Source organism: Lampris incognitus, chromosome 6 (genome assembly GCF_029633865.1).
Source record: "Lampris incognitus isolate fLamInc1 chromosome 6, fLamInc1.hap2, whole genome shotgun sequence".
NCBI lineage: Eukaryota > Metazoa > Chordata > Actinopteri > Lampriformes > Lampridae > Lampris > Lampris incognitus.
Genome location: NC_079216.1, coordinates 17,949,094 through 18,093,272, shown reverse-complemented (window position 1 = coordinate 18,093,272; position 144,179 = coordinate 17,949,094). Strand labels below are relative to the sequence as shown.

Genomic DNA, 144,179 nt, shown 5'->3' with positions numbered 1-144,179 from the left:
CGAAAACTTCCCAGATCTTCCACCATTTTGAAGTAGCAAAAATCTACTTTTAAACGAGCTCTTAACATTTTTATAAACACAAAAACAGCATCAGCATCATCCCCAGCGTCCTCCATTCTGTTTCTTCTGCTCAGGTACACGGCCATCTTTGCACGCCCCAGAATGAAATTAAAAAGCTGGCATTTGGCCTTGTTTTTCTGAGAGTACCTGTAGCCCAGAATGAACATGGGTTTGGAAAAGACCTCTCCAAACAACCCAAACACATTTTCTAGTAATGTAAACAGTGGCAGCAGTCGACAACATTCCATGAAGCAATGGAAGACAGTTTCACGATTAGAGCAAAATGGGCAATCATGGCTAACATCAGAATTAATGACAGAGACAAAAGCATTAACAGCCACGATGCCATGTTAAACCCTCCACTGCAGGTCTGCAGCTCTTTTGACCAATGGTGGTTTGTACAGCGCTCTCCACTCAGGACCAAAACTGTCACTCAGACCTAAGTGAGCTCTCCATAGGGTGTCAGGTTTACCATGTAATTTGTCCCTGTGCAGAACTTTAACAAACATTTTGTACACTGACCTTCCATTTGGATCCTAAAAGGAAAACACAGAGGGATTCTCACTTTTTAAAAGAGGTCCTGTACAGTCCTTAAAATCTGGGGAAATATCATTGAAGGGAAAACATCATCCTCATCAGGTCTAACAGAGCCATTATAATACTGGATCAACAGTGTCCGCTCACCACTTGTGGGCGCTTCCCTCCATTTGTTAAGCAGCAGCGTGATGACACGAGTTGATCTCAGCTCTAAGCGGGAGGCAAGAGGATCTGCATTGTCCATGTCTGGGCTTGCAAGCTGAACTACATGTCCCAGAGTCACCATGTTCGACACACAGAACCGCCTCAGCAGAGTTGGCCCCACTTGACAGACTGCACTGAAATCGATGCCATGTATGATTGGTTCCTGGAGCAGCCAAAACAAAGAGCCGTGTTGTTTCAGTCTCTCTTTGTTTAACAAATTCCACACCTTGAACAGCCCACAGTAGAAGTCAGGTAGGTCCTTGATGCTAAGCTGCTTTAAGTCCACCAAAACCAAAGATCTGCTGTCCCAGGCCACCTAGCTGACTCAGAATGGTGCAAGCCAGCAACCTCCACACTAACTCAGCAGGACCGTACAGAAACCTTTGTAGGGACTGCAAATGGAAGGTAGCCCCCCTGCTGCTCAGGTGGATCAGGCCCTGCCCTCCTTCAACCCTCGGCAGATACAGCATACTCTGAGGTACCCAGTGCAGTTTGTCCCAGAAGAAGTCGACAAGAAGAGCCTGGATTTTGGACAGCAGGTCTTGTGGGGGAGGGGGGGGGGTCAACAACTGACAGGTGATGCCATAAAATTGATGATATCAAGTTGTTGGTGATCAGGACTCGACCTCTGTAGGACATCCTGGTTAAAATCCACCTCCATTTTGCCAACTGAACTGTGACCTTTTCATGAACATTTTCCCAGTTTTAAGAACAACAGACTGATCACCCAGAAACACTCCTAAATATTTCAGCCCCCCCCTTCCAAATCACCCCCCCAGGCAAACGGAGCTTTTTCTCCAGTACACCCCAACACCGACAGCTTCACTTTTGATCCAGTTAACTTTGGCCGAAGATATTAAGCCAAACTGGACGATGTTCCTCTCCAACATGTCAATATCCTGCTGACTGTTCACCAGAACTGCTAAATCATCTGCGTAGGCTGACAGTTTTAAGGGTGGACTACAGCATGGTATAGTTATACCCTGAAGGTCAGATCTAAGTTTGTGTAACAGGGGCTCAAATGCCAGGGGATACAACATGCCTGAGAGGGTGCAGCCTTGTTTAATTCACCTTTGCATTTGAAAAGGAGCACCATTAATTTTCAGCACACTCTGAATGTCACATTATAGAACCTTAATTTTGTTAATAAAGCCAGGACCAAAATGAAAGGTCCTCAATGTGAGCCATAGATATTCATGCTCAACACGATCAAAGGCTTTTTCTTGATAAATGGATATGATGCCGGCATTGAGGCCAAACAGCCTACAGATCTCTAAAAAGTCTCGAATCAGAATGATATTATCTGAAATCAACCTGCCAGGTACACAGTAGGTCTGGTCACAATGAATCACCTGTCTCATCACTTTACTCAGTCTGATTGCTAACACTTTTGAGAGGAGCTTGTAATCAGTGCAAAACAGGGACACAGGCCTCGAGTTTTTGATGGACCGTGCATCACCTTTCTTGGTCAGCAAGGTGAGAACCTCCCTCCTGCAGCTTAATGGCAGATGCCCTCTGGCGAGACTGTCATTTAGCACTGCTTGCAGATCCCCCCCGACCACCGACGAGAAAGTTTTGTAAAAATCAACAGGTAGACCACCAATTCCAGGAGCTTTCCCACTCTGCATACTCTGCAGAGCAGCATGGAGGTCATCAGAGGAAAGAGCTGCTTCCAACTCTACATTAGTCTGCTGTTCAACCTGAGGGAGATCGGTGTAAAAACTCTGAGACACTGCCTGCTCCTCTCTGTTACTGTAGAAGCTGACAGCACACTTACGAATTGCAGTATGGTCAGTCAGCAACTGCCCAGTGTCAGATTTTAAGCTGTGAATGAACCTCTTTTGTCCATTCTTACACTCCAGGCCAAAGAAAAAGTGTGATGGGACATCCATCCGGGCTACATGTTGAAAGCAGGACCTGACCAAAGCACCCTGAGCTGAAACACCCAGGAAATTGTTCAAACGAGACTTTTTCGCTGCGAGTGCCTCAGTATGGTGTTGGTCTCCTGTGGCCTCAGCTAAACCTTAGAGTTCCTCTACTACAGACTACAGAGCTTTAACTGAAGTCATTAAGGTTCGTGTGACATTCCGAGTGTACTGTTGACACAGTTGCCTTATTTGGACTTTTCCAATATCCCACCACTGCTGTACAGACACAAAATCAGATATTTTACTTTGGCGGTTTTTCCAAAAACAGACAAAAGTGTCCTTGAAGTTTCTATCCTCTAGTAAGGCTGTGTTAAAATGCCAATAGGCACTATTGGATTTTACACATTTTATAAAGACAGAAACCATTACTAGTGAGTGGTCAGAAAAACCAACAGGGCTGATGATACAACTTTTGAACACATTAAACTGATGTTTCAAGCAATAGAAATGATAAAGCCTGACCATAGACATCAAGTATCCTTAACATGTGTCCAGGTGTATTGTCTCTGTTTGTTTTGAAACCCTCTCCACACATCACACAGTTCATGAGCCTCAGTGAGATGAACCAGATGACTGCGAGAGGCAGCATGAGGCTCTGCATGGTTCCTGTCCAACCTGCTGTCCTCAGTACAATCGAAATCTCCACCAATGAATAAGTAGTCCTTACTGGTACAATCTTCTACTCCTGTATTTTCACAATGTGTGTCTGGTATGTGGTGTGTGTCTGTGTGAGAGTCTATAAACGGCCAAACTAAAGCACTTGGGGCCTTGATTCTTTTTGGAGGTTATTGGGGATGATCAGGGGCACCTATAAAAAATAGCAGAACATTAAAATTATGCACGCATAATTATGCATAAATATGCAAAATATGCATTTTCTAAAAATGGCTAAAAACCACTTTTCTCGGCATTTCAGATGATTCTGAGCATCTTTCATTTTTTCACCTATATAAAAAAATCTTCTGGGACTTAGAAATGTTTTGGCATTATGCAAAATATATGCATTTTTGCAAAAATGCACTTATGATCCTAATTTTTTTTTGGAGGTGGTAGGTATTGTTCCAGAGAGGACCAGAAAAATAGCAGAAAATTAAAATGTAATTATAATGTAATTATAATAATTATGCATAATTATGCAAAATATGCATTTTCTAAAAATGGCTAAAAACCACTTTTCTCGGCAATTCAGATGATTCTGAGCATTTGGGGGGAGGGAGTTGGAGTGGGGTGTGGGGTTTAGGGGCAGGGGGAAGGCGGTTAGCTGGCAGGATGAAGAGGAGGGAGATTTAGACGAGTGGATAACCAAACCGCTACATTGTAGCGGGGTTGTTCTAGTTCTCAATAACTTCATTTAAAGTATCCAGGAAGACTAAACTCTCCACTCCCACAGCTGGAGCATAAATATTAATAAACACCATACACTGCTGTTAATTTTAACAGGCGGCCTTTAATAACTTCCTCAGACTCGACAGACAGGAATAAAATTCCTGGAAAAAAGAATACCAACTCCAACACTGTTCCTGGTTTTGTGACTTAAAAAGGTCTCACCAGTCCATTCTTTCCTCCAGTCAGCCTCGTTATCAGTGGTACTGTGTGTCTCTTGTACAAAAAACGCGTCTAACTTTTTAGAGCACACAGCTTGAAAAGACAGGCCCTTTTTCCACCATTTCTTGCACCATTTAAATTTAAGCTGCCCGTTCTTATGTCTGCCATAATACAGAAAAAAAGTTTTAAAACAGAAAAAAGTGGACAGAGAAAGAATAAATTGTAAAACTTAGTCATCATTCCCTAACTGCTTTCTGACCTTTTGAACTATTTTTTTCAAACGAAAAGTTTCCTGTTCAGTGAAAGCTTTCTCCCCCAGACTACCAGGACTTCTCAGAAAAGTCTTCTTTCAAATCAGTTGCAAATTAGGAAACACTTTGTCAACTTTTACATTTCTGGCCCCCTAAGTGTCCTGCAAGAACTTCTTAATACTCACTAGAGAGTATCCAGTCTTATTTTGAGTCCCCGTCTGCGAGGCAGCCAGAGACTCCACATATCTCTCCTCATCACCTTCACTCTCATCCGACTGCAGACACCTACTCTGATGAGAAACCTTTGTCGCTATACTAGAAGGCTGAGACACCTCACCAGGTTTCCTTTTCTTATCCTTGACATTAGCAGAGTCTTTCTTCATCAACATCTTATGTTCCTCCTCCAGAGAACATTCTGCTTCATTAGTTTCAGTCTTTGTGTCCATTACATTACAGTTAGTAGTATCTGTGGGACGCTTTTCAACAACCTCTACAACAGTATTGTCCTGTGTAGGGCCCGGATCAGCAGCACCTGAACCCACAGCCGCTGAACTTGCTGAACCGGGCTCGTCAGCAACTGAGCCAGCAGCCCCTGCTTTAGCAGGACCTGGATCAGCAACACCCGAACCAGCAGTCTCTGGGTTAGCCGAACCAGGAACAGCAGCACCTGAACCAGCAGCCGGAAACTAAGCTTCACGCCGGTTTTCTCCCTGCTGTGAGCTCGGCGCCGCAGTCCCAGTTCGCTCGGGGCCCTGTGCTGCCGTCTCACCCTCATTTTGGCTCAGCAGTTGGTTTCTCTGGACTGGAACGGATGAGATGACCCTCCATTCCGCAGCCAAGACATTTAATTGTCTCTGATGATACATACACATCGTAGTCCAAACCATCAACTCTGAACTTCAGTATTAAATGTAAGTTCGTGTTGTTCCTCAGAACCATAAAGACCTGCTGCCTTCTGAAGGAAACAACACGTTTTAAAAGTGGAGATTCGCAGCTCAGATTGATCAGTTTTAAAGGAGACATTCATTTTCCGTGTCTCGCCAGGTCTCTCCGCAGCATGTCGTTGCTAATGAACGGAGGGACTTTGGACAAAATTACTTTTTTTGGCCGGATTAACCGGCGGCACCACCTGAACGCAGGTGTCCTGGATTACCACGCCTTGCTCCACAACCACGTTGACTTTATCAGTACTGTCAAGAAACACAACGACTCCACTATTCATTCTAGATGTGGACTTAACACTGTCGTAACCACCGATTTCACCGGTGGCCAAACCGCGATTCTCCACCGAGCACGTGACAGCCGGACCGTTTAACTCCGTGTTGGTGCGTGAGCTCTTCCAGACCCACGCCTCCGACTCCGCGAGTCCGCATGACTCACAGCCGCACCGGCCGGACCCGCTCCGGAATCAAAACACACCACCACGACAGTAAATCTGTCAAAATACAACCCCCCCCCCAAAAAACAAAACAAAAACACGAAACAATGAAAAACAGCAAAGATAGAAAACGCGCACTCATTCTCACAGACTTCCGTTCGAGAGAGCGAGAGAGAGCGAGAGAGAGAGAGAGAGAGAGAGAGAGAGAGAGAGAGAGAGAGAGAGAGAGAGAGAGAGAGAGAGAGAGAGAGAGGGGGGGGGGGGGAGAGAAAGAAAGAGAGAAGGTTCACATGTTGTTCAGGTCTTGGAGCTAGTGTAGTTGACTATGCAATAACTGACATAGACCCCACCTCTTTCAACGCATTCACTGTCAGACAACAAGCTCCTCTTTCTGACCATAACCAAATTATGATTTTCTTCAAAACTATTAACCTGACTCAAATGCTTATAGAGGAGCCCAGCAAGCTGTTCAAAATTAATAAGACCTACAGATGGGCTCCAGACAGTGCACAAAAATGTATCAATATCCTGAATTCATCCAAATTACTTAATATGATTACTAATTTCATTAACAACCAGTTTGACACTAATAAGGACAGTACCAACCAAGCTGTCAATGAAATCTTTCAGACGGCAGCAAACATGGTCCTACCAAGGACCAACAACAGAAAAAAGAAACAATCTGAAAATGAAAAATGGTTTGACAACGATTGCAAAAATATAAGAAAAGAACTGTGTAAATTGTCAAACCTGAAACACTACCAACCTCAAGATATGGATATAAGAAAGAAATATAGGGAAAAATTAAAACTATATAAACACACATTAAGAATGAAAAAACAAAGCCATGTAGATAGAACCCTACAGGAAATAGAAAATTCTCTGAATCAAAACCAATTCTGGGAAATGTGGAATAATTTGAGCGCTACAAAACCACAAGACCTGCCTATCCAAAATGGAGAAATTTGAAATTTGCACTGAGAAAAATCATTTTGAACATATCTATTCGGAAATCCAACAAGAACACTCAAATTCCAATTACAATCTGATCAAACAAAAATTACAGTTGCTCGAATGCACTATAAAAGACAACCAAAACCCATTGGATTTTCCAACAACACAAGGAGAATTGGCACAGAAGCTCAAATCCTTAAAACCCAATAAAGCTTGTGGCCTTGACAGCATCAGAAGCGAGATGCTTAAAAACAGCACACCTGAGCTGCAAAGGGCAGTACTCAAATTGTTCAACAGTGTTCTAAGTTCGGGATTTTTTCCTGACATCTGGAGCAAAGGGCTTATAACTCCTTTTCATAAAAATTGAGACAAATTGGATCCTAATAATTTCAGAGGCATTTGTGTGAGCAGTAGTCTGGGGAAGGTGTTTAATAGCATTTTGAACAATCGAATTCTAACCCTCCTTAACGAACACAATGTCCTGAGCAAAGGTCAAATTGGCTTCCTCCCAAATCACCGGACTACGGACCCTATTTACACCCTACACACCCTCATAAATGAAAATGTAAATTAAACCAAAAAAGGAAAAATATTTGCTTGTTTTATTGACTTCAAAAAAGCTTTCGACTCTATTTGGCATAAAGGACTATATTATAAACTTTTACAAAGTGGTGTAGGGGGTAAAGTGTATGACATAATAAAGTCAATGTATTCGGACAACAAATGTGCAGTTAAGATTGGAGACAAACACACTGAGTTCTTCACTCAGAATTGAGGGGTGAGACAAGGCTGTGGACTTAGCCCGACACTGTTTAACATATTGTAACGTGCATGGATAAGTAGACACGCTGGCCGCTGGTTGGCGAGTCTGACCCTTTAGTTTAGCGGTTAGCGGTGCGGGCGATACAGGTTCGCTTCCCGGCCGCGGCAGTTCCTGTGGTTGCGTTGTCCCCCGAATTCGCTACAATATATATTAATGAACTGGCGGTACAGCTGGAACAGTGTGCAACCCCCCAGGTCTCCCCCTGTATGACATGGAAGTGAAATTTTTGCTTTATGCAGATGATCTAGTTTTGTTGTCACCAACCGTAGATGGGCTGCAACAACTACTAGACCTGCTTGAGGACTATTGCCAGCACTGGGCCCTGGCAATAAATCCAAAAAAGACAAAAGTAATGATCTTCCAGAAGCAGCTCAGATGTCAGGAAAATAGATACCAGTTGACTCTAGGTAGCATCACCTTAGAGCATACGATGCAGTATACTTACCTTGGTCTAATTATTACAGCATCAGGGAGTTTCAGTAGGGCAGTGAATAACCTAAAACAAAAAGCTTGGCAGCGCTCTATATGCAATTAAAAATAAATTCTTTAACATTGATATACCAATCTCCATCTGGTGCAAACTGTTTGATAGTGTAATTCTGCCCCCATTGCACTATATGGAAGTGAGGTATGGGGTCCACCCAGTCTTTCCAGCTACGCTAGATGGGACAAGCATCCAGCAGAAACCCTACATGCTGAATTCTGTAGAATGATTCTGAAAATACAAAGGAAAACACCAAACAACACATGTAGGGCAGAATTAGGCCGGTTTCCATTATTGATAAATGTACAAAAGAGATCTCTAAATTTCTGGATGCACTTAAATACAATCCCAACAAATACATTGCACTTTAAAGCTCTGAAAACCCAAGAACTGAACCCCCTCAAGTCCCCTCAAGCAGCTGGCTCTGAGACTCACTAACCCTTTAACAAATACTAAGACCAACCAACCTCAGGCAGCACTGCATTCCACACAAACATGAGGATAAATCAGGCTATAAAACAAAGCAAGAACAATTATGTGAAACATTGGAACGCTGAAATCAAAATTCAAAACAAACTAGAAGTCTATCGGGCCCTAAAAACAAACTATGATTTGGAAGAATACCTCTTAACTGTCAGAGACAGGAAGCAGCGACAGATCCTCACCAAATACAGGCTCCGTGACCACAGTCTAGCCATTGAAAAGGGGAGACACAAAAAGACGTGGTTGCCAAAAGAGCAACGATCATGTGGTCAGTGCATGACAGATGAGGTGGAGGCAGAGGTGCACTTCCTCCTTAAATGTGACAAATTTGAAAAACAGCCCCGGGCTTTTGTCCAGGAGCTGGAACACGTGACTCCAGAGTACCAGGAAATGGACGATGCAGGTAAGCTGCGGGTGGTCCTGGGAGGGGGGCCAGCGGCGAGCATTGCAGCAAGATTTATATTATCTTGCCACAACCTGAGAGACTGTGGGGGACGGCACCTATTGCTACTATTGTTGTTTAATATCATAATCACTGTTGTTGTTGTTGTTATTATTATAATCATTGTTGTGTTGTGTTGTTGTTGTTTTACATGCTTTGGCAATATGTACACAAACGTATGTCATGCCAATAAAGCACATATTGAATTGGATTGAATTGAGAGAGAGAGAGAGAGAGAGAGAGAGAGAGAGAGAGAGAGAGAGAGAGAGAGAGAGAGAGAGAGAGAGAGAGAGAGAGAGAGACCCCACTAGCGGTGACAGAGCTGCTGACAGCACACACACTGATAGACACACACGCGATGGACACATGGCATCTCTTCCGGCGAATTAAACATGTTCTGTCTCTTCTGTCAGCACCTGTGTGTCAACCCTGTTTCAGCTGAACAGCATGTATTTGTGTGTGAGTGTGCGTGTGTGTGTGTGTGTGTGTGTGTGTGTGTGCGTGCGTGCGTGCGTGCATGCGTTTGTGTATATGCATGTTTCTGTGTATCCCGTGTATCATATATGTTACACAGGGTTAACAATATACTGTCACTCTGCAGCTCAGTATGATCTAGTGTGTGTGTGTGTGTGTATGTGTGTGTGTGTGTGTGTGAGTGTGTGTGTGTGTGTGTGTGTGAGAGAGAGAGAGAGAGAGAGAGAGAGAAAAGGGAGCGAGAGCGAGGGAGAAAGAAAAGGTAGAGAGAGAGAAAGAAAGAAAAGGGAGAGAGGGAGAAAAGGGGGAGAGAGAAAGAAAGAAAAAGTAGAGAGGGAGAGAAAGAAAAGAGAGAGAGAGAGCATTTTAATGAGACCCACTCATTCTCTCAGGAGAGCTGCTCTGCACAGCAGCATGAAGCACATGGCGATGCTTTGTGTAGTGTGTCTCCCCGTCTCAGCCAACGTCTTGCTGCCTCCATCAGTTGTTATTGAACCAGTTGACTATGTGGTAATGCGTTTAGTCTGTGCAACCTGTAAGGTTCGAGAACGTGTGTGTGTGCGTGTGTGCGTGCGTGCGTGCGTGTGTGTGTGTGTGTGTCCTCACCACGTCCATGATCTGCATGAGGCTGAAGCTGAAGTGCACTGTGAGGGAGCTGGAGTCGTTCCAGACGGGTCGCTCCAAAGGATTATAGTTTTTCATCAGCTCCTTATAGAGGCGCCTCTGGTACTGACCCTGCAGGGAGACTGGCAACACACACACACACACACACACACACACACACACACACACACACACACACACACACACACACACACACACACACACACACACACACACATTTTAGGCACCCTTGCTATTAAGCAGCTGTCGCAGTAAACTTTAGCAGTGTGTGTGCAGCGAGCATCGTGGAACAGAGCTCAGCCTGTCTCATTGTAATGCTGGTTTGATGTCATGTATATGTATTCTGGCCTGGGAAATGAAGAATTCATCATCAACAAAAAAATATCCTCTTCAGACCGTCTTCCCTCTCAGCCTATCCGGATAACCTCTGCCAAGACTCCTCGCAGTGCAGATTAAAGCAGGACGGTCCTGGCTGTTTAGAGGGACTGTCATTTTGACCGGGGAGATAACGGTCATTGTTAAGCACAGGGTTGATATGTACATCCAGAGGACAGCGAGCCGGAAGGAGGAGGGGGACACGCGCACGCACGCACGCACGCACGCACACACGCGCGCTCCTCATCAGAACCCCTGTGTTGAACACCTCCACCAGATGGTGACTCTCGTTCTGTCACCGCGTCGCCAAACTAATGGCAGCTCTCCTCTCGGGAGAGGTTTCCCACAGCCCCCGTTCCCAGCATGCACACTCGGTGCTGCCAAGTGGTAACGATCTAAAATCTAGTTTAGACTAACCCAGTTTATTCTTTAAAAAAAGAAAAAAAAGTCTTCAGTCTTAGGGACCATTCTGTGTCTCTGTCGTGCTGTTTGAGATGATTATAGATGATATGTGAACTCAATTAATCTGCTGAAATTGCTCAAGATTTAAGGCCACTATCTGTGAAAACAAGATTGTGTCTCTGTGGCAGTTACAGCAAATGGGAATTAAACTGCTTTAAATCTCCGGCAGTCCGATTTTTGACATTTTTGAGAGTTTTACATGTTGAACTTGGTGGAACTTTTTTATATTTGTACCAGCTATGTCTCCTAAATGTCAGCCCCCCCTCCCGTATTATCCCCCACTAGCTGCATTAAAGATGTTGTTTATAATGTCAGCGATCTAGAAATAGAAACGCATTCTGCAGTCGCTCTCAGTTTAAGTCTCTGTCATCTCAGAGCTGACCATGATAAAGTAAAAGTAAAACTGTGTCGTGTATGGCCATTAGCGCTGTAGTGGCAGGGGGCTGTGTAACATCTTAGATCCAACAGCATGCCTAACTTTGCCTAACGTAAAAATGCAAAAAAAAAAAAAGTAAAAAAATGTTAAACATTGTGCGGAATGTACATTTAAAAAAAAATTCTGATTTTTCCCTTTTTCTCCCAATTTAGTGGCCAATCGATCCCTATTCTAATTCAAACACCCACCCTCGTACTGCATGCGTTCGCCAACTGCATCTCTCCGGCCGGCAGTCTCGAAGGAGACGCCTCCCCACTTCCGGGACAAGGCGACTCCAGGCCGAATCACTGTTTTTTCCGACACACCCAGAGACGCATTCACGTGACGAACACAAGCCGACTCCACCCCCCTCCCGAAGACAGCGTTGCCAATATTGCCGCTTCATCGAGTCCGGCCATAGTCGGATCTGACGAGACCGGGGCGCGAACCCCAGTCCCAAGTGGGCAACTGCATCGACACAACGCCGATGCTTAGACCGCTACACCGCCGCGGACTTGGAATGTACATTTTTAATAATGAAGTGAGTAAACGCTCCATTCCAAATCTGCTACACACGCGCCTTACAAACGAAACAATGACGTCATGCTGTAGCTGTCGGCGGTACTGCGCTGGGGGAGCGCAATGGCTGATGGGACTCTTAACGTTAGATTTAAAATTGTGTTTTAACGATATGGTGTTCATGTTGTGGTTATTCTTGTGTTGTTGTTGTTTTGGGGGGTTTGACTCAGATTAGGTAGGAGACCGTTTACTGGACTACGGATGCAGCCACACACGTGTCGTGCCAAAAAGTGATCGTCCGCCAAAAATTGGTTGCCGGCGCGCAAGCCTGTTAAAACTGTGTCAATTTATATATTTAAATATTTGGTATTTATAGTCATTTAAATATTCATTAACACGGTCTTGTCTTTAAAGTTTAGATCGAGTCATTTTGAGGCAGAAACAACCTTTCAGTCACATGGTAGACGCTGCAATCACTTTTTGGCGAGTAGAGACCGCGGACAGCCATCTGTTTTTGACGGACGATCACTTTTTGGCACGAGGCGTGCCATTAAACACGAACGCAAACACGGGGAAACACCTACAACAACAAACTACTAATAACGCCTACAACAACAAACTACTAATAACGACTACAACAGCAAACCCCTAATAACGCCTACAACAACAAACTACTAATAACGCCTACAACAACAACCCACTAATAACACCTACAACAACAAACTACTAATAACACTTACAACAACAAACCACTAATAACGCCTACAACAACAAACTACTAATAACGCCTACAAAAACAAAACGCTAATAACGCCTACAACAACAAACTACTAATAACGCCTACAATAACAAACCGCTAATAACGCCTACAACAACAAACCGCTAATAACGCCTACAACAACAAACCGCTAATAACGTCTACAACAACAAACTATTAATAACGCCTACAACAACAAACTACTAATAACGCCTACAACAACAAACCACTAATAACGCCTACAACAACAAACTACTAATAACGCCTACAACAACAAACTACTAATAACACCTACAACAACAAACTACTAATAACGCCTACAATAACAAACTACTAATAACGCCTACAACAACAAACTACTAATAACGCCTACAACAACAAACTACTAATAACACCTACAACAACAAACTACTAATAACGCCTACAACAACAAACTACTAATAACACCTCCTACAACAACAAACTACTAATAACACCTACAACAACAAACTACTAATAACGCCTACAACAACAAACCACTAATAACGCCTACAACAACAAACTACTAATAACACCTACAACAACAAACCGCTAATAACGTCTACAACAACAAACTACTAATAACACCTACAACAACAAACTACTAATAACGCCTACAACAACAAACTACTAATAACGCCTACAACAACAAACTACTAATAACGCCTACAACAACAAACTACTAATAACGCCTACAATAACAAACCGCTTATAACGCCTACAACAACAAACCGCTAATAACGCCTACAACAACAAACCGCTAATAACGTCTACAACAACAAACCACTAATAACGCCTACAACAACAAACTACTAATAACGCCTACAACAACAAACCACTAATAACGCCTACAACAACAAACTACTAATAACACCTACAACAACAAACTACTAATAACGCCTACAACAACAAAATAATAATAACACTTACAACAACAAACTACTAATAACGCCTACAACAACAAACCACTAATAACACCTACAACAACAAACCACTAATAACGCCTACAACAACAAACTACTAATAACGCCTACAACAACAAACTACTAATAACACCTACAACAACAAACTACTAATAACGCCTACAACAACAAACTACTAATAACGCCTACAACAACAAACTACTAATAACGCCTACAACAACAAACTACTAATAACGCCTACAACAACAAACTACTAATAACGCCTACAACAACAAACTACTAATAACGCCTACAACAACAAACTACTAATAACACCTACAACAACAAACTACTAATAACGCCTACAACAACAAACCACTAATAACGCCTACAACAACAAACTACTAATAACGCCTACAACAACAAACTACTAATAACACCTACAACAACAAACTACTAATAACGCCTACAACAACAAACTACTAATAACGCCTACAACAACAAACTACTAATAACGCCTACAACAACAAACTACTAATAACACCTACAACAACAAACTACTAATAACGCCTACAACAACAAACTACTAATAACACCTCCTACAACAACAAACCACTAATAACGCCTTCAACAACAAACACTAATAACGCCTACAACAACAAACTACTAATAACACCTCCTACAACAACAAACTACTAATAACACCTCCTACAACAACAAACTACTAATAACACCTCCTACAACAACAAACTACTAATAACGCCTACAACCACAAACTACTAATAACACCTACAACAACAACAAACTACTAATAACACCTCCTACAACAACAAACTACTAATAACACCTCCTACAACAACAAACTACTAATAACACCTCCTACAACAACAAACTACTAATAACACCTCCTACAACAACAAACTACTAATAACGCCTACAACAACAAACTACTAATAACACCTCCTACAACAACAAACTACTAATAACGCCTACAACAACAAACTACTAATAACACCTCCTACAACAACAAACCACTAATAACGCCTTCAACAACAAACACTAATAACGCCTACAACAACAAACTACTAATAACGCCTCCTGCTGCGACTGCGCAGCTCTTTTGAGCGCCATTAGTCACGGACGTTTCTCCGGGAACCAGGAATCTCAGTCTAATCTGATTTTGCAAACTGTCGCCATGATTTGTTTCCCGCCCTTCTCGGTTGATCAGTCGCGGAGACTGGACGTCAGTAGCTGTTTATGTGACTGACAGCTACGGACGAGTAGCAAAACAGTCTGCAATTGCCTCGTCGTTTGTTTCTTCTTCTCCTGATCGAAAAGTGAGGGGGGAGGGGGGTAAGTGATACTTGAGAATACAATGTAGCGAGCGTTGCCTGTCAGGTTTCGTTGAAGATGTGAGAGATTTTGTAGGGAGTCTTAACAACACCCCTCGGGTTACCGCTTTCATTTACTTTTGTCTCAGTGTCTCAAACTCAGAGTCGTCCGGAGCCCGGGAGGTGACACGGACAACATTTTTACTTGTAAGAAAGCGCGCTGCGAAGGGGCGAATAAAACATTCACTTCCGGTGGCGAAAGAAGTTCCCGTCTTCGCTTCGCGTGGAGTTCAACTCTGGTGAACGCTGACCGGCGAATTCGCGATTTGCTTTGCCGCGTTGCCATGGTAATTTGGCGCACGTGTGACCGTGCCGTGTATGCAAATGAAGCCGTCGGCTTGCTTCGCTGACACGGAGAAAGCTTCAGTAGTCACAATGGTTTTCTGGTCGGGTCGCCACATAGGTACATTTACACTATTAGGCTGAGAGGAGCATTTCAGATCTGAGAGCCATGTCTTGTCCTGTGGGTCAAAAGTAATGACAGTCCCAAATCTAAACTTATAAACAAATAAATAAATAAAATACAGACACCGACAATGCACCTTCTCTATAGTTCGGAGGTTATAACCTTCATTAATGACAGTTAATGGGTGAAATCTAAGACTTTTAAAAGTAATTAATATCAACATTTCAGCTTCTTTGATTCAACCTAAAGATGATGGTCACAGCTGTCGGCGTCAGATCTGTCAATCATAACAAATCATATATAGGCTCCCGTATCTCCATAGCTACAGGCAACTTTCCATTTACCGCAACAAATTGGCCGCTTGTCAGAATACAGTTTCAAGGTGAGCGTCATGGTAGCGCCGGACCTTCGTCTTTCCGCGAGCCGGACAGAAGCGCGGGTAAGGAGCCGCGCGCACAGGTGGAGGTGCTGCGTGTCAACCGGCGTGTCTACACCTCCATAAAGCTCCACATCTGTGGATCTCTGTACTCGCGCTGTCCAGCTGCAGGACGGCGACAACCGACCTCATGACAATACGCGTGGCAAAGTTAGAAGACGTAGCGCACGCGGTGTGAAGGTGCTCCTGTCCGCGTGTGAGTCACCTGATACCGCTCTCACGGTGAACGCTTGGGACGGCATTCACTTGGATGGCATGTCGAAGCTTTCAGGACATCATTAGTAAGGATACGAGCCATGCAGGACCCTACCTTGGAGCAAGCAGGACACCGCCAGGACACACAAGGTAAAGCCCCGTCCCTCCATCGCTTTGAATGACAGTGTAGGAGAGAGAGACAGGGGTTGTGTGTGTGAGAGGGAGAGAGAGAGGGAGAGAGAGAGAGAGAGAGAGACGGCCAACCTCCGCTGCCACACCGATCCAAATGATCTGTCACAAGTGTTAAAAAGTGATCCTGTCCGCGACCAGCAGACAGACAGACTGGAAACTGTCTTTATGAAGGAGGACGATGTGATTTTTTTTCTCTCCAAGGGGGGGTCTTCTTCTGCGCTCCTCCCCAAAGACCACCGAATGAGAAGATCCGATCGGCTGTAAAAGTCTCAGCAGAGAAAGCCAAATCTCATGAGAGGAAAAAAAAGAAAAAACAAAACACAGAAGGCAGCTGGGTGGGGGCTGGGGATCGTAATTAGCCTTCTCAATGGGAAAATAGGCTAGCCTAAAGCTGTTTCTTCTCATCACATAATCCCTCTTTAAAAGGGATGATATTTTATTCAGTAATATTCAATAATTTATATTGTTCTCTGTCCTTGGATACTTCTGTGCGTGAAAATGAATATCACTCAGCCCCGTCGCCGATGTCATACTGGGGCCCAGTTTGGTGATACCCACTCCATCAGAACAGACTAACCCGGGTCTGTCTGAGGTTAGAGGATAGCGCGTGATGTTACTGCTACTTGTCCGTGATAAACCAAAAATGATCTTTTTAGCGCCCCCCCCTTTGTTAGCACCGGCGGCCTGTGCAGGGTGTCTCCCCGCCTGCCGCCCAATAACTGCAGGGATAGGCTCCAGCATCCCGCGATTGGGATAAGTGGCTTGAATAATGGCTGGATGGATGGGTGGATGTTTGCGTATTTTCTCACCCTCCACACTCTCCTGCTTCCACAACAGGCAGGTCAAAGGTCGAGGTGAAAGAAAGAGGATGGTTGGAAATGGAAGGGATGCAACGTCTTGCTCAACTACATCTCAGCGGGCCAGGTGCTTGCTGGGAGTTTGAACTGCAGACCTGTGGTTGAAAAGATGGCCTCCCGACCTACCCCACCATCCAATTTATTCACCACAGAGCCGTCACTCACTGTCGTGTCAGGGAGTGTTGGGGGGTGCTACCTCAGTGTTCGAATTACCGCGAGGCTTTCGGGGGTGCCACCTTCGTAGTGTTTTGTGTGCGTGTGCTGGAGCGCAATATTTCAATATGACGTCATCAACACGAACGGTTCCACTATGCTTTTTGGGAGGCCCCAGTTCCACATTATTTGTAAAAGGTGTGCATTAATCTATAGGGTGACGCTGGGTGACCACGAGGCATATACAGTATACAGTATATTACACAGTAAGAAATACAAATACCACAATACACCTTTTAAAAATGCATTAACCTTTTTTTATTTTTTAACATTCTACAAATCATCCCATTTAAAGACATACAAATACCATTACGATATGCCTTTTTAAAATTATTATTTCATTTTTAACATTTTACAAATCATCCCATTTCAACCTGTCTGTCCCATTCATATCCAAGGTGTGCCAAAGCCACCACCTATTGGCCCAAAGTGGCCTCTTTTCCTTTCTCTTGACATCTTTCCCCGGTTTCCATGAAGTTGAAAGATGGTGGCCGGCCTTCAGCCATGACCTCACGAAAAGTTTTGGGGTTGAAATATTCCGATGGGGGTCCATTAACGTCCAAAAACAGAAGTGCGCTTAAACTCTGCTCCCGTAGACGGGTCCGCGTCTTGTGATCAATGTCTTAAGCGCAGAGAAACCTCTTTCGCACTCTGCAGAGCTGGGTAGAAACGTTTTAGCAGCAATAGCAAGAGTCTCCTCAGCGTGCTCCCTTCAGTCCCCTGCAATCTCCAGTCCCTGTACTCCTCCACAGCCTCCCTCGATGGCTCCCAAAGCAGCTATAGTTTGTGGACCTCTCGTTCACCAAACAGAACCAGCTCGCCACGATCAGCCGGCCAGCAGCTTTTGCCCAGCGGTTTCAGTAGTTGTACAAGATCGGAGTGGGGTTGACGTTTCACTAGATCGTCTGCTGCAGACTGGTGAAACTGCCGTCTGTTGATGTTCTCTTTGCCATCGACCAGTTGCACTCCATGAAATGTGGCCGTTGCGATGCGCTCCTTGGCTACGCGGAATGATTTGCCGCCCATTTCTTGCATCGCTGTTAACACTCCCGGATAGTTTGTGTGACGTCACGGCTTGACTGATTCAGAGTTGTATCTCTTTTCTGTAGTTTTAGAGAGAGGGGTTGGAGCTCGGGTAGATCGCCCCTCATACATGCAAGATCAGCTGATTACGAAGGCCACTGAAGTGCCGCCTCTCGGCATCCGTGTGCTTTGGGTCCTCACTTGCTTCCTTCAGCTGTTTCGCCAGAGCAGGGAAGTCTTGCCACACAGCCTTGACAGTTTTTTAAATTTATTTCTGATTTCTCCCAATTTAGTGGCCAATCGATCCCTATTTTAATTCAAACACCCACCTTCGTACTGCATGCGTTCGCCAACTGCATCTCCCCGGCCGGCAGTCTCGAAAGAGACCCCCTCCCCACTTTCGTGACAAGGCGACTCCAGGCCGAATCACTGTTTTTTCCGACACACACAGAGACGCATACAAGCCGACTCCGGCCCCCTCCCGAGGACAGCGTTGCCAATGATTGCTGCTTCATCAAGTCCGGCCATAGTCGGATCTGACGAGACCGGGGCGCGAACCCCAGTCCCCAGTGAGCAACTGCATCGACACAACGCCGATGCTTAGACCGCTACACCACCGCGGACCCCCAGCCTTGATAGTTTTAAAACTACTGGCAACCCAGCGTATCGTGAAGAGTTTGCCTATCCGTACGAGTCTCGTTTCCAGCGCCAGCGCAGCTTCTTTCAGAAGTCTGGTATTTTGGGGGGATTGATGGCAGATTGCATATAACTTAGAAATGAAAATGTCAAAATAGTTGATTCCCGCAACTGCTTTAAGTGACTCGTGGAAGGCTAGTTGGAGGCGGTGTGCCAAACAATGCACAGCCTGAACATTGGGGAAATCTGTTTTAAGTCGGGCAATAAGTCCAGACACCTTTCCGGTTAGAACGGAGGCCCCATCTGTTGCGATACCAATTAAATGCTTGCGCAGCCACTCATCGTCCAACCCAGCATCAATAGACTTTCTCTCAGAGGAGCAGATTGATGCAGCATCCGTGCTCTGTTTTAGCTCGACCAAGTCCAAGAAGATATTTTCTAAATCACCATTGCCACTGATGTCAGACCGAAGGTAGATGATGAGGTAAGCGATCCCATACACTGAGCTTTCATCTATTGAGATGCTAATCGGCAAGTTTGCTTTTTTTCAGATTGGATATTATTGTGCGTTTCATTTCGCTGGCTAAGTGGGTTGTAATCTCGGCACGCGAGTGGTCTGATCTATGTTCCTTTCCCATTTTAGACCCGTATTGTTCTTGCAGTTCTATTAAGGGGCCCATCTTCGTGAATGACATTCGTTCTTTTGTAATAAGCGGTTCTGAATGCTGCTTCTGTCTCATCAAAGTGGTGTGCCCTAGCCTCAGTAATAATGGTAGGCATCACGTCCCTTTTTCCTCCGGCCATTTCTTTGGCTTGTTTGTGCACGACACTGTCCTTGTGTTTATATATTTGGTTGCGCATAACTTTTGCACTGCCACTATGCACACTTCCTTTTCCCCACTCGCTGGATAAGTGAACCCCTCTCTTTGGTCCAAGTAGTATTTTTGCCTCTTTACATGTTAAACATCCGATGCAAACCTCATTGAAAAAAATCCATGGTTGCCGCTCCTGCCACTCCATGCTTTGGCTCGCACTCCACACTTTTGGAAAGTCTAAGGTAACGTCAGACTTCACCTGACAGGGGAAAAAGACCACTGAAGAGATTAGGACTGTCTCCTAACGGTTTGCAGTTTCAAGTCACTTCATGCCACCTTTCTTCATTATTCCTGTTGAATACAGTTTGGGCTAACCAGCCTTTGCTCGTTGCTGTCACTCATGAGGACCTTTTCATGGTGGTCACGTGATCTGATGAAGACCAGTCGGTGCTTGTCAGTTGAGAAGTTTTCTCTTGATAATATGTTTCACGACCATCAGCTCTTCTTCTTTCTAGATTGTTCTGACTGAGCACATTGATTGAAATGCCCCATGTTCAATGACTTTGTTTTTTTTTTTAAATTTTCCCCCTTCTTCTCCCCGATTGTTCCTGGCCAATTATCCCACTCTTCTGAGCCGTCCCGGTTGCTGCTCCACCCCCCTCTGCCAATCCGGGGAGGGCGGCAGACTACCACATGCCTCCTCCGATACATGAGGAGTCGCCAGCCGCTTCTTTTCACCTGACCGTGAGGAGTTTCGCCAGGGGGGCGTAGCACGTGGGAGGATCATGCTATTCCCTCCAGTTCCCCCTCCCCCCTGAACAGGCGCCCCGACCTACCAGAGGAGGCGCTAGTGCAGCGACCAGAACACACATCCATATCCGCGGCTTCCCACCCGCAGGCACGGCCGATTGTGTCTGTAGGGACGCCCGACGAAGAAGCCGGAGGTAACACGGGGATTCGAACCGGCGTTCCCCGTGTTGGGGGGCAACGGAATAGACCGCTACGCCACTCGGACCCAACATTTCTGATTAAAACTCTGTAATGACTTGATCAAACGTAAACATACGATCACGGCAATATCACATCTCTACATTTCTGAGGTTTGTGAGCAGCTTTGGGACATTGTTTTCATTATTTCCGCAGTAAACTTCAGCGAGGAAGCTGTCTACGGTCTGTTTGCTTTTTCTTGGCAAAACATCATAGTTGAGTAAGCAGAATCTTTTCGAAGACGGGGGAACAATTTAAAACTGTATATTTACACACCCAGGATGTTTGGTGTGCAAACTGGCAAAACCTCTGAAGCTTTTCCCTCAATACCTTCAAACATTTTAATCTGGAGGCGGCACGCTGCCCTGGTAACAGCCACACATTGATGGGAAGAGCTGCTTACCGGATTACCAAACCCGAACAAAGCAGATTTATCCTCAGTTACCAATGGATAAACCTTTACTACGCACCCCTCCCCCTCCAAAGCAAGGCCTGAGGTCACGGGTCAGTTATGGGAGAGGACCCCTGGAGACGCCTCGGAAGGGTAGATGTTGGGTCTGCTGCCCATGGTCCAATAACATCCTCCCAGACATCCTCTGGAAACAGGAAGTAGTGTAAGGAGGGGACTGAATGGATCATGCTAAACCCAACGCGTTAGAACGGCGACAGTAGAAACAGAGGTGATTCAAAAGAATAAAGGTGGCGTCCGGGTGGCGTGACGGTTTAGTCCATTGCCTACCAACACGAGGATCGGCGGTTCAAATCTCCATGTCACCTCCGGCTTGGTCAGGCACAATTGGCCGTGTCTGCGAGTGGGAAGTTGGATGTGGGTATGTGTCCTGGTCTCTGCACTAGTGCCTCCTCAGGGCGCCTGTTCAGGGGGGAGGGGGAACTGGGGGAATTGCGTGATCCTCTCACACGCTACGTCCCCCTGGCGAAACTCCTCACTGTCAGGTGAAAAGAAGCGGCTGGCGACTCCACATGTATTGGAGGAGGCATGTGGTAGTCTGCAGCCCTCCCCGGATCAGCAGAGGGGGTGGAGCAGCGACCGGGACAGCTCGGAAGAATGGGGTAATTGGCAGGATACAACTGGGTAGAAAAAAAGGGGAAGGGGAAGGGGAAGGGGGGATCTAAGAAAAAAAAAGAGAATAAAGGTGATTGGCCCGTACATCACAAAACTGGCTAATTATAAAATCTTGGTTTGGAAAAATAGTATCTACAGAAACTCAGAAAAGAAATAATATAGAAACAATAAGACAAAAAAAAGCACAAAGGCTGGTTCTCCGTGACCTCGTCCTCACCATGCCCTTGTGTATAGTGCTGTTTAAATCAATCCAAATCAAACTCTTTCCGAAGTGTGTGTGTGTGTGTGTGTGTAGGGGGTGGGGTGGGGTGGGTGGGGTGTAGAGGACTACCAATTTGATGGCTGCTAAAGCCAGTTGTGTTTCCTGTCAGAGGGTCTTGGAGCAGAGCACCCATCACCCTCACTCATATGGAGTGACTGTGAAGGACAATAGGTGACGAGATGGTTTTGTGGTGCGGGGCGTGTTCCACAAAATCTTGGATCTGGGGCGGATTTTCATCGTGACTGAAAAGGTCATGACCTTGTATAGATGAGGAGGGGTGCAGAGGGGTGCCCAGTGTGGAGCAGCTTCTCTGTGTTTCTGAACACGCTCTATAGTCGAGGCATGATCGATATGCTCATCAGAGTTGAATAATGAAATCATTTCCTTAATGGCTCCCCACATTAGAAACATTACCTCTAATCAGCCTTGTATAGTCAAGACCACCCAAGTCCAGACAGAGATTCTAGGGGGACAAGTCTGAGTCAAGTCCGAGACTTCAAGGTGACAATTCAAACTCAAGACTGACACCAGAACAGTGCAAGTCCAATTAAACACCATGACTAGAAAAAGAGCTTGTTGGTGTGCTCAGTTATTGTATCAGAGGTTTTTAAAGTTGGTAGGGTGTTCTTTGGGAACAAGACTTGAAGAATCTTCACAAACAGAACTGGAGATCACTCTAGACCAAAGCACTCTCATAAGCGCTAGTGTTAAAAAGCCTTTATTTTACTGGCCTATCCAATCAACTACTACTACTTTTGGCTGCTCCTGTTAGGGGTCGCCATAGTGGATCATCCTTTTCCATCTCTTCCTGTCCTCTGCATCTTCCCGTCATGCCAGCCACCTGCATGTCCTCTGTCACCACATCTATAAACCTCCTCTTTGGCGTCCTCTTGCCTGGCAGCTCCATCTTCAACAACAACAACAAAAACTTAGAATTGTATAGCGCCTTTCAAGGAACCCAAGGACACTTTACACTAGATAAGAACAACAAAAAGACTACAGACCTGAGTAAAAAGGTAGATTTTCAGGAGTCTTTTAGAATTGTCCAAAGAAGCAACGTTGCAGATCTCTGCTGAAATAGCGTTCCAAAGGGTGGGGGCTGCCACATTAAAGGCTCTATCCCTAAAAGTCCGCAGGCTGGTGTGGGGGATGGAAAGCAGCCTCAGCATCCTTCTCCCAATATACCCAGCATCTCTCCTCTGCACATGACCAAACCATCTCAATCTCGCCTCTCTTCCTTTGTATCCAGACCGTCCAACCTGAGCTGTCCCTCTAATATACTCTTTCCTGATCCTGTCCTTCTTCGTCACTCCCAATGAATATCTTAGCATCTTCAACTCTGCCACTTCCGTCTCCTGTCTTTTCGTCAGTGCCAGTCTCACAACCATCTTGCAATCCTTCACTTCTTCTTTGCCAACCTCTTCCTCTGTATAATTTGCTGTACTTCCTCATTCCACCACCAAGTCTCCTTGTCTTCCTTCCTCTGTCCTGATGACACACTGAGTACCTTCCTAGCTGTCTTCCTCACTATTTCTGCAGTGGTTGCCCAGCCATCCGGCAACTCTTCACTACCACCCAGTGCCTGTCTTAACTCCTGCCTGAACTCCACACAACAGTCTTCCTTCTTCAACTTCCAACATTTGATCCTTGGCTCTGCCTTCACTCTCTTCCTCCTCTTGGTTTACAAAGTCATCCTACAGACCACCATCCGATGCTGCCTAGCTACGTTCTCCCCTGTCACCACCTTGCAGTCTCTAATCTCTTTCAGATCATGCGTCCTAAGTAAGATATAGTCCACCTGTGTGCACTTTCCTCCACTCTTATACGTCACCCTGTGTTCCTCTCTCTTCTTGAAATATGTATTCACCACAGCCATTTCCATCCTTTTCGCAAAATCCACCACCATCTGTCCTTCCACATTTCTCTTCTTGACTCCATACCTTCCCATCACCTCCTCTTCACCTCTGTTCCCTTCACCAACATGCCCATTGAAGTCTGCTCCAATCACCATGCTCTCCTCCTTGGGTAACCTCTCCACCACATCATCCACTCACTCCAGAATTCTTCCCTCTGTTTCATCTCACACCCAACTTGCGGGGCATATGCACTGATAACAATCATCATCACACCTTCGATTTCCAGCTCCATACTCATCACTGTCTGACACTCTCTTCACCTCCAGCACACTTTTGACATACTCTTCCTTCAGAATTACCCTACTCAATTTCTCCTCCTATCCGCACAATGGTAGAAGAGTTTAAACCCTCCTCTGATGCTTCTGGCCTTACTCCCCTTCCACCTGGTCTCTTGCACATACAGTATATCTACCTTCCTTCTCTCCATCCTATCAGCCAGCTCTCTCCCTTTACCAGTCATAGCGCCAACATTCAAAGTTTCAACTCTCACCTCCACACTCCTACCCTTCCTCCTCTCTCGCTGCCTCTGGACATGCCTTCCCCCTCCCCTTCTCCTGCTCCAAACAGTAGCATAATTTCCACCGGCACCCTGCTACAATTTGGCTGATTTGGCAAAGGTTTTACACCAGGTGCCCCTCCTGACTCAACCCTCCCCATTTATCTGAGCTTGGGACCGGCGCTACGAATGCACTGGCTGGTCTATCCTCAGTGGCTGGGTTTTACTGGCCTATCGAGTAAGGAAAGCAAATGTAAAAAAAATCTACCATAATACAGACTAAAGGCTGGTCTGACTGGTGTGCTTGTAAGAGCAGCTGAATCGGACAAGCATCCTGGTTCATATCGGACCTTTGTCTACCCTTTTCTCTACACCCCAATTCCTCGCCACCTCCACTGATTTCTGATCCCATGAAGACAAAACCTGAGAAAAGGATCTTTTAAAAAAGAATGGTGCTCATGAGAAAATTATCACTCCTCATAAACGAAAGTCTTCCTAATGCGTTTCTTTTTCTCTTGTTTGTGGGTTATTTGAAAGCAGCACAAAACTGAAATCTTCCATCATCATCATCTTCTTCTATTTCTTAACAATGCTACTCCTCTTGGAGCTTTTGAGCAAGACACAGAAAAAAACCCTCCCGATTTAAATACTTCCATGAGAGTATGCTGCTTTTATGGAGTGAGTTGATATCCTGCTCCATCCCTCCGTTTCATCCCCTTTTCCCCACAGACTTTCCCCGGCTTTCACACTAGTTACCAAATTTCCTGTTTCATCCATCCCTGAAGTGTGCTCCTAACTTTCAACACAATAACCCATTCTCCTCTCCTTATCCTCCCTTTATTCTGCCGAATTCACTCCCAGTCATTTGTCAATCTCCTCTTGCCCCCGCAAACTTCAAACTGAAGTCACCAAAGTTTCCAAAGCTCTTCTCCCTTACCCACTCATTTACTGGCCCTGCTCCTTCCCCCGTTTCCTTCACCCCTTATTGGCTTCCGTTCATTTGATAACCATAATAGTTTTATGGCTAGCGACCTGAAACTTTATTGGGACTGTGAGGGAAATGCTCAGAAGTTAGCGCTTGCTTTCTTCAGAGATTACGCTGCATCCATCTTTCTTTTTCATCCCTCATTCTCGCCAGCACTCTGAGCAATGTACATTTTCCCCAGGAAATGTACTTCCTAGTATGTTGACATTACATTTCACATCTCGCCCAAAAACAGGAAGGTGTACTTTCATGGATCATGGAGGTGTGTGTGTGTGTGTGTGCTGAAAACCTCACCCCAGCGCACAACAAGGCCTCGTATAAGATTAATGAGCGGGAGCTGACTCAGATATTAAACTTTTATCAAACCGATAAGTCATTGAGTCCAAGTCATGAAAGATATCAGTGCAGCTCCATCAAAACATGTTCCAGTCCTGGAGTTTGTTTTGATTTACTGCCCTGACAGAGAGGCAGGTTTCAGCTGCCTTGATAGGATACTAATGCCACCAGAGCAGGCTCTGCATGGTGTGTCGATGTTCCCATAAACAGTCAATTTTACCAGCATCTAGTGGTGATAATGATAACTACAGCCTCTGGTGTGGATCAGTCAGAAGAGTCATCATCCAGTTGAGTACACTATCCTCAGTGGCATCGAGGGAACTCACTGATTAGAGGATTACTGGTTAATACTCCCAGGTTAACCATCTGGATATAACCAATAACTCCCTCTATGGGCTGTACAACCAATGTGATCGCACAAGGCACCAGCTCCTCTAGTAGCGGTGCCCAGGACTCAAATCATGTAAAACTACAGTGGTACCCAGTGGCCAGCTGAAGAAGATTACACTTTTAGTGGGCAGATCCCAGTGTCTGATGATATATGAGTTATATCTGTTTTCCTGGTCAGATTTTATGTGTCCGTTTCCTCCTAGGTTGTTACCAGACCAGGACACAATACTCGTTTTTAGGGAGGATCGAACACTTTTAATAGATAGGTTCTCAGTTATTTTACGTTTAAAGGTGTAAGAGGGACTATTACCCAATAACAGCGGGACAATTTGGCACTGGCTGGATGGACGTTCAAAGACTCCGAATATATTCAAGTCATTTTCATTTGATCAACAGATCATTTATTCTATTCACTGATTTTGTGAGAGGAAAAAAAACTAGTGAGTTTATTCCATTCATCTCCACAGAAGATGTTTTAGAGAAAAAAACCCTCTTTTCATCAGAAAGATTTCAGATTTTTCTGTTCCGTTTACTGGGCCTCGCATTAACTGGTACAGCGGCATAGCGTCCTGGCTGATTAAGGTGCAGGCTGGCAGCAGTTCAGTCAGTCAAACTGTCAGCCGGTGAAATACAAAAGACAGTCAGCCAGTGGACAGAAGATGGAGTCAGCTCCCCAGCTTGTCGCTGAGGTAGCTGGAGGTCTTGGCGTCTTGCAGCAGCATGTTGGCCAGGTCGTGGAGCTGGTGGTGGTAGGCTAGCCGGTACTGGGTGTAGATGTCGTCACAGTGGCCCAACAGACGCTTCAGATTCTGAGTGGCGCTGCCCGGCGGTCTGGACACACTGAGTCTGAGAGACAACAAGAGGAGGAAAAAAAAATGCAGTGAGAAAATAACCCCGTTTTCTATCCTTTCTTGTTTAGAATTTTCTCCCTTTTTCTCCCCAATTGTACTTGGCCAATTATCCCACTCTTCAGAGCCGTCCCGGTCGTTGCTCCACCCCCTCTGCTGATCCGGGGAGGTCTGCAGACTACCACATGCCTCCTCCGATACATGTGGAGTTGCCAGCTGCTTCTTTTCACCTGACAGTGAGGAGTTTCACCAGGGGGACGTAGCGCGTGGGAGGATCACGCTATTCCCCCCAGTTCCCCATCCCCCCTGAACAGGTGCCCTGACTGACCAGAGGAGGCGCTAGTGCAGCAACCAGGACACATACCCACATCCAACTTCCCACCCGCAGACACGGCCAATTGTGTCTGTAGGGATGCCCGACCAAGCTGGAGGTAACACGGGGATTCGAACCGGTGATCTTCGTGTCGGTATGCAACGGAATAGACCGTCACGCCACCCGGACGCCCCTTTTTATGCATCTAATGAGACAATGGGACATCTGAGAGGGAGACCGAGCAGGGGACACGCAGGAGGTTGTGTTTCTGTTGAGATTTAATGCTACATGTTTGTGACTTCGGATGTGGAGGAGACCTGTTGAGCTCAGCCATCTCCGACTACAACAGGTGGAGCGATTCACTTACTTTTTGGAGATGTCCTCAAACAGGCCAGCGGTGAGTGGCCGGTGTCGTTTTAGCTCCTCCAGGTAAACAAAGTCCCCGTTCAGGATGACCTTTTGGTACAGGACCTCCGCCCAGTCAGGGCTGTAGTTATATGCTTCAGAGACAACAAACACCTGAGGCAGTGAACACATATGGAGTGGTTTTTAATGACCTTTGACCAGAAACGCACACATATTCCCACCTAGACAATCATTAATTCCTTCCCTGAGTTAGGTCATGGATGAACCATGGTTTTTTTGTGGATTTTTTCCCCCTTTTTCCCCCCAATTGCACAAACCCCAATTCCAATGACGGTGGGACGTTGTGTAAAACGTAAATAAAAACAGAATGCAATGATTTGCAAATCCTTTTCGACCTATATTCAATTGAATACACTACAAAGACAAGAAATTTAATGTTCAAACTGATAAACTTTATTGTTTTCTTGCAAATATTCACTCATTTTGAATTTGATGCCTGCAACACGTTCCAAAAAGACTGGGACAGGGTTATGTTTACTACTGTGTTACATCACCTTTCCTTTTAACAACACTCAATAAGCATTTGGGAACTGAGGATACTAATTGTTGAAGCTTTGTAGGTGGAATTCTTTCCCATTCTTGCTTGATGTACAACTTCAGTTGCTCAACAGTCCGGGGTCTCCGTTGTCGTAGTTTGCGCTTCATAATGCGCCACACATTTTCAATGGGAGACAGGTCTGGACTGCAGGCAGGCCAGTCTAGTACCCGCAATCTTTTACTACAATAAGCAGGGATGTCCCTGAAAAAGACGTCGCTTGGATGGCAGCATATGTTGCTCCAAAACCTGTATGTACCTTTCAGCATTAATGGTGCCTTCACAGATGTGCAAGTTACCCATGATGCCATGGGCACTAACACACCTCCATACCATCACAGATGCTGGCTTTTGAACTTTGCACTGATAACAATCTGGATGGTCCCTGTCCTCTTTAGCCCGGAGGACACGACGTCCATGATTTCCAAAACAATTTGAAATGTGGACTCGTCAGACCACAGCACACGTTTCCACTTTGCGTCAGTCCATCTCAGATGAGCTAAGGCCCAGAGAAGCCGGTGGCGTTTCTGGGTGTTGTTGATATATGGCTTTCGCTTTGCATGGGAGAGTTTTAACTTGCACTTGTAGATGTAGTGACGAACTGTGTTAACTGACGATGGTTTTCCCAAGTGTTCCTGAACCCATGTGGTAATATCCTTTACAGAATGATGTCGGTTTTTAATGCAGTGCCGCCTGAGGGGTCGAAGGTCACGGGCATTCAATGTTGGTTTTCGGCCTTGGCTTACGTGCAGAGATTTCTCCGGATTCTCTGAATCTTTTTATGATATTATGGACTGTAGATGATGAAATCCCTAAATTCCTTGCAGTTGTACGTTGAGAAACGTTGTTCTTAAACTGTTGGACTATTTGCTCACGCAGTTGTTCACAAAGTGGTGAACCTCGCCCCATCCTTGCTTGTGAACGACTGAGCCTTTCGGGGATGCTCCTTTTATACCCAATCATGACACTCACCTGTTTCCAATTAACCTGTTCACCTGTGGAATGTTCCAAACAGGTGGTTTTTGAGCATTCCTCAACTTTCCCAGTCTTTCGTTGCCCCTGTCCCAGCTTCTTTAGAACGTGTTGCAGGCATCAAATTCAAAATGAGTGAATATTTGCAAAAAACAATAAAGTTGATCAGTATGAACATTAAATATCTTGTCTTTGTAGTGTATTCAATTGAATATAGGTCAAAAAGGATTTGCAAATCATTGTATTCTGTTTTTATTCACGTTTTACACAACGTCCCAACTTCATTGGAATTGGGGTTTGTACTTGGCCAATTAGCCCACTCTTCCGAGCTGTCCCGGTCTCTGCTCCACCTCCTCTGCCGATCCGGGAAGGGCTGCAGACTACCACATGCCTCCTCCGATACATGTGGAGTCACCAGCCGCTTCTTTTCACCTGACAGTGAGGAGTTTCATCAAGGGGACGTAGCGCGTGGGAGGATCACGCCATTTCCCCCAGTCCCCCCGAACAGGTGCCCCGACCAACCAGAGGAGGCGCTGGTGCAGCGACCAGGACACATACCCACATCCGGCTTCCCACCCGTAGACACGGCCAATTGTGTCTGTAGGGATGTCCGACCAAGCCAGAGGTAACACGGGGGATTTGAACCGCCGATCCCCGAGTGGGCAGGCAACGGAATAGACCGCCATGTCACCCGGACGCCCCGGATGAACCACTTTTTTTATCTGTTCCTGTGTGAAGTGCATTGCATTGCATTTTTATGTACGAAATCTGCCACACAAATAAAGTTCAACTGATATAATGAGTTTTAACTGACTGACTGACTGATATACTGACCAACCAACATATAGACAAAGAGAAAATTCATTCGTTGTCTGCAAGGACGCAAGTCTTTTCCACAGCCAGGGCATGTGAGACGAAACACAGCAGACAGAACTTAAAATACACCACACACTGCACAGTGTTCCAGTACATACAATACAAAACAGGAAACGCCACTTGGACGACTATAGGATTTTCTGGTAAACTCAACAACATCCACATCAGCATCCATCAGGAGCCAGTCAACATGGTCATATGTGTAGAGAGATATTGTATGTATAGTCTGTTGTCTGTATGTCAGGTGACATGTGTAGTCCACAGTCTATGTGTCCATCCATTATTCAAACCGCTTATCCTGCTCTCAGGGTCGTGGAGATGCTGGAGCCTATCCCAGCAGTCACCGGGCAGCAGGTGGGGAGACACCATCGACAGGCCACCAGGCCATCACAGGACCGACACACACACATATTCACACCTAGGGACAACTTAGTACGGCCGATTCACCTGACCTACATACGCAGACACGGGGAGAACATGCAAACTCCCCACAGAGGACGACCCGAGATGACTTCCAAGATTGGACTACCCCGGGGCTCGAACCCAGGACCCTCTTGCTCTGAGGCGACCGTGCTAACCACTGCACCACCGTGCCGCCCCCAGTCTATGTATAACAATGAATATAATCTACTGTGCATACTGAAAGTACAATCATGTATCTAGTCATATAGTCTACTCTCTATATGTACAGTGATATACAGTATATCCAAGGCTCAGCGTTTTTGGTTTTTACCGATTTTCACCAAAAAATACCCAGATTTTTAAACTGATTTTCACCCGGATTTTATGTTTCCACGGATCCAAAAGTTGTTCCTGTTCGTGTGAGGTTATGTAACAGTGTCCTCTTGTGGCGAAATTCGGCATTCTGGATGGCTTTGAAAAATAAAAACCGAAAACGCTGAGCCTTGAGTATATCCTACTGTCTATGCAGAATTATATGTATTGTCTATAAATAGAGTGATATGTGCATACACTGTACAGACAGACAGATCAGGTACGTCAGTATGAACTGTGGGACCAAGTTAGTGTGTAAGTGTATGTGGGCATTTTCTACCTGGTAGCATCGCGGCAGAGTCACAATGGTGCTGAGCAGCTCTGAAGGGAGGAGGTTGATGACACGCTGGTCTGAGTCATGGTTCAGGAAGTGGAGTTGCAGCAGAACCAGCTTGGCCATTCTAACACAACTGGCAGCCTGGCGCACGCACGAGTCCTGGCAACACATCAACACACATCCACACACACATATAGCATGCATACACAATACATCAACAAACACTCAGACACAGGCCAAGGTATTACCGCGGTTTAGCTGAGCTTTACCTCAGAGTAACTGTACTGAAGTACATAACTCAAGAGTCTATACATCAAAGTGAATGTAGTTCAGTGTATTTTTACCTTGGTGTATATGACATACATACCTTAGAGTAGCTCTCCGCAGCATCCTTAAGCAGAGCCAGGACCTTCTGCAGGGCGCTCTTAAGTTCAGAGGTTACGACTGTGTGAAGGGAAGAGAATAATGAATGGCAGCCTCAAGCATCTGTCCTTATCCAGATTCAGCAGACCTTGGGGCTACTTGCAGTCAGCCACTGACACAACAGCCAAGTAAAGCTGAATAATATTGATTTTGGTGAATCAAAGCGCAGTATGAGTACTGGTGGATGTCAGACTTGTTCTGCATGTTATCTATTGGCATCTTCACACCCTTTAAAGACAGGGATGTATGATATGAATATAGGACTGATGCAACGGTACTGTATTATCTTATCACGACTCATAGATGTCCTGTCCTACATGGGACTTTATGACAACAATTTATTGTACAAATAAAACTGAGCATTGATTTGACCCTCCACCACCTAACAAAACCCCAACAGATGCAAAAACTACAGCTTCATAGATAAAGACTGTCACACTTATACAGAGAAGGAGAGGGAGGTGTGTTGCATCCTGAATTTAATCATCTCCACAATGCACACACATTTACAAACTTTTGTGGTGAGAAACGTTTTTTTTAAATTTTCCCCCCTTTTGCCCCAATTGCCAACTGTACCTGTCTAATTACCCCACTCTCCTGAGCTGTCCCGGGCACTGCTCCACCCCCTCTGCTGATCTGGGGAGGGCTGCAGACTACCACATGCCTCCTCCTCCGTTTCTTTTCACTTGACAGTGAGGAGTTTCACCAGGTGGATGTAGCACGTGGGAGGATCACACTATTCCCCCCAGTTCCCCCTCCCCCCTGAACAGTCTCCCCCGACTGACCAGAGGAGGCGCTAGTGCAGTGACCAGGACACATACCCACATCCGGCTTCCCACCCGCAGACATGGCCAATTGTGTCTGCAGGGACGCCCGAAGCAAACCGGAGGCGACACGGGGATTCGAACTGGCAATCCCCGTGTTGGCAGGCAACGGAATAGACAGACAAAACAAATTAAACACCAACTTTAGCTCACCCCAAGGTTGTGACTCGATGATTTTTAGCTGTGTGCGGGCAGCCATCTCATGGTTCTCCCCGATCTCCCGTCGCATGCTGAAGCACAGCGCCACCATGTTGTGTTTCTCACTGTCTCCCGGCAAACAACGCTTTATGTAGTCCAGCAGAGCAGTCTTCAGGCCGGAGCTCTGGAACGGGCAGGGTTTAACATGGAGTTAACGTGGGATTTACACGAGATTCATGTCTAACAGACCAGGAGTCTGAAGATGGTATGAGCTGTCAGTACGAACTCTGTAGAACAACAGGGGTCTGGAAATGTTCTTAGCCTTCTGTCACAGACTGAGACTGAGGTCTATTTGTAACTGTGTAGAAGGCCGAACCGGATGACATCAGCTACCTGTAGGTGTCCTCAGTGAGTCAGTAATGGTATGTTACGAACACGGGCGTGTCCGTATGGTTGTTTTGTGTTGCCTTTTTGTATCTAACCCTCACTCTGACTCTACATTCAGGTATCCGCCAGGTGCTGTTCATCACCTAATCAACCGGTCCAACAAATCAACCAACTTCCATCAGCTGTGCAGTCTCCCATTTAAACCCCCCACATGTGTTCAGTTCCCCGGCCAGCTAGTTTAGTTTGTGTGGTGTAGCCACTTTGGGTTGATGTCTTTGTCCCTGTAGCTTCTTTGTGTTTGTAATGTCTGGCCCGTTTTTGGTTAAGTTTGCATGTTGACTATTTTGAGTTATGTTTAGCCTTTAATTTGTTTAGTTCTTTTGGGCAAGGGGATCAAGGTAAGATGCCCATGGGCAAACACCCCATCACGTAGCTTACCCCTGTTAGACACACTAGGTTAGGAGCGGTTGCCATCCTCCGTCTTTAGGTTTGGTGCTTTTCAGCACCGTCAAGGGTGGGTTGCTTTTGTTAGTAGTTTATGGTTTAGGCAACAGTTCGGTTCCCTTGTCCTGTCATGGTCTCAATAAATATTTATTTTATTATATTTATACATTTGTCTCACTGTGTCGCACCCTCACCTCACTGTTACCCAGTACACCAATTGTTGCACCCTCCCCAGACCAAGGGACATAACGCGGTATAATCAGTCGGTTCATGAAAACGAGCTACTAGTTTGCGTTAGAATTTGCAAACGGCATAACTTTTGTTCCCTCCATCTTTTTCTTTTTGGACTTTTCCCCTTTTTTCTTCCCAATTGTACCTGGCCAATCACCCCACTCTCCTGAGCCATCCCGGTTGGTGTTCTACCCCCTCTGCCGATCCGGGGAGGGCTGCAGACTACCACATGCCTCCTCCGATACATGTGGAGTCACCAGCCGTTTCTTTTCACCTGACCGCGAGGAGTTTCACCAGGGGGACGTAGCGCATGGGAGGATCACACTATTCCCCCCCCCCCCCCCCCCGGACAGGTGCCCTGACCGACCAGAGGAGGTGCTAGTGCAGCGACCAGGACACATACCGTGTCTTTAGGGACGCATGACCAAGCTGTAGGTAACATGGGGATTCGAACCGACGATCCCCATGTTGGTCGGCAACGGAATAGACTATACTACTCGGACGTCCATGTTCCCTCCGTCTTTAACTATGAAAGGGCCATCAAACATGAAGAAATGTGTGGGTGAGTTTTTGCTGCTATCGAGTGTAAAGTGTCCTCGGGTTCCTTGAAAGGCGCTACACAAAATTAAGTCGTTGTTGTTGTTCAGTATATTCTCTTCAGTATATGTTCTTTTTGTGTGTGCGCCTTTTGATGCAGAGTCTGTGCGTGTCTCCGTGTGTGTGTCTGACCTGTCCTCGGTCAGTCTCCAGTTTCTTCCTAAGCAGGATCTCAAAGCGGTGGTTCTGATGGAGCAGGTCGAAGATGTAGGTCATCTCATTATACCTGCCGATACCTGTCAACAAACGCACCTGCAGGGATATGGATACACATAGACACACACAACCACTGAAGGGCACCAACACAATACATAAATGACTGACATTTTTGTGTCATGATATTATGACGACGAAAATAAATTACTTTCTACATACAAGAATACTCCCACAACTAATACATGGTTTTTTCTTTTATTCTGAGATACTTTATTCATTCCTGTGGGCAAATTACGCTCAGCATTTAACCCATCCTAGCTGTGTAGCTAGGGGCAGTGGGCAGCCGCTGTGCAGCACCCGGGGACCAACTCCAGTTCGTCTCGCCATGCCTCAGTCAGGGTCACAGACAGGAGTATTAACCCTAACATGCATGTCTTTTTGATGGTGGGAGAAACCGGAGCACCTGGAGAAAACCCACCGCAGACACGGGGAGAACATGCAAACTCCACACAGAGGACGACCTGGGATGTCCCCCAAGGTTGGACGACCCCAGGGTTCGAACCCAGGACCTTCTCGCTGAGAGGTGACAGCGCTAACCACTAGGCCACCGTGCTGCCCAAGTTCTGCACATGCAAATGTGTATGTATATTCTAGTGTGGCACTGACAGAGTCAGGGGTGTCAGTGGGCAGCCTCACCAGGAGGCCATAGTGTTCACTGGGGGCCAGGTGGGCGTGACTGAGATGGCGCGCAGCCTGCAGGACCCTGACTATGCCCTCCATGTTACAGGTCACACTGAAACAGTCATGGGCCAGAATCAACAGCTCCACAGCTACAAGAGGAGGGGAGGGGGAGAGAAGGTGAGAACAGAAAGGTAAGGGGCAGCTTGAATATTCAATACGATTTTACTCAGTCTGGTAGAACCATCTTTACTTCTAGGATTTCTAAAGAGCTTTACCGAGCTAAAGGAGCCATTCTTGAGTAAAACATCTTGCTACAGGAGTCTACAACCAGTCGACCCTGGTGCGTGTCACTATTTCTGTGTGCATGTGAGTGAGTGTGACTTTGTGTGTTTGTGTACTTGTAAGCATCTTACTACACTCCAGGTCTCTCAGTGGTACTGTGGAGAGGTGCTCCAGCAGCTTAATCCCCACCAGGTTGGGGTCATCACACAATCTGACCAGCTGGAGGAAAACTTCTCTCCCATCGGATGGCCTGTAAACCTGCCTCTCAACTGGTCACACAGACAGAAATGTGCACAAACACACACACACACACACCAAAAAGTTGGAAAAAAAGCACATCAATTCTATCTCTGATCTTCCGGGGTTACAAAACATTTGTCGCCCCCATTTCCAGGTTTCTGTGTCTCACAACTTGACTTCCTTCCTATCGGTGGTAATAACAATGGTGATTTAGGAACTTACGCCCATTCTATTACCACAAGCCTCGCGAGTCTCTCCGGGTAACATGCAGCTAAATGGCCGGAACCACATCTATGAGAATCCTGAGACATGTTGTCAGCATCAGTCTCTGCTCTCTTTTGTGATGCTGACTGGCGACTTGTCAGTTAAAGAAAACTCAGCCAATCACTCTTTAGATATGGTCCTGAGGGCCATCGTTTACCTGGTTCTGACTCCTGGGCAGCAGCCAGCAGGCCCTGGGCCACAGCAGAAGAAACCAGCTGGGCTACGGATTCCGATGTCAGGCCCTGCGCCCGGATGAAGGCCTGGGCTTTTTTGAAGCGCTCCGGCTGGTTGGATAGCAGCAGTTTCCCAAGCACCACCTGAGGATCCTCCTTGGAGATCTCTCTAAATGAACACTGCAGCTCCTGTTGGAGACACAGGAGCCTCAGTAATATAATTTGAGTATGTTGGAGACTTGCCATGCTTTTAATTTTAATCAGTACAGCTTTTAGTTTGCATATTTTACTTTACTGAACATCTTGATGCATGCTCAATAATCCAGGTAAGGAAATCACAGAAAGGTGAATCAGTTCATCTGGACACAATGTTAACTGACCGATACGTTTCATCACTCATCGAAGTGACCTCTTCAGGCTCAACTGCAGGTATCCCCACCCTTATAAACAATACAGTGACATCCATCCATCCATTATTCATGCTGCTTATCCGAATTCGGGTCGCAGGGGAAGCTGGAGCCTATCCCAGCAGTCATTGCGAGGCAGGCGGGGAAACACCCTGGACAGGCCAACATGCAACCTCCGCACAGAGAATGTCCTGGGACGACCCCCAAGGATGGACAACCCCAGAGTTAGAACCCAGGACTCCTCTTGGTGTGAGGCGATTGCACTAACCACTGCGCCGCTGTGCCACCCCAAGACCGTGGCATAATGACCGAAAACAATGGTCAGTTTCATATGCAAACTGCCGTGAGCATTAACTAGAGTTTCAATGGCCATGTGTACTATTCACAGAGGATTGGGGAATAGTTGCAATCACAGCATTGTAAGTTGGCAACAGATGTACGCTTAGTCCCCCCCCCCCCCCCCGGCCCCCACCGGTTCAGGGATGGTCATTCCCTCTTCACACAGATGGCGTTTTTCCCTATCAAGGACGTGCACATCCTCATCCTTGAAAGAGTGGCTACTGGCCTGTAGATGGGTGTAGACTGTGGCGTCCTGGCCTGACGCGTTATCTCTTCTGTGGCACAACACAGAAGAGCTAACGCTTTAAAAAAATACAGACCAGCCACCAACCAAATATTGGTAAACGTCTGTTAGTATCTCATTGCTGAGTCTACTCTATCATTCACTTTGGCAGTTAACTGGCTGTTGGTTGAAGGTCTTGCTCAGTGAAAACAACCCAATAAATATTCCGGTGGTCTGTGGATTTCCAGGTACCTTGGAGAGCTGGTAGAGGCTGAGGACCTGCTTGCAGTAGTTGTTGCCGTGGCAACACTCACTGACCAGTGATTGGAGGTGGCCAACCACCTGGTCCTCAGGGAGGGGCACCATCACAAAGGAGGACAGACTGCTGGGCGATGAAGCTGAGAGAGTGAGAGAGAGAGAGAGAGAGAGAGAGGGAGAGAGAGAGAGTGAGAGAGTGAGAGAGAGATGGTCTAAGCTGGCAATATTTTCAACTTCTAAATAGCACCTGCTCTCTCTGATCTGTTAATTATCTGCTCTGTTTTTCATGGGATTTTAATAGTTAGCTGTGTTTAACTGCCTTTGTAACTCTGATGAAGAGAACAAAGGACACTTACAGCTAGCAACACTCCCCCTGGACGTGGCCTCTGAGGTCACTTCCTGCGGTTGAGGGTCCAGCTCCCCGGAGGCCAAGCCGCGGCAGTGCAGCACCAGGCACATGTTCCGGTGAAACAGAGAGAAGTACCAACAGACCCGGCTGGCCTCGTAGATCCCACCCTCATCCAACAGCTGGTCAACCAGAGAGGCCAGAAAACTCCGCTCCTCTGGTCCCAATTCTGAGTCACTCTTCTGCTCATCAGAGGGACCTGGCAGTCTAAGGTGTTTGTCCTGATTCAGGGCAGAAATGTTGGAGAAGGAGAATTCTTTCATAAGCACCTCATATGAGTTCAGTTCAGGACTGACAGCCGGCGCTGGCAGGTTGAACACGCTCTCCTTCTCCATCGCAAATAGGAGGACCTGCTGATGGAGCCGACTGGTCCACAGCTGCTTCTCCAGAGCCTCCAGACGAGCAACGGGAAGATGGTGGAGCAGGGAAAGCCAGTGGCCGGCCAGACAGAGCAGGAGGCACCTCTCCTGGATGCTGAGCAGCTCTGACGGGGCTCCCGTAACCTCTGCCTGGGACAGGAAAAACTGAGAGGCTGACTCTGGGTCAGTGCTGTGGGTCTTGAACTGGTCGTGGCATTTCTTCCAGAAACTGACACGTGTCTCCATCCTGCTCCACTGCTGCTTGGCCTTCTGGGTTGTCACATCCTGGAGCAACTAGATGAGGAAAAAATAAAATTTAAAAACCTTTGTCCTGTATAAAGTAATATCTGTCTCTGCAGAAACCTTGTTGATTCATTTCTGCACTCTAAGAGTAATTTCTAATCATTTGGGCTGAAGCCACTACTCTATCTAATCCAGAGAAACACAGCAGAAAGGGGAAATAGCCATCTTTATACCAGTATTAGTATTAAAACTAGTTTCAATATTAAAACTAACAACTAATGAGAATAATATTAATATTACAAATACTAATTTACTAATATTAATAATTCTAATACTTATTAATATTATTATTACTAATCATAATTATTAATACTAATATTACCTCGACATTAACATTTACATTTCCCTATTTGGTAGATGTTTTTATCTAAAGCAACTTACAACAGCATTAGCAATTACCAGATAAATTCAAAATATTACGGTAACACTTTATTTTAGGGGGTCGGAAATTACCTAGTAATTTCCTAGTAATAAGGAGGTAATTATCAAGTAATTTCTTAGAAATAAGGTTGAAATTACCTTGTAATTTCCTAGTAATAAGGTGGTAGTTTTTACAGGTAATTTTACAGCCAACCCTAACACTAACCCTAACCCAAATTACAAGGTAATTTCAACCTTATTTCTAAGAAATTACGTGATAATTACCACCATATTACTAGGAAATTACTAGGTAATTTCCGACCCCCTAAAACAGGGGTGTCAAACTCCAGGCCTCGAGGGCCGCAGTGTCTGCAGGTATTGGTTGCAACCGTGCATTATACCACCTGACTTCACTAATTAGCTCACCTCCTGGATCAAGGAGGGAAGGGAACTAGTTTAATCAGGTGGTGTAGTGCATGGTTGCAATAAATACCTGCAGACACTGCGGCCCTCGAGGCCTGGAGTTTGACACCCCTGCCCTAAAATAAAGTGCAACCAATATTACCAACTGGCATCATAGAGCACTACACAGAAATCACATCATAGCCATGAGTGGGTACACCTTACAGCACCGAGAAACAGAATCCAAACATAAAGTAGGTAAATGTTGCCAGAAAACAGTAGAACCGGGCAAATAATAACATAGAAGTGGCAAGTACAAGTAGCAAAGGGCTCAATAGTAGACATCAACAACAGTAGTGTTCAAGTAAGTAAAGGTACAATAGTAAAAGCTTGTGCTCATTCATGGTCACTGCAAAGCGCTACTATAGAGACCATTTAAGGATTAAGGTAGACCTTGAAGAGGGAAGTTTTAGGCCTTTCTTGAAATAAGTAAGGAAGTCAGTAGCTAATAATACCAATACCAATACCAACATTACCTCTAATAATATTAGTACAAATATCAATACTACTACTAATGATACTTATGTAGATAATATGAATGTAATTGACCCCTTCACAGGTGTAGCTGTTCCCTTGTGGTTAGCTAAAGAGGTGAGCCTCAGTTATGTAACAGCAACCCGGAGGGGATAGAGTGTCATTTTTTTTGCTCAAAGGTACTCAGAAGTGCCTTTCAGAGAGAAAAATACACCGTATTCACTAAAGAAAAAAAATGTTCCGTTGAGAAAATGTCTCATTCAGGAATTTGGACACAGAACCCTAAGCTGCCTCTTGTCTGTCTGACATGCCGTGTACTGGAAACAGTAAGAGAAAGTCACACTACTGGGTGAGCAGTTGGCTTACCTGACTGATGAGCAGGCTGTCGATGGGCAGGCCAGCCAGCTCGGCCACCTGCCTGGCCTGGTTGAAGAGCCCCCTGGCCTGCAGCTGGAGCACCATGTCCTGGTACTCTGCCCGCTCCACCTCAGGGGAGCAGCTCTGCAGCAACCTGGGGGACACGGACACCGAGGTGCCCTGGACCAACTCACTGAGCTGACTCAGCTGCTTAAAGTCTGGACCTGGACACACAACAGGGAGACACACACACGCACACGCGCACACACACACACTTACTCTAAGGAGCTGTGACATAATATACACCACAGTTTGGCAGTTTTTCACAACACTGAAGCACAGAAGTTGCGTCCGAATTCATATACTAGCGTATTAAGTACACCAAAACAGTATGTGAGTGTTTTTAGTATGTCCGAAACCATAGTATGCATCATATCGTACGTGAAAAATACCAGGATGTCATACTACATCCAGAAAACTTTCTGAATATGCAAACAGTGGACACTACAGTGGCATGACTATCCCACAATGCACTGATACTTCATGACAATGACCAACAATGGTGGAGGGTGATACAAAACCAAACCTGCAGAAAATCCGAATGGTTTAAATGCAAGTATTACTTTTCACTATGCTGAGCGTAAACTGGTTAGAATCATCATTTATTTTTACATTTAAAAAAGAAAAGATGTTATCACACAGTAGAGGCTTGTGCACAGCATGTTGTCATTAACCTGCAAAGAGCTGAAAGTGCCACAGCTCTATGACGTAGTATATCCCAACAGACGTACTTTTTACTCATATAATAATAACATGCTAAAAGATAATACATGCTATACATGTGTACTAAGTAGTATGTGATTTCATACGCAACCAAAGTTTGTTCCACTTATCCTCTCTGGTGAACCAACCACTGCTGGGTGAAGTAAATCCGTCACTACCTATACGACGATTGGAATTTTGGTGGGAATGTCGCCAAGGGCGCGGTGGCACAGTGGTTAGTGTGGTTGCCTCACAGTAAGAAGGTCCTGGGTTCGAGCCCTGGGGTAGTCCAACCTTGGGGGTCGTCCCGAGTCGTTCTCTGTGTGGAGTTTGCATGTTATCCCCGTGTCTGCGAGGGTTTCCCCCAGGTGCTCCGGTTTTCTCCCACAGTCCAAAGACATGTAGGTCAGGTGAACTGGCTGTACTAAATTGTCCCTAGGTGTTTGTGTGGTGGTGGTGGTGGTGGGGCCTGTGATGGCCTGTCCAGCATGTCTCCCTGCCTGCTGCCCAATGACTGCTGGGATAGGCTCCAGCATCCCCGCGACCCTGAGTAAGGATAAGTGGTCTGGATAATGGATGGATGTCGCCAAGGGGTTGATCCTCGGCCGACAGACTGAATCGTCATTGCATCGCCATGTTTCACCATGTGAAAGACAGCAACTTAACAAGCATTTATTTAAGCGAGAATCTTCGGGATTTTTACTTAACATTATAAAGGGTCTGTTAGATTTAGGTGTGTCAAGGAACCAAACTGACAGTACTACTGACAATTGTTAGTGCCGCCTCTCTGTCTAACAATGCTGAAAGATGTGTTGGTACACCCAAATCCAACAGATCCATTATCAATGTTATAAGCTGCAGGTGTGTTTATCCTGCTATGCTTATATCACAGAGTACCAAGACCAGCCTGCCATGTTTTTAACCTTCACATGGTTTTTAGACTGTCAATGTCTCACTAAAATGGTCCAAGTGTTTAGTTTCTTTTTAACAAGTGTATTGTAAGAGCTTAGATATGCCCTATTTCTGTTATAATTAATCAATATTTACAGACACTCATTATAAAGCATGACCAAAGATGCTTTATTTGCGAGCTGAGATTTTTGAAAGCCACAAGTTCCTAACACCAAAGAGGAGACAGAGCAGAAAGGAGAGAAGAAGAGAGGAGGATATGGGGTGGGAAGGGAAAGAGGACAGAAGAAAAATGAGGAGTGGGTCAGAACAGAAAGAAGAGGCAAGGAGAGGTAGAGGAGAAGAGGAGAAGAAACATAAAAGAGCGAGGAAGACAGACAGGGCAGAGATAAGGAGAAAAAATGAGGAAAGGAGATGAAAGGCGAGAGGGGAAGAGATGAGTAGAGGAGAAGGAAGAGGAGTGGAGAAGAGCAAAGAAGGAGAAAACAAGACCAGAGGACATGAGGGGAAGGCGGTGAAGAGGAAAGGAAATGAGAAAAGAGATGGGAGGACAGAAAGGACGAAGGGAGAGGGGAGGAGAGCAGAGAGTAATTTCCACATGAGGACACTTCCTGTACGGCGGCTGCCGGGCTGAGGAGGGATCACGCCGTGCGCTGCCGGCTCGCTGGTTATTTACAAGCTGCTGAAATCAGCTCAGTGTAAACCAGGAACTTTGAAACAAAACTCATTTCAGCAGTTCCTGAACATTAAGTCACAGTCGCTGAGACGAGGTTTTATATTCAAATATTTAACGGTGAAAGAACACCGGACTAAACTGGAGTCTGCAACGAGCTTAGTAGAAAATGAAACAAACATAACTTGACAGATGTTCTGAAGAGATTTGCTAAAAATCGTACAAAAATCACAACAATGAAGGCAATGACAACAGGTAAGAAAGTCTCGTATTCAGATGCATCTAAGATGATGTAGCATCGTTCTGTTCACAACAAAGGCAAACAACAGCTGTGTTTTGTAGGACATTAAGGCCCAGACATACTAATCCCCCCTTTCCACTACATGGTACTGGGTCAACTCGACTCCACTCGCCCTTCGTTTTCCATTACTTGAAAGTACCGGCATTTTGGTAACTGTTACCACTTTTCTGGTACCACCGCTGTTGAGGTTCCAAGAAAACCGGGGCGGGTACCAAAATCAAAGCAGACTTCCGATTGGTCAGAGAAATGCGTCACTGCGTCATTTTGCATCACTGCATCATCAATGCGTGCATGGGATATCACCCGGCATTTTTAAATACCGAAGCGATCAAAGCGGAGTTATCTTAAAAGTACATTTTGAAACTGAAAAAAATAAAAAAATAAAAATGGAGAGCTGAAAATCCACGCCGAGGTCTGTCGAGGAGGTACAGACATTTCTTACCCTCGTAGCTGCTTGTTCTTACAATGGTCGCGTTGAAGATGACGTCACAGCAGTTTAACCAGGCATCGCTATGACAACCAGCCACACTGAGGGGGTACTGTTACAGTAATGGAAAACGACACAGAAGCGAGTGGAGTCAAATGGAGTTGAGCCAGTACCATGTAGTGGAAAAGGGGCATAAAGCGCAAATTAGTGCAAGTTTGCTGACAATTAACACTGATGAGGGTGGCTGGTTTAGAAGGGCATGTACTTAACACGGGCAGGATAATTAACCCGGGGGAACCTAGTTAATGTAAACGTAACTGGTGCTACATAAACCAGCTTTGTGCAAGTTAACCCTTCAACTGTTCCAAGTACATCTGGGAACTCCGCAATGTAAATGTGTGTAATGCTAGTCTGTAAATGTTAGTAATGCTAGTCTGTAAGTGTTAGTAATGCTAGTCTGTAAGTGTTAGTAATGCTAGTCTGTAAGTGTTAGTAATGCTAGTCTGTAAATGTTAGTAATGCTAGTCTGTAAATGTTAGTAATGCTAGTCTGTAAGTGTTAGTAATGCTAGTCTGTAAGTGTTAGTAATGCTAGTCTGTAAATGTTAGTAATGCTAGTCTGTAAATGTTAGTAATGCTAGTCTGTAAGTGTTAGTAATGCTAGTCTGTAAATGTTAGTAATGCTAGTCTGTAAGTGTTAGTAATGCTAGTCTGTAAGTGTTAGTAATGCTAGTCTGTAAATGTTAGTAATGCTAGTCTGTAAATGTTAGTAATGCTAGTCTGTAAATGTTAGTAATGCTAGTCTGTAAGTGTTATTAATGCTAGTCTGTGTTAGTAATGCTAGTCTGTAAATGTTAGTAATGCTAGTCTGTAAGTGTTATTAATGCTAGTCTGTAAATGTGAGTAATGCTAGTCTGTAAATGTTAGTAATGCTAGTCTGTAAATGTGAGTAATGCTAGTCTGTAAATGTTAGTAATGCTAGTCTGTAAATGTTAGTAATGCTTGTCTGTAAATGTGAGTAATTCTAGTCTGTAAGTGTGAGTAATGTTATAAAACCCCTGTTTGATTACATTGAGAGCAACTTGGTCATTTGGGAACCATGTATGATTTTGCACTCTTTGCATGAGTACATTTAGGGCTTGCAACAGCATGGGTGATGATGCTCACTGTGACACTACTGCTACAGATGCCACTGTCTGCTTACATTAACTGCAGGCAAATAAATGAAGTGTGTGCAGGAGTTTGGTTATTGCTGGAATTGTGTGCCTCCCTCTGGTTTGTGGTCCCAGGTCTTCTTTGAATTCCTCCAACAAATCGAGTATAATGTGCCTTGGCAGGTGATATGTTCACACTATGTTTTCCTCTGACATTGTAAATAAACTCAAACATCTTGACAAAACTCTCTCCCTCTGTATCCTACGCTGCCTTCTCCGAGCAGCAGCTGCCATGTCAGGGGCGTAATGGGTTAAAACATTTTCATGTGTTAAATAACATCTGCAGTCACCAAGATCTTGTTTACTAACATCATTAATAAAAGATATTTGCTGCTTATTTTCATTATCGCCTACCAATATTTTCTAAATAGAAAGGCTAATTCATATAATATATTGCACTTTATCGCCTCTTATTTCTCCTGTATAAGTCAATCCGTGTGTATATACCTGAAGATTGTTGTGTTGTAGTGTTGTTATTCTATGTTAAATACACTGAGAGCCACGAAACCGGAATCAAATTCCATGTATCTGCAAACCTACAAGGCAACTTGATTCTGATCCTGATATGAATGCATAAGCAAGGGTGCCCGGGTGGCGTGGCGGTCTATTCCGTTGCCTACCAACATGGGGATCGCCGGTTCGAATCCCCGCGTTACCTCTGGCTTGGTCAGGCGTCCCTACAGACATAATTGGCCATGTCTGCGGGTGGGAAGCCGGATGTGGGTATGTGTCCTGATCGCTGCACTAGCGCCTCCTCTGGACGGTCAAGTCAAGTCAAGTGAAGTCAATTTTATTTGTATAGCCCAACATCACAAATTTGCCTCACTGGGCTTAACAGCAACACAACATCCTGTCCTTAGACCTTAGGTCAGGGCGCCTTTTCTTGGGGTGGGGGAACTGGGGGGGGGGTAGCGTGATCTTCCCATGAGCTACGTCCCTCTGGTGAAACTCCTCACTGTCAGGTGAAAAGAAGCGGCTGGCGACTCCACATGTATTCGAGGAGGCATGTGGTAGTCTGCAGCCGTCCCTGAATCGGCAGAGGGGGTGGAGCAGAGATCGGGACGGCTCGGAAGAGTGGGGTAATTGGCCAAGTACAATTGGGGAGAAAAAGGTGGACAAAAAACTAAGTAAACAAATATATGAATGAACAATGATGCTTGTGTGCATAGAAGTTTTACTAACCCATTCCCTCCTTTCATCTGCACAAAATATCCAATCCATCATACAGTAAATCTAAACAACTGCTTTTCACTACAGAGAGAGTTTGCACTGGGGCAAAATGTTAGTACATCTGGCCCTATGTATCCTGGTTCTATTGTCGGCCAAGCAGGTTTGCACATACTACGAGGAACTGCGGACTTTGCGGCTCAGCAGTTCTTTAGGATCACAGCTTGAGGTTGGGGGGGGGGGGTTCATTTGACCCAGAAGCTGACTTCACCGTAACTCCCCCTCCCAGACCTCACCTCTCCCTGCACCCAGACTCACCATTTGACTTGAGGAGTCTCTCCACCTCGGCCAAGAGCTGGAGCAACTTGTGGAGGTCATACTGGGAGGAGCAGCGCTGCATCATGGTGAGGAGGAGCACTGAGGCCTGGCACTCCACCCACTGCAGAGGGAGGCCTCCTGGAGCCACAGAGGCACTGCTCCTCAACTGGACCAGCAGTAGGGAGGAGGTGAGAGAGAGAGAGAGATTAGAGATACAGAAAGAGAAACATACAGTGAACGATTACAGACATCCACAAAAAAAAACAAAACGTGATAACTTACTTTTTAACATAAAACGTTTCACGTTATAATGTGATAAGTTTCACGTTATAACATGATAAAAGTTGGTCTCGGACAGAGGTGGTTGTGAACTAGCAGCACTTGGCCTTTTCCAATGAACTGACATCATCATCATCATCAGTTCTGTAACCTATGGAGGTCGTAGGAGCACAGCTGATGCCTCAACATGTCTCTGCCACCGTTTATGGTGATTTGAGTTTGGTTGAGTCATCATTGTGTTCCAGTAGGGGGAGTACCTATCTCCTTTCCAGGTATGGATGGCCGTTGGTTCACAGAGGAACTCACCCGCCCATAGACAGGTTTTGTTTTTAGTCCTGCTGGGTTGTCCACACATCCTCCTCACAACAGCCCAGGGGTTGAAGTGAGGGTACCGGTTTAGTCACCGATGACCCGACAGTTGCAGTTTAATGTTGTACCCAGGACCAGAACTGACATCACCATGGCCCGAAACACGGATACCCCACTGTTGAAATTTCTATGAAATCGCGGTGTACCAGAGGAGTGCCTCTCACGCACAGAACAAGAACGTGTATTTTCACGTAGCCCATTTATTGTAAAACCTGTATTTAATTGCTTTTAAGGGTTGTGCTACGTTGTATGGCTAGCATAAGTTAGCTAACTTAGCTAGCCAGCCAGCCCGGGTAAGTCCGGTGATTGGTTACCTTTCCATGTCTGGGCACCGACAGGTGGGGTATCCGTGTTTTCGGCCATGGTGATGTCAGTTCATTGGAAAAGGCCAAGTGCTGCTAGTTCACAACCACCTCCGCCCGAGACCAACTTATCACGTTATAACGTGACACTGATCACTTTTTTCTTTTTCTGGTGTGGCAGCAATACGCTGCCATACTTTGAGCTACAGTCTCAATGATATGAGAATTTTTATATTATAATATTGATATGAATGGTTTCTGTGTGCATTAGGTCTGTTTTAGGAGACAGCAAGAACTCTTTATGTGCAACACAGAGTCCTACAAGTCAATGGGGTCTATTACTACTACTACTTTTGGCTGCTCCCGTTAGGGGTCACCACAGCGGATCATCCATTTCCATCTCTTCCTGTCCTTTGCATCTTCCTCTGTCACACCAGCCACCTGCATGTCCTCCCTCACCGCATCCATAAACCTCCTCTTTGGCCTTCCTCATTTCTTCTTCCCTGGCAGCTCCATATTCAGCATCCTTCTCCCAATATACCCATTATCTCTCCTCCACACATGTCCAAGCCATCTCAATCTTGTCTCTCTTGCTTTGTCTCCAAACCGTCCAACTTGAGCAGTCCCGCTAATATAATCATTCCTAATCCTGTCCTTCTTCATCACTCCCAATGAAAATCTTAGCATCTTCAACTCTGCCACCTCCAGCTCCGCCTCCTGTCTTTTTGTCAGTGCCACTGTCTCCAAACCATATAACATAGCTGGTCTCACAACCATCTTGTAAACCTTCCCTTTAACTCTTGCTGGTACCCTTCTGTCGCAAATCACTCCTCAGACTCTTCTCCACCCCCTCAAACCTGCCTGCACTCTCCTCTTCACCTCTCTTCTGCATTCCCCGTTACTTTGGACAGCTGACCCCAAGTATTTAAACTCATACACCTTCGTCACCTCTACTCCTTGTATCCTCACCAATCCACTGTCCTCCCTCTTGTTCACCCATAAGAAATAAAGAAGTCACTCTGAAAACAGAACCATTGCACACCTTTAACATAAAATCATATACTTGGCACCCTGCGCAAAGAAATCCCCTAGAACAAAAACTCTAAATGTGGCTGCTGGAAATTCATGAAAGTTCAGAAGGTCCCAAATTAAAGAACAGGTGAAATCTTATCAAGTGAAAATATCTTGTATTTGGTACAATAAGTCCAATATTGAGTAGAATTATCTTGAATTATCTTATTCTACTGGCAGATAATTTTGCTTATTTCACATTTTTTTCTTGATATTGGTCAATGTAATCTTGTTTTAAATAAATGTTAATCTTGTTTTCTTAAAACAAGATTAAATTGACCAAAATCAGGAGAAAAAAAAACTTGAAATAAGCAAAATTATCTGCCAGTGGAATAAGATAATTCTAGATAATTCGACTCAATATTGGACTTATTGTACCAAATACAAGAAATTTTCACTTGTTAGATTTCATTTTTTGCAGTATAGGATTATACAATACCTAACCTCTCCTCCTTCCCTCTCCTTCTCTGAATTACATTCGCCCCCCTCCAGTATCCCCCCCCCATATCATACCCTGTCCACCCTAACTTCAACTCCTCCCGGGGCATAAGTTCCTCACACACAAACTGCTTTCCAACAAGGCTGAGATTTCTGGGACATGTCTGAGTCTAGGACTTATTCAGCACCGCCCACGGTGTGAACTCTAAAAACACTTTCAGTACATTTTATAAAAAAAAAGAAAAAAAAAAAGGATTGCTTTAGAGCTCGAGTCAGTGAATTAATCGATATACAAGGTCTCAGTTGTCAAGGATGATAAACAGAGACCAACCGTGATCAGACTTTTCTGGAAGTCCAGAAGCTTGGCCTTGGCCTCAGGGTACTTCCTGTAATCACAACACAGCTCAAACATCAGCAGCACCTGGATGAGAGGGCAATCCTGATAGACAGAGAGAGAGAAAGAGAGAGAGAGGTTTTAAGAGACTTTAACAACAATACTTAAATAAAAAATTACAAAAATGTTACAAAACAACAATAATAAACAGGATAAAAACCAGCAAGGTAACATAAAATTCACAGAAATCCCATCCTCCCAGTACACTCCCAAAGATCAGCTCATCATCCACAATACAGCAAAGCACATTTTTATACCACACACCGAAAACAAATCCAAGTTTTCATCATTCTGTAATAATAAAAATCTATTTTTAAACAAGTTTTTAACATTTTTACAAACAAACAAAAAAAGCATCATCATCCCCAGCCTTCTCCATTCAGCTTCTTCCGCTCAGTTACACGGCAGTCTTTGCCCACTCCAGGATGAAATGAAAAAGCTGGCATTTGTCTTTGTTCCTCTGAGAGCACCTGTAGCCCAGAATGAACACGGATTCAGAGAAGACTCCCACCAACAAGTCAAACTTCCCCCAACAAGCCTAACACATCTTCCAGCACTGTACACCCTGGCAGCAGTCCACCACATCCCATCAAACAACGAAAAAACCATTTCACCATTAGCGCAAAACGGGCAATCATGGCTAACATCAGAATGAATGACAGACGAGAGAGAGAGCGCGACAGAGAGAGAGAGAGCAATTTAATAAGGATTTTCAGCAGGTTTAGAGATGAGGAGCCAATGAGTACATGGAAGTATGAATGTTTTATAAATGTCTACAATTACAGAGGTCAAAGTTCATCCTTTTCTGTTGTTCTGGGCACTCACATTGCATAAATATATTGAGTTTTTGATATGCAGCACATCCCTATCTGACTTTTAACACCTCGAAACACACACACACACACACACACACACACACACACAGACCAAACTAAAAAACATCCACAACCTGCTGCCTTGGTGTTTCAGACAAGTTCCTTAACAAGCTGTGCCACTGCAGTGGAAAACCCCTGGACTATAAATTAAGAAAAAATGTACAAAACTGACATTCATTATAGCCACACTGAGCAAGACCTTTATATAACCACCTCATTACTTTATTTTTTTTATGTCGGATTCCCCCCCTCCCCCTTTTTCTCCCCAGTTGCACTTGGCCAATTACCCCTCTTCCGAGCCATCCCGGTCACTGCTCCACCCCCTCTGCCAATCCGGGGAGGGCTGTGGATTACCACATGCCTCCTCTGATACATGTGGAGTCGCATGGGAGGATCACGCAATTCTCCCCCCCCCCCGAACAGGTGCCCCAACCGACCAGAGGAGGCGCTAGTGCAACAACCAGGACACACACTCACATCCGGCTTCCCACCCGCAGACACGGCCAATTGTGTCTGTACGGGCGTCCGACCAAGCCGGAGGTAACACGGGGATTCGAACTGGTGATCCCCGTGTTGGTAGGCAACAGAATAGACTGCTATGCTACAGGCAAATTCTCAAGTTATGTTTAACATGCAACTGCGATGTTCACAAACACTGAAACATAATCAGTTTGAAACGTGACTTTACCCTCTGAAAGAACTGGAAGCCCCGTAGAAGTGGCCTAATCTGGCCCCGCCCCAGAAGTGTCTTCCAGATGATTGACAGGTCATGCAGGTTCCACTCATGGTGTCGGGGGGCCTCGTCCAAGTGAGTGCTGGCCTCCCTAGCTGTGACCTCATCGATGGAGGTAAGCACCCACACACAAAGGCATTGGAGAAGGTCTGCCTCCTGTCAATCAAATGACAGAGTATAGAGAGCCTCCCAACTTTGTTCTGATTGTACACAAACAACTTGATCTTCCAATGACTGATTTTATTCCATCATATTGCTAGTTTTATCACGAAGAAAATACATCTGAACTTGTTAAATATTCCTTCCCTCCCTCCCTGCATGAGCATTAAAAGGTCCATGTGATAACTTTTTTTATGCTAACATATGAACTTTTAATTGTTATCAGTGTTGTAATCGGGCTGTTCAAGAAGCAACAACACATTCAGCTCATTTAGGACCTTTCGCCATTGCCTATTCTAACTGTGGGTGTACTTACCAGTGCACTCACGGTTGGAACAGGCAATCATGAGGGGTAGAAAATGTTAGTGCCGCATAAGAAGTGGCGTATTTTACACAGCATCCTGTTACCCTTGGAAGACACAAGAGACCTGGTGGATGCTAATGTTAATTTGTCTATCGATTTAAAATGTCATGGACAACCCAGGACGACGACCCCCCCCCAAGGTTGGACTACCCCATGGCTTGAACCCAGGACCTTCTTGCTGTGAGGCGACCGCGCTAACCACTGCACCACCATGCCACCCCTGTTCTTTTGTTAATGTAGTTTATAAAGAACATGAATTATCAAAACAAATAAAAAAACATTACCATTCCATGTTGAAGCACACCATTTTGCTGTCTGATGTCATCATAAGTGCGACTGCAGTATGACTGCAGTTTGAAATTCTGACCAAGGTTATCACAAGGTCTTTTAACTAGTCAAACAATGGTCAACCTTCTCCTGGATTGAACAAATTTTTTTTCTTATTTATTTCGGGACCAGTTTGATCTATAACTGTGATCTGGATGTTGTTTTTCTTTATCTGCATTGACTAAACTAAACTGTTGTGTTCCTCTGACCTGGTGACAGGCAGCCAGTATGGTTAATGTAGAGCAGCGTAGTTCCAGCGCCTCTCTGAGGAGGTGCCTCCATGGACTCGTCTCTTCCTGGCTCTGCAGGAGCACCTGAAACAGCTCCCTAGGCCGCTCTTCTGGGGCCTCATATCTGGCCAACCTCTCTGTGTCTCCTTGGGCCCCGACTTGCTGCTCTGGTCCAGAGTTCCTCCATTGGTTATGAACCTGGAGGTCCTCAAAGGCCAATGTCAGGTGGGCCTGGAGGCTGGGGCTAAACTGAGCTGCCAGGGCCCTTACCTGCAGATCACAGGAAGAATGACCAAATATGGTTAAAGAGAAAAACAGCCTTAAAATGCCTCAGTGACCTACTAATTCATCCATATACTCACTGACCCTTTATTAGGAACACTATATTAATAGCGGATAGGACCTCCCTTTGCCCCCAAAACAGTCTCAATTCTTCATGGCATTACATTACATTACAGTCATTTAGCCAACACTTTTATCCAAAGCCACTTACAATAAGTGCATTTAACGTAGGAAATCAGGAGAACTACTAGTCATCAGAGGCCATAAGTGCATCTAAACAAGCATCTAAGAGCAAAACCAGTGCTAAAGTAAAAGCGCAAGAAAGAGATTTTTTTTCTTTTTTCTTTAATGAGTGAATACAATAAGTGCTAAGAACAAGTAACAGGGCAGTAATTCTTAAAGAGGTGAGTTTTCAACCTGCACCGAAAGATGGGCAGCGACTCTGCTGTCCTGACATCAGTGGGGAGTTCATTCCACCACTGTGGGGCCAGGATAGAAAAGAGCCATGACTGGGTCGATTGGCAGCAAGGGCCTCTGAGCAACGGGGCAACCAGGCGTCTCGAGGCAGCAGAGCGAAGTGGTCGGGTGGGGGTGTAGGGCTTGACCATGGCCTGGAGATAGGAAGGCGCTGTTCCTTTCATTGCCCTGTAGGCTAGCACCAGAGTCTGAAACTGGATGCGAGCAGCTACTGGGAGCCATTGTAGGGACATGAGAAGGGGAGTTGTGTGGGAGAACTTAGGGTGGTTTAACACCAGACGAGCTGCAGCTTTCTGAACAAGCTCCAGAGGTCTGATGGCCGACGCTGGGGCGCCAGCAAGGAGGGAGTTGCCGTAGTCCAGCCGGGAGATGACCAGAGCCTGGATGAACACCTGTGTCATCTCGTCGGTGAGGAATGGGCGAATCCTCCTGATGTTATAGAGGAGAAATCTGCAGGAGCGAGCAACCGATGCAACGTTTTCAGCAAACAACAGTTGGTCGTCCAGGATCACACCCAGATTCCTCAGGGCCAATTTGGCGTCACCATGGTGTTGTCAATGGTGATGGCTAGGTCTCGGTGTGGGCAACTTTTCCCCGAGAGGAACATCAGCTCTGTCTTGTCCAGATTGAGCTTCAGGTGGTGTGTCACCATCCACTCCGAGATGTCAGTCAAGCACGCAGCAATGCGTGTCTCTACTTGTGTGTCAGAGGGAGGAAAGGACAAGATCAGCTGGGTGTCATCGGCATAACAATGGTAAGAGAAGTCACGCAAGTGAATAACAGAACCCAGGGATTTTGTGTACAGGGTCAAAAGGAGAGGACCCAGAACCGAACCCTGTGGAACACGTGTAGTCAGTCTGCAAGGCTCCAACACAGATCCCCTCCATGTCACCTGGTAGGAGCAAACAGGTATGTTGCAAACATTGAGAGTGCAGAGCCTGTGACACCCAGCCCCTCGAGGGTAGAGAGGAGGATCTGGTGGTTCACTGTGTCGAACGCAGCTGACAGGTCCAGGAGTATCAGGACAGAGGAGATTGAGTTTGCTCTCGCAGAGTGCAGCGATTCTGTCACTGCAAGGAGGGCCGTCTCTGTCGAGTGACCCACCTTGAACCCAGACTGGTTGGGGTCCAGGAGGTTGTTCTGGTGGCGGTACAAAGAAAGTTGGTTAAAGACAGCACGTTCGAAAGTTTTGGATAGAAAGGGTAGAAGGGAAACTGGTCTGTAGTTTTTGACAACAGAGGGGTTAAGTGATGGTTTCTTGAGAAGGGGGATGACTCTAGCAGTCTTGAAGGCAGATGGAAAACATTCTGCCTGGAGGGAGGTGTTGATGAGGTGGGTTAGATAGGGAAGGAGTTCAGGTGCTATAGACTGAAGAAGAGGGGAGGGGACCGGGTCAAGGGACCATGTGGTGGGGCGACTGGATGTGATGAGGTTTAGAATCTCGTCGGGGGAGAGGGGAGCGAGGTGGGATAGGGTGGGACGTGGAGAGGTGAAGGAGGGTGCAGAGGGTGGGATAGTGCAAGCAGCACTAACCGGGTGGTGAGAAAAGGAGGATCTGATGTCATTTAGCTTCTTGTCAAAGAAGTTAGCGAAGTCATCCGGGAGAAGGGAGGAAGTAGGGGGAGGAGGTGGGGGTTGAAGAAGTGTAGAGAAGGTTTCAAAGAGTTTCTTAGGATTAGAGGCAGAGGATAGGATTTTAGAGTGATAGAAGGCACCCTTAGCAGCAGAAAGGGAGGAGGAGAAAGTGGAAAGAAGAGACTGGAAGTTGAGAAGGTTCTCTGGGAGTTTGCCCTTTCTCCAATTGTGCTCTGCCACTCTCAGGCTCCGTCTGTCAGTACGTACTGAGTTGGTCAGCCAAGGGGCAGTTGGAGTTGGGCGTGCAGGCCTGGAGGTGAGGGGACAGAGATTGTCCAGATAAGAGGAGAGGGTAGAGAGAAGAAGATCAGTAGCTGTGTCAGGGGGTAGGAGAGAGAAAGATTCAGGTGTAGGGAGGGTAGAGGTAACAGAGGAAGAAAGATCAGTGGTGGAGAGAGAGCGGAGGTGTCTACAGGTGGAAACCATGTGGGTAGGGGAAGGGGCCGAGGGGGGTGAAGAGAGGGAGAGAGAGTAGGACATGAAATACGTAGTGGTCAGAGAGCTGGAGGGGAGTAACAGAGAGATTGGAAATAGGACAGTGTCTAGTAAAGATAAGGTCCAGCTGGTTGCCGGCCTTGTGGGTAGGAGGAGAGGGTGAGAGGTCAAGGTCAAAGGAGGAGAAGAAAGAGAGAAAAGGATCTAGCTAGTTAGTGTGGATGTTGAAGTCACCGAGAAGGATAAGTGCAGAGTCATCAACAGGGAAGTGCGAGGCAAGTGTGTCAAGCTCCTCCAGAAACTCACCAAGGGGGCCTGGTGGGCGGTACACAACCACGATGGTGAGTTTGACTGGATAAGAGACAGTAACATCATGAAATTCAAAAGAGGGCGGAGAAAATTGTGGAACAGAAACAAGAGAGTATTCCCATTTCAGGGAGATCAGCAGGCCAGTACCATGACCCTGCCTCCCAGCTCTGGGAGTGTGAGAAAAAGAGTACACATCAGACAGAGCTGCGCGTTTGGTAGTGTTTTCTGGCATGATCCAGGTCTCAGTTAGAGCAAGAAAGTTGAGGGAGAGCAAGGATGCGTAGCCTGAGATAAACTCAGCTTTCGGCACCGCACTGGCAATTCCAGAGTCCTCCCATCACCACTTGCTCAATGTGAGTGGAGAGAATGGGATAGATGAGATTGGTAGGGTCACAGCGCCTAGGAGTGACCCAAAGTCTGTGCCAGCCCCAGGAAGAGGAAAGGACAGGAATGCGAAGGAAACACATAGTCTATACTAGGTACACAAAATACAGATGACTGACCGGATGTAAAAAGAGCAGTCCATGCTTGACGAAGTCTTGGCTTGAAAAAGTCGCGCTTGCGTTTGTTTACTCAAGCCTTTGTTTAATCTAGGCTTGTTTGCCTGACACTTGGAAGCTGATGCTTCCAAGTAGCAGCAGTGATTTAAAGAACACTGATTGCTAATTGTCTGCCATGAGTGCAGGCCACACCCTGGCCACTTAACACCCAATTGGCCAAAGAGGTACACTGAAAAGAGGACTATTGCCCAGAAACTGGCCACTTATGTAAAACTCTATCAAACCTCACACAATACTATTAAAACTGCAAACAGCAAGTTACCGAGGAATATATTTATAATCTAAAAGGATAACTAAGTCAAAACAGCTAGGCAATAAGAAATATTTAAGGGCACACTAGGTGAAAAACAGCTACAGCTAGATTAAGTAAATAAGACAAGTAAGTAAACAGAATAAGACAGCTACAGCTAGAATATGATCCCACTAGGAACCAGCAGCAGATGTATAGACAAAAGGACTAATACTCAAGCAGCTGGAATAAGACTAGTAGCAACTTGTTGAGCAAGAAAGATGATACTTACTCTATTCTAGATGAATCAGCAATTCAGAATCCCTCCAGAAGTTAAAATGCACACTGGCATGGATTCCACAAGATGTTGGAGACATCCCTTTGAGAGTCTAGTCCATGCTGACATGATTACGCTACGAAATTTCTGTAAATTTGTCAGCTGCACCTTCATGCTGCAAATCTCCCGTTCTACCACATCTCAAACGTGTTCCATTGCATTCAGATCTGGTGGCCGAGGCCACCGAAGAAGACTGAACTCATTGTCATGTTCAGGAAACCAGTTTGAGATGAATTTTGCTTCACGACATGGTGCATTATAATGCTGGAAGTAGTCAGAAGATGGGTAAATTGTGGCCATGAAGGGATGCACATGGTCAGCAATAATACTCAAGACTGTGGCATTCAAGTGATGATTGATTGGTATTAACAGGCCCAAAGTGTGCAAAGAAAACATTCCCCACACTGTTACACCACCATCACCACCAGCCTGGACTGTTGACACAATGCAGGTTAGGTCCATGGTTTCACGCTGTTGGTGCCAAATTCTGACCCTACCAGAATCAGAAACACTTTATTTGTTATTCCATTTCATGCACTTGCGCACATGAAATGAAATGAAACATAATTTCCCCCAGCCCACAGCAGTGCAACACAAAGACAAAAACACATATCCAAAAAAACTACAAGAACACATAAATCCAAACCAATACATATATCTAAACTAAAAAAATAATAAAAATAACTGTCCAGGAGAACAAATGCCAGCCAGGATGACTGTCGGATCTGCCAATTTGCATGGGCTGGCAGTTAGCTTAGCCTGCCTCGCTTCTGCATCCTGTCAGACCACCCTTGGTGTTTCTTCTTCGGGCACAGCTCCAGTCAGGGCCGTGGTCCTTGGGCCCACCGGACACAGCAGACCAAGCTCCCTCATTTGTTTGCCTCAGCAAAAACTGAGATTCATCAGACCAGGCTATGTTTTTCCAGTCTTCAACTGTCCAGTTTTGGTGAGCCTGTGCCAACTGCAGCCTCAGCTTTCTGTTCTTGGCTGACAGAAGTGGAACCCGATGTGGTCTCCTGCCGCAGTATGTAGTATGTACAACGTGAGGCAGATGGGTTGACATGTTTTGCATTCTGAGATGCGTTTCTGCTCACCACAATTGTACAGAGTGGTTATCTTAGTTACCGTAGTCTTTCTGTCAGCTTGAACCGGTCTGGCCATCTTCTGTTGACCTCTCTCATCAACAAGGTGCTTCCGTCTGCAGAACTGCCTCTCACTAGTTTTTTTTAATTTTTTTTACACATTCTGAGTAAACTCTGGAGACTGTTGTGCATGAAAACCCCAGGAGATCAACAGTTACATAAGTACTCAAACCATCCCATCTGGCACCAACAATCATGCCACGGTCGAAAACACTGACATCAGAATTTTTTTCTCCATTCTGATGGTTGATGTGAACATCAACAAAAGCTCTTGACCTATATCGGCATGATTTTATGCATTGCTCTGCAGCCACAGGATTGGCTGATTAGATAACTGCATGAATAAGTAGGTGTACAGATGTTCCTAATAAAGTGCTCAGTGAGTGTATGTGCTGCAGGAAGTCATAAAATCCTACTGCGGCCCCTTGCTGAATATCGTGACTTAGGTAAATACATGTCCTCTTGTTGTCAACTTTCAGCACATTTAAGGTGTTTGGATTTCCTGAAACATAACATGACTAGTAAATATTAGCAGGGGTTGATGAATGGTACTGACTGGAACACATAACATGAATCCTTTTCTCTGCAGCTCTCCGATTTCTGCATTCAGAAACAAAGGAGCCAGGCAGGCTGAGTTGAGTTTGATGTTGTTTGACACCCCACCCCTGACGAGATTAGGCTTGCATTTGCAGTCCTCAGAAAAATATGCAGTGATTACTGACACAACAGCTACTGTGGGTGTTTAGAAATGGCAGATGCTGGCAAATGTGCTGAGTTTCCATTACTTTTCTATTTGAGTTTGTTTGTCTTGGTTGCTGCACTTTTGTTGTTATTCACATTACTGAACAAATAAGTTCACGATCCAAGTAGAATTACACTTAGCATGAAAAAATTGGTTGAAAAAAATAAATGTTACTGGTGATGCTAAGGGTTTGTGCCATGTGAATCTTGAAAACTTTTTCTCCTGAACTACACCTTGAACGTGGTCCATAGTCTCCACACAATTGGAGCATTGTTAAGGAAGCTGCTGGTGCTATCTCTGAAAGCAATATGGGCAACCACAAAGGGATGCAGTATCTGGATTAAATAGAGTGGTCTGATGTTTTCCAGTGAAAGATACCCACACATGTCGGAAATCTTCCTCTTTGGGAATTCTGTGCAAACTCACTTTTGAAGTAGTTTGACACCCAATTGACGGACATCAACCATGTCTGATCAAATTACACGTTTAACAAAATAGTTAGCATTGGCTAGATGCATATAGTGAAAACCCTGCTACAAGTATACCAAGAAATAGTGGTGGACAATCTCAGACTCAGGCTGGGCGATATATTGCTACTAAATTGATATCGTGATATAAGACTAGATATCGTCTGGGATTTTGGTTATTGTAATATTGTGATTTGGTATAAGTGTTGTCTTTTCCCAGTTTAAAAGGCTACATTACAGTCTTCTACTACTACTACTACTTTCAGCTGCTCCCGTTAGGGGTTGCCACAGCGGATCATCCATTTCCATCTCTTCCTGTCCTCTGCATCTTTCTCTGTCACACCAGCCACCTGCATGTCCTCTCTCACCACATCCATAAACCTCCTCTTTGGTCTTCCTCTTTTCCTCTTCCCTGGCAGCTCCATTTTCAGCATCCTTCTCCCAATATACCCAGCATCTCTCCTCCACATATGTCCAAACCATCTCAATGTTGCCTCTCTTACTTTGTCTCCAAACCGTCCAACCTGAGCTGTCTCTCTAATACACTCGTTCCTAATCCCGTCCTTCTTCATCACTCCCGATGGAAATCTTAGCATCTTCAACTCTGCCACCTCCAGCTCCGCCTCCTGTCTTTTCATCAGTGCCACTGTCTCTAAACCATATAACATAGCTGGTCTCAACCATCTTGTAAACCTTCCCTCTAACTCTTGCTGGTACCCTTCTGTCGCAAATCACTCCTGACACTCTTCTCCACCCACTCCACCCTGCTTACACTCTCTTCTTCACCTCTCTTCTGCAACCCCTGTTACTTTGGACAGTTGACTCCAAGTTTTTAAAACTCATATGCCTTCGTCACCTCTACTACTTACAGTAAAGGGATGAAATTTTGTGAACTTGTTAGACTGTAGTAGCTGTTCTACTATTTGCTTCTACATGTTTGGTAATCATATCCACATTAGTAATGACTGTTTATCAAAACTTCCTTTTATGTAAATATCTTATGAGTGCCATAATAGTCATCCCTACAATATCGATATGAAGGTATTGGATCAAACATATCATGATATTTGATTTTGTCCATATTGTCCAGCCATACCTCAGACGACAAAAGGTAAAAGCTGAGTTGAACTATGGGAGGTGGGACGAAACAAATTAAGCATATGATTCATATCAAAATCTGTCATCTCACATTACTTTGATATACACCCCAAATGCCCCCCAAACCACCCAGATAACCGAGTCAAAATACCTCTTAGGTGTAATCCTGCTCTGTCTGCACCTGAGATTCAGCCTCAGGTGCAGACAGATAACTGGAAAATTGTGTTTTTCCAATCGAATGGATTATTAACACAAAGGGGTTTTCACTGAGTTCTGTCCTCACTTACCTGTTGAGGGGGGAAGCTGTGCAACTGGACAAACAACAGGAAGTAGATCCACTGTCCATCAGCAGCACAGTGGGCGGGATAAACAGAGCTCAGGGTCAAGGAGTGGAGCTGGCAGAACTGGACCGGAACTGCCCATTCATGTCCTGCCTCATAAGATGACCTGGACACACAGATAGGGTTACAGGTCATCTGGGTAAGATTAGATGACAACGACACACACACAACTTCATGGATACGATTCCATCAAATGTTGTCCTTTTTTCAGCTCAAAGCAGCACGTTTTACTAAAAGCCTAGGTAAATATAAAGAGTGAATACAGTGATGATTCTTTTTCAGATAATTTTTACTTAAAATAAGTGAATACAAAATTCTGTCAGAGGGGCAGGCTAACCTTCTAATACCCCTTTTTTCCAAGCTGTCCATCACAGCTGCCTCCAGGTAACCAATCAGCTCCTCTGCTGCTCCGGACTCTGCCTCCAACAGCTTACTGGCTTTAGCCACTGGAAGAGAATCGACAGGATGTCTGAAAAATAAGGTGTGTGTGTGTGTGTGTGTGTCTGTGTGTGTTAGTATGATGCTAACTCTTATGGCAGAGTTGACCTTACCCAGAGTCTGTACATGCTGATCCAGTCCAGTCTGACTGGACCGGGTCTGGTTCCAGTGTTGTAGGATAAGTCCCAAGGCTCTCAGGTCCACTCGCAGTCGGAGGCTACACACTCCCAGTAGTTCACAGAAACACACGCAGGCAGTGGTTACAGAGGGCAGGTTGAAGTGAAGCATGGTGAGGTTGTAGGCCTGCTGCGCTGCCTGGCTGAGGCTGGACCAGGGAGAGGAGATGGGGAACACACAAAGAGGAGGTGAGCAATGAATCAGGTAGCTGTTATTCCGAGGGGATTTTAGATTACCTATTCCTGAGAGACAGGACCTGCAGGGTCAGCCCGTGTACTCACAGTATCTTGACATCAGCACAGCCATCCAAGTGTTGAATGAGAAAGGTTGCATAGGCAAAGGAGGGCCGCCCGTGACGCAGGTAGTACAAAGAGTCCAGATTCTCAATCAGGGCATACTTGTTCACAAGGTGAGGGCTGGAGAAATGAGGTAGCTCTGAGGACTCTGTGGAGTGTGAGAAGTTGCTTTCATGAGTAATTACAGAAAAAACATATTGCATTCTCAACGGATGCCCCTCTTCTTTCTTTGTGGTGAGTTCCTTTGAAAAGCAAGGCAGTGTAATAATGATTGGTTGTCACCTCTATTTTAGAAACAGGAGACAATGACCTTGTGACTTTGGCGGAACCTACCAGTGAATCGGAGCGTGTTGGCAGCCTGCCAGCCAAACAGCCGAGATGGGTCCAGAGGATGGAGAGACTACAGCCCAGCAAGACAGTTGGGGGGGGGAAAAAAACAACTTTAGTATAACTTTCACACCAATTTTATACATTTTCAGCATAACAAAGGCACAATATGCCATAACAAAGGTAAATTTGAAATGCAAATAATTTCTGCGTAAAAATGTTTGGCTCAGCAAATCCTGACATAAAGTCTACACTCTCATTAAATCTACATTCTAGACCCGGGCTGCCATGAACAGCAACTTGATAGCGGGCTGAACTCAGAGCTAATTGGCAGTCTGTTGCAGCAGCAAAGCCCATTTGATTAATAGATTTTGGAGTTTTATTCGAATGAAGGTTTCATTTGCTGTTTTTCCATGTGCCACTCAGTCTCTCATTCTGTGACCACTTCCTGCAAACAGAGTCTGCCTGAAGGGAAGTTATCATATGCTAGTTAGCTGTTAGCCTTTAAAGAGTTAACTAAACCCTTGACCGGTCTTTGTGCATGCTCAGTAATCCAGGTAAGCAAATCACAGAAAGTTGAATCGAGAAAAACGTTTCATCACTCATCTCAACTGACTGCAGGTATCCCCACCCGTATAAACAACACGCTGGCATAATGACCTAAAACAATGATCGGTTTCATATGCAAATTACCATGACCATTAACTAGAGTTTCAATGGCCATGTGTACTATTCACAGAGGATTTGGGAATAGTTTCAATCACAGCATTGTAAAATGTTGACAGAAATCACTTAGATTACACTGACCAAGTAAGTGTGTCTGCTCCTGAAGCTGTGTTTTCAGTCCACGTACCTCACATATAGGGGGCAATACTATAAGCAGAGGCATGGGTGTGCTATGGGTTCCTCAGTCTCACCCATAGTGGCCAACTTGTACATGGAGGAAGTGGAAAAGAGGGTTCTGATGTCCTATCCAGGGACATTACCTAGTCATTGGTTCAGATATGTGGACGACACCTGGGTTCAAATTAACTCTCAGGACGTACCACATTTCACCAACCACATTAACTCTGTGGACAACCACATCAAGTTTACCAGGGAGGATGGGAAAAATGACAGATTAGCCTTCTTAGTATATGAAATTGCAGTTGGTGGTGGGGGACATTTTATTGTTGATGTTTACTGTAAACCAACACATACTGATCAGTACTTAAGGTCTGACTCTCATCATCCACTGAAGCACAAACTAGGAGTCAACAGGACATTGTAGCACCGAGCTGACAATGTCCCCACCGACTCAGCGGCCGGGGAATGGGAGAAATCCCACATTAAACAGGCCCTGGTTAAGTGTGGTTATCCTAACTGAGCATTTATCAAAGCCAGGAAGATGACCAAACAGTGCACCGGCAGATCAAAGAGAGGAGAAGGACAACAGCTGTCTAAGTGTAAACCAGTGGTGAATCCGTATGTGGTGGGAGTGTCGGAACAGCTGAGACATGTATTTTCCAAACACCACGCCTCAGTTGCTTTCAAACCCCAAAACACGCTGTGCCAGAAATAGGTCCACCCCAAGGATCGGGTCCCCCGGCACAAACAGAGCAATATAGTGTACGCTGTTAAGTGCCAGGAGGATTGTTGTGATTTGTACATTGAGGAAACCAAACAGACGCTGGCCAAGAGGATGGCACAACACAGATGATCTAACATATCAGGCCAGGACTCCACAGTCTATACCCATCTACAGACCAGTGGCCACTCTTTCAAGGATGAGGATGTGCACATCCTTGATAGGGAGGAACACCGAGTTGAACAGGGAGTCAAAGAGGCCATCTGTGTGAAGAGGGAATGACCACCCCTGAACCGGGGGGGGGGGGGGGGCTAAGAGTGCATCTGTCACCATCTTACAATGTTGCAACTATTTCCCAATCCTCTGTGAATAGTACACATGGCCATTGAAACTCTAGTTAATGGTCATGGCAATCTGCGTATGAAACCAATGGTTTGTTTTTGGTCGTTACACCACTGTATTGTTTATAAGGGTGGGGATACCGGCAGACAGTTGAGACTGAGGAGGTCACGTACATGAGTGATGAAACGTCCACTCTTCTGAGCCGTTCCCAGTCGCTGCTTCGCCCCCTCTGCCAGTCCGGGCAGGGCTGCAGACTACCACATGCCTCCTCCCATACATGTGGAGTCACCAGCTGCTTCTTTTCACCTGACAGTGGGGAGTTTCACCTGACAGTGAGGAGTTTCACCAGGGGGATGTAGTGCACGAGAGGATCACGCTATTCACCCAAGTCCTCCCCCCCTCTCCCGCACAGGTGCCCCGATCAATCAGAGGAGGCACTAGTGCAACGACCAGGACACATACTCATATCCGGCTTCCCACCCACAGACGTGACCAATTGTGTCTGTAGGGACACCCGGCTAAGCCGGAGGTAACATGGGGGTTCGAACAAGTGATCCCTGTGTTCCTTTTGCATATTCTGATGAGAGAAGAAGACGTCACTGCCAGTTTTTCCTAAATAGGCAGGTTATTTTCCTGAACTCTTACAATGACTGGATCTGGTGGTCTAACTCTACAATGAAGAGATAAACAGTTTTCAGTGACTGGTTTTCTAAAAACCCTTAACCTTCTCTTTAAGCTTCTGAACATACTGGGTGGATGCTGGTTGCTGTTAGCAGCCGCTTTCCTTGGCAACCAGCCTTTTGTTATATCACATTTACGCATAGGCCATCATCACAATTAGAATTTATCTTTAAAGTTACAGTACCTGCATCAGGTGGTAGATGGAGACATCAGAGGAGAGGCTGTTTCCCCGGCCACCCCCAGATGGGAAAAGGGCACTCCTGAGTTTGGGGTATGGGGCCAGGGCCATCTTCAGTACCTGGGCATCCACCCTACAGGCAGACCTACCCACTGTCTCCCCTTGACTCAACACCTGGACACAGGTAAGGATCCAGAGGAGTCACACTACAAGACCAAACTAATACACCAGACCAGATTTCATTTTGCTCAACATGAGAATTAGGCTGGCTCAGTTTGGAACCCAAACTGGCTTTCAAGTTAGTTAGTTAAATCGTTACATCAAGAGTCCATGTGGATTTTCTGCAAAAAAGAGCAGGGCAGTGATACAACTGTATCAAAGTAGATAACAGCAAAAGTGTGGCTGTGTGTAATATTTAAATTTAAGGAATTTGAAATTAAATTCATGGCACGGGCTGTAAAACCAGCTGACACTTACTTTAAGTTAGCCTGTTGCATACTGTACAGTTTATACTACAAAGTCTGACTCTCCACATTACAATTCTAGGAATTGCCTATTTCCCATGTATATCTATGTTGCCTTCATTGACTTGACTTTTTATCTTATTTGGCATTATTGTTCTCTTTGTGCTCACAAATTGGCAAATTGTGACCCAAAATGGACTTTACGTTTTTGAATATAGCCCCATTTTTACATAAGAAAGCATTTAAAAGCATCTTAAAGGACAACATATTTTAACTGCTATGCAAAGAATGATCAGTTTGTAATAATACTGTGTTTTTGAATCTGAGATGCCGGTGTGTGTGTGTGTGTGTGTGTGTGTGTGTGTGTGTGTGTGTGTGTGTGTGTGTGTGTGTGTGTGTGTAGTATGGCTGTCCACAGGGTGTTGTGATGCATCTACTGCAGCAGTGTGTAGCTGGAGGGAAGGAAGGTGTGTGCATGTGTTCTTCCAACCTGCTTGCAACCCTCCTGCTTTTAGCTTGCTGCCGCTGGCCAGCCCTTGTGGCGAATAGGGACGCATCCAGCATGTAAGCCTTCCCTTACCAATACATAGCCTCTTCTTCATCAAGACTCCTGCCAGGCCTCCCTCCGGTCACATATGGTAACTGGGGTCTTGCGGCCCCAGGCTAACTCGGCAGGGAATCTCGGAGCAGCAGTGGGCCCCAGAAATATAGTGTGCAGGCCCACCCTGGTGGACATGCCCTGGCACCTATCAACCACTGCACCACTGCCTTGTGGGTGAGTCTGGCAAGACAAAAGGCTAAGGGAGCACACCTCAATAGAAAAGCAAGCTGTGGTGGCACGCTTCAAGGCAGTTTCTGAAAAACTGGATTTCAAGCAGCCTCCTGCAGTTGTGTGGTGGTGCCGGTCATCTAGGGGTCCCCCTTGTCATCGGAACCATCTCCTCTACAATCAATTCAGTGGCATTGGGAGAAGCACACCCCCCATGCCACTTTAAAAACCATCTCTGCGCAGGTATCTTCTCCTGCTACCCGAGTCCCTGACCTCACAAAGTCTGGTGGTGATGGAGTATCCAGTGACAGGAGTAGGTTTGAATGAGCTGGGAGCTCTTAGCTGGAACTCTGCACGCCAGCGGCACAGGGCAACGGGCGTTAGCAGCTGGGATTGAGTGGGAGCTGTTTCTGGCAGACCCCTGTGCATCTGAGCAGCCTTATTTAGGGACCACACTGCTCACCCCATTTGGGGAATGACCTAGAAAAGGTGGCCCAAAAATTGCCCACTCAACACTGTGCCTGAGCAGGAAACCATACCTGCTGGGCCATTCCACTACGTGGTCAAAAAACACACACTATACCATCAAGAATTGCAGCATGGAGCATAAGGACACTCCTGGAAGTACAGACAGATCTCAACACAGAACAGCACTTATTGCCAGTGAGCTGAAGCGCTATTGTGTGGATGTGGTGGCACTCAGTGAGACCAGGCTTCTTGAAAAGGGCTCGCTTGATGAAATGGGAGAGGGCTATACATTCTTTTAGAAAGGATACCTCCTAGGAGGTCAACACATTCATGGAGTTGGTTTTGCAATTAAGAACAGTCTCTCACCCAAACTCGAAGAAACACCAGTGGGCATTAGTGAACAGCTGATGACTCTCCGCATACCCCTCGTAAAATGCCGATACATTACCTTGATAAGTGCCTGCGCAACCCCTTTACCATCTCATGATGAAGAGAAAGATCGCTTCTACCAGGCACTCGATGGTATACTCAACAATATCCCAAGGAGCAACAAAGTCATTTTGCTTGGTGAGTGATTTTAATGCACAAGTTGGGAAGTACATGCAAAACTGGAATGGAGTGATTGGCACCCATGGCATTGGAAAAGTCAACGCCAATGGCGTAAGACTTCTTAGTCTGTGCTTGGAACATGACCTCACCATCACAAACACAATTTTCCAACAAAAGAATACATACAAGGCATCCTGGATGCATCCCAGATCCAAACACTGGCACCTGATAGATTATGCTATCATAAGGCGGGCTGATCTTAAAGACATGCTCCTTACGAGAGCTATGCGAGGAGCAGACTGCTGGACAGACCACCACATGATCCTGACAAAAGTCAGAGTGCATGTTTGACGTTTGAGACACCAATCTGGGCCAAAGAAGAAACCACTCCACTGCGCTAGACTCTCCAACAGCGACACCCGAAACACCTTCCATCGTTCTCTAGCTGACAAGTTCATAGACGTAGAACAGCCGATCAACTCAGAGTCTGGGACTGATGAGAAGTGGACCTCTCTGAGCCCCACCCTCTTTAACAATGCAGCCCAATCTATTGGCTTTAAAACCAAAAAACATCGGAACTGGTTCGATGACAATGCCAGAAAGAGCTCCACCCTCCTGGACAACATGCATAAGGCACACAGAGCCACCTTCAGCAACCCACTATCCTAACTTCTCAAGAAACAATGGCAAGCCCTCTGCTCTGAGGCCCAAATAACTCTGCGGTATCTGCAAAATGAGCGGTAGATTTTGAAAGCCAATGAAATCCAGGCTCATGCAAACAGGAACGACATGCATAGTTTCTATGATGCAGTTAAAACCATCTATGGCCCCAGAAACTGCTCCCTGGCACCCGTTAGATCTGCTGATGGATCAACTCTTATCAAGGACCAGGCCCTGTTAGTGGAGCGGTGGGCCAAGCATTTTAACACCCTACTCAACCAGCCCACCCCAGCGGACTCAACTGTACTGCCAGAGCTCCCTGAACAGCCTATCTTGCAAGACCTAGACCTCCCACCAACCTTCAAAGAAATCCCGCATGCGGTTAAGACCCCGAAAAACAATAAAACCCATGGACCTGATAACAGTCCAGCTGAAATCCTCAAGGAAGGAGGATACCGCTGTATGAAGACACTGTTCTCTACATCCTTGAGGTGTAGAGTTGCAAGTGTGTCCCCAATAGTGGAAAGATGCCAAGATTTTGACCATTTCTAAAAACAAAGGAGACAAACCCATCTGCTCCAGCATTAGGGGTATTTCATTACTGGCCATTGCCGGAAAGGTCCTAGCCAAGATCATGCGCCACAGACTAACACTTACACTAGCCAGCTCCAGGAGAAATGCCGGGGAACAGCACAAGGATTTATTCATAGCATTCATAGACCTCTCAAAGGCATTTGATACAGTCAACAGGGACCTGCTGTGGCAAGTCCTTAAGAAATTTGGATGTCCACCCAAGTTTCTCACCATTCTTGGACAGTTTAACTCAGGAATGATGGCCCGGGTGGTAGTGGGGAACCACAGTTTCGAGCCCTCTGGTGTGTAAACTGGAGTCAGACAAGGCTGTGTGCTAGCCCCAGTCATGTTCAATATCTTTTTAGTCTGTGTTACAACACTGTTACGAAGGAGGATGGAGAAGCAGGCTGGAGTCACCATTGACTTCAGGCTCAAGGTAACATGTTCAACATCAGGAGGTTTCAGGCAACCACTAAGTTGACCTCTGAGAATATCATTGAGCTACAGTATGCCGACGATTGTGCCCTGGTAGCCCACAAACCAGAAGCCCAACAAAACACTCTGTCAGCAGTTGTAACTGCATACAGTAGAATGGGACTGATCATCAACAACCAAAAGACAGAGGTAATCTGTCAGACGAGTGCTGGCCTCCCAAGCCACCCAACAACCTTCACATCAGAAGGGTAACAGCCGGCCACTGATCCTGCCTTCAAATATCTGGGAAGCATACTATCTGACACCTGCACAATGGATGAGATCCAACACCGCCTCAAACAAGCCTTAACATCTTTTGGTCATCTAAGGAGAAAGGTTTTCCAGAACAGCAACCTTAATCTCCACACCGATGTGCTTGTTTACAGAGCAGTATGCATCTCCACATTACTATACTGAGGCACGGACCATCCACGGCCACCATCTCAGAAGCCTGAGGCCTTCCATGTGAGATGTCTCCAGAGGATCCTCAGCAGTACTTGGGAGGACAGAGTGCCACACACAGAGCTGTTGGAATGGGCAGGCAGTTGCAGCATGGCGTCTACCCTAAACCACCATCAACTCAGGTGGCTTGGGCATGTCATTCCCATGCCCAGCCAATGACTCCCATGTAAAGTCCTCTACGGCCAGCTACACCTTGGTAAACACACAGCTGGTGGGCAGAAGAAGCAGTTCAAAGACCAAATGAAGACCACACTGAAAAGATGCCAGATCAACCCCTCCTTTGGAGGGAATTGCCCCCTGCCGTACCATCTGGTGCTCTCACGTCTCACAGGGAGTGAAGTATATGGAAAACCAGCACACACAACACTGTGCAGCAAAGCGTGCAAAGAGGCATGCTTGCAAAGCTACCCTTGCCCTCCCCAGCACCACTTTTACATGCCCGGTCTGCAACCGCAACTGTGCATCAAGGATTGGACTATTCAGCCACCAAAGGACTCACAAATAGGAGCAGATGGTCATCATCGGATACGATGGACAACCAGCAAGCAAGCAAGCAAGCAAGTGTGTGTGTGTGTGTGTGTGTGTGTGTGTGTTTGTTTGTTTGGGAGCTAGATAATAGTGTGGGTGAGAAGTAGAAGAAGATGGGGGGGAGATGTGTCAAAGGGAAGTAATCAGACTCAAAGCTATTGAGAGAGTGGTCTTAACCATTGGACCACCCTTGGTTATCACTGGCATGATACTTGGCTTTAATTAGGTAAGAAATAAAACATACAGACTAATTTGGCATGTTATCATATTCCTGGTTGAAGTATTACCTGATTCATTCAAATAGTTGTAACACCCAGTTAATTTAATAACCACCAGTTAATGCAAAATGTTGGATCAACCTGCAAAAATCATCGAGTTAACAGTTCAAGATTTCTATTACATTACTCAGCAGTTGTTACATTATAAAGGACAAAATTATTACATTAACTGTTTAATTACATTAACCATTTTTATTATATCAACCACTGTTTAATGGTTTTCGATTATTACAATTAATAATTTCTTAATTTAAACTTTACTGTAAAGCCCTGTGTAAATGTGACATGAAAAACGCTCATTAACATGACTAACATTCATAGTAGGATTACTGCCACTGTGTTTTATTACAGTACAGAACTCAGTGCTGAGGGCATAGCTATTCAGTTTTCGATTATGTGAACATTAAGACGCTCTTTAGTTTTTTTCCCTCTTATATAGGTCACGCTAGGTCAAATTGCACAATTTTTATTGAAATTCAAAACTTAACATTGACTAAAATGTTTCTCATTTAAACAGAACGTAATTCATAGTAGCTTTTTATTGATTGGTACATTCCCATTTTCCGTAGAGGCAAGGTTCTCCGCAGACAGGAAATTAGATGAATTGTGTGCTAAATAATTCCCAGCCAAGCAGTAATGATGTAGTTGCACACGATTCCTGAGGTTAGCCTCTTAATGGAAGAATATAATCTGTTCAACGTCAAAGCCAAGGCAGGAAAATTTGCTTTGAGGCTCTGACAGGAAATAAGGCTTTTTATCAATCAGATCAAAATACATTTCGACCCATGATGGTAGCCATTTTGATCTGTGTATCCTAATCACAAAAAAGGTAGTTTTGAGCCTGCTGACAGTATTCATAAACACACACATATTTACTTGACCCCCAGTCCTGGGTAGGGAATAGTCTGTCAAGACCTACTGACTAAAACAGAGGTTTTCAATGTTTTTCAGGCCAAGGATCCCTTGGCTGATAGAGACACGGTAGAGGGACCCCATAATACATATCGTATAGAATTGTGTTGCTTATTAAACCATGCCAACAATAACGTGTGGGGCGGCCTATAGTGCCATGTATGAAAGTCCTTTTTAATGGTGTATACAATGCTAAGCCATTAAAATAATAATTATTGACAGATTCATATATTTATAGAACATTTTTTTTGTAATTTTTTTCATTAAGGAAAATCAAATACTTAAGCTAATAATACGTACCTATTTGGCTAATATGGCACGCAATTATTTCCAGCGTTTTATTGGTGCCACACATAGAGTGGTTTAGCATAGGATAGCTAGCTGGTGCTCGGCTTTCAAGGTGATCACATTATTGCACGAGGATTCATGGGTATATTCAATGCTGAAATTTTTCTAACGAATAGGAAGATTCATTTTTGCTTATGATAGGTTGTATTTATGTTAATGTGTATTTTCGGACATACTTTGGAAGAAAAAAAAAGTTTGGGGTCAAATAATTTGGCGGACCTGCTGCAGTAACTCTGAGGACCCCCTAGGGGTCGCGGACCCCCTGTTGGAAGATCTCTGGACTAAAATAACCTCCATCAGCCGTGCAGAAGGAACGCCCGGCCTTCAAAACCTCTCAAGAGGAAAGAAGATTAAATGCACATCTGGGTGACACAGACTACCAGGTTTTGGGGTATTTTAGAGGACACGTATGTTAACTGCTTGACGATTATGGAACAAATATTAGATTACGTGTGACGTATAATACATAAAACGGTTCAGTTCACACGAGGCACCATGTAGAGTCTTTACCACTGATTGTTACACACCTCCATACTACATTTATGAACAGGGAATGATGGGATATGGATCATGTGGATCGGTAATGTTGCAGATTCTGCATACTGTGTATGTTCTAACCATGTACATCCACCAACAGCCAACATAGTAGGATGTTTTTCAGCCAATAGAAACTCTGTATTTTAGGACAATAAAGATGCTGCATCTCTAACCATCCACATAAAAAATCCTGTTTTAATAAAGGTTGCTGAAAAACACCATTTTAACCCCAAAAGGCAATAAAGTTCTTCTTATTTCCATTTCATATCTCATCAAATCCAGTAGCAAAGATAGACATCTGCCATGGATATTAGCTGGTAGTACAGTACCTGGTCAATTCCCCCCGGGGCGAACATGATGGTGGCCAGTGCCAGCAGGCTGTGCCCCTCCAGTAGCAGACTGCTGACTGACGTCTGGCCCCCTGGGAGCAGGACCTGGGCACTGGTTACACTAGTCTCAAACACTCTCCTCGGATCTGAAATGTTTGAAGATTTTGTGAATATTCAGCACAACACAAAAGCTGCTTTGCCAACAAGCTTCATCAGGAGAACCCAATAGACATCAGTGAGGATGTTTGGACCTGTTCCCTAAAGAAAACACCAGCAACTATTTTTGTTTATCGTTTTTTTTTTGTTGAATTTTTTCCTGCCTTTTCCTCCCCAATTGTACTTGGCCAATTACACTACTCTTCCGAGCCATCCCAGTCGCTGCTCCACCCCCTCTGCCGATCCAGGGAGTGCTGCAGACTACTACATGCCTCCTCTGATACATGTGGAGTCGCCAGCCACTTCTTTTCATCTGACAGTGAGGAGTTTCACCTGAGGGACGTAGCACATGGGAGCATCATGCTATTCCCCCTCCACCCCTGAACAGGCGCCTCGACCGACCAGAGGAGGCGCTTAGTGCAGTGACCAGGACACATACCCACATCTGGCTTCTGACCCGCAGACACAGCCAATTGTGTCTTCAGGGTCACCCGACCAAGCCGGAGGTAACACGGGGAATCGAACCGGCGATCCCCGTGTTGGTAGGCAATGGAACAGACCGCTACGCCACCCGGACGCCCAAACACCAGCAACTCTAAGCCTGATCAAAACACATCAGATGCGCAGATCCTGAGACAGACATCCTGATACCTGAGAGATCCCTGGTAATCTCCTGGACTTTCACCAACATCTCAAACCACGGCTGGTTCTCATACAGAGTCTTACTGCTCAGGATGGGGCAGTTTCTAGGTGTCAGCCTGAGAGGAAGCCAGAAACAAGGTAGTTGTTATGAACTTACATCTAAATTAACCACTGAGCAGCCACAAATTCCATGTGAACATTATGAATGACTAAACAAATCCTTTCGGGAACAAACATATATGACACATCACACAGACTATAATACACACTGTCTGTCTCTCTCTCTGTCAGATAGACATACATACCATCAACACACCAACCAACACATATACTCCTCCACAAAGTCACTTTCTGTCACACACACAAGAGAACAAACGCAAACCCAAGTACACACACACACACACACACACACACACACACAAACACTATGGGGGGTAAAACGGGTGAGCAAATGAACCCAAAATACCTTCAATGCATACCTGCTACAGCTAAACTGTGTGTATACGTGTACTTTGGTGAGCTGTAGCAAACACCACATCAACACTACACCTTACAGTTTGATAGGTAACCAGGCGTGTGTACAGGTACATGTTGTAAGTGGAGCGCATGCTGCATTTGGTGCACTGCAGCAAACGCCTACATGCCATTATGTCTAAAATGTCGCTCCTTCAAACCAAAACAGTGCCATTTTCCAAGAAGTCCAAAAGGCGATTGACACTGGTAAGGTTAAAAAAGCTTTTGGTACAGATGAGTTGTCGATGAAATGTTGAAATCTCCCAAAATAACGGATTTAATGTACTGTTTGCTGTAAACGTGTTTCGATCACAGTATTGTGCCCTCGATTTGGCTTAGATGAATTACAACTCCTATTCCACAATCCCCAAAAGATGACCTGAAGTTGCTACTGAATTATTGAGGCATTAGTCTACTGAGAACTGTATATAGTAAATTGTATTCCCCCATCTTAAATAATAGATTAGTAGTTTTTAGAGCAAAACAGTCTACTAAAAGAGGGGCAAAATAGTTTCTGAAAGGGAAGAGCCTGTATAGGTCACATTTATACAGTATCTACAGTGATTAGAAACAGATTAAAATATAGTAAGTCTACATTTTCTTGTTTTATTGATTTTCAAAAGGTGTTTGATTTTGACGATCATGATCTCCTGAAATATAAGCTTTAATAAATAGGGGGTAACGCTTTATATTAAATCCTGCAATGTACAGCTTAATTACTCTGGCGGACACAGCTCTCACTTTGGTTATACAAGGACCGGATGGCTTGTAGTAACTGCCCCAGTGCGCCATACTCCCGCAGTACCCCTACAGAGTGCCCCGGGGTACACGGTTGTAAGCTTTCTCCAAGTCCACAAAACACATGTAGACTGCCTGGTCAAACTCCCATGCCCCCCTCAGCACTTCCGCAAGGGTAAGAGTTGGTCCGTTGTTCCATGGCCAGGACGGAATCCACATTGTTCCTCCTGGATCCGAGGTCCGACAGTTGGTCGGAGCCTCCTTTCCAGCACCCTAGAGTAGACTTTCCCAGGGAGGATGAGCAATGTGATGCCCCGATAATTGCAGCACACCCTCCGGTCCCCTTTTTAAAATATGGGAACCACCACCCCAGTCTGCCACTCCACAGGTACTGCCCCCGACCTCCATGTGACACTGAAGAGGCGTGTCAACCAAGACAGCCCAACAATGTCCAGAGCCTTCAGCATCTCAGGGCCAATCTCATCCACACCCGGCACCTTGCCACCGAGAAGCTTCTTAACTACCTCAGAGACCTGTCAGGGATATGGGTGGAGCTCCCTCTGTGTCTTCAGACTCTACCTCATCCACTGAGGACATGTTAGCCAGGTTCAGGAGCTCCTCAAAGTGTTCTTTCCACCGCTCGACAACATCCCCAGTCTGGTTCAGCAGTTCCCCTCCCTGGCTGAACACAGCCTGAGTCAAGCCCTGGTTCCCCTTCCTGAGTCACCGGATGGTTTGCCAGAACTTCCTTTTTTATTCCTTTTTTAATTTATCATTTATTTTATCTATTTTATTATTTACAATATTATGTTGAATAAAAATCAAAAGAACAGTCTAATTTCCATGGAATATGGAATAAACAATGGTAGATGACAATTACTTTCGTCAGTTTTGAGTTATTACAGAGAAAACTGTGCATTCTTCGTTTTTTTTGTGGAGGGGGTAGCAACACATTTGGGCATGTCTGTATATTGAAATGGGGAGATACAGAGGTGTGAGTGATGACTAAAGAATTTGTTAAGTATTGTGAGCTTAACGTGGTGGAGAACGAAATGAATTTATATCTCGATTTATGGCAATGTAAAGTTCATGTCACTGATTTAGTTTTGATAGGTATTGAGAATGGAGCTTTAATTGAATACCTTAATGATAATGTTTTTGCGTTTTCTGAATATCTTTCTAAAAGCATGGGATAGGAGAAGAAAACTAACATATGACACATAACTTTCTTGGACTCTATTCTATATGGATTGCAGACTATTGGTTTACGAATTTGATCAAATATATGGTGTTTGGGGCATCGAGGTAGTGTAGCGGTCTATTCTGTTGCCTACCAACATGGAGATCGCCAGATCGAATCCCTGTGTTACCTCCGGCTTGGGTGGGCATCTCTACAGACACAATGGGCCGTGTCTGTGGGTGCAAAGCCGGATGCGAGTGTGTGTCCTGGTCGCTGCACTAGCGCCTCCTCTAGTCGGTCGGGGCGCTTGTTCAGGGAGAGGGGGAACTGTGGGGAATAGTGTGATCCTCCCATGCACTACGTCCTCCTGGCGAAACTCTTCACTGTCAGGTGAAAAGAAGCGGCTGGCAACTCCACATGTATCGGAGGAGACGTGGTAGTCCGCAGTCCTCCCTGGATCAGCAGAGGGGTTGGAGCAGCGACCTTGACAGCTCAGCAGCGTAGGGTAATTGGCCGGATACAATTGGGGAGAAAGGGGGGGATAAAAAAAAAAAAAAAAAAAAAAAAAAAAAAAATAATATATATATATATATATATATATATATATATATATATATATATATATATATATATATATGGTGTTTGGTACTAATAGATGAAGAAGTACATTTTGTCTTGTCTGGATTTGTGTTTTGTGTCTTGTGCCTAGGGGGCTGTGTTTGTATATTTGTTGTTTTCCATCGTAGGCTATCTCCTGGGGCATTATTTGTGGGAGGTGTATGTTTGGATGATGCTCATGTTTGGATGATACGTATGTATTGTGCCGTTAGATGATTGTGGGTTAACATGCCATTATGTTTGGTTTGCTGTCAGTTAATGTGTCTGAATAATTTCATGAGGGATGGGTTCTGTAAATGATCAGACATGGAAAACAAAATATTAAAAAAAATGATTCATTCATTCATTCCAATTGTTAGTGAATTTCCCCGGTGGAGTCAATAAGGTTTTACCCTCCGGTATATGACAAAATATGTTAATTACATATATAGTGTATATGTCCATGTGCGATCAGCCATAGCTAGTTTGTGCAAGGCTGTTAATTTTTAGTATTTGGAGAACAATATGAATAAGGTTCAAACCAACAACTCCGTCATTTAAAAGCAGCTGACTAACCGCTGAGCTGATGTGCAGCAGCAGGCTAAATGTTACATGCACTCCACTTAAAATGCCTACCTACACGGACGCCTAGATTAGGCGTGTAGGCGTTTGCTGCAGTGCACCAAATATAACATGTGCTCCACTTACAACGCGTACCTATACACACGCTTAGTTATCTAACTATAAGGTTTAGCATTAATGTGGCATATGTGTGCATATGAGATTATTTGTACAGGTAGGTGTAGCGTACATTACACACATGTCTTCTCAATATGTGTGAATGCCACAAATATATGAAATGACCATTGCCAGCACAACATCTACATCAGGTGTGTAATGCCTGTGTCTCCATTGTGACTCTATTGGCGTGCATTCAAAGGTTTGGTCAGATCTTAGAGGTCTTAAGTAGGTGCTAGCGAGGTGTTTGATGTTTGTTCGCTGGCACGTATTACGCCCCCTCAATCAAACACACAAACACACACACACACCTGTAATGTTCCAAGTAGGTATAGAGCAGGTACTGCAGGTTGTTGTCCAGACAGTAGGTGACCACCTGACTGTGGAAGTCCAGGCCGTTGGGAGAGCGGTACTGGGGGACAGGAGGGCTGGCAGCCATTACGCCCCCTGCCTGGCCAAGCCTCCACAGCAGCAGCTCAAAGTCAGCCATCTCTGCCTGGGTGAACAGGCCTCCTCTGGAATGGGAAGAAGGAAAAAGGTTAGCGGGTTTAGGGTCTATATGTGATTCAAGGCTATTGGGCATCAGTCAAGTCAAGTTAATTTTATTTGTATAGCCCAATATCACAAATTACAAATTTGCCTTAGTGGGCTTTACAGCAACACAACATCCTGTCCTTAGATCCTTGCATCGGATAAGGAACAACTCACTAAAAAAAAAAACTTTTACAGGGGGAAAAAATAGTAAGAAACCCCAGGGAGCGCAACAGAGGAGGGATCTCTCTCCCCAGATGGACAGTTCTGCAATAGATGTATGTATGGATGCTGCATTTGACAGTTGACTACAACATATTACTGGAATGATTGGAAAACTGGGTGGGACTTTCTGGCACAGCACTAAACTGGTTTGAATGCCATTTAAAGGACAAGTGTCGACAGCATAGCAGTCGACACTCAAACCATGGTGGCAGATGATCTGACCAAGGAGGAGAATGTAGTCAGGTATGGGCAACATGAATCAGAAAGGGCTGGTGTGGGCACAGGTCTTTTTTACAACCAAGCAGTTACACATCTGAGTCTACCAAGGTCATTAACAAAGACTACTGGTTGACTAATGGAATCAGGTGTGTAACTGTTTGGTTGGAACAAGACTATTGGTTGACTAATAGAATCAGGTGTGTAACTGCTTGGTTGGAACAAAGAACTGCACCCACACTGGCCCTATCTGGATCATGTTGCCCATCCCTGATGTAGATGGTAAAGAGGAGGGGGTCCAAGCACAGAGCTTTGGGGCATGCCTTGGTTTGACTGGGGCCAGGGTGGAGCTAGAGTCTCTGATGGTGACCAACTGTATCCTGTTGGAGAGATATGACTGGAACCAGGAAAGTTGGACTGATGAGGCCTAGGTATAGAGATAAGTGGTTGAGGATGATGATGTGGGAAACAGTGTTAAAGGCTGCAGAGAGGTTCAGGAGGATGAGAATACTGATGTGGCTGGAATCAGCAGCAATAAGGAGGTCATTGGTGATTCTGATAAGGGTTGTCTTCACGCTGTGGTGTGCTCTAAAACCAGATCGAAGGGTTTCATAGAACTCATGGTTGGACATGTGCTGATGGAGTTGGGCAGTAACTGCTTTTTCCATGATTTTATTGAGAAAAGGAAGGTTGGAGATCGGCTGGTAGTCAGTGAGGTCATCCAGGTCCAGACCTGGCTTTTTGAGGATAGGGGTGACTGCGGTCATTTTGAAGTTGGAGGGTACCGTACCAGATTCCCGACAGGAGTTGATAATGTCCACCATGATGGGGCAGAGGGAAGGTAGATATGCTTTGACCAGGGCTTTGGGCATCAGGTCCAGGGAAGAGGTGGAGGCTTTGGCCATGGTGACCAACTAAGCAACTTGAGGAACATCCACAGGGGACAAGGAGGAAAGGCAGCAGTGAGGCAGGTACACAGCGGGAGGAGCAGTGCCCTGTGGCTGAGCTGCATGTGGAGGGGAGGGGGCAAGCACCAGAAGCTGCTGAATCCACATTGGCATGGAAGAAGTCCAGGAACTTGGAGCAGAGGTCAGGGGCATCGATGGGGCAGAGTAGCCAATTGATGGTGGAGAATAGCGTTCTAGGGTGATTTTGCTGCTTGCCAATGACAGTGGAGTAATATTGCATCTTGGTCTGAGAGACAGCTTCTTTATATTTCTGCACATGATCTTTAAAGGCCTAGAGGTGGACAGTGAGGCCGGGCCTTTTACAGAGCTTCTGTAGTTAACGACCGATGGCCTCCATGGTGCAAAGTTTGGTAGTGAATCAGGGGGCAGGATGGGAGAAGGCGAAAGTATGGGTTTTGAGGGGGGCAGGAAAGTCAAGGCTGAGGTATAAGGCTGCATTGTAGTGGGCTACCAGGCCATCCACCACAGTGTCAGTGTCAGGGGGGATCTGAGGTCATATGGGTCACTATCATGTTAGTCAGGGCTGGTGCACTCACTGTCTTGATGTTCCTGAATGTGATGGTATGCTTTGTGCGCTTCCTGGGCAGGGGAATAGGAACAGTAAAGTTGATGCCATGATGATCATATACAACTATGTCCAGGCACTGCAGATGGGAGGGAGTTGTACCAGAAGAGCACACCACATGCTGCATGTGACCCTTGGGATGGGTGGGACCCTGAACATGCTGTGTGATGTTAAAACAGTCCCGCAATGACAGAAATTCAGCAGAAAATGTGCAGTTGCTTAAGTCCACATGGATATTTAAGTCATCTAGCAGGAGTGTAGATGGAGACATGGAGCAGACAGAGGTGAGTAGCTCAGATAGCTCAGACATGAAGATAGTGGAGGCTTTAGGAGGGTGGTAGACAAGGACCACCTGGAGTTATGTTGACCCAACCAGTCTGAACGCAACACACTCAAATGAGGAGCCATTGAGTACTGGAAGTTCTTTAACCAGGATGTCAGCTCGATGTGTAACAGCCAACACTGTCAACACAGACCAGGGGCCTCAGATTGCCAGTGTGAATGTGTGACTTGTTGTGATGACTTTGATGTCGCAGTGCGATAGAACAGCGTTTCTCAAACCTCTCCTGGAGGACCACTTGTCCTGCATGTTTTAAATCTCTCCCTGCTCCAACACAGCTGATTTAAATGATCAGTTTTGTTATTAGGCAGCTTCGGGAGCTCATAACGAGTTGATCATCTGAATCAGCTGTGTTAGAGCAGGGAGAGATCTAAAACATGCAGGACAAGTGGTCCTCCAGGAGAGGTTTGAGAAACGCTGCGATAGAACACCTGTCAGAGTACAGATGGAATAGCATGATCCAAGTGAACAAACTTGCACATCGGGAGGCCCTGTGGGCTTAGGAGGAGTGATCCAAGAGTCCGAGGGATGTAATGTCAGTGAGGCAGTTTGGAGTGATGTGGCAGCAGAGGTTCGGGGGTTCTGGTGTGAAGTATTTTATGAGCATCATTTCAGCAACAGAGCCAGCTAGCTACTAAAGCCAGGAGCCAGGGGAGGAGGCACCCAGCCCCAGACCACAGCAGCGGCGCAGCAGTGATGCCAGAGCAGGATGACAGGCCCAAAAGAGAGGTCGGGGATAATCCTGAAATCGTGATCGCTAGCACGCTAACAGCTAGTCAGCGGAGCTGCAGGTGTACCACCAAACTGTTGGCAACACAGGACTGGAAAACGTTGAGATGAGATAGGATGTGGCAGAGACAGTCCACAATTATTCGCACTTGTAGTGAAAAGCACAAGTAGTGAAAAGCACAAAATGAAGCACAAGTTTACCTGGACTGAGAAGAGGTGACATACTCGCCAGCGCCCTTTCGAAACTGATTCTCATTTAAGAAATTCTTAAGACTTTTATTGTGGCTAGTAGAAAGCCTTTAACAAATACAAAACTAAAAACTGAGATGTCAGGGGTGACCTTCGTCCTTCAAACGGCCTACCTGGCCAGCAGGTAAAGGATGAGCTCCCTAAGGTAGCTGCTGCAGGCAGTATTGGTGCTGACCATTTCTGGGGTTAGCTCCGGCCACTGTGGATTGCCAGAGTCCTCTGTGGTTTTGATCCAGCAAACTAGCCGTTGCTGGTCATGGAGGGAGGTCAGATAGTACCACAGAACCGCCGCATCACAGGAACTCCCTGCTTATAACAACACATTGACAACACGAGGACAAGGAAAGGGTAAGCGTGTTGTCACGGTAAAATTTCTCATTTATTCTAGCTGATGGTGACAAAGCTGTGTGGAACCAAATAGTGCGCTAAAGCCTTAATTTTTATTCACAGAGATATCAGGCAGCTGTATGAGTCGCCTCTTGGGTCAAATTTATATCCCTGCTGGCCCAGAATCAAATCCCATCAGGAGCTTTCTCTCCTGTGTCTCCTCAGTTAGGTGAGTGGACATAAACTCTCCTTTTTTAAGGAAAAATAGAAAAAAAGAAAAACCTCTTCTAATAAAAGAGTTAAGGGTTTTAAATGGGCTTTCAATAGTCTCTGAGTAACATTAAGAGCCATGCCCAGGGTGTCCAACAAGCATCTGCTGGGGGGGTCCTAATTTAACCAGACCAGCTTGGTGGACGTGTCTGTACCTGTGTCCTGGAGTCGAGACAGGAGGATGGTGGTCTGTGTGTTCGGTTCCCAGTGCTGGACCCAGTCCAGCCTGAGGCAGCTCCATAGGCCTGCTTCATCCTGAGACATCCTTTCTCTGACAAGCTCCTCCAGAACCTCCTTATGACTTTGACTAGTCTGGGCCATCTCCAGGAACCTTATGAGAAGAAGCCGGGTAGAGAGGGAAAAATGGGTCATAGACAGTTAGTAGAGAGGTGAGGTACAGGGAAGATGCAGAGTGGAAGAAAAAGTGATGTGAAAGAGGTACACTTCAAAGTGACTAAAAGCCTTCACTATTGTCATTGTAACTGACTTAGGATGGTGCACAAGGCTTGAAAATAATGTATTCTTTCTTCATATAACAAGGGCCCAAGCTAAGAAAGTTGGTATTTGAAGGGTCCACTGTTTATATCAACCAAGGACTATATGTCGAGTTTGGCCCGAGGGTGAAATCTTCAACATTTGAAAAAAAAAAAACTGACACCATTTATAAAATTACAGCACAACACTAAACTAAGTTCTTTTTAAATGGATATTGGGTAATGTGAGCCCTACAGAATATTTGTAAAAACTGGATCCTCCACACTTTAGATTTCCAGTTTGGAAAATGACTGTGGTAAATCAGAGCAGATTACATTGTGAAACCAGATTTGTGTATTTAACCGTGTTGAAATGAGGGTGTTGGCAGATACTCATTTTGAAAACAATGGAAAGACTTCACATTCTCCCTAACTTATAACTGTTAGCAGCAAATAATACAATAGTTAGTCCCACGTCAACCAGTTCAGTTTATTCAAACACATTAGTGACGAAATACTTTTGAACATAAGAAGTGTACTGCTGAAAGGTTACCAATTGTTTTTCCATCAAGCTATTTTTATGCAAATTCTCAAGTTTTCAAATAAGAAAAATTTAACAAAAAAAAAAAAATCAAAAATATCAAAAGGAGTATTTAGGCTCTCCTTTAGTCAAAAGTAATAATGTATTAGGATAAAGAGATTATATAGGACATCCAGGTGGTGTAGCGGTCTATTCCGTTGCCTACCAACACAGGGCTCGCCGGTTCGAATCCCCATGTTACCTCCGGCGTGGTCGGGCGTCCCTACAGACACAAATGGCCGTGTCCGCGGGTGGGAAGTCGGATGTAGGGAGTTGTTCCTTATCCAATGCGAGGGTCTAAGGACAGGGTGTTGTGTTGCTGTAAAGCCCCTAGAGGCAAATTTGTAATTTGTGATACTGGGCTATACAAATAAAATGGACTTGACTTGACTTGATGTGTGTATGTGTCCTGGTCGCTGCAATAGCGCCTCCTCTGGTCGGTCGGGGCGCCACCTGTTCGGGGTGGGGGAAGTGGGGGGAATAGCGTGATCCTCCCACATGCTACGTCCCCCTGGTGAAACTCCTCATTGTCAGGTGAAAAGAAGTGGCTGGCGACTCCACATGTATCGGAGGAGGCATGTGGTAGTCTGCAGCCCTCCCTGGATTGGCAGAAACATGGCATCTGCAATATGGGCTGAATGGAGTTGTCCCTGCTTATAAGAGCTTATGAGAAGAAAACATCATCATCACCCTCCTACCTGGATGTGGTGGTGGGCGAAATGCAGCGGGTTGCAGGGAGAGAACCCAGCCTCTCCATCTCTCGGATGAACATGACTCTCTGCTTCTCCTCCTCAGAGAAATAGCTCCGCCTGGACAGCTCCTCCACCTGAGGAATCAACCAGTTGATATCCTCAAATTCTCATCCACAGGAAGGCTGACAGGGGATCACTTTCATCAGCATGTGACCAGAGACACCGCCAATAGGAGTACTGATTGATTGTGTGTGTGTGTGTGTGTGTGTGTGTGTGTGTGTGTGTGTGAAATGCTGAGCTCACCACAAACTCCCTGAGGTCCTTATCGTGGGTGTACATGCAGATACTGTGAAGCTGTTTCTTCACGTTGAAACCCTGCAAACAGACAATGGTCCAGACATTTGAGTGTTCCAGCCCGATGGGAGGAAGTGTGCTTGTTAGTTTCACTTCATTCATACTTTAAAAGATGCAACACAGACAGAGAGGTCTCCTGACCGTCTTCTGATTCTTAAAAAGCCCCACTGTAGCAGTGAAGGCTGCTGAACACCAGTGGATCGCTCAGCAATCAATAGTTTGATAGGTGTCAAGTCAGGTCAGCTGTCCCACTATGATACTGCTTCCTGTCTATGGCACTCCTGGTGCTGTTATCAAAACATTACCCACTAATCCCTTAACCAACACAATCAGTTATCCAACAGCCAACATGACCAGTTTCCCTAGAAGCAGCACACCAAGTTATTGTAGAACTGATGTAGCATGTCCAGAGCCTCAAACATTGGAATTTTTATTTTATTTATTTATTTTGACATACTTTTTTAATCCCTGTGGGGAAATTCTTCTCTGCATTTAACCCATCCTAGCTGTGTAGCTAGGAGCAGTAGGCAGCCACTGTGCATACCCGGGGACCAACTCCAGTTCGTCTTGCCATGCCTCGGTCAGGGGCACAGACAGGAGTATTAACCCTAATATGCATGTCTTTTTGATAGTGGGAGGAAACTGGAGCACCCAGAGAGAACCCACGCAGACATGGGGAGAACATGCAAACTCCACACAGAGGACAACCTGGGATGACCCCCAAAGTTGGACAACCCCGGGGTTCGAACCCAGGACCTCCTTGCTGTGAGGTAACAGTGCTAACAACTGGGCCACCGTGCCGCCTTAGTGGCCTTTAGTATAGGCCGAATAGTGGCCTTTAGTATAATAAAAAAAACAAAAACAAAAAAAAACTGTATGAATTATTGGCTGAGAAGATCCATAATGCTACAATTGTATATCCTGAAAACACGTTTTAACACAGTGATGGTTTTTTGCAGTTAAAAAAAAGTTTTTTGTCACAAATGCAAATCTAATGCTCATAAAAGTGCAAATTAGTAACTTATTGTCAATTTCCTTAGCCTTTAAAATTCTTCTGTAATACGGACATCAAAAATCCACTTAGGTTTAAACCCAACTAAATATTACTGTCTGTTAGTGTCCAGCAACTGTACTGCTTTATTTTCTCATCACTAACCAGGAACCACAAAACAGTGCACAAAACGGATCATCTTGAAAACCATGAAGTCAATGAATATTCAAACCACATTTGAAATATACTATAGACTCTTGCTACATGGCGGAAAATGGGCAGGTATAGTCATCTTTAAACATTTTATAACTTTTGGGCGGTGGACCGTCCACTCTCACCATGTTCCTGAGGAGGGCGCTGGCCTGTGGCAACTCTCTGTGGACCAGGCAGGAGAAGGCCTGACGCAGACCCACCCTCCTGAGCTCTTCCATCGTTTGCTCTGGTCTGTTACAGCGCCGCAGGTAGGCTTGTGCCCTGGGGATCTGGCCACTGAGAATAGCCTGCTGGACCACCTCCTGTAAAAAAAGCACACACACAGGCATTCATGCAAACATATGATCCGGATATATTACTTACTTTTTGTTATAAGAGGCAGAATTGCGGCTTCTCAAAACATCAGATGAGTTTGTGAAGGTAACTGGTGCAAAACGATAAGAGCATGCTTGCATTGAGATTCTCACCTCTGTAGTGAGGAGGTCCCATGCCTTCCCCTGTGTGTGGTCCTGAGTAGATGCCAGTGAGTCAGTGCTCGACACGTCGTTCCCTGCTCGCCAGGGGAACCGCCGCATGTAACGCCTCAATTCAGTGATGTATACATCAAGGATGTCCACGCAGCTCTGCAAGCTTGCATCCAGCTCTATAGAGAGAAGACAGCACCATTAGCTTCAGCAGGACAGCACAGTGGGTTGAAATCATAGAGTTCAGTTGTTGAAACAAAAATCTCTGGGCGTCTGCAGGACAAAGGTCAGAGGTCAGGAGCTTAGATTGGCTGTCATTTTTTTTAATACCTTATCTACAGTTTTCGATTTTACAATGACAAAATATATTGAAAGGACATACAAGACAGTACAAAGGAAATACAACCCCAAGTGGAACACAAGCAGTAAAAAAGAAGGCTGCTAGACAGTTTACAAGAATACATAAATAGACTCTCAAAAATCTTGTCAAAATAGTAACATCTCAGGTGCAAGTAAAGTAACACAAGGTAAAGTAGCACTGTTGCCTCACAGCAAGAAGGTCCTGGGTTCAAAACCCAGGCCATCCCAGGTCCTTTCTGTGTGGAGTTTGCATGTTCTCCCTGTGTCTGCTTGGGTTTCCTCTGGGTGCTCTGGTTTCCTCCCACCATCAAAAAGACATGCATGATAGGGTAAATACTCCTGTCTGTGCCTCTGACCAAGGCAATGGAAAGAAGAACTGGAGTTGGTCCCTGGGTGCTGCACAGTGGCTGACCACTGCTCCTAGCTACACAGCTAAATGCAGAAGAGGAATTTCCCCAAGGGGATTAATAAAAAGTATATTAAAAATGAATAAATGAATCAAGTTAAACACCACACCCACTCTTGAACCCAGATAGTTCAAAGTCACTATGGCTGTGGGGTAATATGACACTGTGCCAAAAATCGTCCCCATATTTCCCCTCATATCATATTTCCCCTCAGGGATTAATAAAGTATTCTGATTCTGATTCATATTCTCTCAGATCTATTGTGTGTATTGGGTTTGTGCAGGTGCAGTCTTTCTATTTGTAATATAGACAACATCTCCTTGAGCCAATGCACAAATCTGGGTGGAGTGCTAGACTTCCAGGTCAGGAAAATAAGTTTCTTAGCGACTGCCATTCCTAGATGCAGAGCAATCTGCATTCTGCATGTCACATGGCAGCTCAAAAGTCTCTGCAGAGCATCCAAAGATAGCCAGATCATGGTTGGGCTGAATATCTCTGGAATAGGCTTTTGAGAGCCACTCAAAAAACTGCAGTCCAAAAGTTGTATAATGTAGGACAAAACCAGAAAAGACATGCTAGTGATCCTTCAGCAGAGCAACACTTGTCATATTTATGAGACACTGATGGGAAGATGCGGTTCATTTTTGTTTTTGAGTAATGCAACTTATGCATCACATTGTATGTGATTAACCTATATCATGAGTTAATAGAACAAGGATGAACCTGGGACAATGCATCTTCCCAGAACTCTGCTGATACCTCTGAGTTCAAATCACTGGCCCAGGCTGCCCTAATAAAATCTGAAGAAACCGAAGTAGTGAAGCAATTACCAAATTTTGATACAAGCTGCTTGGAATCTGGAGGAAGTAAGAGATTTTCCAGAAAGGAAAGGGTGATGGGGGTGTGGGCACCCTTCCATAATAGTCTGACTTGAAGATATCAGAAGAGAAAAAAAAACAACCCCAAAGACGTGAATTAGGAAGATTAAATTTAGTACTTAATTGAATAAATGATGCAAATTGGCCATCAATGTACAGATCTAAAAAAGTTTGATACCCTTCTCTCTCTAAACTGTAAACACCCCATCTAACTGTCCAGGCTTGAATGAGTGATTCTGGCTTATGGGAGCTTGTATGGAAACTCTAGGAGTTTGATGAGCCGCTTCTATCTCATTTAATATTCGCAAATAATTCTTAAAGATAAAGTTTTGTTGAATTGACTTGTTTACCAAGGCAGAACTGGAAAACAAAAGAGCAGGAAGTGAAGAATGTTTAACAGCAGAGGCTTCTAGCTATAGCCATGAAGGGTTCCTTTCCTCTCTGCATTTCCAGTAGGTAAGAGCCCTGGAATTAGCTACCCTGTAGTAGTGTTAAACATCAGCAGACCAAGAACACCATTCTCAAGGGGGTTGTGCAGGTGAGCATTGCATATCATGTGTGATTTGTAACCCCATATGAAGGGCAATATGATAGAATCGGGCTTCTTAGAAAAGGATGCATTTAAGCATATGGGCAGGTTTTGAAAAAGCTGGGTAGACTCTCACCATTTGGATTGTATTTACCTGTCCAGTCACGGAGAAGGGCAGTATCCTCCAGGACTCAATATTCGCTCTAAGTTTTTCTACTGTTTCTGTTTAGTTAAATCTGAAAGATGCTTTGGGTTCTTGGTCAGTTGAAGCTGCAGATAGGTGAAACAGTCCCTCATTACTCTAAAAGGCCAGTTTTTCAGGAAGTCTTCAGTAAATTGACCCACTAAAGGCATGAATTCACTCTTTCTCAAATTTATGGTATAGCCAGAAATACTCCCAAAGGAATGTATATAATGTATACTGTTTAAGTTTAAGTAGTATGTTGCCAATTTGTTCCCCTAGAATGGAGTTGTATTATATTTTAAGAATGTTATTATAATCTGACTGGCACAAAGAGTTTTTGAAAGCCTGTTCTGCAGCTGATAATTTTTTCTCAATCAGTTCCAATCGACCTCGCTTAACCCTTTTCAATGTTGCTTCATAAGAAATAATTTTTCCTCTGATATATACTTTGAGTGTTTCCCACTGTGTTGAGTCATTAACCTCACCATTTAGTCCATGGGCCAGACGATATTTCGGTACACTCAAGGTGGCAAAACTTACTTATAATTTTTGAAAGGATCCATGTCTGTAGATGATATTTTGGTATGATAACCATTCCTGAGTGGCAGCTGTATCACAGTTATCAGCTCATGAAGTTAACCACCCGCTAAACTAAATTGCATTTTAGACGCTGGTGCATATCCTGGTTTAGCCTCATGGTCAGGACATTTTTCAATATTCTATAATATTGTCTTTGGTATCATTTTAAAGGGGACCTTCTTAGCTTTCATTCAAGCCCTGTTGTGGATATTTCTCACAAATATAGAGGTCACTTGAGCTCTTCAACCCGTCAATAACACACATCTTTCTGCAATTTCGCCTAAACTATATACTTTCTTTTAGCCCTGTGGCATCTAGGAATATCAGGGACACAAAACACAAAAACTGGAATACTCACAGGACTGTAAAGATTCAGAAAATGTATAATATACCCATACTATTTCATTGTGTGAGGTGATTGTGAGCCTTAAATGAGAACTAGACCAAAGCCAGTTAGGTCACAAACTGGTCTCTATACATTTGTTTAAATACACAATCAAAATACATGATAAAAAGGAATACCATAGTGAGGTAATGAACTATTTTAATATTTTAAACAACATTGACATTTACATATACTTAGTCAATGATACATGTAATCCCATATCATTAGTGGGTATATGTAATGGTAATGGGTAGGGTAATGGGTATATGTGAATATGGTTACATTATTGTTATCAAGCTCTGGGTAACCAAGTCCAGAATCAACATCCTGTGCATCAATAGACTACTACCACAGTAATACCATCAGAATCATCACACTGTCATTCATCAAACTGCTCGTTTCTCTCATCATCTGACTCCCCAAGTTCAAAGTCCAGTTCTGGACCATCCTGCTGTTTTTGGTTACTGCAGGTCTGTAACCTGCACATGTCTGTGCATGGAAGTCCATTTGACAGGCACATGCAGCTTGGCATTTTGCATGAATGCACACACTTGCATGTTAGCATTTCCAAGACCACATCTGGTGCAGGTGGGGAGCGCATCCAGTAAATGGCCAGCTTGCCTTCATCGTCTGTCCATCCATACTCAGTAGGGCTTGGCACCACAGGGTTAGCCTGCAGACAGCACTTCCATATTGCTGCCTGATAGTTGGCTCGTTGAACATGCATAAAGAGACAGTCTCTACATGGTGGCAGCTGGCTGGACTCAACCTCTCCCCTTTCGGTGCAGAAGAGCTGGTAACGCAGTTTGTTCACCTCAGCAGTGCTACTATTAGCAACATACATCCGACAGGTGAACTGCTCAATTTTCTGGAACAGCTCATCACTCACATTCCATGTCTGTCCCAGTTGACTAAAAGTCTCTTGGCAGGAAGTGTGCTTTCTCACTATCTTCAGGGCATTCAGCTTCCCTCGACCAGCGAATGCACTGACAGTGTCGCAGCCTGTGAAGGCATGTAAGCCAATTAGGCTGTCACAGATGCTGTCTCCAAGTGAACTTGCCAGTTTGGTGATGTCGACAAACCGTGTGCGGTTCTGAGTCCCACACTTCTGGTAGATGGGACAGGTGATGTCCTTCTGGAAGCCAAGACAAAGCACCATGACATCAGTGTCCTCAGCTGTGATGATAACTGACTTTGAGCCCGCATTTGCTGCATGCAATGCATGCAGGAGCAGACGGGTGTCAGCTTCTTCATGTGTGGAGTGCAGTTCTGCTGCTTCCTCACACCCATCTTCTGTCAACTTGTAGCAGGTTTCCTCACAGGTCATGTACAACACCTTGCCATGCAGCATAGCTCTGTATCGTGGGAGTTTCCACTCTTCCACCAGAAACTTGATGAGACTGGTCTTGTTGGAGGAACTGCACAGAAATTTTCTCCACTGCTGGACGTGGTGTCCCCCTGCAAGATTCTTGTACTGGAGAGTGATGTCTCCACCCCAGTTCAGTCGTTCAGCATCTTTGATCGAAGTCTGGTGATAGACATCAAAAACAACATCAATCCTCCTACTCTGTGCTCCCTCATGGAGGACCTGGGTCAAGGCTGACTCTGCCACCTGTGCAAAGGTTTTGTTGTTGCCATTCATTTTTTGGTCCAGGCTCATCCCATCAATGATGGAAGTAGATGGGATTGGGATGTCTTCTGCAGGAGATACATTCTTTTCAAGCTCTCTGGCAAGTGCAGCCTTGTATGTTTTTCATAAGGACCCATCAGCATTTGCCAGTGCCCATGGTAGTGGGCCCAATGGGTAGGCAAGGACATCCTTCAGATTCACCTTCCTGCTTTCAGTCACCAGGATCATGTGACTGAAAAGGTTTCTATCTGCCCTCAGAACCACATCCTGTGCTTTCTTTCCATGAGCTTGTTTTGTGCTGACATTGGAGAATGTTTTCAGACTTTGCTTGGTCATCTTGTCGTGGAATTTCACAGGTGGTGGGTCTGCATCTAACCTTGTTTGCTGGAATGCTTGGTAGGCCTCTTCTCCTTTCTCAAGAGCTCTCAAGAGATCTATGGTCACATCAGGTGGAGCCATGTTACCAGTGGAGAGGCTAACCAAATCAATCTCATCAGGGGACATAGGATTGAGCCAGTTATTCTCCATAAGGTCCATGAGAGACTGGACATCTGCTTCATCTCTCTTGATCCTTGGACTCTGTAGATCTGGATGAGACCATTTGCACCTGCCTTGACCTGTCAGGTCTCTCAGCTGTCTGAGGTACATGCTTCTATACTCAGCTGTGAGATAATATTTGGTCACAGCTCCTGGCTTCAAGCTGAATCCCTTTGTCCCTCCAGCTGTTTGGGTGTCTCTGTTCACCGTTTCTTCTATAGCTTGGTCAACAGGGATTCGGCCAAAGGGATTGGTGGAGCCCAGTTGGACTGAGAAGCCTCCTTCCATGAATTCTGTGTACACATCTGGGTGTGTGATGGGCAGCTCAGACATCTGGGCGTAGTAGTAGGGGAGGTAGCGTGCATAATTCATCCTGTCATAAGCAAAGCACCATGGGATCATTGCTCGAATGCTAGCCAAGTGTAGCATCCAGTCTCCCTCTCTGGATGCTCGGATGAGCCCCAACAAGATTTCAACCATGTCCAAATAGGACATCCAGAAGTTCGAGAGGCTGCCGTTTCCACCTCTAAGGAACTCACGGTAGACTTCAAATAGATCCATGATGCGTGTACAAGAGCTGTTCTCGAGGACCTCCTTCAAAGCATGTTGTGAGACTTCTTTCCCAAGGCTGTCAATGGTCTTCAGTGTCTCATTCAGGTGAACCATGTCATTCCTGTGAGTTTCTTCCAACCAGGACAGGAAACCATTCAAGGTCAGTCGCATGAGAGCCTCATACAGGAGCTTGTGTAGTCGCACTGCCCTGTTGTACTTGCGGCCATCCATAACACCAGCAATTGAGCCTTCTGCAATCATGCCAGACTCAATGCAGAGGTCTTTGAGTCCAGCATCTTGGAAACGCTTTCCTATTATTGCCAGCAGTGCGCAGATGGTGTGGAATACCCCAAGCCTAACGATGATATCATGGAACTTGTCATGGTGTTCCATGTGATCTCGACAGCCTTCGCATACAGGGCTTGGTCAAAGACACAGACAATCTTCCTCAGGCCTAAGCACTGCATGATGCTCAGTGACTGGTTAAGCACCTCGTTGACAGTAGACATTTGTGTCGCTGGAGCATTGATGGTAGGCAGATAGCCTATATTGTCGGGGATGACCGTCATCTCTCCTCGAGTCAGGATGTTGAAGCCTGTCCAGCTGCTGACTGACTGTTCTTCTTGTTGTGACATGCGTGCTAGGACCCAAAGAAGGTTTTTCTCTCTGGCAAGCTTAGTATTGGCTGCAGTATCGGCATCTGACTTTTTGCTTTGTGGTGGCCCTACCCGTTGTCCAGCATTGTAAGTTGGTAACATTGGTGGGGGTCCATCAATGCTTCTCTTCTTTGTTTTGGGAACAGTGGGCATGGGTTGGACAGGAAGTGGGTTGACTGGCTTTGCTTGCACAGCAATCCCATTGACTCTGTGAGATGTTCCCTCACCACTGACAGTTTCTTCAAGACGGTCGATATTGTCCCAGGCTAAAGTTGTGAATATGCCAGGATGGATGTTAGCTGGAAGGGCAATGCCACTCCCTGATGATGAGAGTTTCTGGAGACACAGGGCAGTGTTGATCTCTTCCATCTGTGAATAGGACACACTGTGACCAAGTCGGTTGAGGATGTTTATCAACTCTACAGTTCCTGTCAACGATTTGACACTGAATGGCAGAACAATGTGCTTGGAAGGCTTGGTATTTCCACATGTCACTGCATATACTATGTCATGGCCAAATGACTGCAGAAGGCACTGCACTCTCTGGGATGCATGATCAGGATCATTTGAGCCTGTGAGTAGAGAGTACAGGGAGATAATGAGCGACTCTGGAATGGTAGGACATTCTGCTTCTGGTTTGACTTCAGGCGGTCAGGTTTGAGGAACATCTTGACTTTTAATGTCTGCTCTCAATTTGATGGCTGCTTTGGCTATAACATCTTGTGCACTGACACTTTTCAGGGTCTGCAGCTCCCTTTTGAGAGACTGATTTTCTTTGGCAAGTTCCCTCATGGACAAGTTATCGGGATAGAGGAGGAATTTTCCTTTCTCATCAGGGAATATTTGCAAGGCTCCAGCAAACTCACTCTCCAAGTTTTGCCTTATGTGCTTCTTGGTTGATTCCTTGACTTGGGCAATGCCTTGGGAGTTCATTGAAGCTACCAGTCTAGAAGAGAGATCAGTCATTGTCATCACTTGAGGATTGCCAAAAAGCTCCATCCTGATGAAGAGGAACAGCTCATTGTATGCCTTATTCACAGCAGCTTCATACTGGGCTGCAGCATCATCATCTTCATTGCTGGCAACCTCTCCTTTGGAAACCTCTTCTTTGGTGTAAAGTCTATAGCATGACCTGTGGTAGTGCCCTTCAGCTGCTACAAGGTCTCTACTCACAATGGCAAGGATTCTGCTGTCCCTTTTCTTTGTGGCTGCACTCCTGATCTTTGCATCAGCTCGCAGTTCTCGACACTGCACCAGTACTTCTCTCGTATTCTGTCTCTTGGAATATTTGCTGTTTTTCTGACAAAATATGCACTCTGCATCATAAGTCCTAGATGTACTTGGAGCATGTCGAGCTACTCTCTTAGATTGTTTCTCTTCAGCAGAGACACAACTTTTCTTTTCTTTTGCAAGGAGGCCATCAAGAATTTGCTTCATAGTGAAGATACTGTGACACTTTCTGTGGTAGTAGATTGCTTGAATCTGTCCCTCAGGAATGTCTTTTGCCAGTTTCAAAACTGGTGCATGATTTCGTATCTGAGCTGCCCTGAGCAGAGTTCTCCATGAGTCGACACTTTGTAGTGAAACCAGCTTATCTGTATCATCAGAACAGTGGATAATGCACTCCACCCGTGGGCGCTTTGGTATTGGGTAAAAACTTGCTTGTTCACCAGTGGCCATATTCAGTCAGTTCTCACCTGCCACATACAAACAAATACATGTAACTTAGGTGTATGAACACTACTAAAACAAAGTTTACTTTGCTTCACCAGCGTCATATTACCATTATTTATCTTACATAGCCACAAATAGATACATTACCTAGTTGCTATGCAACAGCTGTATTTTGTCCACATGAGGCCGCTAAAATCAACACAAGATGAAAGTTCCTCGTAGCCACTTTAACTAATCATATTAACATATACATTAAAAGAACATGCTAACATTATGGGAAATTAGCTTACAATCTTCTCCAGAGTGAGACAAGAAGATAGATACCAGTTTCCTCTATATGTGTTTAGTAGAAAGCTATCTGGCTGCACGTTAGCCTAGCTTAGCACAATGAATGGAAGTACACAGTACTGGTTATCCTTGGTTGTTGGCCAACTAAGAACTGTCCCAGAGTTTAAGCTAGGCTAATCAGTACCAGGGGTGTTGAAATGCTATATTTGTAAAAATCTGGGCAAATACACAATCGTGAGAGGCACAGAAACAGGTTTCCTGAAAGAAAAATGAAATAGCTGCTCATTTGGAAAGGTTATCATGTATTATTTTACTTCTGTTAGTGTACCAAATAAAATGGCACCAGTGAAGTTGTGTCACCTTGGGTGATATCGATATCTGGTCTGACCCATGGACTAACTGGCTTTGGTCTAGTTAGTTTCTCAGTAATAATGCCCTTCTAATTTAAGGTTCACAATCACCTCACACAATGAAATAGTATGGGTATATTATACATTTCCTGAATCTTTACAGCCCTGTGAGTATTCCAGTTTTTGTGTTTTGTGTCCCTGATATTTCTAGATGCCACAGGGCTAAAAGAAAGTATATAGTTTAGGCGAAAATTGCAGAAAGATGTGTGTTATTGACGGGTTGAAGAGCTCAAGTGACCTCTATATTTGTGAGAAATATCCACAACAGGGCTTGAATGAAAGCTAAGAAGGTCCCCTTTAAAATGATACCAAAGACAATATTATAGAACATTGAAAAATGTCCTGACCATGAGGCTAAACCAGGATATGCACCAGCGTCTAAAATGCAATTTACTTTAGGGGGTGGTTAACTTCATGAGCTGATAACTGTGATACAGCTGCCACTCAGGAATGGTTATCATACCAAAATATCATCTACAGACATGGATCCTTTCAAAAATTATAAGTAAGTTTTGCCACCTTGAGTGTACCGAAATAGGAAATTTTGGGCTCTGGCCCATGGACTAATTGTTGTTGGTCTCAAGGAACTGTGAAATATGCGCAGTAATTCATCTTTTAAAAGCCTGTTCTGTGAGCAAAAAGGGGTTAAAATGCCAGCTATAGGCTTGCCTGGGGAGGGACAGTTGAAGGTTGAGATTGACAGGACTATGGTCTGACATTATTATGCTGTAATATTTAATGTGGGCAATGTTAGAGATGAATCTGGAATCGACTAAAAAGTGATCAGTCCATGTATATGACCTGTGGACATGAGAATAGAAAGAATAATCATGATCAGATGGATGTTGTAGTCTCCAAATATGCACCACCTTCTTTGACTTCATCAAATTGTTTGCACAGCAAGAATACTGGGTGGTGGTGGCGGTGGGGGGACTGAGGAAAGCCTATCTAGATATGGATCCAGATAACAATTAAAGTCACCCCCAATCAATATATGGCTTGAGTTGCTATCTAGGATCAATTCCTTACCTTAAACCTTACGAGGAAAAAAAAAAAAACTAGGTCGTCTGTTTGGCCCATAAATGTTTAACAATGTAATGGGAAGTGAACTGATACGCCCAGTTAAAATAGTAAACCTTAAATTTGGGTCAATTGTGGACGAGTGAAAATGAAAAGGTACGGTCTTACGGAAAAAGAAGCCGACACCTCTAGCTTTGGACATGAAAGGTGATTGATAGATCTGTGAAATCCAATTAGCCCCGAGTTTCCTGTGCTGAGTGGCTTTAACATGTATTTCTTGTAATAATATAATGTCGGATTGCAGTGACTTCAAGTGTGCAAAAACTTTACCTCGCTTTATCGGGTGACCTAAACCGTGGAAATTCCAAGAAAGCAAGGATATGGACTCACGAGTGTTATTCATTTGTGATACCTTGAAAGAGCCATGAGACTGGGCATTGACCAACAAAAGATCATTCCATTATAATGAAACAAACTTCAAACTGGCAGCCAGTAACAAAAAAAAAATCAAATAAACAGTTAAATTGAACAAAACCCCCACCCAGTGCTTCCCCAAATAAAGTAGAGTTACCCTCATCCACATCTGGGACCCCCGGCCAAAAAGCGGAAAAATATACCTCCAACTTACAGCCCCTCAATGGCACTCAGTGCAGAGCAGGTTGAGCACAAAAAAAAAAACGCCATGATAAAGTCTGCTCAGTGCACGTTTAGACTCTCTTCATTTATGTTTCAGAAAATAGCCTTTCAAAGTTTTTGGTCAATAAAATTCTTCGCTTTAACCGAATTGCTGAGTATTTATTTATTTATTTTTTGGATTTCCCCCCCCTTTTCTCCCCAGTTGTATCCGGCCAATTACCCCACTCTTCTGAACTTTCCTGGTCGCTGTTCCATCCCCTCTGCCGATCCAGGGAGGGCTGCAGACTACCACATGCCTCCTCCGATACACATGGAGTCATCAGACGCTTCTTTTCACCTGACAGTGAGGAGTTTCACCAGGGGGACGTAGTACGTGGGAGGATCACGGTTAAAAAAAAACATTTGAAAAACTCGACAGCAGTGTCTCTTTCTAGAAATCACGACCCGGTTACTCAAGATAATCCACAGACCTTGTGAGCAGTTTCATGTTGCTGTAGTTTGATCTAAGAAAATAGCACGCCCCCCCCCAGCTGGAAATTTCCCAGTTTATGGTTGTCTTGAGTCCGGAGAAAAAGATTCTGGAAGAGACTGCAGAACTGAGTTTTACAAAGTTGGTCTTTATGTTCTGCACATTATTACAAATGATATTAAATAAGGGAATGACTGCTGGGATAGGCTTCAGCATACCGCGATCCTAAGTAGGATAAGCGGCTTGGATAATGGATGGATAGATGGATGATAAGGGAATGTTTAGTATCATATAAATGACAATTTACCTGGTAGGTCGTTGGATATACACAACTATTTAACCAGGGTGTAATATGCATCAAATGTGACCAGTCAGCATTCAATACGGAATATACTGTCCACTGTTATTCCAGGAGAAGCAGTTTCAAATGGAATTTTCCAACAAAGTAAAGTGCTGACTCAGGATTAAATAGCTGGTTGGGTGGTTTGGACTCACCAATCGATTTGAGACCAGAGAAGGTTGAAAAAGTTCTAAAGTCAAATTCTGTTCACTCTTTTCTACATGTTTACTCTGGATAAGCTAGATGGAAAGAGGGACAGAATTGTAAGATTCTGTGATACATTTAAGTATGTGTTTGTTTTTTTGTCAGTCAGTGTATTCTGCAGCTTCGTAGTTGTGTGTTTTTGTAATCTGCTTTGTGTTAGGTTCTGTATGGTGTACTCGGTTAGGGGTCCTATAAGTGTGTGGGTGTGTTTTCACTTTCTGTTTTTTAATCTGGTAATGCAGACTTACCCTGTGTACCGGAGAGAAGTGAGCGGAGCAGTCTGTTGAGGAAGTTTACTGTGATACCGAGAAGTTGTTCTGCGAACTGCTTCCCCTGTGCCTCGCTGTGAGAGTCCCTGATGGCCGAACACAGCAGGTCAAGGGCTGGACACAGCTCCTCGATGCCTGGAGACAAACAGCTCTCATCACCCATTCATGCAGGTACATCTCACTTCCGGCTACCATTAGGGCTGGGCGCGACATCGACTTTTTACATGATATCGATACATTTTCAAACAAGACATAGGCTGAAACAATAACGTTTATATGGTTTGATGTTGCATTAAAATACATAACCCGTTTCTTAACACTAGAACAACCGGGATTTCACGCCTACCTAAACGACCATGGGCAGTCAAATTGACGGCTGGTTTTTAAACTCTATATTCTGTCAAGATAAATACCCAATTGAGATATTAATGCATCACATATATGTTAGTGTGTCTGTAAGGAAACGACTGACACCAAAATTAACATTTTAACAACTATAATACTATTTTTAAACAATTTAAACTTCAGAGACATGGTCGAACTTGAATAGCAAAATTGAAAAAGTGAAAATATTACCCGAAAAACAAAACGGAAAACACATATTACTAATCTAACAAACGTAATAAGGCCTACAAAACGAGAAATGTTAAAAAAAGAACTGACAATAAATATTAAAACAGTCCCAAACAACGACCGGAACTTAAAAACTATTAGAACGACCATGGGCCGTCATTTTGACCGCCGCGGTTTTTAAACTCTATATTCTGTCAAGATAAATACCCAATTGAGATATTAATGCATTATATGTGTTAGTATGTCTGTTATGAAGCTGACACCAAAATTAACATTTTAACAACTTTTAATACTATTTTTCAAACAATTCAAAAGGGCCACTGTCCAACACCTGTAAATATTGCAACGCGTCGGTGGTAGTCATGGTGCGTCTGTAACGGCGTTTGTAACCAGACATGTTGGCAATAATCAAAAATCAAATTTAGACTATTTCTCTGCACTGGAGAACGCTAAATTCGCGGCAAAGGAAATGATGCGACCAACACACGTCATAGTGACATGACGTGCACGTTCACACGCAAATTACGAGACAGTCATGTTGATCGCTCATGGTCGTTTTAGGTAGATCTTATCATAACTTTTTGTGTGTGTGTGTGTGTGTGTGTGCAATTGATCTAAAACTCGTTTTAAATACAAATATATGCAATTTAAGGAGAATTTGGGATGCGGCAAATCTGTATTTTTCCTCCCACAAAGATATTAAACTTTGAAAATCCAATGCTGTTTGCATTCTATTTTTATTTAATATAGGCTATTTTAGATCATTTTTTATTTACATGTTGATATACTGTGGAGGTGTATATTTCAAAACAGGGAAGTGTCTTTGCATTTTATTTTGATCTGTTTTAATAAAAGTGCTTGTGACATCTCACATGTGGCTTTGACCGACAACTGAACATTTAGCCCACTTCGTAGAAAATACCGAGATATATATCGTGCATCGACATTCAGCCTAACAATACCAAGATATAATTTTTGGTCCATATCGCCCAGCCCTGGCTACTATCATGCTATTCATAGCCAAATGGCCCTGATCATCTCACACAGATTAGGTGTAACTCCAACATATTGTACAACTATATATGAAGCACTTGGCTACTTGAGGCTGTGTTCTCTACACAGCCTTAGGGGTATGAAGAGCCACAAAGGCCTGCAGGTTAAATAATCACTGAATAGTATAATCTTTCCAGTCCAATTTATTTGAAAAACTTGACCAACATGATTCCGCAATAAAAAGACAGGGTGGAAACGTTCCACGAATCCGACATTCCCCTTTTTCTCCCCAATTGTATTTGGCCAATTACCCTACACTTTACTTCCGGCTTCCCACCCGCAGACACGGCCAATTTTGTCTGTAGAGACGCCCGACCAAGCCGGAGGTAACACAGGGATTCGAACCACCGGCCCCCGTGTTGGTAGGCAATGGAATAGACCGCTACGCAACCCGGACGCCCCCGAATCTTAAGATTTTGTAATTATAGCAATTCTGGTCCCCATGACATGATACACCATGTGATCAACCCCAGTGTTTCTGATAACTATAGTACCTTGTCTCACTAAAGGGGACCCCCCAAAAGCTGAGGGAAGCTCCTGAAAGTACTCTCCTACTCGCAGACAGGAAGACCACCAGATGCCATGCTGAAAGCTTGGCACTGAGGCTTAAGAACACTGGGCTTTACACCCCAATCAGCCCGATCAGTCGGTTGGTCAGTCAGGTTCTTACTGTTGAGGAGGCTGAGTGTGGAGACAGCTGGCTGATCAGATGGACTAGATTCCGTGTGAACATTCAGGATGCTTTCTTTGCTCTTCAGGAAGAAGTCCACTGTGTCCAGCTGACGGTTCTTCACCCCTGCCTGGAAAAGACAGAATTGCTCATCTGGTAAATGACAGTGGTTGTTAGAATTAGGCACGAAGGCAACCTACACAGTTAATCTCCAAACTAGTTACCTGGTAACCAAAGGAAGCAACCTAAGGTTGCAGGTGATTTGAAAATGCCCACCTTGAGGTATTCAGGCTAGCGTAACCAGTCTTCTTTTAAATTACTTCTCAAAATATGATTTTACAGAGTTTTGTTTTTTTTTTGGCTTTGTTCTCTCTGTTTTTGTATGTTTTTTGTGGTGTCGTTTTTGGGAAATTTGGGGGAAACGGAATTTTGTTTCTTTTGTGTACACAAGTACATGAAAGAAATGAAAAATTGTTCCCAATTCCTTTTTTTGGGGGGGGGGTACCCCCTTTTTCTACCCAATTGTACCCGGCCAATTACCCACTCTTCTGAGCCATCCCGGTCACTGCTCCATGCCCTTCTGCCGATCCGGGGAGGGCTGCAGACTACCACATGCCTCCTCCGATACACGTGGAGTCACCAGCCGCTTCTTTTCACCTAACAGTGAGGAGTTTCACCAAGGGGATGTAGCATGTGGGAGGATCATGCTATTCCCCCCAGTTCCCCCTCCCACCTGAACAGGCGCCCCGACCGACCAGAGGAGGCGCTAGTGCAGTGACCAGGACACATACCAATATCCGGCTTCCCACCCACAGACACAACCAATTGTGTCTGTAGGGATGCCTGACCAAGCCAGAGGTAACGAGGGGATTCGAACCAGTGATAGTAGGCAATGAAATAGACCGGTACACTGCCTGGATGCCCCCCACAGAGTTTATTTTGATTTATTTCTCATGTTTGCTTGGGTAAACCAATTGTTAATTGCTGACTCACAGATGACAGTGTAGTTTATCTTATTGTTTCTGTTTGCATTTAAATCTGACACAAATCCATCCATCCATCCATTATCCAAACCGCTTATCCTGCTCTCAGGGTCGCGGGGATGCTGGAGCCTATCCCAGCTGTCACTGGGTGGCAGGCGGGGGGGGGGGGGGGGGAGAGACACCCTGGACAGGCCGCCAGGCCATCACAGGGCACAACTCTTTATAGCCGTTTAGAACTGTGTTAAATAAATACAACTTAACACATAATCATTATGTCCTCTGCATAATCATCTCCCTGCATGCAGACTGAGTGAGACTCTGCTCTGAACAAACAATACACAGGCTTTCAGATAGACGTCTCCCCTTGGTTTAGAGGAGACAAGACACTCATAGGAAAGTGTATTCACAGGATGGGGAGGGTTTATTTAATGCAAAGATAACTTTTGAAGCCCCTCAGGATTTTCTGTTCATGTCTCTTCCTTTCAGTGCTTCGTTATGCGGATAAAAAACGAACTGGAACATCTCTTCTTAAGGCAAAGTAACTCAAAATGTCAACAGAAATTGCATACATTTGCCAGTACAAAGGATGTGATGTAACAATTCCTGTGCCACACGCCAGAGTGGCCATTCACATAGAGGACCACTGTAACAACAAGCCACACATTCACAACTAGGGACAACATAATACGGCCGATTCACGTGACCTACATGTCTTTGGACTGTGGGAGGAAAACAGAGCACCCGGAGGAAACCCAGACAGACGCGGTGAGAACACGCAAACTACACACAGAGGATGACCTGGGACAACCCCCAAGGTTGGACAGCCTCGGGGTTCAAACCTAGGACCTTCTTGCTGTGAGGCAACTGCGCTAACCACTGCGCCACCGTCCTGCTTTTACGAAGGTTAAATTCTGTAAATTCTTCCAAAAGTCCTGTGGATATGTTAACCTGACCCTGCAGTCCTGATGTACATCTGACTTGGAGGATTATACAGACCATCTTGTACCCAGAAACTAGCTGAAGCTCAGGCTGACGCTGAACCTTTGACCTCTGTGCCTTTATTAAATGGCACTATGTTTAAAACTATAGGGGAAGAAATGACAAACAGTAGTGAGAAAAAAAAAACCTCAAAATAGACAAAAAGGAAAAATGCAAAGTAGCAAAAACAAACAGACTGACTGAAACAGGTCCTGAGCAACAAGCAAACAGCAGAGGAAAAAAGGATGAAGGAAATGTCGTATTGTATTTAATCAAATCTGAATCCCCAAGGGGAGGTTGGAGAGGGGGCGTCTTTTCAAATGGAGCGAGAGAGGAGGAAGAAGGGAGAGAACGAGGACGAGTGGCGTTCTCTACCTGCAGAGAGTGGAGGGGGATTGAACAGCGCCCCCAGGCGTTGAGGTGACACAGAGCGTCAACGGTCGCCGCACTGCCAAACACCATCAGCCTGCTGAGGAGATCCTGCTGAGAGACGCCGAACAGCACCTGGGATAAACCGCTCTCTGCGAAAAGACGGACGGAGAGGAAGCAGGGCAATAAGTGGACAAACAGCAGACGGAGACAAACAGCAGGAGAACAGATGGACAAAAAGACAGGCGGACGGATGAAAAACAGCAGATGGATACACGAACAGCAAAACAAAAACAAGAGAGACAGGTCAGGTCAGCTGAGAGGAATTTGGAAAAGGTGCTTCACACCAAGTTACAACTACATACTTAAAGCTCAGCGTTTTCGGTTTTTATTTTTCAAAGCCAGACAGCATGCCGAATTTCACCACAAGAGGACACTGTTACATAACCTCACACGAACAGGAACAACTTTTGGATCCGTGGAAACATAAAATCCAGGTGGAAATCGGTTTAAAAATCTGGGTATTTTTCGGTGAAAATCGGTAAAAACCAAAAACGCTGAGCCTTGTACATACTGTAGCACATTTCTTTAAGCATTTCCATAATTTACTTTAGGTTTAAAAGCTTTAAAGGACTGTTTTGTTACTGGCATCAAGTGTTCTCCATTAAAGCGGTCTCTCGTTTGTGGTATGATAAATCTTGTATGAAAATGAACACAAAAACTGCAGAAACAGCGCTAAAACAGTATGGGCACAATTTATACCAAAGGACTCAGTTCTCTGTCCCAGTGTCAGAAAGCCAAGTGTCTTTCTGTCACTTTGCTGCTTGCCTGTCTGTTTGTCTGTCTGTCAGTCCATATTTTACTTTTTTAAAAATCCCCCCCCTTTTTCTCCTCAGTTGTACTAGGCCAATTACCCCACTCTTCCGAGCTCCACCCCCTGGATTTCACCCCCCGGATTTCACCGGGGGGAGGGAGTAGCTAGCTCACTCTCTCTCTATGTCTCCCTCTATGGCTCTCTCTATGGCTCTCTCTGTGGATCTTTCTCTCTCTCTCTCTATGTCTCGCTCTCTGTCTCTCTCTCTCCTCTGCCGATCCGGGGAGGACTGCAGACTACCACATGCCTCCTCTGATACATGCGGAGTCGCCAGCCGCTTCTTTTCACCCGACAGTGAGGAGTTTCACCAGGGGGACGTAGCATGTGGGAGGATCACGCTATTCCCCCCAGTTCCCCCTCCCCCTGGAACAGACGCCCCGACCGACCAGAGGAGGCGCCAGTGCAGCGACCAGGACACATACCCACATCCGGCTTCCCGTCCCCAGAAAACAACCAATTGTGTCCGCAGGGACCCCCGACCAAGCCGGAGGCAACACGGGGCTTCGAACCGGTGATCCCCATGCTGGCAGGCAATGGAATAGACCGCTACACCACCTGGATGCCCTATCAGTCCATATCTTGTCTACTGGTCATTTACTTTGCCTGCATGTCTGTCTGTCTCTCCCTCTGCATTCTTTCCTATCCATCAGTCTGTCTGTTGTCTTTGTCCGTCAGATGGAGGACTCACTTTTTAGCAGGAGACTGAGCTGATGTTCTCCAGAGAGCTGCACAGGCACGGCCTCCTTCTCGGCCCTGTGGTAGCTCACACACTGGGACTGAAAATCCCACAAGGCCACTGTGCTCTGGCGTTTGCTGGGGCAGGTGAAGGTCAGAGTGGTGGAGAACTCGGAGACAGAGAGAAGACACGGAGAAGCCGACTCGGGGACAGAGAAGGTGACAATGGCCCCTCCGGGTGGTACTCTGCTCTGGGAGAGCCGGGATGCATTGAGGGCCTGGGAGCACTCTGGGTGAGGGAAGCCTGAAAACCAGGGAGAACCAGCAGGCTGGGAGGGAGAAGATGGGGCCTGGGCTTTGTTGTACATGGAGGCCAGCCGTGCTTCCCATGAGCTGGAGGTCATGGAGGCATACAGACAGACAGGGGGAGAAGGAACCAATTAAAAAACATTCCATCAGCTCTGAAAATAAACCTGGGTAAGATGCTATCAGCCAACCCTAGAGGTGTGATGACTATTAAAACTTCATGACATAACATCAATTATAACCCTAATCATTTCAATATCACAAGGGAATCGTTCAAATGTGTTAACATGTGAATAAGTCAATTTTTCTTTTTCTTTTTTTTTTTTCTTGTGCTACACATCCACCTAACCATCCAATTTATATATCCATGCAGCAGTGGAGTTGGACTCACTTTCAGCTTAGGAATTAAATAATGAAGAGTGGTCCACCCCTGTTGGGGCAAGGGGGTGGAGAGTGGGGGCTGCTTTTGGCATGTACAGATCACTAAACAACAAAACCCTGTAGTTGATATCAGGGGCACAACGACGGGGGATGCAGAGGGTGCAATGCACACAGGCACCGCATCAGCGTGGGCACCAAAAGACCGTACACAAAAAAATTATAATAATTAAAAAATACAACATGTAAATATATATTCTAATATAAGTAATAATATTTATAAATATTAAACTTTTGAAAAACAAATGGGCCTATAACCAGAAAGTGTTTACTGTACCCGGTGCTTTGGTGCCCCCGCTGATGTGGCGCCAGTGTGCATTGCACCCTTTGCACCCCCTCTCATTGCACCCGTTTAATATAGCTGTTGTGCCTCCAAACCAACAAAAACACATTGAAACAATTCAAAATCAACTACAAAACCCTTTCTAGTTCCTGAAAAACATGACAAGGACTCTCGACTCACACCATCTGTCACATCAAGACATGTTTGACAAATGGAAACTGGAAATGAAATCAAGACTTTAATGCTGAAAATGTATCAGACCCCAGGAAGCCCAGCTGGTGCCATGGGCCTCAGCTAACGGGGATCCTTCCCCCCCTTTTTTCTCCCCAATCGTATCTGGCCAAGTACCCCAATCTTCTGAGCCATCCCGGCCGCTGCTCCACCCCCTCTGCCGATCCGAGGAGTACCACATGCCTCCTCCGATACATGTGCAGTCACCAGCTGCTTCTTTTCACCTGACAGTGAGGAGTTTCACCAGGGGGACGTAGCGCATGGGAGGATCACGCTATTCCCCCCCGTCACCCCCGCACAAGCGCCCCGACCGACCAGAGAAGGCGCCAGTGCAGCGACCAGGACATATACCCACATCAGGCTTCCCACCCGCAGACACGGCCAATTGTGTCTGTAGGGACACCTGACCAAGCTGGAGGTGACACGGGGATTCGAACCGCCGATCCCCGTGTTGGTAGGCAACGGAATAGACCACTACGCTACCCGAATGCCTCAATGGGGATCCCTTTAAATAAATAGCTAAATGTGTAGCCTGACATTTGCCAATACATACCAAGATTTTTGAATGTGTAGCTAAACCTCAACATCATGGAGATTTGTGAATGTGTATCCAGATTGGAAAATGTGCATTCTGTACCTCATGTTTAATTTAACTCGGTCTCCATGTCCCTGCACATTCTAAAAATCAGCATCGCTGTATCTGTGAACTTCATCCATCTTTTCTGTGCACACACTTTTGTACCAAGATCGGCAAATGTGGCGCTGTAAAGACCACCCACCATCAGGCGGGGAACCACATTGCCTTGATGGTGCTCTTGTGCTGTGGCTTGCGCCTTTCAGAACAAAATAGTGCCCCCAATTACTTCCCTGCTGACTTGGCTGCGATGTACCAGTTTGAGCACGTGCATGCGGACAGGAATGCAAAGACATATATGGTGAAAAAAGATGCAGCTACCTGAAGTTGAAAAAAAAATGCGACAGCATAATATCATATAACAATGTGACAAAGGCCTGTGCTATATATATATATATATATGCTTAGATAAATAGGAAATTCCATTTGTCAAGTCGTAAATTAAGTTTTTTTTTTAAATTTTCAGAATTAGAAAAGTAACATAACTGCAGTGTTGGGGAGTAGTTAACTACATGGAGTTCAATTATGTCCTCAATGTCCAACAATGTCCTCTCCTTAAAACACACCCTCTAGCTGCATAAGTGACGTCGTACCTGCCCTGGTTACAAAATCAAACGCTGTCACACTTTGCTCTTTGTCACTTCAGCTGTACCTTTGTGTAACTATGAAATACCAGACTCACATTGTGATAATTTTTCCACAACATAGTTCGGACGTAGTAGTTGAGCTACTTTTTCAAAGTAGTTTTAGTACGACAAGCTTAAATTCTCAGAGTAGTTAGGATGTAGCTGAACTTCTTTTCATCGTGAAGTGGCTAGTAAGTAGTCCATCAGTAGTCCATTCCAACTGCACCTGCAACCTGCATCCAACTGTTGCACAATAATGCATCACTTCCCCCAAATTCTCTCCTTCTGAAAATGTGGGAGTTGAATGCTGTTAGCAAAACGGCACGGCAACTAAGTTCACTTATCTAATGTCATAAAAACGTATTTATAACACTACATGTCGAATTCTTGTCTTCTAAAATGTTCAAAACTTGTTCGACGTGCACTGTTTTGCCGACCGTGCCTTGAGACTACTGTAGATCTTTCTAGAACTGATAACGTTAGATTATGAGTGCTAGCATAGCTCATCCAAAGATGTTGGCATTACTACAGTTCCAATATGAGCTGAGTCAGTATGATGGCATTTTGTATTCATTTGCATAAAGTTAAATCCTCTTCAACTACCCTACAGCCAGCTAAATGAATGGGATCCGTTGAGATTATTTCACAAGCGGAAGTCTCACCTAAGAGAAGCTGCTCTGACACGGAGTAAATAAAGTTAGCTGAAAATACATAACGTACATACACAGCAAATGACGGTAAAAGCCAAACCAATATAAAATAGCCAACAAACAGGAAAAAGTGAATGTCCTTAGCTGAGGTGATCTTGCAGATCACTGGTTGCATCTGGGTACGTAAGCACGTAACCAGTGAGGACCTCACATTACACATCACTCCCATGAGTCACGTAACCAGTGATGTATATTAAAAAGTGCTTGCAACGGGTCCTCACAGTTGAGTAGAATTTTTGGCTCAATGCAGTTCAGTCATATGAGCGTGACAGAAATACACCGTAGGAATTGGTAAGGAGATTCGTCCATCACCCATAGCCCCCTCAAAAAACTCTTCAGATCTGGACGATTCACCCCAAATTGACATGAAAAAAGTAACATTCGCCAAAAAGCGAGTTGTTTGCATCCCTGGTGGAGACAGAGAGTCTACAAGTGTACACCACTATCAGATACACAATATCTATCTATAGTAATCAGCTAGATTAATCAGCTCATAATGTTATCGGCCCACCATCTCCAGATCCTCCAGATTAACAATCCGCCACTGTATCCATCCATCCGGGCAAGTACTGAAGACCTGTGCTAATCAGCTAGCTCCAGTGTTCACCACAATATTCAACATCTCCCTAGCTGAGTCTGTGGTCCCCGCCTGCTTCCAGATCCACCATCATCCCTGTGCCGAAGAGTGCTTCTCCAACATGCCTGAATGACTACCGACCAGTGGCCCTCACCTCAGTGGTCATGAAATGCTTCGAAAGGCTGATAAAAGACCACATCTGCACCTTCCTCCCCTGCTCCATGGACCCGCTGCAGTTTGCTTATCGTCCAAACAGATCCACAGAGGACACCGTCTCCCAGGTACTGCACGCCACACTCTCTCATCCTGACAGCCGGAAGGGGGGGCTACGTGAGACTGCTGTTCATTGACTATAGTTCAGCTTTCAGTAGTTCCCATCAGGCTGGCTGGCAAGCTGAGTGAACTGGGACTGAATACCCCCATGTGCCTGGATCTTGGACTTCCTAACTGCCAGGCCTCAGGTGGTCAGGGTGGGTAGTCACACCTCCAGCTCTCTTACTCTGAATACAGGATCCCCCCCAGGGCTGCATCCTCAGCCCCCTACTGTGCTCCCTGTACACACACGACTGTGTGGCCAGGTTCAGCTCCAACTCCATCATCAAGTTTGCGGAGGACACAGTCAGTGGTGGTGGGTCAGATCTCCGATGATGACGAGATAGCCTACCAGGAGGAAGTTGCTGCTCTATCATTCTGGTGCCTTGACAACAGCCTCCTCTTGAATGTCTCCAAAACTAAGGAGATGATTGTGGATTTTAGGAGGGCACAACAACAACAGAGGACGTACTCACCATTGAGGATTAATGGGACTACTGTGGAGAGGGTGAGCAGGTATAAATATCTGGGAGTCCACATTACAGAGGATCTCACATGGCACTCACACACAGACACTCTGGGGAGCAAGGCAAGGCAGCGCCTCTATCACCTCAGGCAGCTGAGGAAATTCAAAGTCTCCCGGAAGATCCTCCAGTCCTTCTACTCTGGGGCTGTGGAGAGCATCCTGACAGGATGCATCTCTGCCTGGTTTGGCAACAGCTCCGCCCAGGATAGGAAGGCTCTGCTTAGGGTAGTGAGTTTTGCTGAGCGCACTATTGGGAACTCACTCCCCACCCTGCAGGACTTATACGCCAAGAGGTGCCGAACCAGAGCCTACAGGATTATAAAGGACCCTCACCACCCCAACAACGGACTGTTCCAGCTGCTGCGGTCATGCAAGCACCTCCACAGTCATGCTGCAAATACAGAGAGCCTGAGATGGAGTTTCTTTCCTCAGGCCATCAGGACTGTGAACTGTGACCTTACCGGGGCCCCCTCGCTGACCCATACTGCCCCCCTCATGCTCAAGCACACGCACGCACGCACACACACACACATACAAAGGTAACCGACTACACATTACTCATATTATGTACATACATACCTCATATTTCAGTACATATAGTTCAGATTTCTATCTTAAGTGATTTTACTGTATATATTGTGCTGTCTGATTTCTTTTTACATAGAGTTCTTAACTGTTGATTGTAAATTGTAAATTGTGTATTGCAAATTGGAATGCGTGTGTACCTGTTGTACTTTGTTGTTTGCACATCTCGGAGCTCGTACATTTTTTCATTTCACTGCACTTGGGACTTGTACTTGTGTGTATGTGACAAATAAAACTCTTGAATCTTGAATGCATTCCCTATCCATCCACCGAGTAACAACAGCTCTTGGAGACCAGAAATTCTCATCATTAGTAGGCGGTCTGTTGTGATTGTGTTGTATGGTGATCATTGTTTTATTTACCGGTCAGTGCTGAAGCACATGCCCAGTGCAGCTTGGCTCCAGGTGGAGCTGGACACGCTATCCTGGTCCTTGGACTGCAGGGGCTTGAGGGTGGGCTGGCTGGGGGTCTCACCACACAACAGGTGGTCTGGGAAGCTCCTGGTGGAGGTGAGAGCGTGAAGGGAGAAGTTATTCAGAGGACTGTTGATATTTTTTGAACGTGGCTCATTTTGTTGTCTCGGCTTGGAGGCTTTTTTTTTTTATATATAAATTTATTTCTGATTTTTCCCTTTTTTCTCCCAATTTAGTGGCCAATCGATCCCTATTTTAATTCAAACACCCACCCTCGTACTGCATGCGTTCGCCAACTGCATCTCTCCGGCCGGCAGTCTCGAAGGAGACCGCCTCCCCACTTCCGTGACAAGGCGACTCCAGGCCGAAACACTGTTTTTTCCGACACACACAGAGACGCATTCACGTGACAAACACAAGCCGACTCTGCCCCCCTCCCGAAGACAGCGTTGCCAATGATTGCTGCTTCATTGAGTCCGGCCATAGTCGGATCTGATGAGACCGGGGCGCGAACCCCTGGTCCCCAGTGGGCAACTGCATCGACACAAAGCCGATGCTTAGACCGCTACTTAGAGGCTTTTGTCTTGATGCTGTGGTTGTGTGTGTTTGGCTGTACGAGCCCTGGTTATTCATTCATTCTCTTCCTCTCTGTCTCGCACGAAACACGTTTTTTAGGAATTTCACTTGTTCTTAAGTTAGAAAAATAAAAACAAGACGATCTTCAGAGTATCTATATACCTCAGAAAATTAAAGATGGCAGGCGAGTAAATAAATAAAAAAATAAAAATATAGGTGCCTTTCCAAAATCCATCCATCCATTATCCGAACCGCTTATCCTGCTCTCAGGGTCACGGGGATAATGGAGCCTATCCCAGCAGTCATTGGACAGCAGGTGGGGAGACACCCTGGACAGGCCGCCAGGCCATCACACGGGGCCGACACACACACACACACATACACACACCTAGGGACAATTTAGTATGGCCGATTCACCTGACCTGCATGCTGTTGGACTGTGGGAGGAAACCGGAGCACCCGGCGGAAACCCACACAGACACGAGGAGAACATGTAAATTCCACACAGAGGACGACCTGGGAGGACCCCCAAGGTTGGACAACCCTGGGGTTCGAACCCAGGACCTTCTTGCTGTGAGGCGACCGTGCTTACCACTGTGTCACCGTGATCATGGCTACTAATAGTGTTATTTCTACAAGATATACAGAAATAATGTTGAAAATTGGTGATTATTTCCCTCAAATAATTGTGTCACAAATAATTATGTAATTTCAAGTATTTAAATTTAATGTCAAGCTTTTCTCCAGAGAGACTTGGCCAAGACAGCAGCATCAGAACTGTAGTGGCTTTCCTTCTGGATGTCAAGTTAAGCCTCTAATGAGCTGTAGGCACAGTAACTCCAGTCTGACGCGAATGACAGGAGATGTAATCCAGTTTAAAAACGTTTACTGAACAAAGGGTTTCATTACATCGTGTCACACGGTAGAAAAACTTTATGCTCACGTGCCTAACGCAGCTTTCTCTCGGAGCCAATCACTGAACATGACCTCACTCACTATTAAAGGGAGCATCCTCACATTTTGGCTCTTATAAGGATCAAACAAACAAGTAGCTTTATCCATTCAGGGTACCTGTGACTGTCAAACGATGAGCAGCAGCCTACCTGAAGTAATGGTTGAGGTCGACAGCCACAGCGGCCTGGGAGCGAGTGGCAGCTACTCCAGTACTGAGATCAGCGGACACCTGGAAAAGGGAGAAAGACGAGGGGCGGGGGAGCTCCTCTTCTCCCAGCCCAGAGCTCAGGTAAGCGGGGAGGTCCATACTGGCCAGCTGGGTGCCCTCTGCGCTGTCAAACATATCTGGAGCCCCTCATTTAGGACAACTTTGCTGGGACCAGCTTACACCACACAGGAGATGATCTAAATGTTCTCAGTCACTTAACTATCGGGATCATCAAGATTATAAAGTGAATTCCTCATATCACTGAAAATTGGTTGAATTAGATTCACCACACCTCCAGAGGGCTCAACAGCAAGTTCTAGGACACCAGAATCCAAATGACTGTTTATAAAAAAACAACTTACAGTGTGATCCATCAATCACTGATTTGTGATCATCTCTGCTTTCTAAAACATCCCACACCCTACTGAGAACAAGAGCAGCTCTAATGCGATGTAAGACAGACAGACAAACAGATAGATAGATAGATAGATAGATAGATAGATAGATAGATAGATAGATAGATAGATAGATAGATAGATAGATAGATAGATAGATAGATAGATAGATAGATAGGAGCTGCCAGGGAAGAGGAAAAGAGGAGGTTTATGGGTGTGGTGAGGGATGCATGACAGACAGACAGACAGACAAACAGATAGATCGATAGATAGATAGATAAGTAAAAACACATAGGTAAAAGAGAGGCTGTTGAAAAAGTTGTTGGGGTAACTGTAAAACACATTTATTTTATCCCGAGTGACTGGAGGGAAATGTATGTTTTATTCCTTTCCCCAAACCCAAAATCAATATTAAGAAGTGCCCTCTTTAGATTAATCAATATATAGGTCCATACATTCAATGTAAAAAAAACTCTCAATGGGCACACCATTGAGAATTTTGCTCAAAAGTAAGTTAGCTTCTGGCAGCTTAGTCTATTTACCATGTAATAGCATAGCTCATCTTCAATGTTTGTTTTTTGTTTGTTTGGCTTTTTTCCCTAGTTGTACCCAACCAATTACCCCACTCTTCCGAGCTGTCCTGGTCGCTGCTCCACCCCCCGCCGATCCGGGGAGGGCTGCACACTACCACATGCCTCCTCCGATACATGTGGAGTCACCAGCTGCTTCTTTTCACCTGACAGTGAGGAGTTTCACCAGGGGGACGTAACACGTGGGAGGATCACGCTATTTCCCCAAGTTCCCCTTCCCCCCCGAACAGGCGCCCCGACCGACCAGAGGAGGCGCTAGTGCAGCAACCAGGACACATACCCACATCTGGCTTCCCATCCGCAGACACGGCCAATTGTGTCTGTAGGGATGCCCGACCAAGCTGGAGGTAACACGGGGATTTGAACCGGCGATCCCCGTGTTGACAGACAACGGATGCCCCTTCATCTTCAAGTTTACTGGACATAGTAACAGTAAGAAAGTCTAGGACTTGAAAGAAATTTTTCAAACGATCGATTCATTCTTTACTTGCTTATAACCGCCATGAGACGTGGAGCCTCCTACGCTAGAATGACATCATGCTGACATCACAGGAAGTTGAATCAGTTCATCTGGACACAACGTTTATTGAGAGAAACGTTTCCTCACTCATCTAAGTGACTTCTTCAGTCTCAACTGACCGCAGGTATCCCCACCCTTATATCATACCTATATCATACCTCATATTATATATAAGACATCATGCTGAGAGCACACCTTACTCTTGGCCAACATTTCACACATTAATTCATCCTAACCGTCAATCCCAACAACAATAAACTAATGGGGTTGTTGACCCCTTCTGGCTTGTAATGGCTGACTCGTCAGTTCAGAAGATGCGGCGTTCCAATGAAAGCTAATGGGCCTGCTGACCCTGCTAGCTCCTTATGCTGTGGTCAGTGGGTGAAATTGCCCACCAGTGCTGGAACACCAGCAAACAGGCAACAACCTTCAAATAAATCCAAGTACAGAAGTGGGTGGGGGTGGGGGGGGGATTAACTGATCATTCAGCACGAGAAGTGTTTCTGGAAACATACCACAAAACAGGGCTTCCTTTAAAAATGAAACCAAAACAGTAAAAATAACCTTAACTTAATTTAGTAAGGGAAATCAGATTTTCGGCTAATCCATGACCAATTACTTCGCTGGTGATCAAATCAATTATTCTATTTCAAGCATACTTAGGTTTTACATGTTAAGTAGAGATAGTTCAGGATACATATGATTCCGCTGGTGGTGAGAACAAACAGGGTTCCCCTGCGGAGACTGACGTGAGAGGCTGCGTTCCTGGCTGTCTCAGGCAGCTGCAGAGTACAGCAGGACAGGCTCTGCACTTCCTCCGCGCCTGGCTCCCACAACATCTGCAGCACCAGGCTGCTGTTGATCAAGAGGAGATATCGTCCATCTGCGAAGGACAGCAGCCTCAGGGAAACCAGCTCAGACACACCTGAGAAAGGGAAGGGGACAGCAGGGGTGATACTGTGCAGGTAAATGTAGCTGAAATACATATAATCTTGCAGCTGCTTGGGCAGGTAATTCACCAGTGTTTTGTAAGTAACTCTTGACGAATTGGGATTAACCAGCTAGTTAGCCAGCAGTTCGAAGACAGAAGCTTACAGGTCTTTGAAAGTGTTTAATTTGTAGATCATAAGGTCCTGGAGCAACAAGAGTTTGGCGAGCCATAACACATCATTACATCAGTGCAGCCACCATGTTAGACAGCACAGTGGTGCCATATTGTCATGATATGGGCATGCCTTTACCATTATTCAATAAATGTGTTATACTGCAGGTCAACTGAAATTATAACTAAAGGGATGCGATCAGTAGAGTGCCCCTTCTCCGGTGCTCAAACTTGGTGACAAACCACCCCTTTTTTCACCTACAGGGAGAAGGGAAATACATGCACACACGGGCAGTAAAACCAATGTTTTTCTTGTCATTATAAGACTTTTACACAGCGCTCAAGTTAATTGAATGGGAAATACAGGAAAACATTTTTAATATGCAGTGCTTAAGATAAAAAAAATCTACCTAATAAAAAGTTTTGCCTGTCAGTCTGTGGCAGTGGCGGCTCTAGGAATGTTTTACTAGGGTGGCCCAGGGCTGGCAGAGGGATGTCTAGAGGTGGCCACAATGTGTTCTTATGAGCACACACAGCACATGGCATTTTTATATGCATTAATATTCTACCAATAGTAGGCTAAAACATAAATTAATAGGCTACATGCATACACATAACTGTTGATGGTCAGTCTCCTATTTTGCAGAACCTTTATAATCAAGTAGGCTAACATTAAAAATTACAAAAATAGGATCTTTTTCTGAGCTCATTTACAAAAGTTAAGGCTATTAAGTAGTCAAATGCGAAGTAAACCTCCACACAAAAAGAGCATTATGCAAACCCTGGGTTTTATCTTCCTCTAAATTAACTTGTATGACTAATCTGGATTATATAGTAAACCATACTTTACAGCATACGTATACTGATATAATAAGATGCCTAGATGTTTTTAGATAAAGATAAAAAACAGGTTCTGACCATATTCAAGGCTGTTAAAGTGATGGACTTAGTTCTGCAGAAAAAACTGCAAGGTGTGTTAGGCAATCCCTGCCATGGTACACCAACATAGCACCAATTTACAGGCTTGTTTTAATCTGAGGAGATGAGCATGACTGGATACGTAACATACATCATACAGAGTTAGTGTTAGTGAGATTTTTGGACGAAGTAACAATGAGTATTACCATCTTCAGGTTCCTGAGCTTTATTATAATAAATGATACTCCAACCTGAAACTAAACTTGTGCAAGTATTTGTTGTCATGGATCTATAAAAATCCATTCAAAGAGCTGATGAGGGCTTTTTACCAAAAGGAAGGCTACTTTGAAATAAAATAATAATAACAATAATAATAATAATAAGCTGACTTCATGAAAGCTATACCTCAATGTTCATAGTTTGGCAATGTTTCAGACTCGGATAAGATAAGTTTAGATATCAGGCTGAAGTACTTCTTTAGCTAACACAAGAACATGTTCACATTGATGTTAGATATCCTTCCAGGCTATTTGTTAGATATGAGGTTGTGGCAGACTGTCTCAAGTTGTAGTCTAGTTGCATAATTACACTGTAGCCTAATACTGTGGTTCTCAACATTTTTGGGCACAAAAATCAAAAGGCACACCAATTCATATTATATTAATTTTGCAAATTGTCTCAAATGTCATGATTATATTGTCAGGGATAATTCCCTATATGGCACACTGACAAATGACTAAATCTGACAGGCCGCAATGACATCAGAACAGCAAAATAATTGTGATTATCATGATAAGCCAATGTATGTTATGATATGGGGATGAGATCATGGCCTATGACTGATGCAGTTAGAAAACAATGCCTTGTTTATATGCAATCAGAGATTGCAGAAACATAGCTGAGGGAACAGTGCAATGTCACCAACAGCACAAACAGCACTTCTATGTGGGAGTAATAGGCATCTGATTAACAAGTGCAGATATTGTACAGTTTTTGTATTTATCTCTTATCTGGATTAAACAAGTGGCATGTTCATATCACCAGCACCTTTAACATTCATACTCCAGAATCAGACTGTGAAAGGAGGGGTGTGGACTTGGGGAACAGAGCTCAAAATAAATGGCGGGCGGGGGAGAGGGAGGGGGAGAGAGAGAGAAAGAGAGAGAGAGAGAGAGAGAGAGAGAGAGAGAGAGAGAGAGAGAGAGAGAGAGAGAGAGAGAGAGAGAGAGAGAGAGAGAGAACAGCACTGGCGATAAAAAACAGACAAAAAGACTGGGCAATCAGAGCAGCCCCAACCTTTCAAGAGTAGAATTGAACTTTCAGTTTACAAAAATGACTGGAGAAACTGGAAGAAAAAAAACAAAAAACGCTATTAACGTAGCTGTCTCATTAAGGTCACCATTTCAGGAAGTGAGGTAGAGGGAATTACCTGAATTTGCTGTGCAGCTAATGACCCTTTGTTTTCAAGAGCCTCTTCCGCAAAAGCAGGACAAACTAGACAGGCACAGTAGTGTGTCTTGGGCCAATCACCTGCCCCACAGCGAGGTGGAAGCCAATTTTGGGGTAGCCAATCAGATTATAGGGGTGGCACTGGCCATCCTTCCACCCCTTTAAAACTGTGCATGGTCTGTGGATGCGCAGCCCCCTAGGTGGACCCTTGCACAAAAGCGACCAAGTCTGACATAGAATGACAGGGATCAGGCTATCATAATTTCAAAATCCTTGTTAAAAGACGTCAAATGTTTTTAACCATTGCGATGTTCATGATATAAAATGAATGAAGGTGAATGGCTGCTCTGCTTATTGACTTTCATTCACAAAACAATGGTAAGATAACATAGTTCAGCCATGGGAAATGTTTTATTGTAGCTACTGAGATTATTTCCAGCTTGTGACAGTGATTAATCCTACTCTTGAAATTATATTTTTACAGTGGAGTATTAGCATTGGAAACTATGGCACTTTCACGTGGCGGCGAGGTGAATAAGGCGACCAGATGCATAATCCCCCCTCCGCGCTATCGCCTGGTGGAGATAATTACTGCACTACAGGACTGTCAAAATCGGCCAAAAATTGTGTTCGATTATTCCTTCTAAAAAAACACATAGGTTCAAACCATTCAAATATCTACGCATTCTGTCCATATAACAGTAATCACCCATTAACCAGAGTGGATCCATTTACATGTAAATTCAATCATTCAACTGTTCCAGGACTAAAAGCTCCCTGATTGGAGGCTGGGATAACTGGCACAACAAGTTAATGTATGAACTATTTTGCAGGATAGATAACCAGCAGTAGCGACAGTACCTGAGGACTGCATTGAGAGCCACTGGTCTGTGGTAACATTTTAGTCTATTAGAGACTCTATTGTCCCTATTATGCATATATGGACTGCAGTATGATATTAGTGTGTCTGAGGTCCTATTGCCATTTTACCACGTCTATCAACAAAGGAAGCTGAATCAGTTCATCTAGATACAACATATAAAATGTGAGTCGAGATGTGGCTGTTTGGTTGGAGTTTCAGACATCAGGACATACTCATTTAGGTGCATATTTTTGAAATGTTGTATGCAGATGAACTGGTTCAACTTTCTTTGATTCCCTTACCCGGATTATTGAGCATGCATAAAGACATGTCTATCAACATGTTTCTTATAGTCTATTAGAGGTCCTGCTATCCCTGTGTCATGTGTGTATGTACTGTCATAAAGTCAGCACCTATTTGTGTGTATGTAGTGTAGGACTATGTTAGTCTTGTTATAAGTCCTGCAATTGTACAATGTCGGACGTAGTTCAGTGTCAGCGTCTTGTGCCAATATACTTCCAACTGTATTGCTCCAGGGGGTGTGATTTTGTAAACTCTGACCATGGCAATGTGATGAAGATACAGAATGGTACTTACTATGGTCCTCGTCTGTGACCATCTGTACCAAACGGTCTGCAGAGCACTCACAAATGCAGGCCAGAGAAACAGAGCCAGATCCATCTGATCTCACCTCCAACAGCCTCAGGTCACACTGTGAACTAACAGCCAACAGCCTGGAGCTGCTGACATTTTTCATGTTGAGCGAAACCTCCTCCCATGCAAAGCTAGGGGAGAACAGAACAAAACAAAACAGATTAATCTTGTTTCTTACATACTCTATTGAATAATTTCTGGTGATAAAGTTCTGAATTCAAAATAGAGTTGAACTGAATTGGGGAAAATACCCAAACGCTGGGAGTTGGTTGTTTGAATTTCCATCATTGACACATGTTTGAAAGCACTTACAGACACCCATAAAAGCAAAACATACACCACTACACCACCGGCGGTGTATGTTTTGCTTTCACGGCTCTCTGACATAGGAACAGATTTTGTTTTTCTTACTCTGAATAGGGGCCACTTAGCGTAGTTCCCGACGTCTCGCCGTCTGCTAAATCCCCGATGGTTAACTCTCCACTGCTTCCCATGCCGCAGAACAAGGAACAACCCTGAGCCATTCCTGCCCTCTCCGTCTCCCCGACATTTCCACACAGCTTGCTTTCGGGGATGAGAGCTACCTCTATCGAGTTATTCTCCTGCGGTTCAAATGAGTCTGACATTTTCAGGACCTCAAATAGACAACATATAGCACAGACTACTATTTTAACTCTTGTCTAAAGCGCCATTTTCGTGGAAGATTTAATTCAAATGCACTTATATACAGCGAAAACCATGATAGCTTCAGCAACGTAGAAACATTTTCCTGTCATATGATGTAAACAGCCTGCCCAATCACGTGAATTGTTTTTCGTCAGCTGATCAAAGCGGTCCAATAAGGAGGGGCCAATGAGTGGGGGGGTAGAAAAGTCCAACTTCATCGAGGGACAATAGCAATGTTGTAACCGTTTCATCGCAAAATATCTCTCCAACGTGATATTTTATCTCAGATGTTTTACGTTAAGTTATCAGTTAAATATATTTAAAGGGATGGCGCTATCTAGTAGTTATATAGCGAGACACCGATGCGCAAGAACGCCACTTTATCTTATATCGATTGCTTCTGTTTGAAAACAACAGAGCCGCCCATTGGCTACAGCGAGACAGATCATACAGTTGTTAGGCGCTTAAAATCATACGAATAAAGACGATCCACATGTTAGTTCATTTAGTAGAGCTGCGCCGTCACGTCCAGCAACGATTATGATCTGTGAATGCGTGTGAAAGTCACATTACCCTTCGGTTATTATGGCGTTTTCTGAAAAATGGAAGTAGTGGCCAGTCTTATATCTCTGTCTGTCACACAAGTTTTACAGATTTCTGGACTTTATGACAAAAAGAATGCTCTCAGGACCAAAAAGATGGAAGAGAAGGCATTAGAAGTATACGGTAAATAACGTGATACACGGACCGACCAATGTCAGTTCAAAACTAGCTATCGCCCATCAAGTTAAAGCTTAATTTGTTCAAACTGTGCACTGTAAATACTGTTAACTGTTGTTTTGTACTTCTAACCAGCCTTTACGTTGTTACCAGAGAACGGCCGCTACTTCGGCACTCGAAATGCCTGCAGTCACTGCTCACACACACTTGTAATGTTAAAGAAATGTAGCCATCTATTGATCAAGTTATTTATCGATGCCATCAATACTAATCGCGACGACCCTGATCGCCCCCCGTTTCGGAGGAGGAAGAAAACAAACCTACGCCATGTTCTCTTCAGTGTCTAAGAAGCTACCGTATAACATAAACTTGTGTGTCTGTCCACAACTTCCCAGACGTGATCCGGTCGATCCGTGACCCGGAGAAGCCCAACACCCTGGAGGAGCTGGACGTGGTGACGGAGCAATGCGTTGAGGTCCAGGAGCTGGGAGAGGAGGAATACCTCATCATTATCAAGTTCTCCCCCACCGTCCCCCACTGCTCCCTCGCCACACTCATCGGTGCGTCTCACCCCACTGATAACACAAACGGCTGACCGGTCAGGGCAGGGCGATAGCAACGCCAACACCCAGCTCAGCTCAGCTCGGCTCAGCTCAGTGCTGCTGTCGCTTTTTGACCTTGTCTATGCTGACTACCACTCAACAGCTCACACTCTGGGAAAGGTTTGCTTCCAGTATCTTAGTCAATTTGGTGCAACTGTTAAGTAAGCCTGTGGTTTTTAACTTTTTGACAGCATTACAGAAAGTTCCTAACCATGGATTAAAGCTGAAACCCGTGCTTTCCCTAGTCTGTCCCTTTCTCTCTGGCAGCGAGAACTACAAACAAGGTGTAGCAGCCATTGTCGCTTCTGTGCCATCAGTTTAGCAGTAAAAGAGTTCCAACTCTTCTAAAAAAAAATGGCGTTCTCGTACCAAAGCTAAGACAGGCCATGTAATTAATGCATTACAAGCTACATCAAACTAAACGGGAACACTGTTCTATGGTAATTTTGATTGTAGATTTGGTGGATTAGGTTTCCAACAGAGACATCACCACATCGTCCATGTTCAATCTATTTTCCTGTTTGAGTAGGAACGTGTTTGCCGCAGCAGCACTGTTCGTCATACCCAGTTAAAAAAAATTCAACCGTGGTATATGGAGAGTGTCTCCAATCATGGTGAAGGTACCAGTTAGTATTATGTAACCAGATTTCATGTTTCAAGAATTGATAATTGGATTATGGAGTTGGTTCCCGTGCATCTACTGATATGGCTCTGATCCTTGACCTCCTTACTACTAGGGCTGGGTGATATGGACAAAATCAGATATTACAAGTTAGGACAGAATACCTTGATATTGCTATTTTGACGATATTGTAGCGATGACTATTGGTGCTCTGACAAAATATTTACACAATGACATTTTTCATAAAAATTCATTAGTAATGTGGATATGATGTCCAAACAGGTAGAGACAAATAACAGGTTGAACTGTCTAATAAGGAGAGAAAATGGTACCTGTTTACTGTAGTGCAGCCTTTAAAACCAGGAAAAGACAACACTTATCTTATTATGATATTTGATTTATTAAAAAAAAAAACAGAAAAAACAACAATAATGATAAAATGAATGTACATAAACCTATTCAACAAACTCAATAAACAAATTTTCATAAACAACACAAGTAAAATATTACATCTTCAAAAAGGGGGAAGTATACACATAAGATATCCAGAATCCCAGATGATATCTAGTCTTATATCATGATATTGATATAATATTTATATATTGCCCAGCCTTACTTACTGCTGGTTTCTTCTAACATTGGTGATTGAAAGTTAACTTCATTTTTTTACAACCTGGGTCTTAGATCTCGTAAGATATAATTTTGCTAACTGGCTTCATTGGACTTGGCAGCACCACTAGACACAGCTGAACAATGGTGTCTTTCGGGGCCACAAACAGGAATGTCAGACATGTTTCACTAGGTCCAGTTTAACCCATTTATTCTTGTAATCCTCAGATAAATATTCAGTCATTGCAGCAGATTTACTAGGATTTGGATTTCACATGATGGGTATTTTTAAAAGTGAGCCACATGCACTAAACAAAACTGTTTTCTTCATCTCTCTGATTATCCCATTTCTTCTTTGCCAACTTCTTCCTCTGTATACATTTCTATACTTCCTCTTTCCTCCACCAAGTCTCCTTGTCTTCCTTCCTCTGTTCAGATGACACACCAAGTACCTTCCTAGCTGTCTCCCTCACTATTTCTGCAGTGGTTGCTCAGCCATCCGGCAACTCTTCACTACCACCCAGCGCCTGTCTTAACTTCTCCCTGGACTCCACGCAACAGTCTTCCTTCTTCAACTTCCACCATTTGATCCTTGGCTCTGCCTTCACTCTCTTCCTCTTCTTGGTCTCCAAAGTCATCCTACAGACCACCATCCGATGCTGCCTAGCTACGTTCTCCCCTGTCCCCACCTTGCAGTCTCCAGTCCCTTTCAGATCGCACCTTCTACATAAGATATAGTCCACCTGTGTGCACTTTCCTCCACTCTTATATGTCACCGTGTGTTCCTCTCTCTTCTTGAAATATGTATTCACCAAAGCCATTTGATCCTTTTTGCAAAATCCACCACCATCTGTCCTTCCACATTTCTCTCCTTGACACCATACCTACCCATCAACTCCTCATCACCTCTGTTCCCTCCACCAACATGCCCATTGAAGTCCGCGCCAATCACCACTGCCTCCTCCTTGGGTACACTCTCCACCACTTCATCCACCTCACTCCAGAATTCTTCTTTCTCTTCCATCTCACACCCAACTTAACAGGGCATATGCGCTGACAACATTCATCATCACACCTTCGATTTCAATAAACTGAAAATAATGGGAGTATACCCCTTTCGAAAACATAGTCTGACTACAGCCATATCAGACATCAAATTTCCGCACAAGGGAAATTCTTTTGAGGATATTATTTCCAGTGGCGCACTGGCGGAAATGGCGCGGTGTGGTTGAATTCTTAAAAAACAAAACAACAAAAACAAAAAACCCCCCACTTAATTTATGGCCTAAATACACCAAGCACCTGACATCTGCTGCAGCAGAACGTGTTCATAATAGTCAATTGAAGCTGCTGCATTGGCCATGGAAGCTACGTGCACACACGCAGACACCCGCGCAGCTGATCTCTATCTTTACCTGGCTGGTTTATTTTTTTTCTCTATGTGCGGCTACGCGGCCCTCCAACAGGGGTACAGTCTGTTAAAAAGAATTATTAAATAAATACCTCATCGTACCAGAGGCAATGTGATGCAGCAATGCAACCTTGTGGGGGGGTTTTTTTCATCGCACATTAAAAGAAATCAATATGTATCCATGATCCTATAGTCAACATGGTCTAGTTAATTCAGAAAACACAGCTGGCAGGCATCCACATGCAACAGAGATGCAGTTGTTGTAACAGGTAAACAAGATTAGGTTAAAACCAGGTGGCTGGACCGTGCCCACATTTAGAAAGCAGCTGTTTTTGTGTGACTACGTTTAAAAAGCGGCTGTTGTAACATCAGTTCCGTGAACTGGCTGTACTGAACAGCAGTTTGCAACCCCTGATTTATACAGTTAAATAGCACCAATTTATCTTTTATATGGAACAATTACCTGGCCACAATCCCCAGATAGCATCCGGATGTGGGCCACTTCAGGCAATGATGTGGCACTGATGGCCTTCTTCTGGCCCTGACAAAATGGATGTGAGCCTGAAGTGGCCCACATGTATAATAGCAAATATGGCCCAAATATGCCAAATCAAATGTGGGCCTTTTTTGGCAAAGATGCGCTGCTCTCGGCAACATGTAATCTGGATGTGGCCCTGAAGTGGCCCGTGTGGTAAATGATGAATATGGCCCAAATATCACAAAACAAATATGGGCCACCTTTGGCAAACATGCACCATTGCTATGACTTGATTCTGGCCAGATCTGGCAAACCGGAGCGGACCGCCCAAGTGCCATCATTCCACGTGGTATATGGGCCAGATGAAGTGGCCCACATACCGCGGGACGGGTCCGGGCCACAGGAATTTTGCTATCTGGGTCACTACTGCCATGATCACTAGAAATTCTGGGCATGACACCCTTTATAAATGTGCTTCAGTTTCCCCCAACTGAAGACACTAATAATTTTCACTCTAACTGCGCGTGGCTATTAGCGTTAGTGTTTGTGAATGGGACTTTTTTCTTTTTTTTTTTTTTTGCAGTGAAACGTTTCAGTAGTATCAAGGAGCAGCAATATATTACATTAGTTAGCATGTGAACCGCTGCGCAGATTCACGGCCAATAGGGAAACCCCCACTTCCGTGTTTAGCAGTGACGTCATTGGTCGGCTGACCAATCGTGTATCTTCAGTGATGTCATTGGTCACCTGGTCACCACTTTTGTAACGCATTACGCCCAACACTGATATATAACGATATTTCAAACAGTGGCCTTCGTGTGCTCTGCATGTATATGGGAAGTTAAATGAGCCCCAGTCTGACCTGAGCCTGAGCTAAAAAAAAGAAAAGAAAAGAAAAATGGTACAAGGCCGGCCCAAATTGACTCAGCGTGTCGGGACCTGATGGTCTTACAGACCTCCAATTGTTGCACCACAGCACACACTACCACCAATACGTCATACCACACCAGATGTATTGCAAGCTGCATAAACAGTCTAGAGCAGGAGTCTCAAACTCAAATTAACTGGGGCCACTTGGCAAGTGGTCTTATGGAGGAGGGCCGGTGCAGTAGGGATGAAGAAAAAACTTTGCGACTATATAACCTTTACATTATGTTTTTTATTATTATTTCACTTTTTTCAGAGTTTTCACATGAAATGTGTACATAGTGTAGCCTGGCCTAGCTCTACATATTTAGCCTACTTCTTGCCAGAAACCTGGCACTTCTTCTGCTGACACAGGTGAGGCACATTTGCTTTCATGGACAGGGCAGTGGACATCCTGAGCACAGCCTGGAGATATTCATTGTTGGTCAGTCTGGACCTATGCTTTGATTTATTAAAGTTGGTAGTCGCAAACAGTTTCTCACAAAGATAAGTGCTGCCGAAAAGACACATGACCTGCCTGAACAGTTTGGACAGCCGTGAGAATGTTTTGGGAAGCTGTCTGAGAAACTGTTCAAGCATCTCCTGCTTTCCTTATGCCTCTCCGAACTTTGCCTTGAGCTCAGTGTTGCACTGCAACTCTATGAGCTCCATTTGAAATGTGCTTGGAGCACTGTCCACGTCAAAGGAGAAGGGGTCTGCAAATAACTGAAAAGTGGTGCTATGAGTCTTAAAATCAGAAAAGCGATGCTCAAACTCCTGCTACAGATTGTCAATGGCACTCACATACTCATCAGCATTGACTCTGGCACCATCATCAATAATTGACTGGCATGTTGGGAAGTGGACAAATGTTTTCTCAGTGAGCTGTGTTTTCATAATCTGAATTTCACAGAGAAGGCTTTCACATTATCAAATGCTACAGTGACAAGTTGGTCTGGCCCTTGCCGTTTTAAATTAAGAGTGTTAAGTGCCTGTGTGATATCAACTAAGACAGCTAAATCCCTGAGCCATTTGGGATCATCAAGCTCAGGAACATGTAGCCTGCCTTCTTTCATAAGTTCTCTGATCACCTCCCTCAATTAAAAAAAAACCTTTTCAGGTACTGCCCCTGTTCTACCAGTGCACTTCTATGAAGTACAACACATCTCCATATGTTGCAGTGGTGGCTGGTGCTACAAATTTTGGGGGAGGGGGCGCGCAATTTACCTTGGCACAGCACACCTGACAGCTGCTTTAATGTCCACACAGTCACAGAGTTATTAAGAAGGACAATGTAGCCTATAGATTTTATCAGGGTTCGTAGACGGTGGATGATTGACAGTTGAGATGAGGTGTCGTGGTGGGTGTGAACATGATTGACAGCCATGAGAATTGTGGAATCACATTAGATCAAAAGACATTAAAACAATACCAATTCGCTGCCAATAAAAGTGGGCGTGTCTGGGGCGCACAGAACTGTGCCCCATGGAAAAATCTGAAGAAACCAATTAGACAGCAGCCTCAGGTCACCTGCAAGCCAAAAGTTTCAGGGCTTCCATAAGGTATTGTTTGGCCGGTGCCCCTCACCCAGGAAGTATATGTATTCATTTTATATACATTTATTTCTGTTTTCTCCCAATTTAGAGGCCAATTGCTCCCTATTCTAATTCAAACACCTACCCTCGTACTGCATGCATTCGTCAACTGCATCTCTCCGGCCAGCAGTCTCGAAGGAGATGCCTCCCCACTTTCGTGACAAGGCGAATCCAGGCCGAACCGCTGCTTTTTCCGACACACCCAGGGACGCATTCATGTGATGAACACAAGCCGACTCCGCCCCCCTCCTGAAGACAGCGTTGCCAATTATTGCTGCTTCATCGAATCCGGCCATAGTCAGATCTCACAAGACCAGGGCACGAACCCCGGTCCCCAGTGGGCAACTGCATCGACACAAAGCCGATGCTTAGACTGCTACACCACCGTGGACCCAGGAAGTATATGTATTCAGACAGAAATCAACTAAATACCATTTTGAAACCAATATTTAATGGCTGCAGACAGGCGTTCACAGATGGAAAAACACTTCTATTTCATAATTATTTGCATTACACAACTAAAATATATTTAACATGTTTAAGTAGATTTTCATCTCTTGATATTTGAAGGGGGTGGCGCCCCAGCATCCTGTACTGTCCAGCTGCCACTGATACGTATGTTGCATCTATTTCCTCTAGAAACGTACAGAACTGACAATGTTGTAAACCTCTTGATCTGATGTAATCAGTGCATTTCACCACAATAGTCATAACACTGTCAATTTTCAAGCATTTGCTGCAGAGTGCCTGCTGGTGAATGATGCAATGCAATGCCATTGCGGGATCTACCTTCTCTTCCTCCAGCTTTCTTTGAATCACTGCCACAAGCCCATTTTTTCTTCCTGTCATTGACGGGGCACCATCAGTGGTGATTCCAGCCAATTTATTCCAGGTTAGACCAGCACACTCAGTTGCATTGCACGGCGCCTGAAATATATCTTTGGCTGTAGTCTTTCCCTGCACTGGCTATAAAGTGAGCAGTTCTTCTGTTAATTCAAAATAGTCACTGATATCCCTTACAAATATAGCAAGCGGGAGGGAGCATTGTTCTTTACATCTGTGTTTTCATTAAGTGCCAAAGAACTGTGCATGAAATCGTTTGCTTTAGTGCACAACTGTCTGTAAATGTGGCCTGATGACTCGCTGGTCCATTCTGCCATTGTATTTGGGCTGAGACTGACGTTTCCGAATAAAGATGCTTTCTCCAGGCAAACGATATTCCCTACCTACAGCATGCAGTCTCTTAGAAACTGTCCCTTCATAAATGGCTTGCTAGCCTTCGCTATTGCCTCGCTTACCACATAGTTAGCTTCAACAGCTGCATCACAGTCTAGTTTGGATTTGTCAAAAAAGTTCTGCTGACAGGACAGACTTTTTTGAAAGTGTGCTGCCTTTCTCTCCCTCTCCTCACCTTTGAACCGATGATATGCCTTTGCATGTTTAGTACTTCAGATTTCACTTCAGATTTAAATCCTGCAGGATGGCAACTTTTTCCTTGCTAATTAGACAGATCGCGGACGCATTAAATTCAGTGAAGAAGTAGTCGCATGTCCATTTCTCTTGGAACTGTCGGTGCTCCTGGTCAACTTTCTTTTGGCTTTGAAAGTGACATTTTTACAAAACATCTGCAAGCGGTGACAACAATTTACATTAGCAAGCTCACGTGAGATATTTCGCAGTGGGCTTGCCTACTGGGTTTATGTACTGGCATTGCCTGGGGACAGTGTGTGTTCGAGAGAGAGAGACAGAGAGAGAGCGAGAGAGAGAGAGAGTGCTTCAAAACTGACATCAGGCTATGTCATCTGCAGCTGGCCTCACATCTGATCTTAACTGACTACTTAGAACTAGAAACACAAACGTTTAGGGAAAAAAAACCATGAAAGTAGAAAGTAGTATGCAAAATGGATACGCGGTCGGGATCTCTTAATAAATCTAAAACATAGCGGGGGCCGCACAAAACTGCCTTGCAGGCCGGATGTGGCCTACGGGCCAGTAGTTTGAGACCCCTGGTCTAGAGCATACTGATACCATAATAACAAGCATTAAAATTAATCACTGACTTACCCATAGAAGTGTATATGCCTGGTTTTATTGGCAGCAACATCCCAGAGATTTGTCAGGTAGCTGAGTCGCACGACCCTCACCTGGCACTTCTTCACTTTGAGCCTTTTTGAAAAATCCCATTAACTTTGGGTTTTTTTTTTTAAGTAACTCCTGGTCTGGCTTTTCTTTTTCTTTTTGGGCCTTTCACTTTTGAGCATTGCCCTCATGTCTCCAAAATTCCGACATTTTTTTTTAATCCATCCATCCATTATCCAAACCGCTTATCCTGCTCTCAGGGTCACGGCGGTGCTGGAATCTATCCCAGCAGTCTTTATGTTTTATTTTATTTATTTCATTTTATTTATTTATTGTAGTTTTTATATGCTTTTTTTTTTTTTTAATTTTTTAATCGAGGTCACCAGAGCTCACAACGTTACAACACTGACACTAACGTGACCTATCAGTGTTAACAAATCAACATTGGCAACAAACTGGCCTATCAGTGCACAGGATTTATGACATTAACTCTCCTCTAAAAATTATTATTGTTATTATTATTGTTATTATCATCTAGTTAAAATGGAAGGAATTTCTGTCTGTCTGTCATTGCAACCCACATTGTGGTCAGAGGGGGGATTACATCTGAACGGGCACTACACTAGACATCCAGAGGCCCTTTGGAATTCAGGGCCCCTGGGCTTCAGACCAGGGGCCCATGCATTAAATCGCCACTGAAGCTTGTGCGTATATTTCTAAGAGAGCTCCGTTCCGTCAGATTTGAAATGTCAGTCCCCGAATGCCAGTTACTTTCAAGTGGTGTGGGTCTGTCGTAATACGCTCACATTTTGTGTCTGCAGGCCTGTGTCTACAAGTTAAACTACAGCGATGCTTGCCATTTAAACACAAGGTAAGCATTCAGTCTTCCAGCCGAAGCATGTCAACCCATTTAATCAGCTGGCAGTGGTCTTACCAGTGTTCCCTCCAACTGTGTGGTCTGCAGGGTTTCAATGAAACCACTTACCTCACCAGCTGATTTCACCAACCAGTTCCCCTGTTTAGTGGATGGCGTGTTAATCGGTATGCTAAATCAACTGGTGTAGTATCTGGCTGGCATGAAAACCTGCAGGGACATGGCTGGAAAACACTGGATTCAACCATGTCTTTGTGTCGTTACTCATCCGGTGTCCTTTTTTGTCCTTTGTTAAGACGTTGCTTTGAGTCATAGTTGGACTGTTTTCTGGAAGCATGTGATCCACAAGAAATTGGACCCTTCTCCAACCTGTACTTTCAGTGGTTCATAAGGAGCTGCCTCACAGAATGCCAACATAATGCATATATACGTATTATTGTTATAAAACCAACTAGTTCTTGTATTGACTCTTCGGTTCTGATATTTATAGGTACTTAAGATTTGTCTTATGAGCATTCTCAGCAACATTGTGATAGACTTTCTTCTTTGTCTGCATTCTTATTAATTCAACATCCTCTCAAGTCAAATTCTCCATATTTTTAAACATATTAGGCTGCGTCCGGGTGGCGTGGTGGTCTATTCCATTGCCTATCAACATGGGGATCTCCAGTTCGAATCCCTGTGTTACCTCTGGCTTGGTCGGGTGCCCCTACAGACACAATTGGCCGTGTCTGCGGAGGGGGAAGCCGGATGTGGGTGTGTGTCCTGGTTGCTGCACTGGTGCCTCCTCTAATCGGTCGGGGGCGCCTGTTCAGAGGGGAGGGGGAACTGGGGGAAATGGCGAGATCCTCCCACACGCTACGTCCCCCTGGTGAAACTCCCCACTGTCAGGTGAAAAGAAGCAGCTGGTGACTCCACATGTATCGGAGGGGGCATGTGGTAGTCTGCAGCCCTCCCCGGATCGGAAGACGGGGTGGAGCAGCGACCGGGATGGCTCGGAAAAGTGGGGTAATTGGCCAAGTACAACTGGGGGGTAAAAGGGGGGAGGGAACTTACTGGGCTGATGCTAAAACTCCAAAATGAGCATATGTAATAACATATGTGGTAACGTGTGTGTTGTATGGAAAGCTGTGCTGTTGGGATGATATTTTTTTGTTGTTTGTTTTATAATTGAACTTCATGTAGGAACAAACAAACCCTGAAAAAAATTAGCAAAATGCACTGTTGTTATTTTTCCTCCTCAGCTGGAGATTTACATTTCTGAGGGGACCCATTCTACCGAGGAGGACAGTAAGTATGACGTTGTTTTGATCCCAGAAAATTGAATTTTCATGAGAGAAGGCAAAGCCTTGGCACGGCATTGTGTTTCTTGTCTGTCCCCAGTTAACAAACAGATCAATGACAAGGAGCGTGTGGCGGCTGCCATGGAGAACCCCAACCTGAGGGAGATTGTGGAGCAGTGTGTAGCCGAGCCTGATGACTGACAGGGTGACACTGTCAGACAGACAGATAATGGTGTGTGTGTGTCTGTGTCTGTCTTTGTGTGTTTGTGTTTTTCTGCAATGCTTGACAATATCTGGAACAGCTCCTCTGACAGCAGATGGTTGTGACTTCAGTGGGATGGTGGTAGTTGAGGGGGTGGGGGGTCTCCTGTGCAAAATTAAGTATCAAGCCAAGGTGACATGTATATTTATTTATTTATTTATTTATTTAACTGGCAGAGAGAGAGTGAGAGAGAGACGAGTGGAGGCCCCCGGACGGAGACCTTGACAGGCGACGTCAGCGCTTCATTGTTGCTGAGGGATTTCAGGTGCTGGAGAGGGATGGGGAAGTCCAGCAAAAGAACGTAAAAATGGCTTCCTTCACCTCTCCCACATCTCCACGTGATGGGGAAGCCTCTCTCTAGCTTTCCTCTCCCTCATCCACGTGGGGTCCGGCCCCTTTCACTCATTCTTCCAAAAAGACGGTGTTTGGAGGTGGAGTTGACCCAAAGCCCTCCGTACACCCCCTCCTCTCTCTGCATGGCACAGGAAATAAAGCATTGAGACCTGCAGTCCTTTGCCGTGTGGGTGGCAGAAGCCTTCGCCAAGCCTGTCCTTTAGCGGTCGACCTTATCAGATTATTCACCAAGCTCCATGTCTGCGATGAAAATGTGATTCTGTGAGTTGTTTTTTTTTTTAGCAATGATTTAAAGAGTAGATCATTTGAACTGATATTAAAAGCTACACTGCGGATCAGCTTGTGGATGGTTGGTGCTTCGCGCAAACATGTACGCAATGTATGCCTGAGTTTCTACTGTACCTCGTATCATAAAGATGATTCATATTTACAATATTTTATAACGTCTTCAAGAGCAATTTCATATCTGTCGGTTTCGAGGGCACCCATCCGTCTACCATTTGATGTACACCTGAATGAAAGGGAGCGGTCAGGTGTGGTTTTGTGAGGGGAGGGAGTTTGATTTGACTAACAGTAAATAATGGCCCAGTACGTTTAGAAGAATGTGGACATCAGTCTGCTGTTGTCTGGTTTCCGTTTGGTGGGAGAAGACCTGTCATCTTGCTCTTATTCACCAGGCACTTTAGTTGGTGTGTACACCTGCAAGTGCAGGATGACATGACCAGAATATTATTGTATTTGTCAGGGAGAGAAAAAACATTTATAAACATAAAATCAAATTAAGATTTTTTGTGAATTTCTACAGCATCGTGTTAAGTAGATGTAAAAGAACGAAAATACATTTTTCATTTCATGGGACTTTTACCAAGTGGCCTTATAAAACACTTCCTTATGCACAAATAACATGCACATTCTCTCTCTCGCTCTCGCTCTCGCTCTCAAAACCATCTGTTGTCATGTGAGTGTCTTACCCAATGGGGGCACTGTTGGTCTTACTCAAAGGTCCTGAGAGTGGCGTTTATCACATTTCCAATGTCTCCTCAATATGTTGGCAGAAGACAAAACCCTTAAACTCTTCTTTTATAAAAAGGACCTCAGCTTGGTTCCGGGAGCGTGGTCTGGAAGCAAGATACCGACCTGTTGTAAAGACGTCTGTACATTGGGATTGTGACCCAGTGTTCACGCAGGCCCTCTACTCACGTTTGAATAAATTGACCTTCACCTGAGAGCATGTGGTTTCAAGCCCTCGTATCCTTAATCACTGTCGATTCTGAAGTGTCGCGGCAAGTTGCTGAGTCCCTTCCAGCTTCAGAGGCACTTCTGCAGCTTACCCTTGACCTCTAACATCCACAAGGAGCACCAGAAAAAACACAATATCCCCACAGGCATCAGTAGAGCTTCTCCTCAGGTTGGCCATCACTCCCCTATGAGACATCACTCCCAAACAACTGCATATGAAATATGGAACAGGAATTAAGGCCTATTATTAAGGCTGTTTGGTTTAATGGAGAGAGCTGCAGGGAAAATGCTGGCGAGTGAGTGTGTGTGTTTGTGTGCGCACACACATGTGTTTCTGTTATACTGTGTGTTTTATAAGTGTTCAACAGCCCCTACCAATCACAAGAAAATGGCTCTCCGTCTACACAAAGAAATGCTGTTAGCCTCCGTCTCTTTCAGAGTGGCGGACATATTCTACAGGTATATGTAACGGCACAAATGTGTACATATAGAAGGTTTCTATTGATAATGGAAAAGGCTCAGCTGGAGTCGTCTTGCTGCATTGTGTTGTCCATTGTCTACGGCTTGTGCAAAGGAAAGCTGACTGCAGTCACACCAGTCAATCAAACTGTTCCATTTACCAGGCGGCACTGAAAACACTGACACTGTATGTAGGACCTTTTTGATTTACACAGCAAGTGAGCAAGAGCCTTCAAAAGGGGCACTTATGGCAACTTCATCACAAATCAAAACCAGTACCAACACTAACTCAAATACAGCAATTCAACAGTGGCGCAGTGGTGTCGCCTCACAGCAAGAAGGTCCTGGGTTCGAACTCCAGGGTTGTCCAATCTTGGGGGTCATCCCAGGCCGTCCTCTGTATGGAGTTTGCATGTTCTGCCTGTGTCTGTGGTGGGTTTTCTCTGGGTGCTCTGGTTTCCCCCACCATCAAAAAGACATGCATGTTAGGGTTAATACTGCTGTCTGTGCCCCTGACCGAGGCATGGCAAGACGAACTGGAGTTGGTCCCCAGGTGCTGCACGGCGGCTGCCCACTGCTCCTAGCTACACAGCTAGGATGGGTCAAATGCTGAGAGGAATTCCCCCACAGGGATTAATAAAGTATCTCAAAATTAAAACAAAAAAAAATTATCAAGCCGCTTCATGTTGATGCTGAGAGGCAGTAGAGGAAGTCTACGGCTTACCCTTTCATTTGGTCCCAAAAGTGCAGGTGCTGTTTAACAAATGCACTACAGAGTAGAGAATTTGCCATAAATAATACTGGCATCACCCCAGGTTCCTTGATAGCGTGACCTTTTTAAACATCTGCTGCTGTCTAAGCTGGATGTCCAATTACACAAATTGAATGGACAGTTTGCATTCGGCACGGTGGATGGATGCAAAGCGGTATAATTATGCTTGTATAACCGCCAAATGCAAAGAAGTGCAAGTAACAACAATGGTGCCAATTACTGTCAGAAATATGAGTGGAGACTTCACAACACGGATAATTGTAAATGAAAATCAAAGTTAATACAATTATAGACTTCTGATGGTTGATGAATGACATTTCTGGCCAGCTGACAAAAACGTCTTAGCATTTTACCAGTAGTCGATCTAATGATAACTCCAAGCTGGACCATGTGTCTCTAATATCTTAGGGCTTAGGCTAATGCTGCAGCATGAAAATATGTACTATTTGTCTACCATAACTATCATACTTTACAGTTCACTGCCATAATTCCATCATCATCATCGGCGGTCACTCGGGGTAAAGTATGACCGTCCTCCCTCTGGGTCCTCAGGTGGGTGTAGAGGCCGATCCTGGAGCTACATAATGGGAGGATGTATGTGCGACAGCTTTTTACATGGAGAGGCTGATGTGCCCACAGCCACCACATGGCCCTTGGCAGGGGGTGGCCAGAGTCCAATGGCATGGAGAACCAAGACGATTGGGGACCACCCTCTGTTGCAGCCTTCATCCACATTCAGTGCCGTTGTGACCAGGAGACAACTTCTGCCAGTTCCGCCGTTGAGGTCTTTGTTGGATCGTGCTTTGTCTGGAACCTCCCCCTTGACCTGTCCACCTTGGGTCACCCTACCAGGAGCCAAGCTCCAGACGGCATAGCTCTTGGGATCATTGGTACACGCAAGCTTCTCCACCATGGCAAGGTGGTGATCCAGGTGAAAGATAGTACCATCGTGCATACTGACACATGGTAAAGGATGCTAGACCTCAGACAGACTGACAATACAAGGGTTCACACTGACACATTGTGCAGAGACGACAGAGCCTCAAACAGACTAACATAGTACCACTTTACAAAGTAATGAACAAGTCCTTCCATACAACAAACATGTCACTCTACATACAGACACTGATCTAAACACATTTCCCATAGATACTAGACTATATATTTCACTATAAATGTAGACAAACTATGTCACTTCATATGGCCCTTCATAAGGCAGCACGGTGGCCTAGTGGTTAGCCCTGTGGTCTCACAGCAAGAAGGTCCTGGGTTTGAACCCCAGGCTGTCCCAGGTCCTTTCTGTGTGGAGTTTGCATGTTCTCCCTGTGTCTGCAGCTGGTTTCCTCCGGGTGCTCCGGTTTCCTCCCACCATCAAAAAGACATGCATGTTAGGGTTAATACTCCTGCCTGTGCCCCTGAGCAAGGCAATGGAAAGAAGAAGTGGAGTTGGTCCCCGGGTGCTGCAGCTGCCCACTTCTGCTATACGATAGGATGGGTTAAATGCAGAGAACACATTTCATTGTAACAGTGCAATGATAAAATAAAGTGGCTTTCTTTCTTTTTTTCTCTGGGCAGTAGACTACAAATATCACTACATAGTGACTGCAGTAAAAGCAGATTGGTGTGTTAGAAACTATTTGAAGTATGTAGACTATTTACAAACGGAGGTGGGATCAAGTTGTAGTTTTCCAAGTCCCAAGTCCTAAACTTTGAGCTTCAAGTCCTAAACAAGTCATCATGCATTCTTCATCACACTTAATGTGATTTCAGAATTCAGACAACATATTAATAGTTAATGTACTCAATTTATGCAAATTATGAATGCTTTTTAAAATTTCAGTGACGACATGTAATTATGGAAATGAAGAGTTACATTTTTAAAAGCAACTTTTTAAACTTTTTAAAAACATTTGCTCTTTGTGCTTGGAGAAGGTGTGCAGCGTCTTGAGTCAAAAGGCTCAAGCTCAAGTGAAGTCGTGAGTCATTGCCGTCAAAGTCGAGTTGCAAGTCTTTTTCAATTTTGTCAAGTCTAAAGTCATCAAATATGTGACTTGAGTCTGACTTTGATATTTCTACCAAGGCCATGGCCTCAGTGCAGGGAGGTGTGTCAAGGGTGTCTGGCTGGGAGAGCTGGCACTGGATGGGCCGGGAGGGCTTGGTCTGCTTCAGGCTTCGGGCTTGGTCACCGGGACCATGGCCCCTGCCTGGGGCTGAGGGCTGAGGAAACATGGAGGCGGTCTGACAGGACGTGTAATCGGGGCAGGCTAGGCTAACTGCTAGCTCATGCAGACCGGCTGTTCTGACAGGTGTCCTGGCTGGCGTTTGTTCCTTTGGACAGTGATTTTTTTTAAAATTTTAGTTTGTATATATGTGTTAATTCGAATATGTGTGTTCTTGTAGTTCTTGAATGTGTTTTTGTCTGTGTGTTGCACTACTGTGGGCTGGGGGAAACGGCATTTCGTTCCATTTCATGTGCGCAAGTACATGAAGTGAAACGACAAATAAAGTTGTTCCTGATTCAGTTTAAGGTGAATCTCAGCAGCACATTACATTTCCAGAAACCAATTAGGTGACAACAAAGGCCCGGTTTCCTCCCCACGTGCCTTTAAAATGGTTAATTCAAAGGTGGTTTGACAGAGAAAGTTGTTATCTCTCAGGAGGGCCTTTGACTTTGGGCTAACAAGAAACAATGGTTTGTATTCACTGTCATACTATTAGCTTCAGCTCTTTCGCTTTGGGACTGGGACTGGGAGGAGGAACTGGGGTTGTCCAACAGTTCAGAGTCTACTCGAGGTTGAAACACCCCCCCCCCCCCCCTTTGGATTACCAAATCCACATGAAGCCTTGTTCTCAATTCTCAATTATTAGGCTGAAGTTTCCAGCCGGACTGATTTGAGCAGGGATTGAACTGGACATCTGAGAACACCAGACAGTGTTTCCACTGGAACGTCAGACCTTCTGCCGGCCGCCCGGGTTTGACCTTGGCCGGCGACAGCAGCTGGAGTTCCACCTGGCTTTTCTCTCTGAAGGTAAAATTTAGCTCGCCGGCCAAAGCCACATCAAATACCGTCCCCAAAAACAGTCAATTATTAACAATTTATGGAGGTAGGGGAGCGAACTGCGGCTCTACATAAGGCATGTTGTCCTTTTGATGTCGTCCAATGAGGATAATGAGAGTTTGTAGGAGAGCGACGGTAAACATAATGAATAATGTCATAAGATCAGTTTTAGACCTTTGCTGAAATAAGATTAAAATTAAATGACCTTGTTATATAGTCGGTCAGTCATCACTAGGTCCTTTAATCAAACATTACTTTAATAAAACAGGTTCTCGGACAGACACGTCTGAGCTGTTTGCATGAATAGTGAATGTGAATGAACGCTGTGCTTGCTTTCATTCTCTTCAAGGCTGGCCGTGAGATCCATATAGTATTATTTGGATTATGACACAGTAGATACCAGGAGTGTTTGATGTAGAATTTTTTTTCCAGGGAGGAAATAATTTCACTTATAAGCTCTACATAGCTCATTTTATTGAAATTGTGTGAATAAATTATCCATTTTTGGAAAGATACGTCTTATAATTTACATATTTGAATTTAAAATGTATAGCATATTAATTTTATATATACATATATATATATGTGTGTGTATGTGTGTGTGTATATATATATATATATATATATATATATATATATAGAGAGAGAGAGAGAGAGAGAGAGAGAGAGAGAGAGAGAGAGAGAGAGTATATTAATTTAATCAAGTAACTGTCAGTGTAGCAGGTGAAATGCTTCCACTTACCATCACCATTGCTCCCCATTTTATTTTATTTCATTTTATTTTTTACAAATTATTTTCGCTGTTTCATTGTTGATCTATTTTGTCATTCTTTGCATTCGTCCACGGGGACTTGTTTTTCTGTGTTTATTTTATACATGCAGTAGCACTCCCTTAAGGAGCCCCTGCAGACTTCGGTATTGCAAACCTTTTTTTTCTCCCAGTCTGCTGTGGCATGTGGCTGCCTTTATCCTCTGACTGTCATGCTAGTAGGTGTGAATGTGTGTGTGTGTGTGTGTGTGTATGTGGGAGGGGGGGGGGCCCTGTGATGGTCTGGCGGCCTGTCCAGGGTGTCTCCTCGCTTGCCGCCCAATGACTGCTGGGATAGGCCCCAGCATCCTCGCGACCCTGAGAGCAGGATAAGCGGTTTGGATAATGGATGGATGTCTAGCATATTTTTGATATACAGACGTACATCGTGAAGACAGTACAGATACTGACATTGTAGTGGTAGGAGAACCTCACTGTGACAAAGTTCAGGCACTTTGACAGGAAAGATGGGCTTGGACCGATAGAGTCCTTCTGAAGCCTGGAGCTCAGTCAGACATTTCCCTTTGTGGAGACCGAGGTGTCACAACACACTGACACACAGAACAGATTATCAGCTTCGCCAGATTTTTCTTTCTCTGCCTGTTGAAGCACACATAAAGAGGCATAGGTTAATGTCCATATGAGCCACTGCTCATGGCGGCACGAATTCACGTTTGCAGCGGCCTCGCCCAGTACCGCCCATACGGTGTCTTTGTCTGCGTCTAAGTTTTGTCTTTGTTTGATGGCTGGGAGAGCTGGCGTTGGATCAGCTGGGGGAGCTTGGTCTGCTGCGTCCTGTGGGCCCAGGGACCACGGCCCCGCCCAAAGCAGCGCTCGAGGAGGAAATACCGAGGGCGGTCTGACAGAAGCGGGGCAGGCTAAGCTAACTGCTAGCCCATGCAGACCGGCAGTTCTGACAGTCATCCTGGCTGGCGTTCGTTCCCTTGGACAGTGATTTTTTTGTTTTTTTTGTTTAGTTAGTTTAGATATGTGTGTTGGTTTGGATGTATGTGTTAGTTTGGATATGTGTTCTTTTAGTTCCTGGATGTGTTTTTGTCTTTGTGTTGCACTGCTGTGGGCTGGGGGAAATGACATTTTGTTTCATTTCATGTACTTGCATACATGAAATGAAATGACAAAGTGTTCCTGATCCCTGATAATGCTACCTGCCTCAAAACTAATGTGGAAACCACACCTCTACCACATTCCCTTAAGGACTAAATTACGGTATAGTATGGACTTCTTGAAACTTGGGGTTCTTGAAAGTTACTTAACACAGATTACCACTGAAACATTTTTTTCCCCGTTTTCCTCTTTACCTCCTTCTTTTTCCTCCATCGGTGAAGCCCACTGCAGGCAGAGGAAAAGCCATCAGTCACTAGTTTCCTCAGGACCACTTGATGGCTTCTGATCAAACTGCCTCTATATTTCACCTCATGCTGTGAACACCAGAATAACATCCTCCTCATAAAGTACATGGACCTCCTTAGGGTCCGATCAGACAGGAAGCCCTTTGCAGGCTGCAAGAGGCTTGCTGTCTGATTAACACCGGCTGTCACAGCCTATCAAAGCACAAAGGACGCCGCAGACACCCCTGACAGGAGGCAAAACTCCCCCTTCCAGGCACGGCTGCTCTCTGGGTGGGAGTGGAGGTTATTGGTCAGATCAACCAGACCGCATCATCCTTACAGTGCTGTTAGACTGGCCATGGGCAGGACACAGAGCCCCTACCTGAGGCTTTAGTTAATCTGGACACCATGGAGGGCTGGGGAGCTCAGCAATACACATTCAACTGCTGTATACTGCTTACAAATTGTTGTGTTATTGTTGTGGTTGTAACACAGGTAACACAGTGTGTAGTTGTGTGGTGGTGGAGGTAGGTGAATATATAGTATATACTTCTGGTACATAAGAGAATATAGTGTAATATAGTGGGAGTATATAGCAGTGTATATGGGCACGGTGGGTTTTGCAGTTGTGGTATGGTAAGGGGTATAGTATATAAGCAATGTGGTGTAAAATATGGGCATAGGTTGTTGATCACTCAACCATAACAAAACTCTGTATAATACACTGCTCAAAAAAATAAAGGGAACACCTAAAAACACAATATAGACCTCGATGAATGAAATATTTCAGCTGAAAATCTTTACTTATTAGACAGAGGAATGTGTTTAGAGCAAAATAACCTAAGAATGATCAATGGAAATCAAAATCATTAGCCCATTAAGGTCTGGATTCAGAATCATACTCAAAATCAAAGTGGAAAATGAGAACATAGGCTGATCCAACTTCTGTGGAAATTCTTCAAGACGATTCAAAATTAGGCTCAGTAGTGTGTGTGGCCTCCACGTGCCTGTATGCACTCCCTACAACGTCTGGGCATGCTCCTGATGAGACGACGGATGGTCTCCTGAGGGATCTCCTCCCAGACCTGGATCAGGGCATCGGTCAACTCCTGGACAGTCTGTGGTGCGACCTCGCGTTGGCGGATGGTACGAGACATGATGTCCCAGAGGCGCTCGATTGGATTCAGGTCTGGGGAACGTGCAGGCCAGTCCATAGCATCAATGCCCTCGACATACAGGAACTGCTGACACACTCTGGCCACATGAGGATGAGCATTGTCATGCATGAGCAGGAACCCAGGGCCCACTGCACCAGCATATGGTCTGACAATGGGTCTGAGGATCTCATCCCGGTACCTAATGGCAGTCATGGTACCTCTGGCTAGCACGTAGAGGTCTGTGCGGCCCTCCAAGGATATGCCTCCCCAGACCATCACTGACCCACCGCCAAACCGGTCATGCTGGAGGATGTTGCAGGCAGCAGAACGTTCTCCACAGCGTCTCCAGAATCTCTCACGTCTGTCACATGTGTTCAGTGTGAACCTGCTCTCATCTGTGAAGAGCACAGGGCGCCAATGGCGAATCTGCCAACCAAGATGTTCTCTGGCAAAGGTCAATCGGGCTGCACGGTGTTGGGCTGTGAGCACAGGCCCCAATTGTGGACGTCGGGCCCTCATACCATCCTCATGCATTCTGTTTCTCACTGTTTGAGCAGAAACCTGCACATTAGTGGCCTGTTGAAGGTCGTTTTGTAGGGCTCCGGCAGTGCTCCTCCTGTTCCTCCTTGCACAAAGGACCAGATAGCAGTCCTGCTGTGGGGTTGTGGTCCTCCTGCGGCCCCCTCCACGTCTCCTGGTGTACTGGCCTGTCTCCTGGTACCTCCTCCATTGTCTAATTTCCACCTGGTGGAAATTAGACAATTTACCAACAGGTGAAATTGATTCACAAATCAGTGTTGCTTCCTAACTGGACAGGTTGATATCTCAAAAGTGTGATTGACTTGGAGCTACATTGCATTGCTTATGTGTTCCCTTTATTTTTTTGAGCAGTGTATGTATAGTAGTGACATACCTGTTGTGTGTACATGCTTGCCTCCAATGTCCTGTTGTTGTTGTTGTTCCATTTATTTCTTCGGTTTTTTTGTTTGTTTGTTTTTTTTTGGTTTGGTCTGTTGTTTTGTTTTATTTATTTATTTATTTTGTGCAAGTGATGTCTGCAAATGCTAAAACCTGCTGCGAACCGGAGTCAAATTCCTCTTGACCAATAAAGTTAATTCTGATTCTGATGTGCAGGCTGTATGATTTTGCATGATCTGGTGTCAATTGTAAAAGACAATCAACAAAAAAAAAACAAAAAAAAACAAAAACAGGTGGGTTGAATTTAATTTCAAAATGTTTGACAGTTAAGTTCAGACAGACCACTGAACCATGGATCCTGTTTTACTGAAGATATGTTGGCTGATGATGTTGTCCTACAATGACAATTACTTGACGTTCCACTTGTGCTAAACCAAAGCTGTCTGTCTGCATCAGCTTAGTGTTGCATCACCAGGCCTGTTAAACTTCACCAACTTTGCGGCTCTATCTCTTCTCCTCAGGGCCTCTGGCTGCTGCCGAGTCCTCTCAGCCCTCTGACAGCATCCCTCTGACAGCTTCTCGGCACCACTGGGGCTGGAGGCAGAGAAACTATAGCTCAATCAGGACATCATTGAAATCAGAGTAGCAGCGGGGCTTTTCTTAGCTTCTGTGATGAATGACTCTGCTACATATACCTACCACACCAAGAATGAACCATCTATCAATTCCTTGAAGAACTAATCCCATATAGTGAATATAATTAGGTCCAAAAAGGTGGCGGGTGGGATTAGGTGAGGAAAACCAGAACTTTTAAACAACTCCATGTGTACTTTGAATAGGTGTCTTGGAAGCCAGGGGATATTCCTTTGGCAGCAACCTCACACAATATGTTGCAGTGACTATGTAGATTCATTTTAGTCATCCAGGTAGTAAATATCCAAGAGTATCCAACCTATCTTGGATATGTTGCAGTGATTTTTTTTCCATATGAGGTAGAACTGCATTTGACAGAAATTCTGTAGTTTTTCATATATATATATATATATATATATATATATATCAAGTCATCTTACATGCCCTCTCTCCAAAAAAATTATCTAAAGATGTTTTTTGAATATGTCCTCAATCGTCGTTTGAGAATTGAGATTCCATCATCATTTACTACCATAAGATTCACTCATCCAGCAACTGGTCCGACAGGAGAGCTCTCAAAAGAAAAAGAAGCACACATCTAGTATTTTCTCATCACAGTCTAAGCCTATGTAATCCTGCACCACTTCCTTCGCCTGTGGACGCCTGAGCTAGGTAAGAGTGACATTTTTGCACGGACAACCCCCCTCCCCTTCCCCCCCGAGCACGAAGGCTGTTACAAAAACACACAAAACCTGGCAGATTACAGGCACATCTGTCAAACGGACACCAACAGGCTTGTGACTATTTCTGGGAGATATGACACTCCTACAAATAGTTCACCACACAGCTGGACATCATGTTGTCTACAGGGCAGCACAGTGGGCCTGTAAACCAAGGGTAAAACTTGACCAACTCACCTTGGAAAACCTGTTCAGCTGCCCTAAAACTGCAACCCGGCCCCTGGCAGAAAACCGGTTGTACTGGGGAGCTCCTGGGTGGGACTGTTCAGAACTACATGAATGTGGAGCAGAGTGGTGCAGCGCAAAACCTCCATAATGAAATTTGGCTTTAACATGTGAGTAAATATGCTGTTAAATAACTCAATAAATGTCATGTCTTATGAAGGTCATCAGCAGCTGGTTTGGGTTAGTGAGGGCAGATGGGAGGAAAGAAAGAAAGAAAGAAAGGAGGGAAGCAAGCAAGCTAGGAAGCAAGCAAAAAATAATTTTTATTTTGCTATACTTTATTAATCCTCGTGGGGAAATTCCTCTCTGCATTTAACCCATCCTTGCTGTGTAGCTAGGAGCACTGGGCAGCACTTGTCTTGCCATGCCTCAGTCAGGGGCATAGATAGGAGTATTCACCCTAACATGCATGTCTTTTTGATGGCGCAGAACGCCGGAGTAAACCCACAACAGACACAGGGAGAAAATGCAAACTCCACACAGAGGATGATCTGGGATGACCCCCCAAGGTTGGACAACCCCAGGACCTTCTTGCCGAGAGGCGACAGCACTAACCACTGCACCACAGAGAGAGAGAGAGAGAGAGAAGAGAGAGAGAGAGAGAGAGAGAGAGAGAGAGAGAGAGAGAGAGAGAGAGAGAGAGAGAGAGAGAGAGAGAGAGAGAGAGAGAGAGAGAGAGAGAGAGAGAGAGAGAGAGAGAGAGAGAGAGAGCTTTTGTTAGTGACAAGAAGCCCTAATGGCTAAGTGTGAGAAGAGCCTACTTATTTTCCAGTCCTTTAATAAGAAGAATGGCAAGCTGCTGTGTTTGGTCTCTTTAATCCTGCATTGCTCATCTCATATGACCTAGCTCAAAAACACTTTTCAAACACACAGCAGTGTTCCTTTGATAAAGTACGTATTCCAGGATCTATGTCTCTCATTTTCTTTGCCCCTCATGCGTCCTATCTCTCTCTCTCTCTTTCTTCTACTCACATAACAACACACCCTCCTTCTATCTCCCTCTTGATTTGTTTTTCTTACTTATGTTCTCTTCATCTCCCCCCCCCCCCTCTCTCTGTATCTCACAGATACACACAGAAACATACATAATGCTATTTATACAGACAGGTGACAAATGAAAGGAAAACCCAAGGTAGTAAGGTGTTGGGCCATCACGAGCCTCCAGACAAGCTTCAGAGCTCCTTGTCATAGACTCTACAACTCTCAGAACTCTACTGTAGGGATGAGATTCCCTGATGGCAGAGGCCTCTTTCAGCAGCATAATGCGCCTTGCCAACTGCAAACATTGTTCAAGAATGGTTTGAGGAACATGACAAAGAGTTCAAGGTGTTGCCTTGGCCTCCAAATTCCCCAGATCTCAGTTCGATCGAGATGTGCTGGAAAACCAAGTCCGATCCATGGATGCCCCATCTCACAACTTACAGGACACGAAGGATCTGCTGCTAACGTCTTGGTGCCAGATACCAGGGGACACCTTCAGAGGTCTTGTGGAGTCCATGCCTAGATGGGTCAGAGCTGTTTTGGCGGCACGAGGGGGACCTACACAATATTAGGCAGGTGGTTTTAATGTTTTGGCTGATCCGTGTATATACAAGATAAAAATAAAAGTAAGGTGCGATAAGGTGCATTACTCTAATATCTCAAAATGGGCTCCATGTAATTTTAAATATGACAGTGGGATCATAATATTGTTTTTCAGCTGCTTGTAAAAAAATGCAGCTGAAAAACAATGTTATGATCTCACTGGCATATTTGAAATTATAGCAGTGAGATCATAACATTGTTTTTAGAGATAGGACTTAGAGCTAGGGCTCAGCCTTAGAGATAGGGTGAGGAGCTCGAACATCTGGAGGGAGCTTGGAGTAGAGCCGCTGCTCCTTCACGTTGAAAAGAGCCAGGTGGTTCGGCATCTGATTAGGATGCCTCCAGGGTGCCTTGCATTGAATGTCCGACTGAGAGGAGACCCCAGGGTGGACCCAGAACTCGCTGGAGGGACTACATGTCCAATCTGGCCTGGGAACACCTTGGGATCCCCCAGGAGGAGCTGGAGGGTGTTGCTGGGGAGAGAGACATCTGGAGTGCCCTACTTAGTTTGCTGCCACCGCGACCTGACCCCGGAGAAGTGGCTGATGAAGGATGAGTGAATAAGTCATAACATTGCAGCCTAGCTGGGTATGAATATCCAGTGAGCTGCTTGGGGTTCACACTGCGGCTACTTTTGCCCTTAGAAAACCCCACTCACTTCTCCATGTGCTGTACTTGAGTTTAGCAGAGATTTAACATTTGACGGGTAAAGAGAGCATGGAGGATTTGACGTTTATATTGTCCCGTTTCAATTTATTTCTATTTGTGTAAGAGGGTGATTGAGGTTCTCGATTAATATGACAGATTTACTGTCTCACTCAATTCATATTCTACTTCTCTCTGTTTGTAATGGGCCACCTCTGGTTCTGAGTACCACTCAGTGTCACAACAGTCAACTACTAACACCCCCCCCATTCCTGTTTTACATTTAATTCATATGATCAAATTGCTTGGAGAAGCCTCAGCCTCTAGCAGCCAAGGCTTAAAACGGCGCCAGCCCTGGCTGAACAGTGCTCAAGGGTTTGTAAATGGTCTGCGAAGAAGAGCGTGTCAGGCTGGTATCAGTTCCCCTGATTAGCATAATATTGCATTCAAGAATCATTTAAACCGTGCTGAAGCAGATTCATACTGAAAAGTCAAGTTTAAATTAGGTTAGTTTAGGGGGTCCGCGGTGGTGTAGCGGTCTAAGCATCGGCTTGGTGTCGATGCAGTTGCTCACTGGGGACTGGGGTTCGCGCCCCGGTCTCGTCAGATCCGACTATGGCCGGACTCGATGAAGCAGCAATCATTGGCAACGCTGTCTTCGGGAGGTGGGCGGAGTCGGCTTGTGTTCGTCACGTGAATGCGTCTCTGGGTGTGTCGGAAAAAACAGTGGTTCGGCCTGGATTCGCCTTGTCACGGAAGTGGGGAGGCGGTCTCCTTCGAGACTGCCGGCCGGAGAGATGCAGTTGGCGAACGCATGCAGTACGAGGGTGGGTGTTTGAATTAAAATAGGGATCGATTGGCCACTAAATTGGGAGAAACAGGGAAAAATCAGAAATAAATTTCCAAAAAACAATAGATTAGACTAGATCAGATTATTAAAAATAGACAAAATCAGATCAGGCCAGATGAGATCCTGTTAGAATAGAACACAATACAATCGAAAAAAATGAAAATGAAATGAAAAAATGAAAAAATGATTAGATTACATTCGAAAAATTCGAAATAAATTAGATTTAACTGCCAACACTTTGATCGAGGCCTTCATCACATCCAAAATTGACTACTGCAACAGCATTCTCTATGGCTCATCAGCCGAAGTCCTAAACAAACTCCAGTACATCCAGAACTCTGCTACACGGTAAAATTTACCTTTTGTTTTTTTCTTTCGGTCTCATAAGCACAGGCAACATTTAACCTCTCTAACAAAAAAATCATCTAAGGTCTCAGAATCCTGTAGGAGAGGCTGCATGTCTTTTCTGATACTTTCATTCTGGAGACCGGTAAGTAATGTCTATAAACACATGCTCTGGACTAAAGCTGGGTTGTACTTAAGCCCTGACTGACTCTTGGGACGCAAACAGTACTTTCTGCCTCAAATCTAAAACTCGCATGAGGGAACTCTGAGGGGTTTCTTTGCTGTTCTGTGCTTCAGAAGCTAGCTGCTTGTAGAGCTCTGTGGCGCAGGATGCGTTGAAGTGTGGGGAGAGTCAGGTGGAGTTTTCCTTCCAAGTAGCTGCGAACCCAGCGAAATGGCTCTAATTACAGCATCTACTATCTCTGCTTCAGAATAACCTCTGTTTAGTTCACTCTCAATCTGATGAGCAAGGCTGGAAAATGTCAATATATCTCTCTGGCCTGGTTTGACCTGAGATTTGGAAATCTTTGCACCAACATGGGCTTGGCTGCTGCAGCTGAGCACTGAATGAGGGCTGCATGTTGACTTGTGGGTAGGTTGGGACTGGTGCTGAGACTTCACAGTTCTTTGTTCCTCCATTTCTCTCTCTGTCCCTGCCCTTTCGGCCTTTCCCTCAGTTTGTACTGCTCCGTTGCCTGCTGCTCCATTACCTGTGCCAGTGGTCAAATCTGCAATTTTGTCTTTCAGTAGCAACAATGCTGCCATGTCTCCATCTTCTGACTCCGTTGCTTCTTCTCTTTCAAGGTATTTCATTACATGACTCACTAGTGATATACGAGACTTTCCTTCAACATCAGCTCTTTGATCGCCTGATAGGTTAAGGAAATCACAAACTCTGAGCAATTTGTCTCTAGTCAGGGTATGTAACTCTACTATTACTTCTTCCTGTAGCTCTTCTGGGGGTGTCGTCATGTTGACAGGACAGTAGGAACCTTTACTGTGCAGGAGTTGACTCTGAACTGAATGGCCTTCAATTTACTCGATGATCTCTGGCTGGTCTCAGGTAATGTGTACTCAACCACCACCTTCCAGCTCCCCTTGAACAGCAACACCTTCCTTGCTGCAGCTTGCCTGGGTTGTATTGTGGGGGGGGGGGGGGAGATTAGCTGCCTCAGAATTTGACCGCCAGACTGTGGGGACCAGACATCTGACGAGTGCATCCCAGTGGTGCCTCCAAAATGTTGGACCCCTGAAGAGGGGGAAGAGAAAGACAGTGACTCGGTGTAGTGTTTCTCCAGTGAATGCTTTATCACAAGTCGTAGTAATAAACAGTACATTTTTCCATAC

General features: G+C 44.9%; 3 protein-coding genes across 3 annotated transcripts in view; 1 reads left to right on the top strand and 2 right to left on the bottom strand.

The window, feature by feature from the left end:
* LOC130114162 (neuronal acetylcholine receptor subunit alpha-7) overlaps nucleotides 1-16,233 on the bottom strand; it is a 91,363-nt gene extending 75,130 nt beyond the window's left edge. Inside the window, exons 1-2 of the mRNA XM_056281948.1 lie at nucleotides 16,179-16,233; nucleotides 10,170-10,309 (exon numbers count right to left, since the gene is read on the bottom strand). Coding sequence (XP_056137923.1) covers nucleotides 10,170-10,309; nucleotides 16,179-16,233 — 195 coding nt within the window. The remainder of the gene's footprint in view (nucleotides 1-10,169; nucleotides 10,310-16,178) is intronic.
* A 10,356-nt stretch (nucleotides 16,234-26,589) lies between these two features.
* On the bottom strand, nucleotides 26,590-116,328 carry spg11 (SPG11 vesicle trafficking associated, spatacsin). Its single transcript, XM_056282353.1, has 41 exons — nucleotides 116,317-116,328; nucleotides 116,000-116,268; nucleotides 115,532-115,719; nucleotides 111,301-111,528; nucleotides 109,040-109,235; nucleotides 107,310-107,447; nucleotides 101,733-102,112; nucleotides 100,177-100,322; nucleotides 97,841-97,970; nucleotides 95,524-95,679; nucleotides 83,541-83,716; nucleotides 83,199-83,375; nucleotides 81,819-81,890; nucleotides 81,522-81,649; nucleotides 79,926-80,101; nucleotides 79,287-79,479; nucleotides 75,662-75,865; nucleotides 71,594-71,700; nucleotides 70,787-70,932; nucleotides 63,442-63,609; nucleotides 60,674-60,740; nucleotides 60,326-60,488; nucleotides 59,981-60,192; nucleotides 59,767-59,875; nucleotides 59,376-59,535; nucleotides 51,355-51,645; nucleotides 50,251-50,451; nucleotides 48,625-48,732; nucleotides 45,835-46,000; nucleotides 40,074-40,288; nucleotides 37,700-38,402; nucleotides 37,338-37,483; nucleotides 36,101-36,305; nucleotides 35,571-35,708; nucleotides 35,173-35,306; nucleotides 34,453-34,572; nucleotides 32,677-32,845; nucleotides 31,644-31,720; nucleotides 31,280-31,435; nucleotides 27,784-27,935; nucleotides 26,590-27,101 (listed from the first exon to the last, which is right to left on the bottom strand). Exons 1-41 carry the CDS (start codon nucleotides 116,326-116,328, stop codon nucleotides 26,921-26,923), a joined length of 7,263 nt encoding a protein of 2,420 aa, XP_056138328.1. The 3' UTR covers nucleotides 26,590-26,920.
* Nucleotides 116,329-116,786: 458 nt separating this feature from the next.
* On the top strand, nucleotides 116,787-129,265 carry ciao2a (cytosolic iron-sulfur assembly component 2A). The gene is made up of 6 exons (XM_056282013.1): nucleotides 116,787-116,980; nucleotides 117,370-117,534; nucleotides 126,098-126,147; nucleotides 127,395-127,440; nucleotides 127,534-127,665; nucleotides 127,872-129,265. Exons 1-5 carry the CDS (start codon nucleotides 116,857-116,859, stop codon nucleotides 127,632-127,634), a joined length of 486 nt encoding a protein of 161 aa, XP_056137988.1. The 5' UTR covers nucleotides 116,787-116,856; the 3' UTR covers nucleotides 127,635-127,665; nucleotides 127,872-129,265.
* The last annotated feature ends 14,914 nt before the right edge of the window (nucleotides 129,266-144,179 follow it).

Coding starts and splice junctions, on each gene's coding strand:
- spg11 (XM_056282353.1), bottom strand. Junction 111,529..115,531: donor GGTCACAGACGAGGACCATA/GTAAGTACCATT, acceptor TCCCTTTCTCAG/GTGTGTCTGAGCTGGTTTCC. Junction 46,001..48,624: donor TCCAGAAAAGTCTGATCACG/GTTGGTCTCTGT, acceptor CTGCTGGTCCAG/TTGAGGAGCAGTGCCTCTGT.
- ciao2a (XM_056282013.1), top strand. CDS start 116,857: ATGGAAGTAGTGGCCAGTCTTATATCTCTGTCTGTCACACAAGTTTTA. Junction 116,981..117,369: donor GAAGGCATTAGAAGTATACG/GTAAATAACGTG, acceptor ACAACTTCCCAG/ACGTGATCCGGTCGATCCGT. Junction 117,535..126,097: donor CTCCCTCGCCACACTCATCG/GTGCGTCTCACC, acceptor TTGTGTCTGCAG/GCCTGTGTCTACAAGTTAAA.